The sequence below is a fragment of the Sphaeramia orbicularis genome, chromosome 17 (assembly GCF_902148855.1).
Source record: "Sphaeramia orbicularis chromosome 17, fSphaOr1.1, whole genome shotgun sequence".
Classification (NCBI taxonomy): domain Eukaryota; kingdom Metazoa; phylum Chordata; class Actinopteri; order Kurtiformes; family Apogonidae; genus Sphaeramia; species Sphaeramia orbicularis.
The window spans coordinates 3,490,122-3,618,811 of record NC_043973.1 but is presented as its reverse complement, the minus strand read 5'-3'; the positions used below and the strand labels follow the sequence as shown (position 1 = coordinate 3,618,811).

Below are 128,690 nucleotides of genomic sequence, written 5' to 3'. Positions count from 1 at the left end.
AACAGAAAAAAAAAGAAAAAGCTGTTCTTCACTTCTTCCTTCTCTCAATGAGAAGTCCACATCCTCCACCAAACTGTCATCGTTCTTTTCACAAAGACAATGTGAAACCAGCGGATCGTCTCAAAGAAGAAGGATTTATTTGGCACACACAGGGTAAACAGGCCTTCTGACAGTGTCGGCGTCTGAATACAAGTTGCTTCTAGTGACAGGTGTTTTTAAGGTTTCTTCAGAGTTGTTACATGTATATGCTACGTAAGTTGCAGATGAGTCCACGGCTTGGTTGCTGCCACCGTATCCCAAAAGGGCCTCGACCCAGTTTCCTTGCTACATGGTGTATGTAGATTAGATTGTATGCCGAGCTCACAAAGACAAAGAACTTTATACACAGTATAAGTGTGTCCAAAGGTCACATGTAATATAATATGGCTAAATAATGACATAATAAAAGTATAGATCCACACTTTCTCATTGGATATGTTATCACGACCCTTCCAAGACTCGTGCTCTGGACAACTGGTATTTACAGAGAATAGTCTAATATTATATTTCTCTAATACAGATACATGCACAAAATATATGGAAAGTGAAGAGCTCAGTTGTATGTGTTTTCTCACTGCTTTACTTTGCTTTGCTTTGCTTTGCTTTGCTGTCTGTCTGCAGAGATCTGAACTAATGTGTCAATAGACGATCAAGGCAGTGTCTGTGGCTGCACTTATTGTTGGCTGAGTCTGATTGGTTTAAAGAGCACTTCAGAGCTGTGTCCTGGATGGAATGACCTCAAGGTAAAGAGATGAAAACATGAGCTTCTTTTCAATTCCTTATTTTTCACCTCCTCAGCTCCTTGAGTCTGCGATGCTCAGCGGTGACCTGGTAATTGATTTCGACGTTCCATCTTGAAGGATGTGTCACTTCACTTAAATGTACATGTAGGACTGAGGAGGTTGGCTGGAGGAGCTATGACCAAGAATACACAGGTGAGTGTTTTCTGCGATCGGAATAACGTGTTACAAAAGTAATCCATCACAGTAACAGATTACTTTTTGCTGTAATGCAGTAGTGTAAAGCATTACTAATCAATTTTTAGTAATATTTTACGTGGTTCAATAGTGCTTGTGTTACAACATACTTTTTGCCCATAATTTAACTGCTCAAATGAAAAAAAAACCCCAGCAAGTCCATGAGACCTTTGTCAAGGGACTATTTGAGTCTACGGACGATGTGAGTCGCGCATGTGTAGAAACTTTTATCTCTGTTGGCCATCTTTTACAGTTCTCTATGGCAACCTTGCTAGGACAAATGACTAGCTACGGCAACTGCATCGTAGGCCTAGAGCCGCCATTACCCTCCACCACTCAGTTTCCCCCACATTTAGATCAAAACGTTTGTCAGCTGGATTGGCTCTCGGCTGTGAAAGAAACCTAAAGTACGCATATAAATTGACTCTCGAAATCACTTGTGATTGCTAGAAAGATACCCCTTGAAGGTAAAGTCTCTGTACTTTTACATGATTTGACTCATACAACAGTGATTTGTCCTTAATTCAATTCATAGTGCGGCTTCACGTGTCAGTAGGTGATGTAGGGATGTCAGACATTTTTACATTTATCACACACACGTCTGGTTGTGCATTTAGAGTGAATCATAAGTTTACATGAGTACCCATCAGTGGTACAGTGTAACTGAATACTAGACAGTCATTACTCACATCATATTTCACTGATGTCTATTTAATTGGACGGCTCTGAGGTGAAGATGTCTCATGTTGTTAAACACCCTTATGCCTCGCCTCTTCTCTTCTCTCATACAGATATTGATTTTCTTTTCTTTTCTTTCTTTCTTTATTTTTTTTGGTGGAGTCTTTGTAAATCATGATCCAGTTCACAAAAATTTACCAACTTCACCCTCAAACACCCAAATATCCACTGTCGACCAAAAGAATCTACTGGTGTATGCTGTTCAATTCCTGTTGAAACACTAATGGGACTGTACCTATGTTCCCCAGTGCCTATGTCTGCTCAAACCCCTAACCCAACCCTAACCCTAACCCTGTTCCCCAGTGCCTATGTCTGCTAAAACCCCCAACCCTAACCCTAACCCTGTTCCCCAGTGCCTATGTCTACTAAAACCCCTAACCCGTGACCCTTACCCTAACCCTGTTCCCCAGTGCCTATGTCTGCTCAAACCCCTAACCCAACCCTAACCCTAACCCTGTTCCCCAGTGCCTATGTCTGCTAAAACCCCCAACCCGTAACCCTAACCCTAACCCTGTTTCTCAGTACCCCTGTCTGCTCAAACCCCTAACCCTAACCCTAACCCTGTTCCCCAGTGCCTATGTCTGCTAAAACCCCTAACCCAACCCTAACCCTAACCCTGTTCCCCAGTGGCTATGTCTACTAAAACCCCTAACCCGTGACCCTTACCCTAACCCTAACCCTGTTCCCCAGTGCCTATGTCTGCTCAAACCCCTAACCCAACCCTAACCCTAACCCTGTTCCCCAGTGCCTATGTCTGCTAAAACCCCTAACCCAACCCTAAGCCTAACCCTGTTCCCCAGTGCCTATGTCTGCTAAAACCCCTAACCCAACCCTAACTCTGTTCCCCAGTGCCTATGTATGCTCAAACCCCTAACCCAACCCTAACCCTAACCCTGTTCCCCAGTGCCTATGTCTGCTAAAACCCCTAACCCAACCCTAACCCTGTTCCCCAGTGCCTATGTCTGCTAAAACCCCTAACCCAACCCTAACCCTGTTCCCCAGTGCCTATGTCTGCTAAAACCCCTAACCCAACCCTAACCCTAACCCTGTTCCCCAGTGCCTATGTCTGCTAAAACCCCTAACCCAACCCTAACCCTAACCCTGTTCCCCAGTGCCTATGTCTGCTAAAACCCCTAACCCAACCCTAACCCTAACCCTGTTCCCCAGTGCCTATGTCTGCTAAAACCCTTAACCCAACCCTAACCCTAACCCTGTTCCCCAGTGCCTATGTCTGCTAAAACCCTTAACCCAACCCTAACCCTAACCCTGTTCCCCAGTGCCTATGTCTGCTAAAACCCTTAACCCAACCCTAACCCTAACCCTGTTCCCCAGTGCCTATGTCTGCTAAAACCCTTAACCCAACCCTAACCCTAACCCTGTTCCCCAGTGCCTATGTCTGCTAAAACCCCTAACCCAACCCTAACCCTAACCCTGTTCCCCAGTGCCTATGTCTGCTAAAACCCCTAACCCAACCCTAACCCTAACCCTGTTCCCCAGTGCCTATGTCTGCTAAAACCCTTAACCCAACCCTAACCCTAACCCTGTTCCCCAGTGCCTATGTCTGCTAAAACCCTTAACCCAACCCTAACCCTAACCCTGTTCCCCAGTGCCTATGTCTGCTCAAACCCCTAACCCAACTCCAACCCTAGCCCTAGCCCTAACCCTTGGTACTAGGGAATATAGGACTGACTCCCCACTAATCTTGTCAATCCATGTAAATAATTGGTGTAAAATACAGTTCTTCATCTTTTCATGGTCATCAGATTTGACCCATTTGGACGTTCAGGGGCTCCATAGTTACCATAGAAACACTGACATCTTCTACAACATTGATTCACCAGTAAAACCAATAGAGTTGGATCAACAATAGACAGTGTTTGGAGGGTTACTTTTGAAATGTATTCCGTAAGAGATTACAGAATACTTGCCCAAAAAAGTAACCTGTACAGTAATCTGTTACATCACTCAATCTGAGTATCGTAATCTGAATACTTGGATTACTTTCACATTTTCTTGAAGTTTAATACCATTTGAATGTAACAAATCACACCATGCTTACTACGTTGTAAACAGAATTATCCTTGTGTGTTCTGTTTAAGAGCTGGCTGAATGTATTATGCCTAAACTTCATTATGTTTTTTTTTTTTTATTTATAAAGTTTATTTCATAGGGGCAATACAAACTACATAGTGTAACTTCTATCTGTTACAAACAAGCTGGAGTAACTGATGATTCAGATAAAGAGATTATAGCTATTGCTGGTTTCCATCTCCAGTCCCTAGACAGGCTTTTAGTGGAGGAAAAAGAGAAAGAAAGAAAGAAAGAAAGAAAGAAAGAAAGAAAGAAAGAAAGAAAAGGAGAACATAATCATAGGCAGCAGCATATTAACATGTGTTGTACTAGTACAACCCAAAGCAACTTATTGATGTTTTGTCTGGTTATAGAAAAAGAGACAAGAAAAAAAAAAAGTCCCAATAATAAAATATTCACATCTGTATTCTTCGGTTAAGAATGTGTCAAAACAGGAAAAACAGAAACATGAGATGATAACAGTACGAATTCATTCATCATTCATTTAACTCTAGACCATCACTGTCATTTTACGCACATCAAACAGTCTTTGTGGAAAAAACAAAATCGTCTACATGTTACAACAAAGGTCAGAACTTTTCCATAGTACCATGTTATATGGATGATAATAATAGAAAAAAATATAATAATAATAATAATAATAATAATAATAATAATAATAATAATAATGGATTAGATTTCTATAGTGCTTTTCAAGCCACCTGAAACACTTTACATTACTAGCTACAACATTACAAGAGCACAGTCATTCTGAGGTGTTCTGTTTCAACTGACTGAAGACCCAAAACTGTCTGAGCCTGCAACATGTGAGCATGGCTGTAAAAAAAAAAAAAAGAAAAAGGATAACAGTCGCAAACTTCTTCTATTAACAAAGTGTAAATGTGAAACATAGGATGTTTGTGATGATGGTGAAATACTTTCTTTTTTAACATCATGCCACCATGTAATTGTACACACACCAAACATTGTGTCCTGATATTGTAACAACTAAACAGAGCCTTTCCAAAAACTGAATGTATGTGATACGGTGAAGTAGAGATCATTTGCAACATGGTAAGAACATCAGCAGTGGATTATGCAAGGTGTTACTTCTAGTAAATGTTCAAACAAGTGTGGTAACAAAAGAATGAGTGCACAAGTGCCACTGTAAGCATCCCCATGGAGTTACTGATCAACACACACACAGCCCCCTGCCTATATGTGAACCACCTACTTTACAAAATCATCACTCCGTTAAAGGCGGTTGTTTCGAAGCAAGAGAGGCTGTTCAAAGTGTTTATCTGTCATTTGGTTGCGGTGTCCTCCCTGGCTAAAGAGACACTCAACAGGAGGGTGCTGTACTTTAGGAACAGGGCTTTTATCAGGGATTATGGGAAACTGGATTTGTGAAATTATAGAAAATAACAGAAAGTAATCCACTGATTTTTAAAATGTAACTCTATTCTGATTATCATGTATTAAAATTGTAAGTATAACGGAATACATTTACTCATATTTTGTGTTCTAAATATGTAATCCCATTACATGTATTCTGTTATTCCCTGACATTGATGACAGATGTGGATGGAGATGCTTGTTTATATGTTCAGTTTGCTGAAAAAGTCCATTTTTCCTCTCATGTCTGTTTTGATATAATAACGTTTTAATTTCCTGTAAGCTTTTTTGAACATCTACATCAGTGGTTTCAAACCTTTTTTGGCTCATGACCCCATTTTAACATCACAATGTTTTTTTTCTCGGACCCAGACATTCAAAATGGAGACTTTTTTTTGCTAAAATTAATGTTTTTGATCATGTAATAGTTTGCTATACTACTACCCTTTTGGTGTCTGCTTCTCAGTTTCTCTTAGATGTCTCAGTGGGGTCAGGTGGGTGAAGAAATCTTTCCATTCTCTGTTTCGGTCCAGTTTTCTGACTGCGACTGTGCATAGTAATGCACACAGTCACATGATCAGGTCAATCAAGATACGCCCTCTCAGATATTATATCCTGCATCTTATTTGAACTTGATTTTTATTAGGCAAAGTGTGTGGTGTTTTAATTATAATGAAATACATATTGAATCATTTGAAAATACTTTTTATTACTATGTTTTTTAGTTTTTATCAATTACTAGAAATTTCAGGCGAACTATAACTGAATTGGTTATTCAGTTACAGTTTTTTCGGGTTATTTTACATTTGACGTGTAAAATCACAGTCTGTTTTTGTCATTTCATTGATATTTTCCTGGATCTTAAAAATACAGGAAAAATCTGTAAAATAAACAGTGAAAATTCTGTTCAATTACAGATTTCTTTACAGTGTCTATTCTATTCTATTCTATTCTATTCTATTCTATTCTATTCTTATCCTGTATAATAACCTTAAGAAAGGTTAAATACAGAGTAAAATGGAGCAGGTCTGGGTCCTCATAGGTTTAGAATTCAAATGGCTCTGCATCGGTGTATCTTTGTGGTTTTGTGTCCTGAGGTTGTCCCTGCTGTCCTCCTGTCTCACATCCACACCTGGCTGTTCATTGCTCCTCAGCCTTCGGACTCAGCCTCTTGCTGATTTCAGAGCTCTTTCCAGAATCCTATCACAGCTGGAGCTGGACTCACAGTGGGGGTAAAGTTGAATAAGTATCCATGAGTACTGGCCTCACAACGCTGGCTTTCCTCTGGCTTTAACTCTCAGATTCTCTGTGGATCTTCTGTCACTTACGTCTTAGGAGAGTAAAAATGAAAAACTGTTTCTGGCTGACATTTATGTTATTCCACCCACTAATGCAGGGAGTTTTGTTTTAGTTGATACCCACCAATTTTAGATTCAGATCCTAAACAAAGGAACTTCAGAAGATGCGAGCTTTTGCCTTGTCTTCTCTGGATCTCAGTGTTTGTGTTTATTACTAAAACCTATTGTTACCATTTCAGCTGTGTAATATGATGATGTACAATGTGTGATGAGAGTGAAATGTCTATGATTTTATATTTTTGCTCTGTAGTTTATACCGTATAATTGTGTTGCCAATCATATTCTCTATTTCTTGACATTTGGATCATGCTTGTGCTCTTCTACATGGATGCAGCAGAACGAGGAGGAGGAAATCATTCTGATCTACAGCTGCATTATTTTTAGGGATGCACCGATTGAAAACCTCTTGGCAGATACCCATAGTGATATTTAAAATAACATTTTTGGCTGACAGGTAATGATGGCACCAATGTTACTTCATGCTTTTTTTTTTTTTTTTTTTTTTCGTTTTTGTTGTTATTTATCTCCTGGGAATAAGGAAATTGTCATTATGAATATAGTCTTTCTGCTCATCATCACATTACATTTTAATGAACACAGATTCAAACTTACAAATTTATGAAAAAAATCCTTTAATATACTGTAACACAAAAGATTCATATATGACACAGACATCAGTGAAAAGATGCGATTTTCCGATACTGATATTAGTCAATGTCAGTAAAAACTAGAAGCACTCGGAGAGCGCAGACCTCCGCCAAGGCTGATCAGTGGCCCCCCCCGGTGGGCTCCCCCACCCCCGATCACCACCAAAATGTAATCATTTCTTCCCATCCCATTTCCAACAAACCCTGAAAATTTCATCCAAATCTGTCCATAACTTTTTGAGTTATGTTGCACACTAACGGACAGACAAACAAACAAACAGACAGACAAACAAACAAACAAACCCTGGCAAAAACATAACCTCCTTGGCGGAGGTAATCAACAGATCCTGAAGTCCACCCAGTATATCAGTGCCTCTTTATTTATTTTCATTGTCGCTATTTCTGTTATTAAATTTCAATTAATCAATTCTTATTCATTTTAAAAAAGGGGATTTGCAAAGGTGTTGTCCTCAAATGTGTGTGTTTGTTTTGCAACCCAAAGACATTCAATTTATTGTCACACAAAAAGCAAAGAACATGTTCACATTTAAGAAGATTGAATCTGAAAAATGGGTCCATGTTTCATTGAGACTGGTCAGTTTCATTGATATCAAATAGAACAGTCTTCAATTTTTTTTAAAAAGAAATTATCTTCCTCCACAATTAACCTCCTAAGACCCAGCTATGGGTTTCACAACTTTTTTATACAAAAAAAAGAAAAGAAAACTGTCCACCACAAGGGACATTCCATACAAATTTTAAAAACTGCATCTTAAAAAACTGTTGTTTCCAATATAGGCACTTATTTAATAAAAAACAAAAAAAAGCTGGTACTTTGCTGACATTTCCTGGGTCTTAGGAGGTTAAATGTGCTAAATGTTACATATTTTAATAAGATTCGTTGGAAAACAAATGACCAAAGTGCTGGTTTCCTGATGTATTCAATGTATATGATAAAGTGTTTATGTCCATTTATACAATAGATTTATCCAAGTTCCACCGGTAGAACCTGTAAAGTGAATGTATTGTCATGTGCAGACAGTGTTTTGAAGTAGATCTGGTAGCTCTGACACTAATATTCCTTTTGAATAAAACCCATTCTCTTGTTAATTTGCAAATTTCACATTTTGACCCAAGACTGTATCTTGGAAACTTCAGCCAACCAGCATTTAGGACTGGAGTTTTCTTTCTTGGTAACTCGCGTGGCTAAATTTCCCTACTTTTATTCTGGAAGCATTCGACTTGTAGACCAGTGTTATCACAATAGTGGTTGATTAATTAAGTCTGATAATTTGTTGCAACTCCATGGTATGGTTTGATTATTTCTAAACCATTTTCTGAATTAATTTACAGAATAAATACTGCACCATGCATTACCATATACAAATATTGTGCAATAAAGGCAAAAAATAATAGTAATTTAGATTTTTTTTTTAATGTTAGGAATGATTTATGGATTTAATGAAGTGTTTTACTTTTTTCTGGCTGCATGAAGTGAAGACAAACTGCCACCATTTCCCCTTTCGATTCCAATGATTCTGATGTGTTATGTGCAGAAAAACGTTCATTGTAAACATATTGCAGGGAGGAAATAGTTTGCATTTAAAATTTTTGTTACAAGAAAGATCACCAGAAGAATAATCTCAATTTTCAGAAATTAAATTTCAGTTAACCCCTAAAGACCCAAACATCCACCATCTGCCAAAATCATCTACTGATATAAAATGTTTAATACCAGTTGATCCACTAATCCTATCAATCCATGAAAATAATTGGTTTAAAATACAGTTTGTCATCTTTTCATGGTCATCAGATATGACCCATTTGGAAGTTCAGAGGCTCCGTAGTCACCGTGGAAACACCGTCATCTTCTACAACATTGATTCATCAGTAAAATCCATGGAGTTGGATCAATGACAGTGGATGGACACACTGGGTTTGTGTTCAATGAATGAGAGATTTTTACTGAAAAGGTCATTTCTTCTTCAGTTTTCTCAGTTTTGATAAAATAATCACAAAATTAACTCTGATCTGTTATGAACATATACACGACCTGTAAATTAATTATATGAAAATGCCTGATTTTCACTGAAAAATGTTTGATGCAGAGAATAATATAATAATAACTGGTTATAAAACACAATGGTTAAATGCAGATACAATTCATAAAATTTATTTTCCAGTCTTTACAGGTTAATCATATATTGTGAGCCACGTTTGATCAAATATTTGCAGAGTTGCATCTATATTCAAAGAAACTTAATCACAGGCAGTTAACAGCTGTGTGTATTTTCTTTTTATATGTAGACATAAAATGACTTCTGTCAAAAGTCATCTCCAGTCATGTAATAAATAAAAAAAGTTAAATGTCATCTCCTCCTTCACTGAAAAAATAATAAACTGTGAATATGTAAACACAGTATATTCAGTGAATGATAGATTTTGCTGAAAAAGTCACTTTTTCTTCAGTTTTCCTTATTTTTTTTTATATAATAACCCTCAACTTTACTCTGAGCTTTAATGAACATTTACATGATCAGTGAATTAAATGTTGGAAAATACCTGATTTTTATTGAAGAAAGACACAGAAAAAAACAGAAGATACAGAAAATAATATTACAATAAATGGTCATAAACCACTTAAGGACAGTTAAATATACACAGTTAAAAAAAAAAAAAAAAAACTTAAAAAAACTGTATTATTCCGGCAGCAGGGGTGCTGAGAAAATACAGCTAAAAAACGGAAAACAACTATCACATAAAACACATGGTTATTTTCCATAATTAAAATACAGTTTTTTGCCCTAACTTTACATGAGATTTTGCTTTTTTTTTTTTTTTTTTGACTTTTTGACTTTTTAACATTTAATAAAGAATCCATCCATCCATTCTCTTCCGCTTATCCGGGGCCGGGTCGCGGGGGTAACAGTCTAAGCAGGGATGCCCAGACTTCCCTCTCCCCAGACACCTCCTCCAGCTCTTCCGGGGGGATCCCGAGGCGTTCCCAGGCCAGCCGAGAGACATAGTCTCTCCAACGTGTCCTGGGTCTTCCCCGAGGTCTCCTCCCGGTGGGACATGCCCGGAACACCTCCCCAGGGAGGCGTCCAGGAGGCATCCGAAACAGATGCCCGAGCCACCTCAGCTGGCCCCTCTCGACGCGGAGGAGCAGCGGCTCTACTCCGAGCTCCTCCCTGGTGACTGAGCTCCTCACCCTATCCCTAAGGGTGTGCCCAGCCACCCGACGGAGGAAACTCATTTCGACCGCTTGTATCCGGGATCTTGTCCTTTCGGTCATGACCCAAAGCTCATGACCATAGGTGAGGGTAGGAACGTAGATTGACCGGTAAATCGAGAGCTTCGCCTCTCGGCTCAGCTCCTTCTTTACCACAACCGACCGGTACAGCGACTGCATCACTGCAGACGCTGCACCAATCCGTCTGTCAATCTCACGCTCCATCCTTCCCTCACTCGTGAACAAGACCCCGAGATACTTAAACTCCTCCACTTGGGGCAAAGACTCCCCACCGACCCGGAGAGGGCAAACCACCTTTTTCCGGTCGAGAACCATGGCCTCGGATTTGGAGGTGCTGATCCTCATCCCGCTCGCTTCACACTCGGCTGCAAACCGCCCCAGTGCACGCTGAAGGTCCAGGTTCGATGAGGCCAACAGGACAACATCATCTGCAAAAAGCAGAGATGAAATCCTGTGGTCCCCAAACCGGACCCCCTCCGGCCCTTGGCTGCGCCTAGAAATTCTGTCCATAAAAATTATGAACAGAACCGGTGACAAAGGGCAGCCCTGCCGGAGTCCAACATGCACCTGGAACAGGTCTGACTTACTGCCGGCAATGCGAACCAGGCTCCTGCTTCGGTCATACAAGGACCGGACTGCCCTTAGCAAAGGGCCCCGGACCCCATACTCCCGAAGCACCCCCCACAAGATACCACGAGGGACACGGTCGAACGCCTTCTCCAGATCCACAAAACACATGTGGACTGGTTGGGCGAACTCCCATGAACCCTCGAGCACCCGATGGAGAGTATAGAGCTGGTCCAGCGTTCCACGACCAGGACGAAAACCGCATTGTTCCTCCTGGATCCGAGGTTCGACTATCGGTCGGATCCTCCTCTCCAGTACCCTGGAATAGACTTTCCCCGGGAGGCTGAGGAGTGTGATCCCCCTATAGTTGGAGCACATCCTCCGGTCCCCTTTCTTAAAAAGGGGAACCACCACCCCGGTCTGCCAATCCAGAGGTACTGTCCCCGACCGCCACGCAATGTTACAGAGACGTGTCAACCAAGACAGTCCCTGCACATCCAGAGACTTAAGGTACTCAGGGCGAATCTCATCCACCCCCGGTGCCCTGCCACCGAGGAGCTTGCCAACCACCTCGGTGACTTCAGCTTGGGTGATGGACGAGTCCACCTCTGAGACCTCAGCCTCTACTTCTTCTATGGAAGACGTGGCAGTGGGATTGAGGAGATCCTCGAAGTATTCCTTCCACCGCCCGACAACATCCCCAGTCGAGGTCAGCAGCTCCCCACTTCCACTGTAAACAGTGTTGGTGGCGCACTGCTTTCCCCTCCTGAGGCGCCGGATGAATATTAATAAAGAATATTTACATGTATTAAAACAATCAAATTATCTATAAATATATATAAATAATTTTCAGTGAGACTAAGTTGTACAATCCACTGATAAAAAAAAAACTGTATTTGGACAGTTTATCAGTGCTTATACATGTTATACATTCACAAAAATACATTTATTCAACATTTTTGTTGTAATTACACAAGATATTTGTCAATTAACAAACAAGTCTTGTTAAACTTACAAAACAAATACTTCTTTAATGGTTAATTGTCAGTAAATTTATCTTGTTTTATTATTTTTTTTTTTTACAGTATTAAACTTTAAATCAACAGTTTAATCTCATAAATAGAAAAGAAATATTTGTGAAATTATGATACATTTGTAAATGTATTTTAACTGTATCTTTCTGTGAAAAAGAAAAAAATTCTTTTTAAAAAAATGAAATTTTTTGGTTATTCACAGTTGCAGTTTTTATGTGTTATTTCACATTTGACATGTAAAATCCCAGTCTATTTTTGTCATTTCACTGATATTTTCCTGTATCTTAAAAATACAGGAAAAATCTGTAAAATAAACAGTAAAAATTCTGTTAAATTACAGATTTTTTTTACAGTGTAGAAAAAAATCATTTGGGAACTGACACAAATGTCACTCTGGGTTCTTATGAGTTAATAGAATTAATTTGATATATTTCCCAGCCCTAATACTGTGATATAGGATTTTAACCCAATCACCTGCCCCTTACATGAGCAAAGGGTTTAGAATTGAGTCATCAGTGCTGTGAAATCTGATGACAAACCACAAGTAATCCTTCGGCATAAAGACATGTCGGGCCCCAGTAACAAGCTTAAGGACAAACTAATAAATCCCTTTGTTATCTTTTGTTTTCGTGGAAAAATTCTTGAGAGCATCCGCACTATTGGCTCATTCATGTATAAATAACCTCCAAATCAATACAAACCATAAGTGGCTCCTGACAGTGAGAAGATATTTGGTGGTGTATGTGACACTGGATCACAGGCTGCATCTGCTATGTGGGCGCGGTGGCGATGACCCTCCGTATGGTTTAAATATGCTGGACTTGAAGCTAATTACAACACCACAGTGGCTGCAAGTCGCTTTGAATTCAAGCTGAAGACAAACGCTCAAATGATGTTAACGGATTCGCCTTTGAGGATCAATACGCTGATGATTAAACAGATTACCACAGGATTTATTTGCTGAACAGGCCCAAGGATTCACTGTGGTCTGTGCTCCGCATCCAAACAGCTGAATGCTCTGAATTCCCTTCATTATAAATCCTGAGCTTCAGTATCAGCGTCTCATTATCACTGTAGTTAAAATATATACAGTGGGCTATGTGGAAGTGCTGACCAATAACTTGTATTTTTCATCGCCATTGGGACATAAATATGTATTATACAAACACATCGTCCTGGATAATGATAAACAAAATGCACAAAAAAAAAAAAAAGACAAAGAGCAGCGTTCTACTGTTTTTCAGAGTTATTTTAGACTCAAAATACACAACATGTAAATATTAGACCTGTAATGGTACACAAAATGTTCAGTTCGGTATGTTTTCAGTTTTGAAAGCCGCGGTTTGGTTTTTTTCGGTTCGGTACGGGAAGAAAGAAAACCCCTCAAAATGTCTATTAATGCATTTATGAATTTTTTAAACATTTTTCCCCCAATTTTTGGAGACAATAGAATATAGAAAAACAGGAATAATATAATTCTGCTGCTACAAATCAAATAGAAAATAAAATAAATTATTAATATTACTAAATGTATTTTGAACATTAGTATTGCACTTTTCCCTCAAAGGTAGTTTCGAACAAACAAGAAAAATCTAATTGCAGTTCTTTCAGTTCACATTCTGCATAAAAATAACAAAAATTCCACATGAAGTGCAACATTAACAAGAGGGTAAACTGGTATTCTGTTGAAACAAACTGAAGAGAAACACTGACAACACAATGAACCAGATTATTTATTTTAGGACAGAGAACAAACTGTTTAGGACACTGTGTGTATTTGTGTGTGCCTGTGTGCACAGGGGATTTATTTATTTTTTTTGTCGGTGCCGGGGGGTAGGGGGGTCGCAGTTATATAGCTGGGGGTGCGGTCCATAACTAACGTAACAAACGCTGTCGCGAAACGAAAGTGAAACTTTACATACTTTCAACGTTCTATTTATTCCTCTATTATACAGTGTACGTGACAGACAGACAGACAGACAGACAGACAGACAGACAGACAGACAGACAGAGCTAGTGTCAGTGTTTTAGAACTACCGTAGTTCCTAGGGGCCAAACAACGTCCATCTTATCTCCATCTCTTTCCTGGTTGTTGTCTTTCACCTGAACCTGAACTGATCCAAACTGGACTGGACTGATGGTGGAGGGTCTTCAGTCTCTTCCTTCCAGGTTCACATCATATTTGTTGTTTTTTTTTAAGCTTATATCAACTGCTATTTCATATTTCGGGTCAATGTGTGCGTCCTTCTGTATGTCCGTGTGAAACTTGCGAGGATTTGAAGTTCCGCATCGAACGACGTCTTTCGTTCCTTTTTCTTTTTCTCATCATACTGTGCCGTTTCGGTACAGCTGTGTACCGAACCGAACAGGTGTGTACTGAAATGGTTCGGTTCGGTACGTGTACCGTTACAGGTTTAGTAAATATAAATCTCTGCACCTTATTGGTCAGAGTCCAGGCCCTGAGGACGGTAATGGGAGAGATTACACGTTTTAAATTGTCATATTTAATTCGTATTCATTACATTTTTTAGAAGTTGTTTACCCCTATATATATTTTTTATTTTTGTATATTTTTTTTGTTGGGTTTATAGGGGAATGTTTTAAAAGGAGCGAGGGAAATTAAACTTTAATTTCTCCTAGTTTAAATGTCCTGTTCAGTTGAACGTTTTCTTCAGTCGGTTGGATATTCATGGTCAACTTCAGCATCACATGCATCCAGTGAAAGCATGTTGGAAACACTTCAGTTGATTTCTTTGTTCAGTGGGTTTGGGCTGTTCAACGTTGTGGGTCTCTGTCAGTGGTAAACCTTGAATGAGAAAAAACAGAGTCGAATATGGATACTTCAATAATTATTTGTTTACCAAAAGCCCAGTAACAAATGCAGTTATTGAGAAAAATAGGAATTCATGTTCTCTCGTGAAAAATGGTAATTTATCTCTGCTTGAGCCCATACTCCACTAAAACAGATTTTCTTAAAAAAGAAAAAAAAACTCCTTCCCAAGGAGATTTTTTATTTTATTTTTATTTGTATGTACAGCAGGGGTTATCAAAGTTTTTATAGTGGCATACCCCCAGAAATATACTTTTTACCCAAGTACCTTTTGCTTCAGCATTTTTGATTGAAAAAATTAGGCAAAATTGGTTCCTGTGCCAAAGGTGTCTGTTTTTATTTTCAAACCTTTGTAAACAATACATTAAAAATAACAAATCTTTATAAGTGCATTTTGTGTGTAAAATATAAACTGAAAAGTGTCCTCTGTCATTGATAAGGAAAATAAATGAACTGGTCATTAATGAATAAATTAACAAACTAGAAAAGAACTCAGAGAGCGCAGACCTCTGCCAAGGCAGATGAGTCCCCCCCCCAGATCACCACCAAAACTTAATCATTTGTTCCTTGTGCCAGTATCAACATTTCCTAAAAATTTCATGAAAATCTGTCCATAACTTTTTCAGTTATGTTGCTAACTAACCAACAAACAAACAAACAAACAAACCCTGGCAAAAACATAACCTCCTTGGTGGAGGTAAAAAACAAAAAACAACAAAAAAAAATCACTTAATGACTCAAACTCATCTTTAATAATACTAGAAGCACTCAGAGAGCGCAGACCTCCACCAAGGCAGATCAGTGGGCCCCCGTGGCCCCCCCACACCTGACCACCACCAAAATTTAATCATTTGTTCCTTGTGCCAGGATCAACATTTCCTAAAATTTTCATCCAAATCTGTCCTTAACTTTTTCAGTTATCTTGCACAGACAGACAGACAGACAGACAGACAGACAGACCAACACTGGCAAAAACATAACCTCCTTGGCGGAGGTAATAAAATAGAAATATTCTTAAAACGTTACCTAAGCTTAGGGGGGCCTCCCAGTTTTCAAAAATATTGAAATTGAATAAGGGCAGGATGTCAGTTTTATTAAATGAATGTATTTATTGTGTTTTATATTTCAGCATTAATTCTCATTTTGTATTCAGTACATGATGACTTATTTAATGTGTTTTTCCAAAAACATTTCAAGTACCCTGGGCTTCTTTCGGGTACCCCTGGGGGTACACGTACCCCCATTTGACAAAGACTGATATGCAGTATGTATCTCTTTGGACCAGGGACAAAGACTTTGGCTTCAAAATGAAACCAGTGTATACCACTGATAATAACTGGGTTTGGCTCCAAAAAGCCTCGGCTCCCAAAGATTTAGATTAAACTTGTTGGTTTTTGTTTTTAGGACTCCTGTGGTATCATTTGTTTTACTTGGACTGTCTGAGAAGTGTTCTATCTCATCTTCAGTCCATCAGATCTCAGTTTAACTTAAAGGTTTTAATGTCCGCTGGGTCAGGCTTTGTTGCTCACTTCCTGGTACCTGAACTCTGGTGTTTCATAGAGTCACTGAGTTTGCACTTAGTGCTAATTCACCCATGAGCCCTTGCTCTCCTGCAGCCCCCCCCCGCTTTTGTCCAAATATGGTCACTTACAGCTCCAAAAATCCAACATGACAGTGGTCACCAATCATGAGGAACAGTCCACAGTGTGGACAGGGAAAATGAAAATACACTAGAACCTCACAGCTCTGGAGAATTTTTACTTTGAAATAGGAGTGGAAATGTGCAGTTCGAGCAGGTACTCCTCACAACAGGTGACGCCTCCGCTCACTCACTTCACATGTTCAACTGCTGTATTTAATGATCATGGTCTGGTGCATTTTCAGAAAGTTTTGAAAAGCAGAACAAAGCAGATTTGTCTGGACAGGTTTTTAATGAAACCACCTGCAAGTGCGGACAGTGATTTTCATTTTTCATTTATTAAAATCCCCATTAGCAACTGAATCATCAGTCGGTGTCTGTAAAACGATAGCTTCGACGGCTTTTCAAACCTGTTCATACAATCAGTCGTACAACAGCTCTTCCCCATTTCTTTTTATTAAATGCTGTTCTTAAGTTTAGACAGTATTGAAGCCAACACTACCACTCATCTCCCTCTTTCTGCCACTCAGTGGGCGTAACCGCGGTGACTTCTACTAGCGGTGATGTCACGTGCAGACCCTCTATGACCCGAGTCATCAAGTTGTTGAGGATGGCCACAGCTCTACCTGGATTCTGCTGCTGTGTAACCTCTGACTAATCAATAGTCCTTATCTCTTCTACAAAATCATTCTCTTTAAACTTTTTAAATGTCCTTTTACAAATAAAATTCTGACCTGATTTAGGCACTTTTGTTATTCTTTTAACTGCGTTTAAATTATGGTCACTGCAGCCAACTGGAATAGAAACTGCCTCTGAACATAAGTCTATTGCATTTGTAAAAATTAAATCAATAAGAGTTGCTGAGTATGTACCATCAGCTTTAAAACTTACTCTTGTGTAATCCTTAACTACTGGAGACAGATTACAAGTATTGGCTAACGAAAGCAACTTACTCTTTGATGTACAACCTGCAGACTTCCAGTCTATATTAAAATCTTCTAAGAAGTAGATTTCATTTCCTATTTCACATGCTTTATCCAACATTTCACATATTTAATCCAGGTACATTACAGAAGCATTCGGTGGTCTGTAACAACATCCAAGAAGGACAGGCCTTACATAAGGTAACTGTAGCTGTAGCCATATTACTTCAACTCCTGCTATGGCAAGATCTCTTCTAACTTTGACTGGAATATGGTTTTGAACATAACAAGCTACTCCCCCTCCATGTAAGTTTCTGTCCTGCCTGTAAAAATTATATCCATCTATATTCAACACAGGACTGTTAATTGTTAATTCTAAGTATGTTTCTGATATGGCTAATATCTGTAAATTATGATTCTGTAATAGGTCTGAGATGTCATTTATTTTATTCCTTAAACTGCAAATATTCAGATGAGCTATTTTAAACCCCCCTTTATGTGCCAAGAAATTATTTTTAACCACAAGACACTTGTTTAACCACTGTAATAAGTTTATCTTTCATATTACATTGAGCTATCATTGAAACACATATGACATACAAACACTCACACCCCACGTACACACCCACATCCACAAATATCTTCAACATTGTAATGAAATAAATAAAGAAAATGCATTAACTGAGCCACGCTTGCTCATGACAAATAATTCATCTTCTAAACTAAATATCAGTTATGTGGTGTTAAATTAAATTTAGGGACAAAAACTTGTGATAACAGTGATGGCAGCGAAGATAGAAAGAACAAATAAAGTGAAGAGAGAAAAAGCCAGAAAGTCAACTACTGAACATTTAGTGGAAGGAGATTCTCTTTCAGAAAATATATTGCGATATTTCATTTCACAATACTGTATCAATATTAAAGTACTGTATTGATATTTCTAGGTATTTATTCAAATGCAGATATTGTGGAGATTCATTTTTGTTTTTCTTTTTTGTTCATATTTTGTTTATTATTATTATTTAAGACTCTTATTAAATAATGTTAGTTCCTTTGTTGGGATTGCACAAAAATAATGTTCTGATGTTCTGAACCAATAGAATATGAACATTTGAACAGGATCTTAAACTGTAGTGTCTGTAAAATATAATTTCAGTTTGAACACAGGAACATTTTGTGATATAGCATTAGATCCTGTTCTGATCAAATAAAATGTGTTTAGTATTTGTGCATATTTCTGGTGTAATTCAATTCTTCAAGGAAATAATCATTTAAAAAAAGAAACAAACAAAAAAACTGCCTTTTGAACAATATCATGATATATCATGATATATTGTATTGTGATTTTAGTATTGTGATTTGCATAGTATCGTCAGATTCTTGCCAATACACACCCCTATTCCTCACACACAGATCATCTCATCTTACAGGTAAATAAGTTAATAAAACCAGTTTATTTGTTTATATAATCATTATTTTCTGTCTAACTGCACTTTTTCTGTTTTGAAAACCCTTAATAAAGAATTTTTTGATGTTTTTTTGGGGCTGAAAAGGGTTAATTATTTTTCAATCCATTTCAATACGGAAAATTGATTTGTAAAATGGGTAAATCGCAAAAACAAGCTTGGTCATGGAATTGATTTAACTTAGTAATGGTGGATTTACCTACTGGCTCCCTCGGCACCGCGCCACCCCAGTTTGAAAATGTGAAAAAAAAAAAAAAAAGAAGCAGTTCAACCAGGATTTGATCCTAAGTCTCCTACAGTGTTCATCACCTTACCCACTGAACTAAACACCCACTGAGCCACCAAACAACTTGGTGTATACCTGTCCTCAGTCTTTATGGGATCAGACATTTACTCCTGTGGATGGTGCTTGTGCACATTTTTTTGCACCGCAAGGCTCTCCTGCCTCTTGTATTGGGTGGGGGGGGGGTCTATAACACACGCTGTTAAATACAGTAAAGGGGGTTAAATCTGAACTAGATTGAAGTCTAATAATCATGAAGAGGCAACTGTCTAATTCAAGAAGCATTTGGGTCTGCATGCCAGAAAAACAAACGGACAGCCACAGAAGGTATGGAATGCATGATTAAACAGTTGGAACTACAGAACTGCATGACATTTACCACAGAACACAGCCAGTGAGTTAGTGAATCACACAAAGTTGTCCAACACAGGCCTATATCTAACTGGTGTGTGTAGCTAAATTTGACTGCATTTACTGGCTGTTGGACACGTGTCAGCAGTTTGTGAATCGTCACAGTGTTTTGTTTGAGAGATGGTTAAGTATTCTACTGTACATGCACATGTTCCTGTATGAACTACTAGTAGGCCTTCTACCAAGTAGAAACAACTCATGCTACTACTACATCTAAGCCTCAGGGTTAGTTATTTGTTTTAGTTGTATGTTAATCAACAGTTTCCATAAATCAGTGGTTTCCAACTGTTTTTGGCTCGTGACCCCATTTTAACATCACAAATTTCTGCCAACCCCAGACATTGAAAACTGAGACAATTTTTTTGCTAAAATTAATTTGTTTTTGATCATGTAACCGTTTGCTATACTATGTTGCAAATAAATGTTAATTTTAGAGGACATTTAGTCTTTATAATGTATATTATTGTGGACAGAGGCAGAAAATCCAGGTGTAGATTACTGCACAAAGGGAGAATCTGATTTTCCTTGGTCAGGATATGTCCAGTCAGTCCAGCTGTGATTTACAAGGCTGACAATTAATACTGAACAAACAAGAACTGAAACTATGAATTATGAAAGAGCTGCAGCATCTGAAACTGACCACAATGAACATTTGACAGATAAACAGAACCACAGTGCTGCAGTTTCAGCTTCACATTTTGTCTTTTATTAATTGTGAATGTCTCTGTGAACTCACCATATATTTTTATTAGTTTTTTTTTTTTGTTTGTTTGTTTTTCTTCTTTTTTTCCCTTTTTTTTCTTCCTTTTTTTCCTTTCTTTTTTTCTCTTTCTATTCTATTTTTCTTTTTTTCCTTTTTTTTTTTTTCTTTATGGGCTCAGCTGGCTGACAGGCAGCTGTCTGTACCGATAAGGCAGCAACTGTACTTTTTTTTTTTTTTTTAATCAATTAGAAATTTCAAGCAACCCCATTTGAATTCAAGGCGACCCCACATGGGGTCCCAACCCCAGGGTTGACACACACTGCCATAAAGAGTGAATTTGCCAGCAGACATACAGTACAGGCCAAAAGTTTGGACACACCTTCTCATTCTTCGCATTTTCTTTATTTTCATGACTATTTACATTGTAGATTCTCACTGAAGGCATCAAAACTATGAATGAACACATGTGGAATTATGTACTTAACAAAAAAGTGTGAAATAACTGAAAACATCTCTTATATTCTAGTTTCTTCAAAGTAGCCACGCTTAGCTCTGATGACTGCCTTGCACACCCTTGGCATTCTCTTGATGAGCTTCCAGAGGTAGTCACCTGAAATGGTTTTCACCTCATAGCTGTGCCTTGTCAGGGTTACTTAGTGGAATTTCTTGCCTTATTGATGGGGTTGGGACCATCAGTTGTGTTGTGCAGAAGTCAGGTTGATGCACAGCTGACAGCCCTATTGGACAACTGTTAGAATGCATATTATGGCGAGAACCAATCAGCTAAGTAAAGACAAACGAGTGGCCATCATTACTTTAAGAAATGAAGGTCAGTCAGTCTAGAAAATTTCAAAAACTTTGAATGTGTCCCCAAGTGCAGTCGCAAAAACCATCAAGCGCTCCAACGAAACTGGCTCACATGAGGACCGCCCCAGGAAAGGAAGACCAAGAGTCACCTCTGATGCTGAAGATAAGTTCATCTGAGTCACCAGCCTCAGAAATCACAAATTAACAGCAGCTCAGATTAGAGACCAGATGAATACCACACAGAGCTCTAGCAGCAGACACATCTCTACAACAACTGTTACGAGGAGACTGCGTGAATCAGGCCTTCATGGTCAAATAGCTGCTAGGAAACCACTGCTCAGGAGAGGCAACAAACAGAAGAGATTTATTTGGGCCAAGAAACCCAAGGAATGGACATTAGACCAGTGGAAATCTGTGCTTTGGTCTGATGAGTCCAAATTTGAGATCTTTGGATCCAACCGCCGTGTCTTTGTGCGATGCAGAAAAGGTGAACGGATGGATGCTACATGCCTGGTTCCCACCGTGAAGCATGGAGGGGGAGGTGTGATGGTGTGGGGGTGCTTTGCTGGTGACGCTGTTGGGGATTTATTCAAGATTGAAGGCAACCTGAATCAGCATGGCTACCACAGCATCCTGAAGTGACATGCCATTCCATCCGGTTTGCGTTTAGTTGGACCATCATTTATGTTTCAACAGGACAATGACCCCAAACACACCTCCAGGCTGTGTGAGGGATATTTGACCAAGAAGGAGAGTGATGGAGTGCTGCGCCAGATGACCTGGCCTCCACAGTCACCGGACCTGAACCCAATCGAGATGGTTTGGGGTGAGCTGGACCGCAGAGTGAAGGCAAAAGGGCCAACAAGTGCTAAGCATCTGTGGGAACTTCTTCAAGACTGTTAGGAAACCATTTCAGGTGACTACCTCTGGAAGCTCATCAAGAGAATGCCAAGAGTGTGCAAAGCAGTCATCAGAGCTAAGGGTGGCTACTTTGAAGAAACTAGAATATAAGAGATGTTTTCAGTTATTTCACACTTTTTTGTTAAGTACATAATTCCACATGTGTTCATTCATAGTTTTGATGCCTTCAGTGAGAATCTACAATGTAAATAGTCATGAAAATAAAGAAAATGCAAAGAATGAGAAGGTGTGTCCAAACTTTTGGCCTGTACTGTATCTGGTTAAGATTAGAGTGTGTTGTGTTTTGAAATATGACTGTAATGCATAATTCTGTATGACAATTAGGAGAACGATATCACATATGTTTGTATCATACATTTATGCCCCCCCACCCCCCCCGCCCCCAAGTGGCACCCCCCCCTTCCATTTTTTCTGGATCTGCCACTGAACTTGCTTTGTATCATGAACATGCACCTGTAAATGCCTGGAACAACACCATGGCAGATACCTTTCATATGTGTGTTATGCTGATGTATAAATCAGTGGATGACCTGCAGTAGAACAGTCAGCATGGACACACTTGGAGACAGACACACATACTGCTGTTGTGGTGATATCTATGAAATATAAAGAATACAGAGACAATCCAAACAACATTTTCACAATAACTTCAGTTTATCATCCAACTCGTTTTGGTCTTCTCCTTCAGACTAAAGCCTCTGTGTCCACTATGTCCAGTATTATCTGAACGTCCAGTCACTCTGTGGTCTGTGACAGGTTAAACTCTTTTGTGTTCTGGTATGCACACAGATACAGTCTTTCATGGTGTGGTTGTGTGGACAGAATTGTTTTTAAAAATGGAGAGAGAAAATACTAATTAGAAAAATATTAATTTTACTATGAGCAGGGAATTAATTCCAGATAGTAATCAGAATGCTGTTGATTCAACAGGTTATGTGTGAATATAGTGCTTCCTCATATCGCAGGAAGAAGGTTGTGGGTTTGACTCCAGTGCAGACTGGTGTGGAGTTTGGATGTTCTCCCTGTATCTGTGGGGGTTCTCTCCAGGTACCCACCACCCAAAGACATACCCCTTAGGTTCAGTCACGAGTCGGCAACCTTTGCTATCTGAAGAGCCAGAAAAAACTCTTTCTGGAGCCAAAGATATTGGATGGTTTCCATCTGCATTACGTTGAGTATTATTTTGGTTTCTCAAAGCAGCTGGCATCACTTCTCCTCTCCCAATGGAAATGCATATGACTCTAAATATTCTGTGTCTACCATGACAGATGGGTATCCAGGAAAGGTATGAATCTTCACTGGCCTCATGATATGACCTGATAAAGATTCATTTGTCAGTGATACAAATAGATGACAACTCTCAATGCATCTCAATATGTTAGGTTCCTCAGTTCTCAATCTTACTCATAACTACCATTCCGTCTCTTAATTCACTGTGAATAAAGAAGTCTGATAAATATGAATAACATTTAACCCATAAAGACCCAGTGCTACTTTTATGTCAGTTCCCAAATGAATTTTTCTCTCTATTTACCCTTTCTTAAGTCATTTGTTGTCATTTATTACAATATAATCCTCTGTATTTGGCTTTTTTTCAGTGAAAATCATGTATTTTCCTATATTTAATTCACCAATCATGTAGATATTCATAAAAACTCAGAGTAAATTCAAAAGTTATTGTATAAAAATAGAGAAAACTGATGAAAAAGTGAGTTTTTCAGTACAGATATCAATAACTGAATATATAAAAATGCCTCCATCCACTGTCATTTGTCAAACTCCATGGGTTTTACTGGTGAATCAATGTTGTAGAAGATGACAGTGTTTCCATGGTAACTATGGAGCCTCTGAATGTCCAAGTGGGTCATATCTGATGACCATGAAAAGATGAATAACTGTATTTTTCACCAATTATTTTCATGTATTGTTCGGAACTATCAAACATGTAGGCTATTAAACATTTTAGATCAGTAGACGATTTTGTTCGATGGTAGATATTTGGGTGTTTATGGGTTAATTCAGAAAGTGCCTTGAAAAATCACACTTTAATAGTCTACAGTGAATACAGCAGCATCTATTCAATGCAGGTATGTGTGTGTGACCCTCCTCAGTTTGTAAACATTATTAAAACAGAAATCCCTCGGCAGAGTATTACAAGCATTGCTGTGAATATCCACCGGCCTCACAATTCGATTCAGTCATGGTGTGTGCATCATGGTGCATCGTTGATAGGTTTCCACACCTCTAGTGGGTACGCTGTGCAAAGAATGCAAACAATGAAATCAGAAATTACAACTTAGTGAATAATTGACATTAATTTGTGTTATATTTAACTTTACAGCTTTCCTGCCGGTTGCCATCAGAGTAATCAAAAGCAATAAGTTCATTGAAGTATTTACACATGTTACATTTCCACCAGGTTCTGTAATAATCTGTTACCTCCAACAGTACGTTTGCAGAGTAACCTTCACCACACTGGTTAACTCACATTTTGTTCATTCAGTGCAGTTGAACCATACAGAGTGCATGTTGCGTTGACAGCTGCAATTGATGGACTGTTTTCCTCTCAGGAACATATGTGTGTGTGTGTTGTAAGAGGTCGGCCAACATATCGAGCAGGTGCAGGTACACACACAGACGCCCCTCTCTGTGTGTGAATGTTTTAGTGGTGATGGGGGGGGGTGTGGGGTCCCGGGAATATGAGGGGATGGAGGGATGAAAGGAGGGGGTCTGTGTGGCTCAGGTTACCCCTAGCAGGAGGGAGGGAATGGTGAGTTGTTTGTGTGGCAGGGGTTACAGAGGGGTTTTACCAGGCCCAAAATAAGCCACCAATGTCTTCCACACGTGGGGGCGGGAGGTCTCGGCTGCACCCGGGCCCCTGAGTTCTGTCCTTCACATTATAACCTGCCAACGACTGGACATCCAACATGGGCGGAGGGGTGAGTTGGATGAACATTTGACTTTATTTTTCTTTAAATGCACAGTAGTTTGATGTCATATTATACTGAAGCCCCTTTTCATGTTAGAACTGAATGGGTGATGGCAGACTTTGCATGCTTTTCCAGTTGTATATATACAGTAATAGCATATGGTGTGGACATGCATCATGGAAAAGTACCAGGTTGTGTGATTGCGACTGCAGGCCTCACTGTCTCTAAGCATCACAATGCTTGTTTTAATAGTAACATTTCAGGAATGATGGCTTTGCTCCTCGCTAACTTTCGTTCCCGGCTCGCTGTTTATTCGGGTAATTACGTAATTTTGTTTTTATTCTCTCCATCAGGCCCATTCCATTTAGCTTTATGGGAGGACAGCCTGGTAATCTTCCTCACACACAGTGGGGGGAAATTGCTATGCCAGACACATTTCAGGCACTCCACCGACTCCGTGCTCCCTCTTTGGCTTTTTTTCTGATTACTTTTTTTTTTTCCCACCGTGTCACTCTCACGCTCTCCCTCTCCTATTCTCTCTTGTGTGTCCCTTCCTTCGCTGACATGCACACGTGCTGCTAAAAGAAGCAGACTGACAGCAGCAGATGATTTCCATGATGTACCATTCTTCCAACTGTTCATGCCACGCACACACACTCATAAATGAGGAACCAATGCTGTACGGGGAGTAGGAAAAAAAAAAAAAAAAATTCTTCTCCGCATTTAGAGAATGGTTTTTTCCGATAGTGCCAAAAGATTGAAATGAACCAAAGTCCATTGTACTCGCAGTGATGCTCCTAACACGAGGCTATGAATGTAAATGGATGTGCACAATGTGGCCACGACAAGTGTTCTCCCCTTTCAGTGTGTCTGTGGAGGTTTGGGGTGATAGCCTCCAGGCCTGATGTATTTAAATCTCTGTTTTGTTTTGTTTGGTTTTTTTCTCCCTCCTCCAGTACGGTGCTGAGAATGGAGGGAAGAGGAAGAAGAAGGACAGGGATTTGGATGAGCTGAAGAAGGAGGTGGCCTTGGTAAGAAAAACAAGCTGCCAGTCCTCCAACCTACACTCACGTTGCACTGTGATTGATTCCATCATGGCTGCTCCCAAATGATCCCCAAACAGCATCACACCAGACACTACAGGTTATTTAACAAGGCTATAAATGAAAACAGTGGCCCGTAAACAAAATGGCAATCCAAGCTGCTTAATGTAGTCTGTTGTAGATGAGCCGGTCCCGTCCTCTTCTACTCCCCCCCCTTCCCCTCGGCTGCTCTTCTTTGTGTTCTGAAAGATACTGAATAATTTGTGGGCCACCAACATTGTAGTGCAGAGGTTTTTTTTTTTGTCTTGTGCAGTTGCTGTAGCTCTTTGAGGTGCTGTCAAAACACAGCTGAGTGATGCCCATAAAAACTGGGGTACATTTTGCTGCTCGCGTTATCTTCTGATAAAACGGCTCTTGTCAATTATCAAGTTGGCCTGTGACTGATTAAAGAGAAGAACTCCTTGGATACTCTCAGCACCTGCCTAAAGCCATTTTGTGATTAACTTTTGTGTTTTACTTTTTTTTTTTTTTTTTTTTTTTAAATCTACATGCTTCTTGTACTACTACCTCTCCAGTCAGTGATTTCTTACATTTCCACCAGAATTGCTGATAACACTTTACAATAGGTTCACACTATGAAGCATTAGTTAAGCATTAACAAATACTGAATTCATCATTTATAAAGCATATTTCTGACATGAATACTCATTAGTATATGGTTTATAAGCACAGTTATAAATGTTTTACTCATCATTAATAAGCACTTTAGTTATGGATTAACAAATACTGAATTCATCATTTATAAAGCATATTTCTGACATAAATACTCATTAATATATGGTTTATAAGCACAGCTATAAAGTTTTCCTCATCATTAATAAGCTCATCTACAATGTGCTTAATGACTGTATCTTCATACTTAATAAATTATGGATTCAGAATCAGATTCAGAAAATCTCATTTGTAAATGCTTTATATGTCATAGATAGTCCACACTTTCGATGAGCTCACACCATATACTTAATTAATGAGTAGTAAGTGCTTTATAACTACCTGAAATAATGAATTTTTGTATTAATAACTGTTTATAGGACATCTATTGGAAAAGAAATTTGTGAGTTCGTATAAAATACCTGCTAACATATTCACTAACTGTTAGTACATGTTTGAATAGTGTATGTGCAAGCATAAATGCACATCAAAACTGGTTTGTAAGTGATGCAATACCAAATTTTTAAATGCTGAATCCATAAGTATGAAAATACAATCATTAAGCACATTGTAGATGAGCTTATTAATGATGAGTAAAAGCTTTCCAGTTGTGCTTTAAACCATATATTAATGAGTATTCATGTCAGAAATATGCTTTATAAATGATGAATTCAGTATTTGTTAATGCTTAACTAATGCTTCATTGTGTGTACTTGTTATAAAGTGCTACCGAATTGCTTTAAACTGCCACCAGACAACGGGTGATCAGTATTGGCTGTAAGGCCAGATGAATAAAGCTTAACTACCAAACAGTTTCAGGAATGTCAAAGCAAGTGTTGATTATGGAGCCATCACTAGCAGCTCTATTTTATTCTGGTCTGCCAAAGCCACTGTTGGTGAAGACACTGGTATATTTCCCTCTTAGTGCTCCATGAAGAAAGAAACCCTGGGGGACTGACACCATCTTGACAGCTGAGAGCTGAGATGTTGGTTGTTACAGTCCTGAAGCGCATTTCAGCAGCACTCGGACAACCCATTTGCCAGAGTAAAATGTTTTTGGGTTTTTTTTTTATTGTATTCTGAAAATCATGGATCATTTTAACATTCATGGGCCAAAAATAAGTTTCATATCAACATTTCTCCATACATCTAAATCAACATTAGAATGGTACTTTTCAGGTATGCCTCTCAGAAATGTCTAAACAGCAGCAAAAATATCTAATTATTTTTGTGTTCCTTCGTTGTATCTTTGTGTCTGACTGTGCAGACTGATATCTGTGCACAGTGACTTTACCTACATGGGTTGTCAAATTATATGAACATCTCATCTCTACTAAATGCAGTAGTTTTATATATTGAACTGAAGACACTGTGGGGGTAAGAAATGGCCAAATAAGTTGCATATGCCCTTCTGGCTCGACGAGCAATCCTGCTCAGGTGGAGGGAGGCTTTCCCTCCCACTCATGCACAGTGGTTAGAAGACATTATGTCCTCCTTAATACTGGAGAAAATTAGATACTCACTTCAGCAATCAAATGGGAAATTCCAGAAAGTGTGGAGTCCCCTCCTAAAAACATTCCAGACACTGTAAATGCTTGGCGTTTAGGTGCAGTTTAACAATGCTGCTTACTCCGTACTTACTCCTAGCGCAGGTTTCTGTCGTGATAGTGATCCTTTATTATGTCTAGTGCACTGATAATGACTGAGGAGAGATTATTTTATTTACAGTTTGTTGTTTGCTGTGTTTTGCTTTGTTTTATTGTGTTGTTTTTTTTTTTTTTTCCTATGGCGCTAGCTGCGATTGATTTACACCCATGCTTACTTAAGATTTCTGTAAGGACCATTCAGCACTGCACTTGTATTATATTGAGAAAACTTAAAAAAAAAGAGATCATGATTAAAAAAGAATAAGTTGCATATCATCCTAAACAGCTTTTAGTTTGTGATTAGAGGATGACTTCATTCACTGTTTGCATTAACATGGGGACTTGTGATTCTGTACGCCATTGTTTTAATCAACAGAAAGCAGGGTTCACATGGGGTCTTAAAAAATCTTAAAAGTCTTGAATTTATAAATCTGCATTTAATACCTTAAAAAAGTCTCTAAAAGGTATTAAATTTGATATGGTAGGTCTTACATTATGTTGCTGTAAACCTGTTGGCTGTATTGTGTTTAACTGTGTCTGGGAAATGTCCACGCTGCAAAGAAAGTAATGTTAGTTGACTCAGTTCCAACCCGACAATTTATATTAAAATTAGGAAACAATAATCGCTAACTTTGCAGAAATAATCACAGAACATTCAGCCCAACACATGTGCAGCCATTACTTGTGTGCTTTGCCTGAGAAAGCTGCCTTTAGGGAACATTAAGCGACGGATCAAGTTTAATAATAGCTGTTTGGAAAAAAGATCCTTCTCCACCTGGTTGACAGGAGTGGAGGGGAATGTGTTTGAAGTTTGCTGCACCTTGTACAACAAACCAATTCAACTTGGAATGATGGGAATCAAGGTGGTGGAGTAAATAAATCAATGTGATATCATGACTTGTGTAGATGGGTGCTTCTATGAAACTGGTCCTAAAAACAGGACATGGGGCTAAAAATTCAAACCAGAGGTAGACTATTGTTATGAAGCAAGTTTGGAAGCACTTTGGGTCTGTTTTAAAAATAAATATTAACTGAGATAAAAGAGAAACTATTTTTCAGATAAATCACATTTTATATTTTTTTATATTATCTTTTATACAAAATCTGCATGTAACACGGTCAAAAGGATATGGAATTTACGCGCTACTATTTATTTTTTTTTTTTAAATATCTCTTTATTCTCTCACAGGTACATTTTTGTCTCTTGGAGGCGTAAACGACAAAGAAATTCATGGAGAATGGATTGGTTTTCAGTCAGGCCTTCCTTTATTGTGCACAAGTGAGAAACTGACAAACGAAGCTTCGCCCTCTGTCAGAAGTCAGTTCTACCTAATACAGAAAATCAGTCTAACTTATAGAGGCTGTGCTAAGCTTACATGGGATTGGTTAATATAAAATATGACGTATGATGCTGCTGCTAAGTAAAAGAAAGAATGTCAGATGGACACAGGACAGAATGTAAGACCTTGGAGTCATTCTGGGAAGTTAGGGAAAGTAACTCTTTGTAGAATTCCAGAACTGAGAGAGCTCATGCTCTGCTATGGGCTAAAAGGTCAAACTGTAAGTTGTGCTATCTTTAGAGATAAAGTAGCTTACAATATGCAGAATTGAGAAGCTGACTGAGAGAAACATTCATGTTTTGAAGGACACAGGTGTCTGACAAACTAACAGTTGTGAGGAGCCGAGAAAAGAAAACTTATGGTCATCTTTAAGCATTAAAATCAGTATTAACATTGGGAATCAAACTAATTATGCAAGGGAGAGTGTTTCACATAAAAGACTGCTGTTGCGAAATCACTCACAATTTATATGTTTTAACTGGACAGATTCTGCATGTAACGCGAGTGGACACGATGGGTTACAAGCAAAACCTGGAATGAGACAGATTAATGAAAAACCCACATGTGTGGATTACAAAAACCCCTAGGAACGACACATTTAACACAGTGTCTTTATTTATAATCTATATAAGACCATTTACAGACATGTTTTCAGTTAAAATGCACTGACACCTAGTTAGCTTTAACTGTCCCAATTTTGGTCCTATTTTTGGACCCAATATTTGATTAAAAATTCAGTAATTTTGGGATGGCTCAGAGCAAGAGTATAATTTCTTTTGCATTTATCTGAGGTCATCATTAGGTACATCCTGGGGGGAAATATGTCTACATTTCTCTTTTATTATTGGGTCTAAAAAAGCTGACAAAGTGCCAGGTACCAAAATGAACCCAGTTTCATAGAAGCATCCAAATATACACGCCATGTTGAAGTGGTGTACACATGTGTTATCTGTACACATTATAAGCTTTCTGTGTGTATGTTCACGCCGTTATTAGCCTTCTGTCCAACCTGAATCGATGCGTCAAATACAGCGCACTAAAGGTTAGGGTTAGGGTTATGTGAACTGGAGATCTTGACGTAAATTCACACACAATCAAATGGCACTGAATAACACGCAAAAGGTTGAAAACACGTAGGTATAGCACGCCAAATGCCATAAGAACTGGTGTGTCATACAATGCTATTTCTTGAGATCAGTCTCAAATAAATGCATTTTCATAAATTCTAGGAGTCACACGTTTTTGCCAGTATGCTGTGAAATGGCCATTAAATTCTGTTTAAGCCATCTTAAAAAAAGGGTCAATTTTTTTTTTTTTTGAACTTTTTATTTATTCCACCCATATAAAACACATGGAGATGTACAAAAATCACACCAGCCTCAGTCTATAAATCACTCGATCCATATCACATTACTTCCATTCATAACTGCTCATACTACGCCTTTTACATATAGGTCAAAAACATGTCAAGGTCATATATATTTTACACAGATACCAACAACATTCTTGAAATCTGACTTCTAATATTCCACCAGCACAAATAAATGTATTTGCCAAACCAAGACAGGTGACAAAAAAAAAGCAATATTAAAAACAAAAAGAGGTATTTAGAGCTCTTGTATCACTTGAATTATTGGTTTCCATCTTCTCTCAAATTTTTCTAGTTTCACTTGTAACCTTGCAGTAGTTTTTTCCATAATAACAACCTTTTTTACTTTGTCTATCCATTGCGTTATGTTGGGGGTGTGTGGTTTCAGCCAGTTAATTGTGATCATTTTCTTTGCTATTACGAGTAAGACTTTCAATAAAAAGCTACAATCTCTGTCTATCAGATCTTCAGGTAATATTCCAAGTATATACAGGGTTAAATCAAGATGTAGGTCAATACCAAGAAATCTTTTTATTTCTGTTTTCACACACTTCCAAAAATCTTTGATCTGTGGACAATCCCAAAATATATGAGTGAAGTCACCCACCATTCCACAATTCCTCCAACATAAATCTGATGTTTTACTATATTTTGCAGTGACAAATGGAGTATTAAAGTAACGCATCTTCACTTTCCATTCAAACTCCCTCCATGTTGGACTGTTAGTTAGTTTGTGTCCAGATTTGAACGTTTCTTCCCAATCATCATTCGTTATTAATACATAAAAAGTGTTAAATTTAACTTTTAGAAACCTGTAGGAACCCTGTAACAGCAAATAACATGTAATCGGATAAACTAAACAGTACATTATTCGACATACCATGAAAACATTTTACCACGATCCATAACTCGTTGATGTGTGATGTGGGACAGACTCACTCCATGTTCAGACCTCTTCAACTCAATGTGATCTCATCTTGTTTTTAAGTCTAACATTGTAACTTTGCAGCAGCAGCATTACACATTACAAAGACTCCTGCAGGTTAAAGTGGATTAACTGTCTTCAATGCTGACAGACTCCATTGACAAATATTGCGACAGTAATGCTTAGTGTGTCCACGCCCACCGTCCATAACTGTTGAGTTTGTCTTCATCGTGATGTTTTCACAGTCATCAGTTTTTTCTTTCTTCTACTATTTTAACTCAGAATACAAAATGTCTGGTGGTTCAGACTGTATTTACATATTCACAGTTGATTATTTTTTCAGCGAAGACGTAGGAGGAGAAGTCATTTAACTTTTTTTTGTTTATTACATGACTGCAGATGACTTTTAACAGAAGACGTTTTATGTCTAAATATAAACAGAAAATATAAACAGCTGTTAATTCCCTCTGTGATTAAGTTTCTTTGAATATAGATGTAGCCCTGCAAAGACAAGATCAAACATGGCTCACAACATATGATTAACCTGTAAAGACAAGAAAATGAATTTTATTAACTGTATCTGCATTTAACCATCGTGTTTTGTTATCAGTTATTATATTATTCTCTGTGTCAAATATTTTTCAGTGAAAATCAGGCAATTTCATATAATTAATTTACAGGTTGTGTATATGTTCATAACAGATCAGACTTAATTTAGTGATTATTATATCATAACTGAGAAAACTGAAGAAGAAATTACTTTTACAGTTAAAATATATCATTAACTGAACATAAACATCCACTGTCATTCCAACTCCATGGGTTTTACAGGTGAATCAAAGTTATAGAAGATGTTTCCACGGTAACTACGGAGCCTCTGGAAATGGGTCATCACTCAAAAAAATAATTCGGCCAAAAATGTTGACTTTATGTATTTTAATTGCATGTAAATTTTCCATGCAATTTTATTGCATAAGTTTAATGTAAAGAGTTGCATTTAATACAATGTTTTTTCTATCATATTGAGTCAATATGAATAAATTAAATACCTTCAGTCAGATTTGCTTTAGTTAATGCAAACTTTTACATAAACTGTATTTGACTGTGACGCTCAGCCTTTTTATGTGATCTAGTAAATAAAGTTTACTTTATTTGTTTAGATTCACTTTATACTAAGCATATTCACATTATGTTTGACTTTTTCGGATAAATAAACTTTAAATTTCATATATTTCAGTTACATTTTACTTTAAAATATTACTTCATGTTTATTAGAGCCAAGAATCATTTTTTTGAGTGTATGTAATGACCATGAGAAGATGAATTTACACCAGTTATTTACATGGATTGACAGAATTAGTGGATCAATAGTGACTAAACATTTTAGATCGGTCCAAATTTAGGTCCCCAGTGGCTGTTTAGGTCTGTGAGAGTTCATATTTAAACCAAACCATATCTTTTCATAACTCCAACCAAAGTCCTTCTGTTGTATAACTCTGAAAACCTGTGGGAGTGTCGTGCTGTAGGGAAATGATAGGACTCATGCGCACGGTGCTGAAGGGAGAAAGAGATTTTATTAACAGAAAATACAAAGTGAGGAACAAACAGAAAACCTGAAGGGGGATAGTGGCAGTCTGAGTCTGTAGAACTGGATGGTGGAATAGTCTGGGTTATGGTGAGGTGATGAAATAATAGAAGCCTTGTAAGCAGCTCCTGTTGATGAGGAGCTGTGGCTGTGCAGAACACAACAGGTGAAAGAAATGATGAGTCTGATTGTTGAGGGAAGAATGGAGAGGGAGGAGCCAGTGGCCACGCCAGAGCGGACCGCGACCAAGGTTATAATAGTTTGGGATTTTTCATTATAGTTTAGTTTTATTTAGTTTGTACTTTTTTTCTCTAATTCAGTAAGTTTTAATTAGTTTTTAGAGCAGGTTTGCTAATTTTTATTAGTTTTCATTTTTTTCTAAATGCTTAGTTTTAGTTTAGTTTTAGTGTTAATTTTAGTTTTGTCAAATCTTTTCTCTTCCTTGCCGTTATATTCCCATAAATCCCAGACAGAACTTTGCTGCTTTCTCCCAACTTTAGTCTCCATATTTCCAGGTAGAGTGGGGACGAGAAGACGACTCTAAACCACAAGTGTTGAGAAGTGACAGATCGGGAAGTGTCATATGGTGCCTCTAGCTAAAATTGCTAGAGCAAAATAAATCGATTTCATATCAATTGGACATTGACAAAGATGAAAACAAAGGGAATTTTATCCAAGATTTTTATACATTTTGGTTAGTTTTATAAGCACACAATACAGTTTCAGTTAGTTATTGATTTTTCTTTTAATTACAGTTTTTATTTATTTTAGTCAATGAAAATGTTTTTTCAATTTTAGTTTTCGTCATTTCGTTAGTTTTCGTTAACGATAATAACCTTGACCATGACAGGGAGTTGAGATGTGAACTGTGGTCCTTATTGGGAATTTTGCAAATCCACCATCCACCCTAACCATCCTATGCCTACTGAGGACAGACACAAAAAAAAAATCTGGAAACTGTGCAGGGAAACTCTGGCATGGAGTATTTTTGGTTTGGAAACCCAAGGTGCTTTCACACCCTCCTCATTTAGTCCAGACTTTTGGTTATTTGATCCAGTGTGATCCGGTACAGGTGTGAAACCTCCCCTTGACCATGATGTGGACCACTAGTCAGTGTTTGATTCTTTAAGTCAACTGTGGTTTGTGTGACGTACAGTTGTAAATTGTGTTTTATTATTTCTTTAAGGTTTAAGGAATTGAAGAAAACCAGATGGTTAACAGTGGCTTATAATATTATGTATACTCAAAACATACCTAACAGATAGTGCATCCATCTATCTATCTATCTATCTATCTATCTATCTATCTATCTATCTATCTATCTATCTATCTATCTATCTATCTATCTATCTATCTATCTATCTATCTATCTATCTATCTATCTATCTATCTATCTATCTATCTGTCTGTCTGTCTGTCTGTCTGTCTGTCTGTCTGTCTGTCTGTCTGTCTGTCTGTCTGTCTGTCTGTCTGTCCCAAACATCCACCGTCGACTTAAATTATCTATTGATCTAAAATATTCAATACGTGTTGATCCATTAAACCTATCAATACGTGTAAATAATTGGTGTTAAATACAGTTTGTCGTCTTTTCATGGTCATCAGATATGACCCATGTTCAGAGGCTCCGTAGTTACCATGGAAACACCGTCATCTTCTACAACATTGATTCACCAGTAAAACCCATGGAGTTGGATCAATGACAGTGGATGGACACACTGGGTTTTTATTCAGTTAATGAGAGATTTGCTGAAAAACTCATTTTTTTCCTTCAGTTTTCTTCTGTTTTGTTATATAACCTTTTAATTTGAGATGAGAGATTTAATGAGATTTAATGAATATCTACATGATCGGTGATTTAAATATAGGGAAATACATGATTTACACACACAAAAAAAGCAAAATACAGAGGATAATCTTTTAATAAATGGTGATAAATCACTTTAGAAAGGTTATATTTGGAAGTTGACACAAAAGTGAGTCCTTATGGGTTAAGTGCATTAGCAATGGAATACAATATATGTCTGTCTGTCTGTCTGTCTGTCTGTCTGAGAGGAGGGCTAATGTGCTGGACCTCTTGCTGTTTTACTTGAAGACTCCTGTTCTGGTAGACTTGGTATATTTTTGTGTAAACCTGAAGTTATCAGTGAAGAACATATTTTATGGCTGGAGACCGACAGTTTACCCAGCTCTAGCTGTTTGGAGATGCAGGAAGAGTGAGCCAGTCTTTGACCTCTTTGATCTGTCTTGAGGAATGAATCATATATATCAAGTTCCTTGATCCAGGTCAGATAGAGAGAATAAAATATTTTTCAGTAGGGTGGAGGTACATAGAAGTTTAATCAGTCTTATTTCTTCATGATCCACTCACTGTTAAACTAGTTGCATGTTACATTTTCCTCCTGCAGCGTTGCTTTTCAGCTGTGCTGAGGTTCAACAGACCATTAAATGCATTGTTTTGAGGATACAGTTTTCTGTTCATTTCAAAAGCAACATTTTTTTCCGCAATAATTCAAAGTCTCGGTCTTCTTGGTTTTACTGAAAAACATTTTGTCTTTTTATCCCTGTAGGATGACCACAAAATCTCCCTGGATGATCTGGGAAAACGCTATGGACTAGACCTCGCTCAGGTAACAGCTCACACACATTCTCATTACAGTAACACATGCACACAAACACACAACAAAGTCAGCTTTAATACCACCTTGTAGAGATAAAATCTGTGGTTTCTTCTGCGGCAGAGAAACATCCAAAGTGAGACCAAGCATCCTGTTGGTCTACATGCTGTCCCCAGATCACCTTCTTCATCCTTAATCCTTCAATCACACATGCAGACACTCACACACTTTGATAAATGGCTTAACCAAGGCAGATACACACAGATGAAGCAACGACAATGACAGTGTTTAAGCCATTTGCGACTTCCTCTGACACTACTGTATTAGTCACACATTTTTTTGGGAGAAAAGCTTTAGGGGATGTAGAAGCTGGGAGCTCCAATAGCACAGGTTGAAAAAAGAAAACTGTCAGCCAGACTGTGTAAAATGAAGCATTAAAGCTGTATTTAGTAACACTTTAATATGAAGTGTGCTTAAGACTGATGCGACAGCTGTCATGAGCATGAAGGTGAGTCTGTATGAATGGAGTCGTTACGTGTCATTCGATCAGTTATAATGTACAGTTGACATTGTTTGAGGAGTTAATAACAAGTTGGTATTAGCCATGACAACATAACCTGCCATGTGAAATACGACACAGCAAAATTGTTCATCGGCGTAATAACACTTCATGGCTTGTTCATGACAAGTCCAAATTCCACCACTGTACCTGAGACCAGGGGAAAAACAACATGACAAAAACAATATGAGGGAAAAACAAACAGGAGGAGGAGGTGAAGTCAAAGAGAAATGAGAGAAGATGAACAGGGAGAGAAGAAGATGAATGAGAGGGGGAGAAAGAGGTGAAGTCCACTCTTTATACACTCACAGACAAAAGACTGGTGCCAGAATCCAAAGTAGGCCTTTGAAGGTTGTTTTAGTGACTGTCAGAGCAAACTGCATCTCACAGTATTAGGTGAAGACAGTCAAATTGGGGTGGCAGTGCTTGTGGGGCAGTGGTTGTCACTGGTGTAGCACTGCAGCTATTGACTTTTTTTAAATTATCATTTTCTTCGATTTGATTCAATTTAATGATTATTTCAATAGGCAAAAAAAAAATTGTAAAACTGTGAAATAGACACATCTGAAAATGATCAACAACTTGTCCTTTATTCCACAACCAGCTGAAACAACAACCACAAAAAAATATAAAAGTAAAAGGATATATATAAAACATCTAAATACAAATAACAACGATAACAACAGTATAAAAGGTGTCAAACATACGGCCTGTGGGCCAAAACCGGCCCACCAACGGGTCCAGTCTGGCCTGTGGGATGAATGTGTGAAATGCAATAATTACACCTAAGATATGAGCAATCAAGGATGTTAAAATAATTTTAGTTCTGGTTCCTCATACAGACCAATGTGATCTCCAGTGGGTCAGACCAGTCCATAATAACCTAAAAAAAATAATGACAACTCCAAATGTTGTCTTTGTTTTAATGTAAAACATGAAAATGTTTACAATTATAAACTATCCTTTCACAAAAAATGTGAATAACCTGAACAAATATGGACAACCTGAAATGTCTTACGCAAAATAAATGTAATTTTAACAATATTCTGCCTGTTGCTAAATGTTTTCTGTGTTTGTAGTTCCACTGTGATCTGTAAGTTGTAATGCCCATGTATAATGTTCATATTATTTATATTTTTAAGGAAGCTTTGTAGATGTAAACATTTTCATCATGTAATTCTACATTTTTCACCATTATTATTTTCCTGGTCCGGCCCATTTGAGATCATATTGGGCTGAACGTGGCCCCTGAACTAAAATGACCTTGACACCCCTGATATACAGTATATAAAATATCTATAAATGTATAGAAATAACAAAAGTATAAAAGTGCCACAGACTGGGACTTTCTGGACTTGTAAAATTATATTTAAGTAGACAAACATTGTAAATGTAAATGGCAGCACAAGTCACATGGGATAAGGAAATTATTTGTCTCTCCTTCGACCACTATTCATTTTTTCCTCTCAGTTACATCCCATAGGACACAGTGGAAGGGACGGGACCTTGCATCCCTTGCGATTCAATCAAAACACTGTCTCTGAAAGTCTTTAGACATCTTCTAAGTTACTTTCTTCTTACATCTGTTATGTTTTTTTTAGCTTTTCATTTTTGATGTTTTTATCCTGTTATGTGTTTTACACGACGCCTGTCTGATTCTGTTTTATCTTGTTTTGTCTGTTTGTCATTTTGATCTTGTTATGTTTTTTCTTGTTATGACAACTGAGACCTCTCCTCTCCCTTTTACATGGGTTTATTGAGGTCAAAATTCTTAGAACACTACTAATTCAGTTAGGAGAATGAACTCACATATTGCTATGTATTTTTCCTCTGGTGACCTGTATGAAATCAGATGGGTGAAACTAACACAGAAACAACATACAGCATTTTGTCATTATTTCCACATTGATTTCTGCTGATTGACAATTTATCTTGTTGCGTCAAATTCATCATCTCCTGCTGTTATTTCAACAGAGAACTCATGTCACTGTAATTTATTTTGTACTTTGTTTCGCTATTTTTGTCACATATATGTAATTTACAATATGTGCCAAGAAATGTCTTCTTCATGAGGTGTATGTGTATAATGAAACCATAGGCGAAAATCCAGGGGGGACAGGGGGAAATGTACCCCCCCCCCCCAAAAAACAAACAAACAAACAAACAAACAAACAAACAAAACAAACAAAACAAGAAAATAATTTTAAATAATTTATCAAAATCCAATGAAGGCACGATAAAAGTGATCCTATTTATAATAAAAGTGGAAAAAAAGTGTTTTTTTGTTTTTTTTTAAGTTTTGGACATTACAACTCCCCACCCCCTTCCTTACTATGATACAGTGCACGAGGCCCTCTTCAACTTTGAGCACGAGCTGCAGGTCCGCTGTTTCTATTTTTAGAAAGTCCGACGCAGGCACTGGCAACAGCCAGTCCAACGGAAATATAAAACCACAACGACTGAAAGACACTAAGTCATTTATCACACCAACTGTTCAACGAGCACACACTTGTAATAGCAATAGCAACATTTGTCCTGCTTTTTTCCAATTTCACCGCCTTTTATTAGCACCAGTTTTTAGGAAATATTCAATACTACCCGTTCATGAACTCAGTGTTTATCACACATGTTTATTTGTGCACAAGTTTATCAATAATAAGCAAGATCTTCCGGACACTTTTCATCATTTTTTTAGTTTTTCATGCGATTTACATTTATGCTCAACTAGACATAGTGACAATCTTCATTTACCCTTCTGTCGAACATCTAGTCATCAATTTAATATTTTATTTAGAGGTCCTAAATTGTGGAACAATCTAGACATGTCTCTAAAGTCTATATTGTCATTTTCATCTTTCAAAAACTTACTGAAAAAACATCTCCTGTCCTGACTTTTTCAGTGTTTTCTATATTGTTAATTGTTGTTTAATTATGGTTTTCTTATGTTTGTACATTCTATTTTTTATTTATAGTAGATGATGGGAGTGGAACTCTGTACAAGCCCTTTGGGCTTCGTTCCCTCCCTGCACTGTTTTTTATTGTGGTAAATAAATAAATACAAATACAAATTTATCAGCATTCCACTTAAGCTAGTAAGTAGCTAATGCTTATTAATAAGGTCATTTTTTTCCCCTTAACTTTATTGAAAATATTCAGATATACAAAACATATACATTTTGAACAAACAAACTTTAAGATGTCAAAAAGAAAAAGCATTTGAACCAATAAATTTAAGAAAAAAAAAAAGCATGGATTTAACCCTTTCATGCATAAATTATGAGAACCTTAAGCAAGATTTTTTTTTTTCCTCAGTGATTTTTTCCTCTTTAGACATGAAAAGAAAAAAAACAAAAAAAACAATGTGATTTAATTTTTTATGAACCTAATCCAAAAATGTCCACTCAGCTGGACACCACGTGTTTAATTTTTTGAAGCCAAGAAACATGCATTTATTGACAAACTGCGTGAAAACTATGAAATAAAAACGTTTTTAAATGCTGCTAATCTTTTCTCACATTTTAACATACTATATTATCAGTTATTACTCACTCAGATAATATGCAAAAAACTCCCCAACTTTTTGTTAAAAAAAAACAAAAATCTTGATTACAGTCTTGTAACAATTAACAATTGATTTACACTCACATATGTTACTGCAGTTCAGGTTTATCAAGAACAGGAAAGTTACAGTAATGGTATGAATTGCAGTGTATGAAATGATGCAGAAGTGTCCACTGTGTTGGCTGATATGCAACTAAAACAACAAAACCCATAAATATACAAGAGAAAAGCTGTAGAATAACTGTCCACTGTAGTGACCAGTATGCATGAAAGGGTTAAAAACACAAGACAGAACAGAGCTTATTAACAAGGTCATGTCTTCAGAAACAACACACCGTTACCGTCACTGGATCATTTAGATGAGTGTTTATTTATCAGTGATGATAATGGATGATATGAGCCTGCAGGCTGACTAGTAACTCAACTTACTGGTAGTTCAACCTACAAGGCAGTAGATGGATGCAGTTAAATGTCAGGCCCCGGACGGATCTAGGATGAAGATATTATTAGTACTTTTAATATCATTATTGAAAACATCTGAACAACACTGTAAGGTAAGTTTCAATGGAGAATAAGAGAGCATGCCAGACAAAACAGTAAAAAGATACAGCATGTTTTTCCTTGCCCCCCCAGGAATAAGTCTCTGAGATTTTACAATTTACTCCCCCCACCCCACTATAAACTGGGATTTTCCCCCCTGACTTAAACTATTGTAAGGCACATACCACAGCATTGGCATATAGTCACCAAAAATAATATCAAAAATACCATTAATCACAAATAGTTGTATAAAAATGTGTAATCAGCTCATTTTTCCATATCGTAACAGCTCTAGTGCTTTACACAAACCCAGAGGTGAGGTGCAGCCTGAGCTTTTTCGATAGAAATAAAACCCTGATCATAGATCTTGTGTCAGCCTCATGAACGTCCCTTTAAACACAGTGCCACCCAGTATTTCCTGTATTTTTCACACATACGATAAATTAGACCACGGTCGCTCGGTGTAAAATGTCTGGAGGTAAAACAAAACTCCACTAAAGTTTCATCTAACAGGTTTATGGCCAAGCACCTTAGATGAGAAGAGTCACCCAGTTTATTATACTTCTGGTGTTAAATAGGCCAGACAGGAATACTTGATGTTCTGCAACACTAGCAGTAAAATTGCTTTTTAAGCTGCAGAGAAAATGGGCCGTTGTGTTGTAATAAGATTCCCGGCTCAGGCAGAAAGACATTTATTCCTAAAAATGACTCTCCCCTAGGGCCTGACCAACGCCAGGGCTGCTGAGGTGCTGGCTCGAGATGGTCCCAACGCCCTGACCCCGCCTCCCACAACCCCGGAGTGGGTCAAGTTTTGCCGTCAGCTGTTCGGCGGCTTCTCCATCCTGCTCTGGATCGGTGCCATCCTGTGCTTCCTGGCCTACAGCATCCAGGTGGCCACGGAGGATGAGCCAGTTAATGACAACGTGAGAAACTGCTTGTAAAACATGCATGCATTATGTATGTATAAGTGTGCACCTTACATGATAATCTCTCACACAGGGCAAAAGGCAGGTAGGCATGAGGAAACACAGTCACATAAAACAGGAATATGCAGCTACATGACAAAGAGGTGTTAATTTCACATTTTCAAACCCTCCCCATATCTGTTCCATTTATGCTTTACAGTGGAAGACAGAAAGGGAGAAAATGCATCATCTATTTCTGGTGAATTTTCTTCACTTTTTTTTCTTTTTTTTTTATATATTTTGTGGCATGGAATCAAAAGAAAAAAAAGATCCCATGAGCCAAAATAACGTCTTAGCATCTAAAATAAAGGGAATATTTCCTCAAAATAATGACCAGGTATTTCACTATAATGACTTAACTCATGATAATGAGAAATTGCCAAAATAATGACATTGTATTACTAAAATATTACTCTTTGAAAATGATTTCATTCTAATTCTAATCACTTGGTTTACTAAATTCATGACGTTCTTGCTGAAAATCCTGCCGTAGTATCTAGTGTTATTTTGAGATGCTCTTTGCTCATCTTTTTTCATTGCATTGGCAGGGATGAGCTTCCCTAAGGGTGGCCGTATGAGATGAAGACTTCCGTTTCCAAGGTTCTGGTCAAAGTGGCAGCGAAATGATCACACATAAGCCTGCACAGAGCCTGAAATCACTGAAGGAAGAAATGTAGGGAGGGAAAGGAGGAAAAGGAAAGTAAAAACCCAACAGTTATTAAAACTTAGAAGCAAAAAAAGGGGAAAAAACATTACAACACACTCTGATTTAGTCCCACACTGATGCTGAGTCCCCTCCTGCTGAAACTGTGACGTAAAAACAACCGCTGACACTGGCATCGGTCCTAGCATTAGCACGGATAAATACTCACACCAACTGCTGAGCAAATGGAGCCGAGCAGTCAAGCATATCGCACTTTATGACTCGAAGTCATTATGCAATCATCATTCAGTATCCTCACCACCCCAGACGGCATTAAAGCCGCCTTGCATAATATACAGTAACATACTGAAGATAGACACACATGCACACATGCGATAGCTTTAATCTCTTCATGATTTAATCTGTGCGTTCAGTACTGAGTATGTACAGCTGGATGCTCTGGTGAGCTTCTTTAAAGTCCCAACCGCCTGCAGCTTTGGCACTCACACTATTGCATAATGTGAAATGGGTTATTTAAGATGAAAATCCACTCTAACAAGATCTTACACAATGCTGTTGTCAGATTAGAATTCAACTTTGATTATTTTCAAGCATTTGTCAAGGTGAACAACTCCATTGTCTCGAGCAGTTTTAAGAAACGTACTACAGACTTCTCATGAAGCCAGTTTTCAACATGGAACTCATGCATTAGTCTGCTTATTTGCACATTTATTATACTTTGCATCCGGTGTCTCCTCAAATAAGAAGACTGAAAGAACAAAAAAAGCCCGAATCTGCAAAAAAACACAAGCAGAGACAAAGCAAAGGGGTTGGAATATGAACGCTCAGTAGGAGGCAAATGTTGTGAACACTGACAAGTGATTTTCTGAGGATATAGATGTATTCCTTGGTACAGAGTATTTTGCACTGCAATAATAAAAAAAAGTAATTCAAGTGTAAAATAGCAAAAACATTGTGCTGTTGCTGTCAAATCAAAGCTGCACCTTCCAAGAGCAAACTTCTCAGGATTTAGGAATTGTACTCTCCTTGGGTCCAGGACATACAGTACACCAGCTGGCAGATGCTTTCATCCGAAGTGCCTTACTGTCTTGTTTACTTCACTATGAGCTGAATCATAACAGTTTTTTTTTTTTTACTGGCACCTCTCACGCGCAGAACTGAAAATATTTACTGAGAAGAATTTAAAAAACAACCAGAATAGAAGTGTTCAGCCTTTGCCTGTCACACAACTACAAGTCCTACAGCAGCTTTAAAATAAAAAAAGAAGAAGGAGAAGGAGAAGTCTCTTGGTGGCCTCAGTGATCAGTGTCTCAGTTCTTGGTTTTTCTGGGTTTGGAAAACAGATGTTCACTTGGACTAACACTGAATGAAGCGTCCAAGATGACAGGAATAGTACACGAGAATCTAGCTCTGTTCCGTTTTAAATCTCCAGCTAAGACCCAGAGTTTCCCCAGGCTCATTCTTTCTGTCTTCCTTTTTTTTTTCTTTTAAACTCTTCTCTCTCGCTCCGTTTAAAGTTTTGCTGCTTTTAAAACCTGTCTGAGGTCTGTAAATCCCCTTTTCCTCTGCTTTAAGTCGATAATGACACAGCCCCCCCCCCCCCCCCCCCCCGTGGTTCTGCTTCACCCCTGTTGCAGTTGTATCTGGGCGTGGTGCTGGCGGCCGTGGTGATCATTACAGGCTGCTTCTCTTACTTCCAAGAGGCCAAAAGCTCCCGCATCATGGACTCCTTTAAGAAAATGGTACCACAGGTAAGTTGATGCGTGCAGTGTTTGGTGTAGTCTCAGAGCTTTCTGAATCAATAAGCCGTCCCTCAAGTAGGGCTTACACACTCACTTTAGTGGAAACCTAATAAGCTTGCACAAAGGAAGAATAAATGTTTGAGCCAAGTTGGGATTGTGAGTGTGTTTGCATAAAAACTCCCCCTGCGTTATCCACCTCTAGCACTTCGATTCCCTAATTCTTTAATCTTTTAGGCTCTTTTCACTCCTACCTTGTGCTTCTTTTTCCTTACCTGTCTTCACCCCTGCTCTCTTCTTCCTTTTCTCCACTATCTCTTCCTTTCATATACCTTTTACCCCCTCTGGCTCTTCTTTTTTACTGCTCTTCCCTCTCTTCTGCTGACTAAATCCTCTCTGTTCCCAGACTCTCTCACACACACTTCTTCACACTCCCTTCTGGTCTCTCTCTCTCTCTCTCTCTCTCTCTCTCTCTCTCTCTCTCTCTCTCTCTCACTAACACTGTCTTTATTTTTTCATTCATTGCCAGCAAGCCATGGTGATCCGGGAGGGGGAGAAGATGCAGATCAATGCTGAACTTGTGGTGCAGGGAGATCTGGTGGAGATCAAAGGGGGAGACCGCATCCCAGCTGACCTCCGAGTGATCTCCTCCAGCGGATGCAAGGTACCAGCAGGGGTGGGGGGGGGTGCACGGGCCACAGAGGGAATCTGCTGACTTTGGTCATGCTAGATAATTTTTCGTTTCCTGTAAGAAGACAAAGTTATTACAATGTACCCTTTAAGGAAGCAAGATGTTCTTTGTACTTGTACTTCCTCCAACATTTCAGTATTTGGGTCTAATAGCATTTAGTTTTAATTAGTTTCCAGAGGTGTGGACTCGACACAGGCGACTTGTACAAGAATCAAACTCAACTCAGGCGTTTGATGATTTTTAAGGTCAACTTGAGAATCATAAAAGACTTTTCCACTGATGACTTGTGAGTTCACTGTAACTTCTGCCTCATGACTTTACATGACTTGACCTCAACTCAATTAATAATTATACTAAAAGTTAATAGAAACGTACGATGATGAAACACATTTAAATCTACAAGCACAAAATACTTTGGTTTTTACCCTTATTCTGAAATGAAAAAAATCCTAATAGTCAGTTTACAATATTTAACAATATTCTGATTTACATTTATCTGTGCATACCCCATTAAAATAGTGTTTTTCAAAGTTGCCCACTGGTTCCACAGTGTGAACTCCCTCTTTAATTTTTTCTAACACCTTCTGGAAAAGGTCAGCTCTACGATACTTGCTCATATCCAAGTATCAAAGATATAAATATCTCATATCATCTTTGTCTCTCTCTACTCCAGTTGGCCAGTAACATGCAAATTAGATTCAGGTTCCAAATTTGCTTTATTTGTGTCCAAAGAATCCTTAGAAAACCAGAATTGCATCTGAACATTCCACATATCTTACTTGGAAAATCTAACCTGAAAATACTGTTTACATGACACCTGTCAAATGTAACAGTAGTGTACTGAGTGTCATTTGGCTACAGACAAACAGCACATTATCATTTTTGGTTTTAAACAATATGCTGTGGTCAATAAAAGACTGAGATAATAGATGGAGAAGCAATAACTGTGACATTGACAATGTTAATTTATGTTAATGTTATAGTTATAAATTAATGTAGATTAACATTAAATGAGTGTGATTTGGACATTGTTATTGTGATGGAAAACTAATGGTGGTATTTTATGTGTTCGTGTTTTGGCTTTTATTTCAACTGGACTGCCAGAATTTTTTTTTTTTTTACATTTTTGAAAACCGCACATGTAAAATGTCAGCCATGGAAAAGTGTAATGATAAAGTAATTCATCATTGATGGATGGATTCATTCATTGTCTTCACTGGGCTTAAGGTGTCTCAGGTGCACAGGTTTGGACTAAAGGAACTTTGCTGCCAGAGATTGGAGTTTGCATCCTTAGTCATGCAAGTTTATAAGTTCAAACTATTAAAGTACTGTGGTTCGGGTTTGGTTTAAATATCACTACATCCAACGTGAGTTACTTTTCCCCACATCTTTGCAAACTTTTTCTCCAAGTTTAACCTGTTAATTAAGCCTAATAATGTTTAAATATAACCATAAAAATAAGAAAGATATAATACCTATAGTTTAAATTAAACTGCACAAGCAATTGAATTGTAAGTGAAATGTCAGTCTGTGCAGTTTTTGCCAAAGGTCCAGTGAATGTACAGTGATATTATGGATTCAGAGAAAAAATTTTGAAACATTTGTGTTTTTATGCTAGTTCAATTTGAGATGAAATTATTGGAAAAACTGAATGTGCATGGCAATATTGTCATATATGACTTTTTCACCAAATTGTGCATCCCTATTAAATAGTTACCTATGAACTTCCATCCATCCATCCATCCATCCATCCATCCATCCATCCATCCATCCATCCATCCATCCATCCATCCATCCATTTTCTACCGCTTATCTGGGGCCAGGTCGTGGGGGCAACAGTCTAAGCAGGGATGCCCAGACTTCCCTCTCCCCAGACTCCTCCTCCTGCTCTTCCGGGGGGACCCTGAAGCGTTCCCAGGCCAGCCCAGAGACATAGTCTCTCCAACGTGTCCTGGGTCTTCCCCGAGGTCTCCTCCCAGTAGGACATGCCTGGAACACCTCCCCAGGGAGGCGTCCAGGAGGCATCCATAACAGATGCCCGAGCCACCTCAGCTGGCCCCTCTGGATGTGGAGGAGCAGCGGCTCTACTCCGAGCTCCTCCCTGGTGACTGAGCTTCTCACCCTATCCCTAAGGGTGCGCCCAGCCGCCCTATGGCAGAAACTCATTTCGGCCGATTATATCTGGGATCTTGTCCTTTCGGTCATGACCCAAAGCTTATGACCATAAGTGAGAGTAGGAGTGTAGATTGACCGGTAAATCAAGAGCTTTGCCTTTCAGCTCAGCTCCCTCTTCACCACGCCGACTGATACAGTGACTGCATCGCTGCAGACGCTGCACCAATCCGTCTGTCAGTCTCATGCTCCATCCTTCCCTCACTTGTGAACAAGACCCCTTGGGGTCTACCTATGAACTTAACATTGAAAATGGGCATGAGCAGTTAAAACACCCTACACTGATCTCCACATTTCGAAAGATTTCAATACAAAACCTATTTTTGGTTCAGAAACATTAAAGTAATGTAGTTGTGTTTGGTAAAAATGCAAATTGGCAGCATTTTATTCTCCCACCTGGGTTGTTTCTTTACTGATGGACGACCAGTGGTGTAGTTAGTCCAACATCCTTGATGTTACTAAAACTAATGGCCTGTTACTACGGTAACTGACTCGAAATACACCCCTGTGAACCATGGGGGGAGGCAGGGGGATCCTGGTATTGTGTCTGAGAATAGATTTACTTAATGAATCGGAGATGATTAAAATGATATGATTAACACTGGTTCATTTAAATAAAAAATATACTGATAACTCACACTTGACCTGGCTCTTACTGGACTTTCTTTACAACCGGATGTCAGTAGAGATGAAATGATTAATTGAATAATCGATTCAATCGAACTCAAATCGATTAAAAAATAATTATTCATTCACAATTTTCCTGAATTGAAGCTTCGTTTCCTTAATTTTTTATATATACTTATATGCTCTTATTACTCTTGTTGTTATATACATGTCAGTTTCACATTTTTACAAATTTTTTTTCCGCCCATTCAGATAATCATTTAAGTGAATCAAATAGTAGAAAACAATCAATAGATGAATTGATTGACAAAAATAATCGATAGCAGCAGGCCTTGATATAAAATTCCAAAGCTCAGATGACTTTGTCTCACCTCTGTTACTTTCTTTATTGTTGCTGTATTGTTAAAATGGCACCATTCGAGCATTGCTACCATTCACTTTTGAGTTTTTAAAGCCATGCAATAAAACCTTGGTCACTTGTAAAAGTTGCGTCACCTACGAAGAAATGTAGAGCCTTTCAAGTTTGAACATGAGAAATCAGCACAAACCAGGAGAAGGCTTTGAGATGACAGAGTATAACACAGTTGCACTTGTTGCCGTTCCTCGGTACTTCTTTCATTTCCCTCCTGTCAGTCTCACCTCTCTCTCTTCTCTCCGGTGTCACTCTCTCGGGATAACGCACTTGTCTCCTCCTGTCTACCTCTCTCTCTCTGAAGGTGGACAACTCTTCTCTGACGGGAGAATCAGAGCCTCAGACCCGATCCCCAGAGTTCACCCATGAAAATCCTCTGGAGACCCGCAACATCTGTTTCTTTTCCACCAACTGTGTTGAGGGTCAGTGGGCCACATCTGGCCAAGACAGTCTCTTATCGCCTGTGAATGCCTTTTCTTTACCAGAGATTAAGAGAGACCTACTCATCCTCATTGGAGATTTACACTGAGTTTATTTGACACAGTATGAGTCACTATTCCATTTGTCCGTGTTATTCAATGTATAGTTATTGACTTTGAATGTATTAATGAATGTTTACATTAGAGACTAAAGCAACAGGGATTGTATATGGTATTTCAGCACTATCCATCATCAGATGGTGATGCAGAAGGAATTCTAATGGGAATTTGATATTATTATCTGCAACTTTGTCAATATTTACTGTCTAAACTTCTTTTTATCATAAGATGGAGTATGGCAGTGTCAGGTGGTTTATCCAGAGGCTGAATATCCATATTAGTCATGACAGCAGTGTACGGATGCCTTTATTTGATCTGCTATTTAATTTTGCTTAGAGCAGTACAGACAGTAATATGGATCAAGATTTAAGCTTCCGTACTAATAGCGTTGGTAAATGTATTTTGAAAATGAAGGTTTTACATAAATCAGTAGAGACGATGCTTTAAAGAAACAGTATCTTATTTATTCATGTGGATAATCCACAGATCTGGACTGAAATGACTTTAGCTAGGAGGCGTTTCATCTAAATACACAGTATATGTGAAAACACCGACCACAAGGTCCTAAACTGACATAATTGCATGTAAATTCCGATTCTTCCTCACTCAGTCGGTCAGGCATCTGCTCAGTTTTCCCAAACATCAATCACTTGCTAACACCTTTAATTTAGCCACACCAGCATCCGTCATAGTCTTCATCCAGGCATCACCTTGCGGTCAACCCTCCTTCTAGGTTACAAAGTACAGCGCTCAACTCCTGCAGAGTCTTATATACTGTCAACAGTCATTTGTCTCTTTGTGGATCACTGCAGTGATGCTTGTACTTGTTGTATGTGACCAAAGCTGTGAGGGTTACCAAGATCAATGGCGTTAACTGTGTCATGAGGAGAGACGCCAAAAGACATTTAGCTCATAAACTGTTATTTGTAAGACAGAATTATCTATTTTTAGCCTATCTTTTTTTCTTAGCATCTTATCCTCATCTCAATATTTTTAAGACAAGTAACTATAAAGTACAAATACTTAATTATTGCACTAAAGTAGAGTTTTCAGGCATTATATACTTCATCTTCCAAAACATATCTGTACTTTTTGCTTGTTACATTTTCAAAACAGGCTCTTTACTTCATTTAATAGATTCAAGAGGAATTATCAATAATAATAATAATAATAATAATAATAATAATAATAATATATATATATATATATATATATATATATTTTTTTTTTTTTTAACATTATTGCATGCCTTCTAAACATCAAGACCAGTTTCTGCACAATAGACCATAGAAATGTCAACCTCTTGATATATCCAGATGGTTCTTATCTCACAAAATAAACATGAACAAGAAGAAAATGTGTATACAGTGGAAAAGAAAAAAATAAGACAAAAGTAACATAGAAGATAAAAACAGACAGAAATGACAAAAACAAACCAAAACTTTTTTCACTTTTACTGCAGTACTTGTAATTGTACCTGAGTACAGAAAGTATGTTTTTTAGCTTAGCGACCTCTCTCTAACAGATATCTTTATTCAACCCTCCCCCTTAGGCACGGCTCGTGGCATTGTCATAGCCACAGGTGACCGTACAGTGATGGGACGCATCGCCACACTGGCATCTGAGCTGGAGGTCCGCCGGACGCCCATCAACATTGAGATCGAACACTTTATCCACATCATCACAGGTGTGGCCGTCTTCCTTGGCGTCAGCTTCTTCATCCTGTCACTCATCCTGGGCTACACCTGGCTTGAGGCTGTCATTTTCCTCATTGGCATCATCGTGGCCAATGTGCCTGAGGGACTACTAGCTACTGTCACTGTGAGTAGAGTGTTTGTGTTTAACTGGGTTTAAATTGGGAGCTTCCTTTGCCTCTTTGCAGTTAGGGTCTGTGCTGCCTCGTTAGATTTATGGGGATGGTCATTAGCATAAAGCTGGCAGCCACCCTCTGGTAAACTTGTAGTCAGACAGATCATTTATAAATAGATTAAAAAGCAATGGTCCTAGGATTGAACCTTGGGGAACACCCATTCTGTTCTTTGAGAGGGAAGACTGGCCATAGTCAAATTTTGCAGTTTGAAGATAACTCAAGTCAATCAATCTTCTTGCTTAGGAAAACTAATTGTACACACCTTATACAGGACAATGCCATGGTTCACAGTCATGACACTCTGTCCCCATGACATGATCCCCATCCAAAAATGGCCTAATAATATGTTGGAATGTGGCCGAGTTTCAGTGTCAGTGAGCAGATTTTGTTCATGCAGTAAGGGTAAGTACTGAGTTTAATTTCCAGCTGGACCAGTGCTGTTCCTATATTTGTTTTCTATATTGCACTGCATGATGCTCTTTCCATTCATAGAGTCAAGTGTTTTAAGACTTTGAAAGGAGAACTGTTATCCTTTATGTAGTGCTTGATCCTCCAACTCACTAAAAAGCGGTGTAGCACGAATTGTCACTTACTGAAAGCTAACAACCATCTTGCTTTGTGCTAAAGGTGAAAAAAGGGAAAATCAGACAGCTGGCGGATTAAAGGAATGACCTGAATAATGTCTGAGAAAGTATTTTTTGAATTTGCCTGCAGGAAAAAGCCACTGAACTGAATAATAGATGGCAAAAACTATTTCGATCAATCAAATATGAATCAGGCAAAAGAGCGGATTTTGTCATCTGACACATTATGTTCCTGTGTATAGAATTTTCTATATAGTGTGCAGTGAAGAGTGAATAAATAGTGATTTCAGCTATTGTCATCCATTTCAGACTTGTCAAACACAGGTGTAACTAATAATCTAACCAGTGGCTGCATTCCAGAGTCCTGGCGTCATGCCGCCTGGTTTACTAACATTCTTACTGGCACTCCTACATGTTATGGAGCCATCATCATTGTTATTAGTTACACCTGTGTTTTTCTTCACACTAATTCATCCTGAGTGAACGTTAAGCCGTTGTTCTAAGGATAGTGCAGGACACAGCCAAGGAGGTTTTATGATTTATTGCTGATTGTTGAAGTTGCTCCAATGTCTAGGTGCATCGAACTTTTTTCTACACAAGAGAATAGCAAAACTAAAGTATGAGCTGAGGTGGATGCCAGCTGGCATTTAAAATGCCATCAGTCGACATTTCACCAGTCACAGAACAGAAATTAACTTCCACTCACTGGTTTCTTTCATTGCCTTCAGTTTAGACACAGCAGGAAATGTTTGTGTTGCTATGTTTAAGTGTCATATGCGGCATATGGAATGTGTCTGTTTGATGTATTTTGATGTCCTTCTGCACCTGCTCTTAACCAGCTGGCCAGATATACAGAAATCACACACAAACAAACACGTACACACAATGTACACCTGGCACCTGGGCCATGCATGGTTTCCCATGCACAAATACTTGACTGCACCAGTGAGCGCACATACTCTCCCTTTTTCAACTAACAATCATCCATCCTCACCTTGCCTCTTCCTCCCTCCCCCCCTCCCCTCTCACCTCCTGTCGTCCTCCCAGGTGTGTCTGACTCTCACTGCCAAACGAATGGCCAAGAAGAACTGTCTGGTAAAGAACCTGGAGGCCGTAGAGACTCTCGGCTCCACCTCCACCATCTGCTCCGACAAGACGGGCACATTGACCCAGAACCGCATGACCGTGGCCCACATGTGGTTCGACAACCAAATCCATGAGGCGGACACCACCGAGGACCAGACTGGTGAGAAAGAAGAGAGAGGGATGGGAGGGAAAGGGAGGGATGAAAAACAAAGAGGAATGAGTGAGAGTGAGAGCAAGAGTGAGAGAGAGAGAGGGGTTGCAGAAAATATGGAGAGACAGGGAGATATGAAGAGGTTATGGAGAGATGGAGTGTGACTGCAGAGTGGGAGTGAGACCACCTGCTGAAAATCATCTGTCCAATATTTACGCCGCCAACAGACATTGCTGGATGCGCTGCCACTCGGATTAATTGAGCAGCAATATGCAGTGGGTGGCACATTCCTCAGGAGCAAACAGGGTTTTTTTCCCAGAGTTCCTCAGCAAGATTCTCGCTGCAGAATCAATCCGATTCCTGACTCCTGTTGAACAGAGTGTAATTGAGTCAAATATTAAAGAATTTTTGCAATATCAAAAATCTTTGAAAGAAAAATGTTGGCGTTCTTTGCACTTCAGTCAACACTGTTGCAGATATTTTTGCAGTCAGATGAATGAAACATGAACCAAAGGTATCCTGACTGAAAATGAAAGATTCAAACCTCCAGATGGAAAGACGTCATGGCCTTGGGGTCTTTAAAGGGTGACTAAATCTCCTATAGGAGAAGTGACTTAGTTCCATAAATAAACAGCTACTTAAGGGAACAGTTGGCTTCATAACAATCAGATGATGTTTAGCATTTTATCCGTAGACTACCATTTTACAACCAGTGGTGGCTGGTGAAAGTATTTTTTGATGGCTTAGTATCCAAGTCAGGTTTTGGATGCACTATAACAACATATCACCACTAGGATACACCAATGTACATGCACCACTATTTAAAAATATTAATTTAAATTAAAATAAAAATACACAGTATGTGTTTTCAGTCAAGTAGTTTTTATATGTAAATTTCACCGTCTATCCTTCAAACATGCACGCTTTTCTATGACTTTATTGTTAAAATCAGTCTTTTCCCTGTCAAGTGTCTTTTCCACTGATGATATGAACAATGCATTTAGACCAGGGGTGAAGGTAGTACGGGTAGATCGCATGGCGACATAAGGGCTAAAAAACATATCACTGATAGCGGGAATTGATCCCGCAACTCCCCACACTGAAGTCTGTTGTGATAAAACTGAACTATCCAGCTGTTTACTCATCGCTCAGTAATATTACTCACAAACCTATTTGGTGAGTCTGTTTCTGTGGAAGGTATTGATTCTTTTTGGGATGTGACATTTACTCTTGTGGTTGGTGCTTCGGGGCAATTTTTTGCGCCTTGGGCAAGGTTATAATAGTTTTGGATTTTTTATTATAGTTTAGTTTTATTTAGTTTTGACTTTTTTTTCTCTAATTCAGTTAGTTTTAATTAGTTTTTAGAGCAGGTTTGCTACTTTTTATTAGTTTTCGTTATTTTCTAAATGCTTAGTTTTAGTTTCTTTATATTTTTTTTATCTTCTTCACCGTTGAATTCAAATAAATTCCAGACAGGACTCTGCTGCTTTCTCCCAACTTTAGTCTATATGTTTCCAGGTAGAGTGGGGACCAGAAGACGACTAAACAACAAATGATAAGAAGTGACAGACTGTTAAATATCATATGGTGTCACCAGCTAAAATTGTCTGAGGGAAATAAATCGATTTTTTACCAATCCGACACTGACAAAGACGAAAACGAAGGGAATTTTATTCATAATTTTTTTATCCATTTTAGTTAGTTTTGTAAGCACACAATACAGTTTCAGTTAGTTATCATTTTTTTCTTTTAAATATAGTTTTTATTTATTTCAGTTAACGAAAATGTTTTTACAATTCTAGTTTTTGTCATTTCCTTTGTTTTCGTTAACGATAATAACCTTGGCCTTGGGGGTCATCTATCTCTTGTATTGGAGGGGGGTCCACTAAACACTCGCCCTTTATAATGAGGGTCTGTGGAGTTCTCGGACACATGTGACTTGACTGCTCATTAAATGCCAAAAACACGTTTAAACTAGAAAAGCACTCGGAGAGCGCAGACCTCCGCCAAGGCAGATCAGTGCCCCCCCTCCGATCACCACCAAAATTTAATCATTTGTTCCTTGTGCCAATATCAACATTTCCTGAAATTTTCATCCAAATCTGTCCATAATTTTTGGAGTTATCTTGCACACAAACAGACAGACAGACAGACAAACAAGCCAACGCCGGCAAAAACATAACCTCCTTGGCGGAGGTAACTACACTTCAATGCACATGATACACAGTACTCAGTGGCTGTATCACGTGTATCTCGTTTATTTAAATATTAATGTTTTTGTAAAATTATTTTAGGTGATTCCTATGTCTTTTTCTTCATGTGAGACAGGTGGGGGGGTACCCTTGCACCCTCTATTGCTGAGCCGCTACTGTTTACAACACCCCCTTATAACATTCAACTTTACCTAAATTATCACCTTACTAGTGCGTTGACCTGTGGTGATCCATGGGTTCTAGATGTGGTAGTTTTTATGCTGCTGTGTATTCGTGCATGCTATACCACATTTGTCCAGCAGTCACCGCCAAAGCGTTCTGGGTATAGTAACGTGATTGTAAGGCTATTTTATTCAAAAACTGCTAATATCTCCCAAAACACTGGTCCTATCAACTTGCCATTTTTACGAGTCTGTTCCTTGACCAAAAATGTATAAGTATGACAAACTGCAGCAATCAGCTCTGTACGGATTTTGTGTGAATCCCAAGACACACATACATGCACACAGAGGCCACTTTGCTTTTATAATATAGATAAGACAGTGACAGTTTGTGGGGTTACAACAGATGAGATCCATTTACAGCAGTTCTACAGTCTGGCGTAGCTGAACATTGGAGGGAACACAAATGACCTTTTACATCTCTTTTCTCTTTATATCGTCCAAACCAAATTCACCAAACATGTCACTAGCCTCTCCCATCACAGCTAAGAAATCTACTGAACTGTGAAAACAACAGAAGAAAAATGTTCAGTGATTACGGACTTGGTACGACAGCGACACATGTGACCAAGGTTAATTAGGCACATGTTAGCTGTTTTCAGCAGTGGCGATGATACTGACATTAGAATCTTAGGTCTTTAGTCAGAGTACCTTTGCATTTACTACACAAATCTCTAGAATCCATGTTGTGGTCAGTGCAAATAAGAATAGTTATTAGATTTTTTTTAATGAATTCAAAATATAAAATGAAAATTCAGTATCATTTTATGTTTGTTGTTTTTTTTTGTATCTCCCTCTTTATTGTTTTTTCTTCCTTTTCACACATTAAACATGTCACAGTGATACAACAGACTGAAATTAAAAGAAAAGAGATGAATAAAAATATAAAAATCAAATGTCAAAAAACAAAACAAAAAAAACCCACACAAATACAAAAACAATAGAGTACTGTCAGTCTTGTTATACAGGACATGCTGTTACATTCTAAATCTTTCCAGGTGAGATAAGGCCTAAGCCAGCACAATAAAACATTCAAACATGTACAGTAATGCATTTTGGAAGAAAAAAAAAGTTTGATTTCCATTTTCTAAAAAAATTTAAAGACAGCCAACAAAAAAGCCTTGTATTTTCCATTTCTGAGAATGGATGTTGTCATTTACAAGGTAAGGTAAGACTGTAATCACCCATCATACGTGGAATATGAGGAGCATCTGTGTTTCAGGGAAGAAAACCACTGCAGTCCCAGTTGACTGTGATTAGTAACAGTAAAATAGTGATGATCATCTGTGATCCATGTCCATAATTTATATTGTAAAACTCCCACAGAACATAACCTAGCATATTTCATCAAACATAAAGGTCCTGAGATACTATTATTGCCGCATGAATTGACGTCTCTGCAATTTAGGATGATATGCAACATTTTTTTCTTTTCTCCGTGCCTTTATTCTCCTTTTCCTGGTTGAGAATTATGGAGGCTGTGCATACAAAATCTGGACGCTCATATCACACTATGGAGATCCACTCAGAGAAAGAGCACAAATCCATCAGAAGAGCAACATCATGACAGATGATGAGATTGATGACACGCGGGGCAACAGTTTTTTATCTTTCAAGAGACTTGACAGTTATTACGTAATGGCCTATTAATCAGGAGCCTTGACGCACCACGGGGAGCGCAGACGTAGGGGGCGAATTTCTAAATCACATGAGGTGCCCACATAATGCTAGTCACATGCAAAAATGGCTTTAGTCGAACATTTACCACCATCCAAAAAGTCACTTGTGTGACTTTGTGCGAGTCACTTTAATACAGTGTCAAAAGTAGATGATAGATGCAGCACTTGAACACAAATTATCCTGTAAGGAAATGAATCAGTTCTGAGGCGGTAGACAGCTTCTTAGCTACATTATATGTAGTCTGTCACAGTGAAGTTAGTGCAAATTCCTCCCCAAGGAATACTTCTGGATTTCAAAGCAAACCGTAACATGGGTTTTCATTTCCGTTATTTGCGATAACAATGCATGTTCATTAAACATGAAAGTAAATCCAGCTGATGGGGTAGGTTCGAGTTTTTCCCCTAATCCTGATGCTGATAATCAAACAGAGCAGGTCTGTAAGTGGCTGATGAGCCTCATATTTCTGGAGACAGTATCACTTAGATTACTACTTGAACAAATACTTTGAGCTGCTTGTTTATACACAGCACTGTCTTTATTGTGGTGGCGCTTTATAAATGAGCACATCTGGTCTGAGAACATGAAAATAGGCTCATTTTTTTCTTCCAAAATTCAATAAAACCAAAACAACAAAAATATCAACATTTCTGAGAGAAAGGGTTGTTTCTAGTTTCCAGTGATGGTCACTACTGTGTCATGCCACCGAGGTCGAGATGAAAATACCAGAATGGAATGTGAGTGTGCGTCTGCTTTTTACTGTTTTGATTTGAATGCAAAATTGGACATTGGACAAGAATAAATGGTCCTCTTTTTCCATTTTGGTGTGGTTAAGGACATGACTGTGAAAAAAACAATTATTTTTTTCTTTTCACGGTACAAAACAATGACTGTTAAACTTAGCTGCACTATGAAAGCCCACAGTATTGTTTGTCAGACTGGGTGAATCCAATGCACTTTGATAACATTAGAAACCCTTTATTAAATCTTGAATGAAGAGCTGAAGTCCTGCCCCTTTTGATTGTACTCCATGGGACATTTTTTTGGAAAAATACAGTATTACAGTCAGTGGAGAGACAAGTTATTTTTTTGATTCTGGTTGAACTCTGCCTCCATTTACACGTATGATTTTGTCAGGTTAAAAGATAAACTTACAAATGCAGACAGTCACAGTTTGTGGTGAAACTGCTGAAATATCAGACTGTGAAAATGTAAACAGAGAGACTACACACCTGAAAGTCACGGAGGTGACGTCATTAAAATTCTCTTTCTCCTCGAGTCTGAAGATTTCTCTGCAGCTTCAGCCCTAACCTCCCAGCCAGGATTAGGATTGTAGGTTTAGGGTTCGGTTTAAATAGAATAACTATACTCCAATATACATGTTATATACACAAGTATGACAGTAAATGTTGTTTTTATTTCTAATTGTGCAATGACAATAAAGCTATTCTGATTCTGATTTGCTTCAACAAAAGGTAACATCTTCTAGTATCTGTATTTAACTGAAACACAACATAATCTACATTAGATTAAGAGCCTCTATTTGTCAGTTTATATGTGCATATGCAACACACATACTGAAACTGAACCTCTGCCTTTAACCCGTTACTAGCTGAACATGCAGGAACACACCACACACTGCAGACTAGGAGAAGTGGGCTGCTATGTCAGGTGCCTGGGGAGAAAATGGGGGCTTAAGTGCCTTGCTCAAGGGTGCATGAGCCAACAACTTCTCTGCCTATCTTGGGAATTGAACTGGCAACCCTTTGGTCACAAGTGGCTTCTCCAACCCTCTAGGTCACGGCTGAAAAAACATTAGTTTAATTAGTGACCTGGTGGATATTAAGTGGTAAAATCAAAATGAGGTGAATATAGTCTGATTGAAAACATGTAAGACACTTATTTATGCTCAAAACATGATAAAGTGTGGAGCGGCTGCGGTAGAGCAGGTCATCTGATAACCAGAAGGTTGGTAGTTGAAATCCTGCTCTGTCCCAGTCATGAGTCATTGTGTCCTTGTTCAAGACACCCCACCCACCTTGCATCCAGTGCTGCTCACACTGGTGTATGAATTCGTCTGAATGTTTGGTGGTGGTCGGAGAGGCCTTTGGCACAGATTAGTAGTCAAGTATCCGTCAGTCTGTGAATGAATAATGGATTCAGTGTAAGCACTTTGAGTACCTAGAAAAGAAAAGCACCATACAAATCTAACCTATTATTATTATTATTATTATTATTATTATTATTAATAATAATAATAATAATAATAATAATAATAATAATAATAATAATAATAATGATCTATAAAGACCCAGTGTTACTTGATTTTTCTCTAGATTTAACCTTTCTTATGTGATTTATCACCATTTATTATGATATTATCCTCTATATTTTGCAGGGGGGTTTTCAGTGTAAATCATGTATTTTCCTATAATTAATTCACTGATCATGTAGATGTTCATTAAAGCTCAGAGTAACTTCAAAGGTTATTATATCAGAAATTGAGAAGACTGAAGAAAACGGGACTTTTTCAGTCAAATCAGTAACTGAACATAAACCCAGTGTGTCCATCCACTGTCACTGATCCAACTCCATGGGTTTTACTGGTGAATCAATGTTGTAGAAGATGACAGTGTTTCCACGGTAACTACAGAGCCTCTGAACGTCCAAATGGGTCATATCTGATGACCATGAAAAGATGACAAACTGTATTTTAAACCAATTATTGACATGTATTGATAGAATTAGTGGATGAACAGATATTAAACAGTTTAGATCAATAGATGAATTTGGTCGGTGGTGGATGTTGGGTCTTCATTATTATTATTATTATTATTATTATTATTATTATTATTATTATTATTATTATTAATAATAATTATTTATGTATTTATTCATTTTATAAACACTTCATAATTAGCAGAACATTTCAGTAATCTGTGGGTGTTCATCATCAAAATATAGAGAAATTAAATGATCTAAAACAAGAAAACACTGAAACGTTTTATATTTTATTTGACAGTGTAACTAATTAATTCCCCAAAGGCAATAAAGCGTATGTTACAATAAGAATTAAAGTGATATTGCGACATGATTTGCTCAGCCTTAACTTCCACTATAAAAAAGCAGGACAGTGAGTGTTTTTTCTACTTTGATTTGACCTTGTTCTGTCCTCACTGAACCCCTGATTTTTTACTTGTTCATTCCTATTTCACTATTTGGGACTCATTACATCAGTTTTTCCAAATCAAGCTGTTTTTTAAAATTTTACTTTGAAAAATGACAAATGGACAAATGATACATGGATTAAATAGCCACAGTGCTGACAAAGTATGTACCGCTGACACAGTGCATGTGCTAAAGAGAGAGAGAAAAAAACACAGTGTGTTCATTTTTCAGGACCGGTGGCTATTTTTGCAGTGGTTGCAGGATTTCGAGGCTTTTGCACCTCGCTTTGTCAAGTTCAATAGCTCCAGCCATAGTTTTCCCCCTCTGCAGTGCACTGTACTTCACTGTGTGCCACATGGACCTAACATTATACATTTTTTACAACAGTGATGGTGACCTCTCTGGTCAAATTCTGAATAACTGGAGATACCAGCAAGCAAAGTGAAGGTCATTTTTAGTTCGATTTGTTGGGAAAGTATAAAAGTTTGATTGAGGAAATTTAGAGGCAGCACTTTTAGACATTCTGGTGAAAAATGCATGCCATTTCCAGGCAGGGGAATTGAAATATTACTTTTGTCAAGGTAAAAGGGACTGTTCAACTTAACTTACCTCGATTCTGTTATTTAGTTACAGTATCCTGTGTTATACTGTGTACCAAGAGTAAAGTCAGGGGCATAAATACTGCATGAGCCAGAGTAACAAAAAAGTCTAACAAAGCTCTCTTTGCTATTCTCTTAGGTTCTGGTTTTGACAAGAGCTCTCCAACTTGGGCTGCTCTGTCTCGAGTGGCTGGCCTGTGCAACAGAGCTGATTTCAAAGCCGATCAAGAGCACATTCCCATCCTGATGGTATAAACCTCCACCACACGCAGACACACACAGGCTACTGCAGCCTTCTCCAGATCTTTGCATTGAAGCCTCATGAATTATCTCCGCTCTCTCAAGCAGTGGGGTATAACAGGTTTAGTCCGATCCAAGGCTATTGTGAGCATTTTTTTTTAGATTTGAGTCAAATAATAGATGCACATTATTCATAAGATGTGACTTTGCCTACATAGGTTGCTGGTAGGGTAAATCTAACAGCACCGGGACGGTATCAGGTGAGCTGTCACTGAGCAGCAGTGGAGGAAGTTTCCAAGTCAAATGTTGAACTAAAAGATGCAAGATGGAGATTTAAAGACAATGGAAAACAAAAACATTACATTGCATTAATGTAGAGTGCAGTGTTGCTATTTGATGTTGTTGCAAACCAGACATATGTGTAATCAGACCCAAAAGTACGTTTCATATCAACAGTTCCAGATTCACACATATTCATATTTGTACATTTCCACATTAAAATATCTAAAATGGTTACACATAATTTTGTTCATTGTAGTGGCTTGTTTCATTTGGTCACCTGTCAATAACATTATGTCCCTAATATTAAAATTTGTTGTTATTTATAAGTACACCATAAAAATGAAAGGACATGACATGAATATACTTAACTAAACATAATCTGAGCTTAAGTACCAGACCTCAACACTAGTGATGAAAACAACAACTCCCATGATCCAAAGCGTCATCTACAATATACATTTAACTGCTAATGTATGGCTCAAACTGAAATGATAGTGTGTTATAGAACCGTTTTTATGGTTTGATTTAAGCCCTGTCATCATTTGGTTAGGACACCAGGACTTGGTTTTTATCATAGACTTCATATAATCTTATATGATCAGTGGACAGAGGAACAATTTCATCACCCATCAGTTTAGTCATTTTGAAGCCAGTAGTTTTGGATTTGGCAGGTGCCATGTTGAGTTTTTGTAGCCAAAAGTGACTGTATTTGGACAAAGGGGTTGTAACCTCAACAGACCGAGAGGTCAGAGGTGAAGTCTAACTTATTGACTCAGTAAAACAATACATTTCATCACACATCAGCAACAAAGTCATTTAACAGTCCAGTTATCTCCAACTACAGTGGAGTTGACTATCAAGCAAAAGTATCGTCTTTTTAAAAAAATTACCAGTTGCCTATGACTTGGCAGGTGTCAAAGCTTTTAATGTGAAATCTGATTAATGGAGGACAAACTTAAAGATGGACCACCACACCACTTAACAGAGAGACCAAATAAAGTGTATGACACCAGAATGAGTCCTGGAAAAAAATCTATTGACTTTTCCTCATTTTTAGAGGGAAACCCAGTGGGAGCCAATGCTTTTTAGAGCCCCAGTGACTAGTGGTGGTATTTAAGATATTTACCCATTGGCTTCAGTTTGGACTATATCCTTATGAAGTTTGTATATGAAATGTTTGCACAGATGGAGAAAAAAAGACTTGTATTGTATTTATTAGTAGGCTAAACCAGGGGTCACCAACCTGTGAACTACTTTTACATAATTGCCGGAGGGCTACTCTAATTTAGAAACATTTATTTACGTAGCAAATTTTCATACACGCATATTTTGTATAATATGTTTGTAACATTGTGTTGTTTATTTATAATTTTATTTATTTATATTTCTTTGTTTTAGGATTTACAATACTTAAAAACTGTTAATATGAAACTATTATTGTACTTTTATTAAGAAAATCAAAAGTAGAAAAAACAAATACAAGCATTTGCAGCTGTATTCCTAAATATTTTAATACTATGTTAAAAATTATGAAATGGAACAATCCTGCATATTTTTAATAGAATTATTTAAAACTAATAATACACACCTGTATGTGCATTTTTAATACTTCAAAATTGTGAAAAGGAACGTTGTCACTCACACAATAAAACTTCACCAGCATGTGCTGCTGTATTTCTGAAGGATTGGATCATTTCTATGCTGTCAAAACATATCAGTTAAAAACAGAACTTTGTGCACATAAATCCACCATCGCCCTGTCACTTCTACAGAGTCATCACACTGGTGGAGTAGAACGCAGAGGCACCTGTTCAGGTCCGACTCCAGCTGTCTGAGCGCATGCGCAGATAGCGCACATATGTTTGCGCTGGTCCAGGATGTGAACCACTTTAATGATGCCTCGGTTGAAACGCTGGCCTTGGTCAGTTTAGTGAAGATGGACTGCTGTTTTTGGGGTTTAGTTTTCAGCTCTTTTACCTTCTCTTTACGGAGGCTGATTCCCCCTGGAGAATCTCCAGAAAAGTTGCTGTGGACTTTGGTGAAATTCCACTCCACATTGCTTTTTTTACCGACTGCCAGGCTCACACCACAGATCAGACACACACACTTGTCTTTCACATTTGTCAAACACAAGTCCGTGTCTCCTAGTTCATGAAAATAACTCCCTGACTATACTCAGCCCACATCGTTGCAGGGCTGAACCCTCTACCTGCCTGACATCTGGCTCATCCTGCTCCCTCTGGGCCCCGCCCCTCTCCACTGACAGACAGCAAACCAGCCCTAAAGTTTGATTGACAACTAGTTGACAGTTTCATCTTGAGAGGGGGGGCAGGACACTTGTAATTTTGATTGGGTGGAAATTTTGACTTGTTCAACCAAATGACGAATCAGTTTTGTGTTCTTATATTATTGACCTTTGGCGAGCCACCGGTAGATGTTGGTGACCCCTGTGCTAAATCATGCCACGATTTTCCACTGACCCAGGGGTGTCAAACATGTGACCCAGGGACCAAAACCAGCCTGCCAGAGGGTTCAGTCCAGCCCATGGTATGAATTTGTGAAATGTAAAAATTACACTGAACGTATTGACAAAGTCATTTTAGTTCAAAAGCCGCATTCAGCCCAATATGATCTCAAGTGCATCGGACCAGCAAAGTATTATAGCCTACATATAGTGACAACTCCCAATTTTTATACTTTGTTTTTGTGTAAAAGTAAAATATTATGAAAGTGTTTACATTTATAAAATATCCTTTCAAAAAAAGAGAATAACCTGAATAAATATGAACAACCTGAAATGTTTAGTGTTTTTGTAGATCCACTATGACCTGTAAATTGTAATGCACATGTGTATATGATAACCTGAGGCCACTGTTAAAGTTGCACTTAATTTTCTTTAGAAATTTCACGTCGTTGGGGTTTGTTCATGTTATTCACATTTTTTACATGGCAGTTTGTAGATCTGATGCATTTTCATCATGTAATTTTAGTTTTTACCCTTCGGCCAACTCCGGGCAAAGGAGTGTTGTAATTGTTTTGTTGTTTGTCTGTCCATCCATTTGTCCGTTCAACAACGTAATCGCATTATCTGAAGAATGCAGAATTCATTGACATATCTGTGCTAAATTTATACTGTGGGTGCATCTTGGCATGGAGCAGAGGCCTATTGAAAATAGGTGACCTTGACCTACTTTTTCCAAGGTCAAATGGCCTCGTGCAGTTATAATATCTGAATACTTTCAAATATTGGTATGTATGTAATAAGTTTTACACATAGACAATCCAATCTAAATTATAGGGCAGGTTTCATGTTAAAGTTGTATGTTTCTTTTTGTGGATTTGAAAACTGAAAATAAAAAAAAAAGACCTTGATAAAAAAAAAAAAAATTATAGGGCAGGAGCTTTCAACAGAATTTTACACTATATTTGGCTGAGGGGGATTAAAAGTGTGCCGCATGTTATGTTATTTCACTGTTATTATCTTACTGGTCCCGCCCACCAGAGATCACATTTGGCTGAATGTGGTCCCTGAACTATGTTGAGTTTGACACCCCTGCTCTCACCGTAACCAATGGCCAAAGGCAAAGAGGAAAGGTAAAATGCGGAGGATCGTTCACTGACTAATTATACTGATATATATCTGGTATTTACAAAAACATACACTGACAACGTTTTCAATGCTCCTTTGGCTACTCATAACTGTGCAGTATTTACCTCATTGTTCTTTACATGTCAGTCGTGATACAGTGTGAGACTGCAGTAGAGCAGCTGGTCCACAAACTGCAGGCTTCAGTTCCCTGCTCCTTTCTCTAATATGTTGAAGTGTCCTCGGGCAACACACTGAACCCAGAGTTTTCCCAGAGGACAGGCCAGCATTGGTAATTCTGAATGGATGAGTGAGACACACTGTAGAGTGCTTTGCTTACTGGTGAGAAAAGCACTGTAGAATATCCATTCACCATTAAACATTGGGGTTTATAACATTTCATTAGATTGGCCCACTGGATGTTCTGTATTGGAATAATCCTGTCATTAAATGATAATGTTAGTCTTCATTATCCTGCATTCTGTTATCTGACTGTTAACGCTTTCCAAGTGAAAGAACAGTCCATACCTGTGAACTGAAACTACACATTTTGACAAAAACGTGTCTTTGTATGTTTCATTGTCTTTAACTTGGATTTAGTCAGTTTAATACCACAGGTCCCATCCTCACATGCAGATACTCCAATCATAACATCTCCCACGCTTGCATTATTTTGTAAATGCACTGTCGCTGCATCTCATACAGTCTGATTCACTTAAAGGGGTTATAATTTTCTAAACCCACTTTTATGAGACTTCATTCATTTATTTGTGTATTTGGACCCTAATAGTTCATACAGTTTGAATTGGACCCTTCCAGCTGCTGCAAAAGTATCTTTATATTAATTTGGGCAAAAATTGAGTGGGTTTCTACAACCTGTTTTAATTCCTGCTTAATTTGTTAGGTTTTATAACTAGTTACGTCACAACATTTGCACATGTAAGGTCCAGACTTCAGATGAACATTTCTCTGAGTACGACATAATTGTTTCTCAGCAGCCGCGGTTGTAGTCCAGACTGAAAATATGTCCAAACTTGGAGCCCATTACCTAAAATGTTCAGTTGTTGGTTGAACGGGACAGAGCAGCACAGCCAACAACCTGGAAGAGGCGGGGCCTGAAATGGCTCATTTGCATTTAAAGGGCCAGGGCTCCAAACCACCTTTCTGGTGTCATTACTCAGAAATAGGGTTGAAGATGGACCTGTGGAGTTGAATGAATGAAGAATTCAGACCCAAGCAGAGCATTTACAGTTTATGTAGACCACCGGGAAATATTTGAAAATGAAGAATTCCATTTTAAATATGCAAAATATCACTCTTTTAAAGAAATATAAACTAGCCACAACCCACAGTTTTGTTTTTTTTTTCTATTTCAGAATGACAGTCTATAGTGCCAGACTTGGCTAAAGCTCTGATATAGTGTGTGTTTGCAGATATAGAATAACAACAGTTTTCCTCATGGGGACATCCCTGGCAGTGCAAGACTAACAATACATAATATTTTATAAATTGTTCTTGTAGTGTTAGGGTTATAATAGAAATGTGAGGCTGATTTGCGTGCATTTGACATTTGAAAGGACACATCTTCCAGATTCTGTTTAACATTGCTGAAACACAATCTGATGTAAATTGCCAGTGATCTGGTAGATATTCAAAAATTAATACATTTAGTGGATCAAAAAATACAGTATTTTTGATGTAGAAATACAGTAGATGGTCATGTGGTCACTGACTACCTAACAATTGCACAGAAAATAGTTAAATATGCTTTTTTAAACATCCTTGTAGATTCACTAAAGTAACACATACAGTGAATAAAACAAGTTGTAAAAACAGACCACAACCATTTGACAAAGGTGTAGTCCATACATGCTGGCTCATATAGCATCCTCACACACATAAACACATACAATGGATAATCTGCTGCACTGCTGGAAATGACTCCCCCATACTGATACACACACACACACACACACACACACACACACACACACACACACACACACACACACACACCACTGGGTGGGTAAGTCAATAATATCCCAGTGCTCTGCCAACCACTATCCTCCAACTTGTGCTGCACTGACCTGAAGCAATTGCTCCGTGTGGCTCTCAGCGACAGGGATTACAGCTTTTTGACTCCAGCGGGAGCCGATGCCTCCTCTCTGCCCCTTAAGGTGCCCAGGTTTCGTCTCTGCATTAAGTAACAGTTGTGCCTGCTGACAGCAGTCAGACACAGCAGTCAAGGCTAAGGCTCCACTACCATTACGAGAACATGTCCCCGTCTGCACCCGGAAAACAGACAAATGGAATTTCCTTGATCTATTTATTCATTCATGAAAAGGCACAAACAAGGACAAATCTTGCCAAGTGTGTCCTTGTTTTGCCACTCTTCATGAATGACTAAGCAGTTTCTCGTCTTTGTATGGGACCCTTTTGGTATATTGGACATCATTTTAATAAATTGTCTCCAAGACCTCGGTGATTTGCCACGATCATTGAGGAATGTTCCTCTACAGGGATTTCACAGGTTGTGAGTTTTCTCATAAATGATTCAAACATCAAAGAAGCAACTCTGTCACAGAAGTTGAAATCGATCAACCTGCAAAAGCATAAAAACAAATACCAAGCAATGTGCATCAAAATGGAAGATAATCAGCTCTAAGCCTTAAAAAAATCTTCTTGCTCTTTGGATGTTTGACGGTGCATGGATAACAAGTGCAGACAAATACTATGCACACATTCACAAACCTTTTCCAAATAATAAAATTAACAGACAGCATTTAAATGCACCAGAAAAACTTGTAATTTGCAAGATTTTATGCTTTGTTTTTTATTTTCCCCAACAGTAGATATTATGAGATTCTTACTCTTTTAAGAAAACATTAATTGTCATAACATGGCTTGTGCACATTACTGCAGGCCAAGTGGTCCACAAAAAACACACTATGAATTTTTAATTCTTTGTGGCTGAAATTCACTTGTGAACCATAACCATAGTGATCAATTTGATATTGATTATTGCCAATAGGCAACGGCCTAATGTGTTTCTTCCAGTGTTTCTTCACATAATGATGTAATCTTTTTTGTCTTGAATCTTATAAAATATGCTTAAAAAGCCCTCAGGAAACAGAGCAAAGAACATTTCAGATTGTTCTGATGGAAACATAGCTGTACCCACCAAATTACTGAAAGTATTGTGCTTTTTGACTTTTGGATTAAATTGTTATATAACCTTAAAAGAAACACTGTGGTGAGATTACATGCCACAGAGATGCAGATGATACTCAGCTCTCTGCATAATGAATGAGAACTATAATGGCACTAAAGAATGTCCTCTTGGGTTTTGTTTTAATCATTTATATAACACATGAGCCAAAACCTTCCCTCCACTGTGGTCTGACAAACACGAGCAAAGTGAGGCAGACAACCCTCGTTTGGTAATATGCATATGTGAGCGACTGTGCTCATGTGAGTCTGTGTGTGTTTCCCCAGAGGGAGACGGCGGGGGATGCATCCGAGTCCGCTCTGCTCAAATGTATCGAGGTGTGCTGCGGGAGTGTTCGTGACTTAAGAGGCAGGAACCCCAAAGTGGCAGAGATCCCCTTCAACTCCACCAACAAATACCAGGTACTGCACAGAAACACCGTGGCATCACAGCTTGATGCTGCATTTCTCTGTCTGTCGGTGTGTCTAGTGGTGTCAAAATGCATTAGTTGTGGCAATTAATTTAAAATAATTAACACATTGAAGGAAATGAACACAATTGACACGGCTGCATGTGTTTACAGATGACCAATGACTAGTGTTGGGGAGTAGTTACATTTAACATATTAACAGGATACTTTTCCCAAGCAGTGAAAGTGTGTAAAATACACTTTTAAATAATAATCAAAAATAATTAGTAGCATAGTGGCCAAGTTACAGTGAATGTATTTTATCCACCCACAAAATTCCAAAAGACCTTCCTCCTTTTATACTTACTTTTTGGCCTTTTTCAAAATGTGCACATGGTATCTAAAAACTTTTTTTTTTCATATAAATTCTGACATATAAACTCATGTAACTGATCAGCTAATATTCCTCATTCTCATAAAGTAGTAAAGCCATGTTCAATGTCACCTATAGCGCCACCTTTTGACCTCACTACACACCTTTGTTCAGTGGCTTCAAACCATTTAAAAAAAACACACTTAATTTATTTTCTTTTTTGTAATTTTTTAAATGCTTGTTTCAGATTTGTATGACATTTTATGAAACAGCTAATGTTTACTGGATTAAACAGATTTCAGAAGTGTGACTCTTTTAGCAATGAAGTAGTGGGGTAATGTTCAAACGCCATATTTCTGAAGTGTAAACATAGTCCAGTTTTCTTCTGCAGACTGAAATAAAGGAAAAGCCGGTATGTGCCGTACACAGATGTATGTGAGGCCAACATACGTCAAAGCCCTCGAAGGGCACATCAAGTACCAAACCACAGTCCCTTCATAATGTAAACAGACTGGTCTGTCTCAGCTACTGTCTGAATGTAAAGGAGGACAAAGCTGAACTGTTTCTTTGCTTCTTCTTTTTTAATATGTACTGGACAATCGAGGACATTTTTAAAGTTAAATTGGTATTTGAATACAGAACACAGTTATTATGCATACGGGACATTCTTGCCTTCGAAGCTGCTGTCTGATGATAGGGTGTGAAATGAAATGGAACTTTAAGATTTGATGGATCTTTAAGATAGATTTGATGATCTCAGTGTTTTTATAGGATAGAATCTGTGTTCAAAGGTCAAACAAATACTCCTACTCAATAGTACACTGTAAAAAATGACTGTAGAATTAACACCAAAAAGTTGTAAAATTGCAACATAAAAAAACTTTAAGTGACAATATAATGCAACATTGTTTATCTGAAAAGATTTTTGTGTCAATGATTAAATCAAATATAGCTGTAGTTCTTACAGGAAGAGTATGTTAACAAAACCAGATTTGTATGTAGAAATGATGTATTTCTATTGTTTTTAGAAAATAACACTATAAATTGAAAAACATTGTGGTGCAGTTTAAATTGCAAGACCATAATGTTGAAATAACGGCCTATTTGCTTTTTTTTCCTCTTTTTTTTTTTTTTTTAAATAAAAAAAATATATAAAATAGTAAACATCTGACAATTTAACATTTTAAACTTGTAAATTAATGGATTGGTAGAGTGGGTAGATAACCAAAGGGTTGGTGGTTCGAATCCTGGCTCGGACTGTCCATATGTCCATGGAAGACACTGAACTCTAAATTGCTCCCAGTAGGACCTGGTGGGTTTGGAAAGCGCTTTAGACACCATAAAGGTGTTTAAAACGAATAAATAAATAAGTGTAGTCCATTTACCATTTAAATCCAGTGTTAAATCTACGTGTTTAAAATGTTAAATTTGCATGTTACTCCGTAAATCTGTTTACAGTTGGATGTGTTTTTTACAGTATTGTTCTGGAAACCACAGCTGCCAGTTTTTTCCGTAAAAACAACAGCATTTTTTTACAGTGTATTTGAGGTTAAATACACCCCTTTTTCCTTGATTTCATATTAATTTACACTGAAATACTCACTATTAGAAGTTTTGATCTTGAGAAGCAAAATAGCGAGTAATTGTGGTTAACCACAGCAAATTATGTAATTAGTTTGTTAATTTATTCATGAATTGACAGTCCTAATATAAGCATTTCTGTTTGTGTATCTGTGTAAAGAGATAAAAAATACAGACCGTGGAAACATAACAATTTTTATCATGTAGGAAAAAATCTGCTGCATGACTTGGATACTAAAGTGTATACTGTATGTTTTTTATGCAGCATGACTGCATCATGAATATTCATTTTCAACCTTATTTCCATCCAGAGAAGGATGCCTGAACACACATGCTTTTTTTTTTTTAACAACATCCTGCTTAACATTCATACACTTCCACACTTTCTCACCAGGGAGCGGCCCAACAGGCTACAAACACACTGCCGGCCACCCAGATGCTTCTGTGAAACTACTAACACATTAAATGTTGTGACTTGCACAAAATCAACACCTACATCCTATAGAACTAAGTTTATAAACCACTTTTTATTGTTACCTTTGATGATCGCAGATGAGTGTCATTTTCTGTATGATACAAAAGATTTACATTCCTCTCAGTGCGATAGATGAGAAAAGCAGACAGTGATGAAAACCAATGCTTGAAGAGCTATGAAAGCAGACACAGAGCTCTTTAATACTTTGCTCAAGGGCACAGCAGCAATTAAGAAAGACAGAGTGTTACTGTTTTACTTTTCACACCCAGTCTTACCCATCTGGAGTTCTGAACCAGCATATGAATAACATGAGGTTGAAGCAAACAAAGACTTCCTGCATGCATTCCGTAAACCTGTTCCTTAACTTAAAATAGGAACGCCTGTGTTGAGGGGAGGGAAAAAAGCAATTTTGCTCTGGTTTTCTGAGATTAGATATGCTGTGACTCAGATACAAATTACCTGAGGGAGTGTGTGCATTTGTAGGTGTATGTGTGGCTGTGTGCATTCTTGTGTGGGGGAAAGGGTAGTGCGAGCTGTAACGCCACAGGAATACATGTGTGAATGAACGCTCGTCAACACGGGGAATACATATGACTTGCTGCGTGCACTCAGTCAAGTCAACTTCGATAAGACTTTTATTTCAACCCACTTGGAAAAAAATATGACAGCAGCTCCCAAAAAATGATTGCAGGCACCAACATGAAATTCACTGTTGAGTATTTTTAACAAGCACGTCCATCTGAAACATTTTGTACTAAAAGTGTAATATTTTAGATCAAACGCACAAAGAAGAAGCAGCGGAAAGCAGCCGACAACAAAGCACAAACAGTTAATGGCAAACACTTTTATCTGAAAGCTCATGTTGTGTTCTCGCCAGTAATCCTGTTCTTTCCATTTTTCAAGCTTTCTATCCATGAGGTGGAAGATAATCCATCTGGTCATATTCTGGTCATGAAGGGAGCGCCGGAGAGGATCTTAGACAGGTTGGTTAATCGATCTCATAAATCGGGACTCACAGAAGTTTGACCCTTTGTATACTTCCCATTCCTTTATACTAATTTAAAGTAGCATTATTCTCAAAACTGCAGTGCCAGTACTTTATGTGTGCATTTATATTACAGCAATAGTACCAGCTCAATACTGATATGTTATTTCAGGCATGCAGTTAAAGAAAACTTAAGGAGTCTTTAAAGGGGCAGTTTGTCAGGTTAAGATAAAAAAAACCCATTATACTATCAAGAGAGGGGGCAACATTTCTCTGCGCTAATCTCTGAAAAAATAACACTCCTGTCATTAAATCCTCACACTTTGCAGTCATCATATGCTGCTTTTTCACTGCCGTTGTCAGCTCCACTCCCTTGACGGTGGCATGGCTCGGCTCAGTTTGGCCTGCAGTGCACAGCATTTCCACTACAGGTATAGGACTTTATCAGCGTGGCTGGTCATTAAAGCGATGCAGCCTAAACTATTGTGATGTTGTCTTCAACATTATTGCAGCTACAAGAAACGAAACAATGGAGGAGGTTGACCTTAAAACTCTGAATGAATGTGTTCAAGACCACATGTTATAGTAACATTTTTAAGGTGAGAATCTTATTGTTTGCATTTACAATCTGTGGTCAGTTTATCCAAGGAGGCTACTCTTCAAAGTTTTCTTGCCAGCTTGGCTTGGTGGCCCACATCTCAACATAAGCAGCAATGATTCTGGTTCAGCCAAACAGACCCAAACGTCCATCAGTGACCAAAATCATTCACTGATATAAAATGCTAAATATCTGTTGATCCGTTAATCCTATCAATATGAATGAATGAATGAATGAAATCTTTATTTTGAACATGTAGACAGTGAGATAAAAACATAAATCAACCAGCAAAATATAAGTACTGGTACATAAGTGACTGATAAGCAAACAAACCACAAAAAAAAAAATAAAAAAAATAATAATAATATTATAAAGAAAACAAAGGAAATGAAATTATATATGCTCGAAAAGGAGTAGGAAGAAGTAAAAACTTACATACTCCTACCCCCAATTACTATTTCTTATGATCACTGTATAGTGATTATTATTTTGCATGAATATCAATATAATAATAATAATAATAATAATAATAATAATAATAATAATAATAAAAATAATAATAACAGTAGTAGTAGTATAACAATATCATACTTCCTTTTTCTTAGATACACTAATATGATAATACCTATTTACAACTTATCCTACCAGATATTAATACCAGATATTAATAAAAACTAAAAAACAAAAACAAAACAAACAAAAACATATACATATATAATATAAATACATATAATATTCTATATCGTCCTCTATAGTAATATAGTAATAATATATTCATATATTCATATTTAAACTAGATATTATCAGCACATATATGGCAAAGCCTCACTATGAAAAACAACCAGACCCCCCCCCCCCAATACATGTAAATAATTGGTGTAAAATGCAGTTTGTCATCTTTACATAGTCATCAGATATTATTTGGATATATTTGGATGTTCAGGGGCTTTGCATTCACTGTGGAAACACGGCCATCTTCTACAACATTGATTCACCAGTAAAACCCATGGAGTTTGACAAATGACAGTGGGTGGAGACACTTGGTTCATGTTCAGTTAATGATAGATTTTTCTGACAGAATGAACTTTTTCATCAGTTTTCTCTGTTTTGGATACAATAACTTTCAACTTTAGTCTGAGCTTTAGTGAACATCTATATAATCAGTACATTAAATATAGGAAAATAGCTGATTTTCACTTAAAAATGCAAAATACAGAGCACAACATTAGAGTAAATGGCGATAAATCATTTAAGGAAGGTGAAAAATGGAGAACAATTCGTTTGGGTATTGCCACAAAAGCAGCACTGGGTCTTTATGGGTTAAGTGCTGTGTTGTTAAATGTAGTATTAATAATAGTATCTGATAGTCCCTGGAGGTCCCTGCTCTCACACACTGGAAATGCCAAAAAAGCTGTCCCAAGTCATGAGTAGATCTGATACCATCAGTGGAAAAGTGACAGGAGTTGTGCGATTCCCATTACATTTAGCAAACACACTTTTGTTGTTCGCCCTTTTTATTACTAACTCGTCCTGTGTAGTTTATGCTTTTAAAACCATTCAAAAATGTGCAGCTCTTCAAGTGGAGGTACAGACCCCATGTTTCCAAATTGAGCCCATGACATCTACAGGGGGCTTGACTGCAGAACCAACATCCTGGTCCTACCCCCACTGTCAACCACTCAGCTGAGTGCAGTTAATGCCCATTATCAGATCCATGTTGTCCCTCCTTGGTGATGATGGCTACCAGATGCTTCCTAGCATCAGCCTCTATTCCCAGATGCCCATGAGTTTTCCAGAGGGACTTCTCCACAGATTCCCTACAGTCCACTTCCACTGACAGATTCCAGGCTTTCCACCCCTTCTGTTGACTCTCAAGGACAAGACCTTGATATTTTGTCCACTTATGGTCATACATTTCCTTTATTCCCTCCTTGCAGGTCTTGAGAGTCGTTACCACAGCTTGTGAGATATCATCCCATTTTTAGATCAAGTTTTAGTACCACGATTCTTCCTTGAATTATGGTAACCTAACTGTAATTTCAGTGATTTTGGAAATCATACAGGTATGATCGAGACAGCTTGATATCCTTGATATTCCTTTCTGTCCATGAATTTACTGTCCAACAAAAGAGTGGTCTGCCTCCTTACCATGATCCCAAGAAAGATCTTTCCTTCCATATTTTAAGAATTAGTTTGTCCAGAAATCCTTAATGCTCTTTTAGGAGCAATGGTGCAGTAATGAGAAGCAACACAGTCAAAAAAGACTTGCAGTGCATTTACAGCGATACTTTGACTTACGGGTTTAATTTGTTCCGTGACCGAGCTCATAACTAAATTTGCTTGTATATCAAATCAATTTTCCCCATTGAAATTAATTGAAATGCCATTAATCCATTTCAGCCCCATAAGTCGAAATACATTGAGATAATGTCTAGCCTATCCAAAACTTATTTCTAAACTATGAGTAACGTGATTTGAACCTACAGGGGTTGGACAAAGTAATGGAAACACCTTCTATGATGCCACAATGTTAGGTGTTTCCATTATTTTGTCCAACCCCTGTATGTGTAACTTATATTGAACTTATCTCCAATGCATATTGATGTTTGCAGAGGTATTTGACATGTTCTAGATGACCTTTTTTCACCTCTTCCAGACACATGACAAAACGTTTCAGCACCTCCCTTCTGGACAGCGACTGGACTTCGTTGTGCAAAATTAGATAATAGCTGTAACACCTAATATCACCATAATCTTCAAATTTTGAATTACATTTAGAAACAACAAACTAAAATAAAATACATTTAACCTGTCCTTCAACATTTTTCTTTTTATTGGCTATGACAACTAGTGGCGGTGTATCTGAAGCTCGCTCGCAACTTGGATTTTGGCTCGCAACTCAAAGCAAAAAATAGACTGAGCGACGGCTCGTAACTCAGAAAACTCGTAAGTTGGTGCACTCGTAAATCAAGGTACTACTGTATTAGTATTACTATTATTGTATTTTGTTCTTTGCTGCCAAATGTGATTTCTTGTTAGATTGACTCACTGTGCTTCTTGAGGTACATCGTGGTATTACAAGACAGGATGGACTTGGGCCACCTGGTTAGCACTCTGTAGAAACCTTTGTATCATACACCACTGACATCTTTGTCAAGCGTTTTTTTTTCACACTCCATTGATAATTCAGTTCAAATTTGGAATGTTTTAAACTGTGAATATCACAAATTGCCTCTTTAAATGACCGTGACTCCCTCATCTTCCTGCAGGGTTATTTGTATTTGCAGGCTATATTTGTGCCTCATTTCACTCATATGGTCACACTGAGTAATGCGGCATCAAGGTCAACCCTGGTTTGTCCATATGTTACTCTGTAGCCTGAAGTGCCCTTTTGATTTTGTCCACATTCCCCTGGCCTCAGATTGTTTTTTTCTGTTGTGGTCTCCTTAAATGCTGTGGATAACTCATTTGTGTATATTCATAACCCCAGCCAATGCCATAAACAAGGTACTTCATTTCATTTCCAGCTCCTCTCTGTTTATCTCACTGTAGCAGAGTATTTATTGACCGTCTAAGACATAATTAATCAATATATGATCAATTAATGTACATTTGGTAGTATTCAAATCATGCTAGTTGTATAAGGGCTCATGGAAACAGTCCAGTAATTTTGGTTTCAGAGATGATGTTTTAGGATGATGATGGCAATGTTTTGGCAAAAATTTTGATATATTGTGCTACTGTAAGACAGGCATTATATTGTGTTTTTTAAACCTAATTTAGGAAAACTGTCTTGGAATAGAACAAACCACCATCTGCATAGCATTTCAGTAAGAAAATATTTGTATTCAGTCTGGTCAATGTGGTCTGCATTTGTATTTTTCACTGAAAGATCCAACACCACATTAATTTTTAGGCAGGCTGAGCAAACAAATGGACATTTCCTATATCAGTTAAAAGAAAAGTGATCTGGCCACAAATCTTTGCACAGAAGCTATCATAGGAGACATGTTGTAAAAAAAAAAAAAAAAAAAAAAAAAGGTTTTCATTTTATGTCATTATTAAAGAGTAATAGAGCCTCTAAAAATAATGTTAAAGTATCAAAATGTACAATTGCCAGAGAAATGAATTCAGCCCCTTATCAGATAACCAGGCCTGAGAGGAGCTGTGTTGAATTCTATATATTTGTGATGGTAGAACCTCCCTCAGTCAGAGCTCCAGGAATGATCAGAACCTTGGACTGATTTGCCAGGGTGTCTGTGGGACGGTATCCATGGTGTTGGTAGCAGAAGCTCATTTGTGTTTAAATCAACAGACACTACTCCAGTATTTTTGAAGATGTTTTGCATTTGCTCTTCAGTTATTAATTTATGACTGCTTTACAGATGCAGTACCATTATGATCCAGGGCCAGGAGCAGGCACTTGATGAGTCCTGGAGAGAGTCTTTCCAGAATGCCTACATGGAGCTGGGAGGACTTGGGGAGAGAGTGCTGGGTATGTTTGCACACTCTCTGCAGCAGTGCTTCCCAACCTTTTTTGGCTCTTGACCCCATTTTAACATCACAAATTTCTGGCGACCCCAGACATTTAAAACAGAGACTTTTTTTTTTTGGCTAAAATCAATTTGTTTTTGATCATGTAATAGTTTGCTATACTATGTTGCAAACAAATGTTAATTTAGATGACATTTAGTCTATGTAATGTATATTATTATGGATGGAGGCAGAAAAGCCAGGTGTAGATTACCGCACAAAGTGACAGTTAGATTTTCCTTGGTCAGGATATGTACAGTCAGTCCAGCTTGGATTTACAAGGCTGACAATTAATACTGAAAAAACAAGAACTCAAACTATGAATTATGAAAGGACTGCAGCATCTGAAACTGACCACAATGAACACTGACAGATAAACAGAATCACAGTGCTTCAGCTTCAGCTTCAGAGTTTGTCATGTCTTATATGTATTAGGATTCTCCCAACTCACCATATAGTTTTTATTTATTTCTTTTTTTTCTTTTTTTTTTTTTATCAGTTACTAGAAATTTCGGGGTTCCCCATTTGAATTCAAGGTGACCCCACGTGGGGTCCCGACCCCAAGGTTGAAAAACACTGCTCTAAAGACTATCAAATACCACCTTCTTTGGGTAAAAACTTTGTTATTACTTGCAGTTCAGCTTCCAATATCTCCCAAATGTTTAGCATCCTGACTTTGTAAATGTCATCAGTTTGACAACTGAAGAAAAAAAAAAAAAAAAAATCCTGGCATTTTTATAAATTGCCATAGGTAACAATTATGAGCTATCATCATTTTGTAAGAGTAGGTGTCACTTTTTTAAACAGCAAATGTGGAATAGTGCCATTGTTGGGGTGAAACTCCTGATATCATGTAAATTATTAAGTCTGTGTTTTGCCTTGGGTGATGATGATGACGGGTCAGGTGTTTGATGACAGAGGAAGGTTTCTGCACCTTTAGACTGTGCCTGCTTTTTCATCAGAAGTGTTGTATTTTTCTTTGCCCCTGCTGGGATTCAGCAGACACATATTTCAAGGGCTGTGGATCATGAATTAATAAAAGTGGCTGATCCAATTTGTATTTCAAGTATTGCAACCACCTCGAAATCTCCACCTCAAATTAAAAGTGATTTGTATGCATACTGTAAAGTAAAGAGCTGGAGCAGGGAGAGAACAATGTGTTGGATGTGAGGGTGGCTTTGAGGGTCCTGAGATCTTCACATTTTCATTTCATTGTGATGTTTTCCTGTATATAGCAAGATATTCTGGAGCATCTTTAGAAATGTATTGGTTGTTTAGAACAGTGGTTCTTAACCTGGGGTGCACGCCCCCTCAAGGCAGAGATCCCAGGGGGATGTGGGCTTTGTCTGCACTGAGGTTACATGTTGTGAAAATTAAATTTGTGCATGTTAAAGAAAAAATACTTATACACCCAATAAGATAATCAAAATCTGCATGAACCCCTGCAAAACTTAATTTTTCTGCATTTAAAAGTATCAAGCTCTCCAGTAGCAACACCCTCTTGACCTCTGAAACTTTGTGACCCCCACAGCCAAAGCAACAGTATCGTCAGGTCAGATAGATAATTCATCTGAGTTTTTTCCCCTGTTGTCAGTTTATCATCATATGTATAAACATCATGTCTGAAAAATGCAGATGACTCATCAGTATCAAAAAAGGAAGTTGAGAGTTACCTTAACTTTGTTTTTAGTGAAGGACAGGACAGTTTCGACTGGGGGGGCTGGCTTGTCTTGGACACAAGCGGGGGGGCTCCAAGTAAAAAAGGTTAGGAACCACCGGCTTAGAACATAAAACATGCTTAACCCATTAAGACCCAAACATCCACCATTAACCAAAAGCATCTACTGATCTAAAATGTTTAATAACTGTTGATGCACTAATCCTAATAATATATTGAGGTAAAATGCAGTTTGTCATCTTTTCATGGTCATCAGATATAACCCATGTGGACGTTCAGAGGTTCCGTAGTGAACATGGAAACACCATCATCTTCTACAGCATTGATTCACCAATAAAACCCATGTCGTCTGACAAATGACAGTGGTTGTGCACACTCCTTTGATGTACAGTTAATGATATATTTTGTTGAAAAAGTCACTTTTCTTCTGTTTTATTTGTTTTGATATAATTATAAAAATTAATTCTGAATTTTAATGTGCATCTACATGATCATTGACTTAAATATGGGAAAATAACAGATTTTCACTGAAAAATACATAATGCAAAGGATAATGATAGATAGATAGATAGATAGATAGATAGATAGATAGATAGATAGATAGATAGATAGATAGATAGATAGATAGATAGATAGATAGATAGATAGATAGATAGATAGATAGATAGATAGATAGATAGATAGATACTTTATTGATCTCAAACTGGATAATTGTAGTGCAGCAGCAGCATGACGGACAGCAAAAACAGAATATAAGATCAACAATAGAATACAAGAGTAAACACTCTATACATAATAAATTTGAAGTATAAAAAACAGAAATGGTATAAAAGCAGTAAGGTGCAACAATAAACTGTAATGTGCAAACTAAAATGGAATTGTTCAGTAATATGGACAGTGAAGTGCACCGTGGAAATATGTTTATGACCAGGTTTGAACATCAGGCAGAGGTGAGTTTATTGTACAGTGAATGGCATGTGGCAGGAAAGATTTCCTATATCTGTCCATTCAACAGCGGAGCTGTAATAGTCTGTTAGAGAAGGTGCTCTGCTGTCTGTCCAGTGTGTGGTAGAGAGGGTGCTCATCATTGTCCACAATGGAGATCACTTTCTTCAGCGTCCTCCTCTCCACCACAGTCTCAAAATAGTCCAGAATGTTATGATGCTATAATAAATGGTGATAAATCACTTAGGAAAGACAAAAAAATCATTTGGAAGTGACAAAATAATGATAAAACAGTTGGAGGTCTTTAAGAGTTAATATTTTAAATTAAAAATACCACATGTAGCTCCTTTAACAATAGAATATATAATCTCCTTCCATAACCTGCCTTAGTCAGTGAATGTTTAGTATCTGTAGTAGCTGTGGACAGGAACACCAGTGCACCTGTTTATTGAAAACTCCCCTTTTCTTCCTAATTTTATGTGAGATGATCTAATAACCTTTTAATTTACTCTGAGATTTTATGAAAATCTACATTGTCAGCAAATTAAATATAGGAAAATACATCATTTTCACTGAAAAATGCTGGTGATAAATCAGTTGAGAAAGACAAAAAATAATTTGAAAGTTGTGTCAAAACTAGTTATGAGTTTTTGAGGGTTTGGGTCAAGAAAACTTGGTCTCCTCCTTAAAGTGTCATTTGATACATTTGATGCCAAAACAAAACAACATGTTTTTTTCTACTGCCTGCAGTGCGCTTTGAGATGTCATTTCAGTTGGTTATGAACAGCTATCTCACTGATCCCTCCACTCTTACAGGCTTCTGCCACCTGAATCTGTCTTCATCCCAGTTCCCTCGAGGATACACTTTCGACACTGACGACATGAACTTCCCCACCGAGCAGCTCTGTTTCCTGGGCCTCATCGCCATGATTGATCCGCCACGTGCCGCTGTGCCTGATGCAGTTGGAAAATGCCGCTCTGCTGGCATCAAGGTAATTGGTTCCACATATTCAGCCGTCATTGTGGGTTCATGGGAAAAAAAATCCCTTTTCTTCCCGAGGCTTCATTTAGTGGGGTTTTCAGAGATGTGATTTCAATGTCAAATTTTATTTTGAATTTTGAATCAGAGCCCAAATGAAAACTGATTCCCCCAGGGAGTCCTGATCACTGATGATCAGTACATAAATAAAGTGGTATTGTTGAGAGAAAGCCACTGGTGATGTATTCACTGCATTCAATCGAAAGACAAGACCAGCTCCAACCACTAGACTAACAGTGAGGATGTTTGCTTCATGGTTGTAAACTCAACACTCAACAAACAATTTATGTCTTGGCGAGTGCATGAAGAGATAACAATGAAAATACACACCAGGCAGTGTAAGCAGTTTTGCATCAAGGGGTTACAAATCTTTACAGCACCACATTTGGTGTGAAAACCATATTTTTTCTGTTCTTCCTACTCCGTTGGATATGCACAAGACCAAAAAAATGTCAGTCCTAACATAAAAATGAAAAGAACACCAAGCAATATGGGATAAACTCACTGTGTTCAAATAAGAATGTTATTCAGAAGGTGTAAATTCAGTCGATTTACAGGTTTTCATACTCATCTGTGACTGCAAATGTTTTGTCAGAAGAGCAATAAGCTGGGCCGCAGGAAGAGTAAACAACCTCCACCAGGGATAAAAATATGTAATGAGTAGAATGAGTTATTTCACACACAGGATGCTCTGCAAATATGAAATAGAGATTTTGTGCATTCATTGTCAGGTAGTTATATGATTACTTTGATAATGATTTAAAAAAAACATTAATAGGCTTTAAATAATGAACTAGAGGCAGGAATGAGTCAAATGGCTGTAAAGTTTTTTGATAAAAGGCTTTAAATTTGATGATAAGTTAAGTGTAAGTTTTGGTCGCAGCATTGAAGTTGTGTGATTGTATATATGTAGTTATTATACGATCCTCTCAGTAAAGGTAATTAAAGACATTCTGTAGACAGTGCTACATACAGTATTGTAATGTATTGGCCTGGATGCATCAAAGGCTAAACCAGTGTTACTGATAAATCAGTGTCATTGATAAATGAGTGTTATTGCTTTGTACGAGGCCTTCGGATAGATAAATGCAGACTTGTGGCTTATGAAGCAAATACGTACACCTGGCTTTGTGTGAAAGAAGATGGAGATATCTACTCTTTCATTACTATTAAATGAATAAACAGAAACAACAAAATGGGTTTCACACATGTTCATACCTTGTGTTTGTCCATCACCTTCATAGTCAGTTAATCCCAAAAGACCACTTTTGGTTAAAGTTTAGTTCTGACCACCACACAGAAAAACTTGGGTTAAAAATATTAGCTGTATTTTGCAGAAAGCAAAAATGAAATCCACCGTACACCATGTTCTATTGTCAATGATGTGACAAAAAGATGTATGCCTTTTGGCAAAATTATTTGGTTCCATCATTTGCTTTTATTGAAGTGATACAAAACGCTGTACTGGATGTGTCAAAAAAGCTACTTTAGGAAATAAAGAAGCTTGCATCATTCCACAACTAGACAATCATCACTGAAACTAGTTGTAACAATCAGACAACAATGACCAATCTGAAGGTTTTTTGAGCAGATGTAGGTGTACTGGGGATTGTTAGCCAAGCCGTTGGTCAAATGCAAGGTTTGTTTTAGGTCAAAAGCTTGCTGCTTTGGCAGTTATTCTACTCCAAAACCATATTTCTTTGGAGTTTACCGGTAGAATTGAACCTCTAACCTGTGATAGCACCATTCCTGTCCTACACAACACATTTCAAAGACGTATAGACCCTGAAGGCACACTGAAAAAAATATGACCAATGGTTACTTAAAAAAATTGTGGCAACAAAGTGACACATAATATAATTGAATAGATTTTAAGTTCTACAATTTTGATTAGAAAGTATTGAATTCATTAACTTAACTTAAACAAAAAATATTAAGTACATGTTAATCATAGCAACAGTTGAAATGTGTTGGATTTAGTAATAGCACGCAAAATGATGAGTTATATCGCCAAAAAATACTTAGTAAATCCTAGTCAATTTCACAAGGAAAGCTGATTTATATTTACTAAGTATCTGAGCAAAAATTATTTCGATTTACTAAATATCTGGGGGAAACTGATTCATATTTACTGATAATCTAGGCGAAATTGACTTATATTTATTAATTATACGGGTAAAATTGATTTACATTTACTAAATATCTGCATAAAAATGATTTGGATTAAGTAAATAAAATGAATTACATCAACTCATATTCTAGCACACTGTTGCTTAATTCAACACATTTACACTGTTGTTCTTATTTATCTGTACCTAAAATAATTGTTTAATTTTAAGTTTTAATTTGTATCACAGGACTTTAAATCTATTCAATAATATTGAATGTCACTTTGTTGCCATAATTTTTCTGTGTCTAATTTACTCAATATCCTGACCAAACTTAAGTAAACTGTGGCATCAAGTTACATCAACAGATCACAATGCATGAAACAGCAGCAGATAAACATTTATTTGTGCAGGTTTTTAAAACATGTTTATCCAGCATTCAACAAGTGCAAAATGGTTCTTGAATGAGTGGTGCCATCCAATAGCGTGGAAGCATTTAACAACATTGTAGTGTAATAACAGAAAAATTCAACATTTACATTGCACTTGTAATGTACTGCAAGAAAAAATACACATGCAGAAATCCAAACTTGACTGAAATTGCCCTAATGTACAACGGCGTATTAGGGCCACATAAGAAAAAAACCCCCGCTTGTAACTACGAGAATAAAGTCGTTATTTAACGAGAATAAAGTTGTTATTTAACAAGAATAAAGTTGTTAATTAACGAGAATAAAGTTGTTAATTAACGAGAATAAAGTTAATTAACAAGAATAAAGCTGTTATTTAATGAGAATAAAGTCATTATATAATGAGAAGTTGTACCTACTCATCGATGTACAACTTGGAGCATTTTGTGAAGTTATACTTTCATGGGGGTTAGGCACAAAGGTTAAATACTGGGTCTGTCCTCCCCATAAACACATTAGTCTAAGGACTTTGAAGACAGTTTGCACACATTTGGGTTTGTTGTCAGAACCGAACAGATTTGTAGCAAATTTCCTCTTTTGTGGAGGACAAACTAATTAAGTGTTCATCTGTAGGACTATCAGTGGAAACACCAGAGAACTAAACACAGAGGGTTTGTTGCTTCTGAAGAAACTGTGGGGATTCTACTGTGAGTTTGAGTCCAGCAGAAGGGAAAGTTGCTGCTTCGCTTGTTGCCTTCGCTGTAAAACCGGAAACTCGAATTTTCAAAATATTACGAGTTTAATCTCATAAAAGTATGACTTTATTCTTGTTAAATAATTACTTTATTCCCGTCAATCAACGACTTCATTCTTGTTAAATAAGTTTATTCTCGTTAAATAATGAGCTTTTTAAAACGACGACTTTATTCTCATAATTTAACAACTTCATTCTCATTAAATAACGACTTTATTCACTTATTCATTTATACGTTAAATGAGTTTTTTCTTGTTAATTAATGACTTTATTCTCGTTAAATAATGACTGTACTCTCGTTAAATAATGAGTTTTTTAAAACTACGACTTTATTCTTGTTAAATAACGACTTTATTCTTGTAGTGACAAGCTTTTTTTTTCTTATGTGGCCTTAATACGCCGTCATACTAATGTTAACTAACTTCACTGAAACTCAAGCATTTCACGAAGTCTTGTGTGTCGGTTTTAACAGTGACTTGTCAATTCCCTTTTGATTAGCAAGGGTCCCTTTTCTTGAGCCAGTAGCTTATTCCTGAGGCTGTTCACTTTGGGGGAGAGCTTTGAACTATCAGGCCCAAGGAGAAGTTTCTGAAACACTTCAAACGTGTACCTGAGCTCCTTTGGATAGGCAAGATTCACAGCATACACCAACCCAATGAGCAGGGAGCAAGCCCTTGGAAAGTTACCCAGAGCAGTTAGAACTTTCACGCCCTCCACCACGATACCAATGTTGTCTGGATCTTCTGACGTGTTAGCCTTGATGTTGTAGATCTTCAGGTTTTGAACAGCAAGGTCCTGCGACACACTGTCTTCATCAGCATCCTGTAATAGCAAGAACATTGTGCATATCAGACAGTACAGCCAAAGGAGAAGGTCCTATTTCCCAAATTGCTTCCAACTGTTTGGACAAGAAAATCTGGAATTTGTCATAGCCGTTGCTTGTAATGCACTGTATTTATGTCAGTATTAAGACAAATCTGAGATAACACTTAAAAATCGTACATAAAAGCATATTTTCACACCAGGTAAAATGAAAATGATCCAATCAGCTCACCAACAAATCAAAACAATTCAATCACATGATGATCGGCTGAACAGAGTTACAGCTGTAAATATTTGTAAATGAAATTTCTGAAATGAAATCAATTACTTTATCATTTCTTCCTGGCACTGTATTGATGAATATCTTATTCTACATTCGCTAACAAAGGCTGGCCACCTGTCAACCAATCTTCTGTTTGTATTTTCTCAAGAGGAAAATGTCGGAACTTGCTAACAACGGAGTGTGGACTACTGAAGAGGTACAGGCACTGCTCTGTATCATCGTGCAACAGGAGCTCGATGGCGCAGTGCCTGTACCTCTTCAGTAGTCCACACTCCGCCTACTACTGTAAGGGTCCCCTTATACAGTGTAACTGCAAAGCTACCTGTTACCGATCCGAACCATTACCATACCAATCCGTACTGTACTGTACCGTACTGATAGTGGAAACAAGACTTATGTGGCACTGTAAGTTCATTCCTGAAACTTCAAGTCTTCCACAGCAACTGGTTCAACTCTGCTCTCCTTCGCTTATTTAAAAAGTTGCCTCAGTCTCTCTGTAAAATGTCTTTGTATTCACAAAGCAGCTCTTTGGCCAGCATTTCTTAGCTACCTTTTAGGGACAAATTATAAAGACTTTAAAAAAATAAGACTTATAAAAATGCAGTTGTTCGGTAAATCATTCTTAGGAAAAAGATTACATAAACTACTGACAAGTTTTAAATTCTGCCTATTGGTGAAATCAAATTGAGATAATAAGCACTTAATAACACTTCCTATTTCTGTATTAGCACTTAAAAATTTCTTAATGGAAAATAAAAACTTTTAAACACACTTAACAGAGGACAATGATGTAGCTTGCCAAGAACTACTGGGAGAAATATAGTTATGACTTTTTGTGATTTGACTTTCCCAAGACATACCAAGTAGAAGAGATGAGCGAGATCACCTTCTTTATATTTGAACATGTACTTCAACTTACATCGTACTCTTTTAAGAGTTGATCTGTAGATTCCCCAAGGTACATCATCAAACATCGAATGACAACATCTCTGGTCATGTTGATGTCAGGATTGCTTGGAGTCTGAAATGAAAGAAATGAACACCAGGTGGTTTATATTACTGTTAATAAGCCCCTATCAAGGATCCTTCCTGTGCCGTCTCAGGGACCAGTAGAATGAAACACTAATGAAACAAATTTTCATGCAGTTATTTCATACTCCATTTATAAAGAGAATCACAGGCTAACATTACCTCCTGTAAATTTAAGTAATGATATTCCAGCAGTTTGATCCCAAAATTCCTAGAATAAAATATTAGCAAACATAATGCTCAACAAGAAAAGCACTCGGAGAGCGCAAACCTCCGCCAAGACAGATCTGGCCCCCACCAAACTTTAATCATTTCTTCCTTGTGCCAGTATCACCATTTCCTGAAAATTTCATGAAAATCCGTCCATAATTTTTTTGAGTTATCTTGCTAACAAACAAACACACATGCACAAAGCAAAGGGATCACAATACCTCCTGGTGGAGGTAATGAAGGATACCTTGAGTAGGATAGCCTGCAACCTCAACCCCATGCTTCTGCCCTTGGAGTGGAAGAGGTTCAGAAGCCGAGGAGTACATTCATCCAGCTTGGACTTGAACTTCGGTTCAAGATGCACCATTGTGATTCTGTGAAACTCATCCTGGATCTGAAAGACAAATCATGAAACCAGTTTTAAAGTCTAAAATATTACAAACATGCATACTCTTCTTATGACATTTTTCAAAAGCAATAAGCAACCTACTACAGATCATTTTTACAACCTCCATGTTTGTCGATTGTTTACCTTCTGGGTTAGACTCTACAGCATGTTAAATGGGTCATATTATGAAAAAAGTCACTTTTTTTTTATTTGGGTCTCTGATATGCCTACTAACACAGAAACTGAAACAACAACTCAGTCAGTTTAATGTGGGCTGCTTGCTCTGTACTCATGTGATTAACAGAACCATTCAGATTTGTGGTTCCACTTGATGTCACAAGGGGCTTCATTGAATTTGTAACCACCGCTGCATCTTTCTCCACCCCATGGCTCGCTAGGTAGCTGAACTCTGGTTACGGTAAGAGGTGTGACACTAATCCTAACCCATTACATGTAAGAGATTGGGCACCTTTGATTTTAATATTTATTGTATGGCATTTGTTGATGTGCATATTACCTTAAAATTGGTTTCATATTTTGTCTGACATCATAAAGGGACAGTTGATTTTTTGAAGTGAGATTGTATGAGGTATTTATCCATAGTTAGTGTCTTACCTGCAGTAGATTGTGATCTACGTGTCCCCACTGTGGAGAAACAGACAATTATACTGGTACAGATGCTGTGCAATGTACTCCTCTAAAATAACTGAACTATCCCTTTAAGAATGTCTACAATAAACTTTTTTGCTGTCACATGACGAAAACATGATTAATTAGTGTTACAGGTGTGGAAAAGTATGTACAAACCATTAACTTAATTTAACTGTATATCTATGAGAAATCTGTGATCAGTATTTCTATCTATTCTGCTGCTTTAATTTCAAATTCAGGTTGGAACTACAGGTTTTGAACATCACTAACAATTTAAACTGTAGTTAATCTGCTTTTTATGCAGCAAAAGTTGATACAAAAATAGTTATCAATTTCTACAATACAAATGCTATACAAACTTTTACACAGCATGTACTGTATGTGAAATATGGTATCACAGCATATGGTGTATTACGCATAATGTAAGTGTGATACATACCTGTTCAGAACTTTTAGTCATAGATTCCTCATGCATCTGGAAATAAATTCATAACAGAATTTAATTAACACACACACACACAAACAGGGAACATACTAGTAGTAACTTAAACAATCGAAATTTACACTTGCTTGTCCACATACTGAATGATGAAAATTTGAGTGTTAAGAAACTTCCAAACATTGTCACTCGGATACCTGCAAATATCAGTTTATCATCCAAAGAGGGTTGAATCAAGGCAACTGGACTTGTTTTTAGATCTTGAAGACATTTCACCTCTCATCCAAAAGGCTTCTTGTTCTTTAAGAAACATCTTCAATACCTAAAAACAAGTCCAGATGCCTTGATTTAACCTTTCTTTGGATAACTATCCATGTATCAGTACATTCAGGTCTCTAATAACATGAGGACAATAAGAGAACATTTGTTTAGGGGCGCAAAGCAGAAAGAGGTCCATGATCTTACTAAAGTAAAGAACCATATTTAAATAACCCAGTAGCCTCTGAAAGACTAGTTAGACACACTTACAGTAGACTTACTTCCATGAAAAACAAAAAACATAGCAAATCATAAACAAACAGTGGCATGAAATAACTGTTGAAGCTTAATGACCTTTGTACATCCTTTACCTTAAGAGGATGTTAATAACACTGAAACATGTCATGTAAATAAGAATGAGGCTAAGAATAACCCTAACAAAGAAAATTTATAATATAATATAATTAAAAGATCTTATGCTTCATCAAAAGTTGTCTTTTAAACCTACAAGTCTTTGTTCCCTTCTTCACTTTCACCTGAGGTGAATGAAACATTATAAGGCAAATTATTTATAAAAGGAAATGTATTCTGATCGTTTTCCCATGTGGATATGGTCTCTTTTTCTGGTATTTATTTTGGTCTCATCATTCTATAAGAATGTCCAATGCTAAACTGGGTGATTTACTCTGTGGATACACACTGTTGGCAGTAGGACTTCTATAACCTTAGTGGAAAAAGGAGACATTGCGTAGCATTTGGATATGTTGAGCTTGGCATGTTAACATAATAATAAAATGATGCACAGTGTGTACAGTGTTAAATGTGTGGTCGCAAACAGACAGACTAACGAAGCCTCTCTCTGGCAGCTCAGAGTCCGGACCAAGCTCTATGCACTGATCTGAACCCAGCATTCACACACACAGCTGGGTGTAACTGTTTATCTGTCAGTGTGAGCTGCAACCACAGACTGAAAACATAACGTTACTCCGAGAAAACTGAGTAAAAAACCAAGGAAGGCCGTTCATGCCATCCTAATGGAACTAACGGAATGTTAATGCTGAGCCTTGGTGAGAGCTGGTGAACTGGGGATTAGCAAAACACCAGCCATTGTGCTCAAAACACATTAACAGACGTTCGATGAAAATAACTCCGAATTAAATTAAGAAAGACGAAACCGCGCACTTTGTTTTAAAATGTAACGACACAAAAACGACTGATTTTTCTTCCGAAATGTGTATCATTACAAAAGCTGCTAAGTATTCTGCTTTTAACAAGCTACTTGAGTAAAAATGTTACTCGAGTACAATTTAATAGTGCAAACTAAATGCAGTAACTTTAAACCAAACTCCTAAGTTTGATTACTCACCATTAACAGAAACGTTAGTTCCTCCATCACAGTGTGGGCGCGTGCTAGCTAGCTTGTTCTGGTGGGGGAGGGGGAGCTTGGGCTGAGGCCCCAAAACTACATGAAATAAAATATTAGCTTGTATTTTACGGCCATTATATAACGGTATTACCTTATACTAGGAAAAGTCACATTAAATTGTGACCTTGAGACTACTTTTTCAATCATTGCAATGCTTTTAGTCGAATCAAAGACGACGCAGACTGACTTCGAATCACTAACACTATAACTTAATTTTGACTTACAGTGCAGTAAAGTTGGCATGTTTGGTAATTTGCAGTAACGCAAAACAATGGTTAACTGTTACAGACACTTGAATTGTTAGTTAACTAAGAACAATTAAACAGGTCTTACCTTTAAGCAAACGGTCGTCCGTGAAATGGTGGCAGATTGATGTCCTGATGAAAAATGCCTTAGGTGGGAGGTGGTTAAAATTAAGAGCTCCCAATGAGTAAAATTTACCAATTTTCTGCAATTTTGACTTTCCTGATAAACATAATTAAATTCTACTCACTGGTTCTCAGCTGATTTTATTTTTTAAAAATCTGAGTAAAAAGCAATTAATAAATTATTCAAATTTGGTGAATTCAGCTCAGTGTGATTCGAAACTGCACACAGTCTTTTTTATTATGTATAGTTTACTCTTATTTATTTAGTAAATATTACTTAACCCTGATCACAGTTTTTACAGTGCAGATGCTGTGTCTGAAACATGCAGTGACACATGGCGTACAGATGAGCTACAGTGGGGTCTTAATATGATAACGCTCTCTGATTTATGGGACCTTCTGTTTGTGGTCAGGTGATCATGGTAACAGGGGACCACCCAATCACAGCCAAGGCCATCGCTAAGGGCGTGGGCATCATCTCAGAGGGCAACGAGACGGTTGAGGACATCGCAGAGAGGCTGAACATCCCTCTGAGCCAAGTTAACCCCAGGTGTCTGAATATATATATATATATATGTGTGTGTGTGTGTGTGTGTGTGTGTGTGTGTGTGTGTGTGTGTGTGTTGTTCAGATGGTGGGCGTGTGTGTGTGTGTGTGTGTTGTTCAGATGGTGGGCATGTGTGTGTGTGTGTGTGTGTGTTGTTCAGATGGTGGGCGTGTGTGTGTATGTGTGTGTGTATGTGTGTCAGAAAGGGAAAAACAGCAAAACAAACTTAAGGTGAAGGCAGGAAAATGTCAGTGCTGCCTTTTGCATAATTGGCCCTGCTATCACTGACTCTTCATTGTATGTGTGTGTGTGTGTGTTTTCCAGGGATGCAAAGGCATGTGTGGTGCACGGGTCGGACCTAAAGGACATGAGCACAGAGTACCTGGACGACCTGCTGAGGAACCACACTGAGATTGTATTTGCCCGCACCTCTCCTCAGCAGAAGCTCATCATAGTGGAGGGCTGCCAGAGACAGGTCACTGGACAGGAGTGTATGTGTGTGTGTGTGTGTGTGTGTGTGTGTGTGTGTGTGAATATGGATGTTTGTGTGTGGCCTTTCCAAAAGCATACAGCTGAATAGCAATATGTGTGTTTATAAGGTTGAATATAAGCATGTGTGTGTGTTTGAGATAAAGTCTGGATGAATGCTTGAATGTGTCTGTTTATTTCTAAGTGTGGCGATATGGTTGAATGGTTGGCGTGTGTGTGTGTGTGTGTGTGCGTGTGTGTGTCCCTGCCATTTAAGACTGAATAGTTTTCTGTGCATGTGCTTTTGTGTGTTTTTCTGGGAGCCATTTGTTAGTGCAGGTGCTTGAATAGATGGATACAGGGTTTTGTGTGCAGGCGTGTGCATGCATTTTAAGCTCATTTATGTGGTAGTTCAATACATATATGTTTCCTTAAATGACTGGCTGCAGTATGCGCTAATTTATGAAAGCCTGATTCTGTAGTACATGCTCAACTTTTCTATGCGAAAAGTCATAAACAGATGTGTGTATTGACTTGCACTCACGGCGTCATATATTGAGGTCATGCTACAGTTCACCGTGACTCATTCTCTCACTCCATGTGACTGAACAACTGCAACTCAATTCCATTTTTCATTTAATCTCCCCAGAGCTACTTTGAAAAGACATTATTAAGACACTGGGGGAAGGGGTGGGTGGTGGTGGTGGGGGGGGGGGCAGGGAGAAAAGCTTAAATCACAGTACTTATCTTTTACGTTATGACACTTTTTGTTCGGTGCTCTTTGTCTGTAGGGGGCCATCGTGGCTGTGACTGGCGATGGCGTGAACGACTCCCCTGCCCTCAAGAAAGCTGACATTGGCGTTGCCATGGGGATCACCGGCTCTGATGTATCCAAGCAGGCAGCTGACATGATTCTGCTGGATGATAACTTTGCGTCCATCGTCACCGGAGTGGAGGAGGGTGAGTCTATGTGTGTATGTGTGTGTGTGCGTGTGTGTGTGTGTGTGTGTGTGTGTGTGTGTATGTGGGGGGGGGGGGGGGGGGGTGTCTTTATTTCATTTTGTCACATGAAGAGTGACAGAATGAAATAATGAAAAAGAGAATCTGAGCTCAAAAATTGAACTACTGAGACAGAGGGATAATTCACAGCCACTTTTTCATATACCACATGAGACAAGGGATATCAACAAAATCTAATATTTTGATTGTTGGTAATATCATGCAGGATTTAATTGATCTGTGGATCTGAGATTTAAGACTTAAGAGTTTAGTCAGACTTCAGTCATGAAAATCATTAAAATCAGGGCAATCCTTGTTGTGAGACTCCTGTGAGATTTGGCACTGTACAACTGAAAACAAACACATTCAAATCTTCAGTTTTGAAATGGTAAAACTATGGAACAATAAAAAGAAATGAGACAGCAACAAGCAGGACCTACTGTACATATTTAATAAGGATGCCTTTGCAATGAAACAACTTGGGATCTTCAGAGCTTTGAAAGAGAAACGTTCAACTTTTTAATCGTCAGCGTTCAGAGTCCTGACGGCTGGGCCTGCAATTAATTTATGATGCAGTGACAAAGGATCATTAAGGACTTAGAACTTGACTAGCATTCAGATATTCATTCAGTCACATTGTATTCATGATGACTTAGCAGGTAGCATCAAATAATATTTTCCATTTCAGTAAGTCTTGAAAATTAAGTAATTCAGCCTTGATGAAAAGAGTAACAACAGGAGATGACAATATTAATCCACAGCAAAATAACAACACCCAATACCTGCTCACATTAGCACACACATATGTTATCACACTGGTTTACAATTAGCACACCTTTCAGGGTTCTCACTAGGATTTTTTCACAGCGTAGGGGCACCGTGTACATGGTGTGAGTTTTGTAGGGCGGTCCGGGGGCATCCTCCCCCGGAAAATTTTTAAATTTATAACTCTCTGAAACACTGTTTCCTGCATTTTGAGGGGCAAATTTTGAGGAATGAAGCCAAGTTTTTGTCTTTGCTACAACAATGATTAAAAGCAAAAACGGTTTTGTTTTTGTTTTTTGTGAATGGTAATTATTGATGGGAATTACTCCATACGGGATAGTCAGAGCGGCGCTCACACTACACGCACGCACAAACAGGCTAAATTTTAGATATAATTTTCCACAGGTGATCGGTCTGTTTAAATAAGATAAATTGATTGAAGTCTCATTGTCAGCCAATAAGCGTAAGGCAAGTGATGTTGCGGGGCAGGCGTCAGACAATACCAAGGCACACAAAGGGGTGTTGATTGTATTGTTCTCATTTCCTGTCTGCAGTGCTTTGCACCAAGTCAAAGGTAGGGCTGCACAATTTTGGCAAAATTAATTTTTTCCTCTAAAACTCGATTTTCGATTTTGAGTTCGATTTTTGGGTTAAATTAGAAAAGACAACAGAAGTCTGCATGTCATTTTCATGAGCAGCCCACAATGCAAGCCACTGCTCCCTACCTCAAATCTGTGATGGCATCACGTAATGGGCCCACAGAAGTTTTCCGAAAGTCCTCCGACGCTGTTCCGGGGGACCCCGACATTCAACGACGGTAGCAAGAACCCTGCCTTTAATGGATTTATAAATGGTCGGAAGGGAGGTTTTTAATAAGGTTGTAAACACTTTAGCAACAGTTCTCATATGTGCATCACACTTACTATTCAGCAATGTTGATACAGTTAAATCAGATTTAGTTAGTTGCTTAGTTGACTACATCTGGTCCATTTATCAACCACTATAATACTTTTTATGTCAATCAACTGCCTGTGTCAATACAGTTACCACAATACTGTACAAATACAGATGACAGCTAGCGTGTTTAGAGTTATGAGGCATTGTTAGGGCTGCTCATGTAACTTCCAAATTACACCGCTGTTCCATAAAACAATCTCTGCTCTTCACAGGGTGCATTCATTGCTGTAACACAAACTACAATAACAGTTTAACAGCTTACACTTGGCTAGAAATGTCCATTTAGCTTGGGTGCTAACTACTAGCATGCTAATTGCTAACATTTTAATCACAATTTATCTTAAAATATTTTAAATTTTTTTCGTGAACACTCATGTCAGGGACACACAAAATCCAGGACAGATCACAAATCGCTGCAGTGTCTGACACAACACTTAAGCACCAGTTGCTAAGTGCCCCTGATCATGGTACTGATGAGGATCTGGGAGCTGGTCCCAGGGTGCCTCCAATGGCAGCTCACAGCTTCTAATATGTGCTAATGCTAATGCTAGGTGTTATTTGCATGGTTGAAATACAGACACTGAATTTCCCCATGGTGATAATAAAGCAAGTTAACCTTTTTTTGTTTTGTTTTTTTCTTTTTTAAACCCTTTATGAATGTCTTATTGCAAGGTGGTACCCAATTTATTGTAGATATTTAGATGGAGTACAAGGGACAAAAAATGGGGAAAGAGAGGGAAAGTTTTATTTTTGTTGTGGATTTCCAAAATGAAATTGAATGGGCAAGATTTACATTGACATGTCATTTTGGGAATAAAGTTTCATTCATAGATTCCAAGATTCAAGGTAAACTTTTGAGAATCAGACTAATAGTGTTAGAGCACATGGCCTTTACAAAATGCCTGTTACATGCATCTAGGACCTGGTGAAATCATTCTTCATCATGGGTTTTTGTAAAAAGGAAATACTATCGCTCTAAGCATGTAAATACATTAAAAAGTAATATGTATTGGATAGTATCAGGGGATGAGTGTAAAACATACTGGGATTTTGCACCAAAAATTGTTCAGGAGAAAGCACACAAATTTAAAAGAAGTACCCATATGTGTGCAAACTGATCAACTAGTAATGGATAGATGCAAGGATTGTGATAGTTACACCTGCATGCAAAAAGGATATGTTCTATCACAGGACACAATAAGACAACTGACCATATTGTTTACCCTTATGGTGTGGCGCTGAATCAGGTTCAATGGGACAAGCTACGAGTGAAGTAATGAACTAATGAAGGCTCCAATTCGATATGGCATTGATTTATGTAACCTGAAAGCTACATTTCATTTGGTTACATTAATGGTTAGCTGCTATGCAGTGTTCAAGAATGCCTACAGCACAAGAAACCACTCAAAAGTAACAGCGGACTACTTAATCACATCTATTTCTTTGCTACTCCCAACATGAAGTCATTTAGCACCTTTTCAGTCAAACAGCGGTTGTGATGAAGTCATCAGCTGACCTATGGATGTGTGTTCTCCTGTGCTTTCATCTGTAAAATGTATTGAATTGACCTGTCAATGCAGCCATTGATGGCCTCATCAAATTGTGCCAATCCATATGTCATAGTCCACTGGGACCTGTGTTGTGGTAAAGTCCAGGGCCAATGGCAGCTTTTCTCCTTTTAATAAAAACAAGTTCCAGTAAAAGCATGATTTGTCAAACTGTGTAGAACCAGGTTAGCTCTGTCTCACCTCATCAGTAATGAGTTTATTCTTACTACTGAAATGTTTCTGTTTCTGCTCTCCACCTCTCTATGTTGCTCAACGACACAGCAGCTCCACTTTACATTGATTGCTTATTCCTATCATTTGCATTCTTACTACTATGTATTTTTAACCTCAGCATAGGGTGACATCACAGTTTTGTTCTCCACTAATTGTGTGCAGTCTATGTTGTCCAAATCCTTTTTATTCTCAAAATGCAAAAAAGAACACCTATTTTTTTTCTCCTCAATGTGGTTGTAATTCTCTGTCATACTATATATCTTGACCAATATTGTGCAAGTTACTTCCAAACTGTAATCCTTTATAGATTACTTCTTACTGTTATTTAAAAGTAATTCCTTACCTTATAATATTACTTTCTCAGAATGGTAATGTGTTACATTACCCCTGTATTACTTTTGAGTTGCATACAGACCCTCTCTATAAATGGCGTATGCGCAGTAGAACCTCGCCCCCAAAGTCAAATAATACCCCCACACACACAAGAGATAGGAGGGTCTTGGGATGAATAAATTTACGCCCTGAAGTACATGTGGACTGATAGCTCAGTAAGTAACACTACGATGTTCAAATCCCAGTTGGAATACTTGCATTTTTTTTTCAACATTTTACATGTGGGCGCATTCAGGGGGCATGGCGCAGAGGAGGCCGGTAGATAAATCCACAATTGATAACGAATTCTAACTAGTCATATAGAAATGTTAGCTTACCTTGTCATTGCTGATCACGGGGATCATGCTAACTAGCTTCATATTGTAGGTAATTCATTTATCAGACAGGGGTAGTTGTTTGTTTACCTGCTTGACTAGTTTCAGCCATTTCCTGTAGCCTTTGTCATGTGACGCTTCTGACAAAGTAACTGAACTTTAACTAGCTTCTGTAAAGCAGAGTTAGGGTTAGTAATGAGCATATGTCCATGTGGCCAATGTACTGTCTTCCGCCATCTTCACCCATTGGCTGAACACCAACAGGAAACAGAACATTACAGATGGATTTGTGATTCCTTAAGGTGTCATGGTCTTGTTGTTTTTTGTTTTTAAATTATGGGTGAAAAGTGTGTTGTAACACAAGCGCTATTGAACATGTATCGATCGTATGTAAATATTACTGAAAATAGATTAGTAATGCCTTACACTACTGCATTACAGCAAAAAGTAATCCGTTACTTTATTACTTTATTACTTTTGTAACATGTTACACTGATCTTGAAGTCTACTCAAACAAATCTTTTCCTCTTGTGTTTGTGCCAACTCCAGGTCGTCTGATCTTCGACAACTTGAAGAAGTCCATTGCGTACACGCTGACCAGCAACATCCCAGAGATCTCACCCTTCCTCCTCTTCATCATCGCCAGCGTTCCTCTTCCTCTGGGAACGGTCACTATCCTCTGCATCGACTTGGGCACTGACATGGTGAGCAGCAGGGAAAGTAAACAGAGACATTCCTCCATTTACTGCCTAAATAACTTTGTGTATTTTTCGTCATCAACAAGTTCTGCTTTCTGAATAATCACCACCAATTACCATGGACTCAAAATGTGTTTTTAGTTTGTGTTACAGTGACTGTTATTGAGCAGATTTCACATTTCTGCACAGTTAGATGTTTTTTTTCATCAGATTCTGTCTAGACGATTAAAGTAACTCGTAAAGTACTTATACACACACCAATTACAGAACAAAACAAGTGTTTGTTCTTCTGTGTTTTGTAGTGATACTGTATATTCCAGGGCACTCTAGTGTGCTCAAAGCTATATTTTCACTAATTTTGATTCTCAATGAAGGGATTCTATTTATTAGCATGCTGCATAGCTCCAGGCAAGCTAAAGGTGACATTATGGAAAACAGTGTTAATACTAGTGTCAAATGTAAGTGCCTGAAGGTAAAAAGAACAAAACGTGTGGTTTAATTTGTACTTTCTGTCATTGGTAGAAATTCTCTTTTGGCTCACTGCCGACGTCCATTTGTTCAAGCAGAACAAAGAGCGGGTGACGCTCACACACAGATTTACATTTCACAGCTCTGCCATTTCCAGATGCCAGTCTCTCCATTGTATTTCCAGCAGCAACAAAAAGAGTTGCTGGCATGCCGTTTGCCTGAGGGGCGTAATCCATCATTGCAAAAGAAAGGAGGCATGGGATGAATATATTCAAAGAGACTTGTTCACTTGTGTTCATAACTTTAACTTTAATTTTTTCTGATCTCAGCCACCAGACATTAGTGTTCAGCAGAAATGAGTCTCTATACATTTCAGTGAGCCAAAAGCGAAAAATGTACAAGTCACGCCTTTCACTGCCAAAAACCTTGTTAACCCTCCGCAGGTGAGAGATACAGGGGAGCAGTATGTTCACCGCTTTAATAAAGCAGCTTTATTTATTTTACTCAGTCGACACAGAAGTTGAACTTCTTTGGTTTCCCCAGCAGCAGGACAGATTTGTTCATGTTGACAAATATTTTCTTAACTGAGTGAGATCACAGGGACAGAGCATTCTTTATTGGCTGGATTTTGTCTTTAAAGATGTGATGATTGAAGTATAAAAGCACCTAATTTGCTTGCCTGATTTGCATATAAAACCCCATCACTTCAAAGGCATGTCTAGTCTATTTAATAACCGCTGGTAGAATGAACAGCAGCATGTCTGCTTTGAAGAGAAGGGACCTGAAAATGAAAATGACTTAAATACCCAATAAAGTACCTGAAAAGTGTTTATAGTAGAGTACATGAGTAAAAGTACAAATTTCCCATGTCTGCTGGTGAGGTTGTTAACAGCTTGTTAACAGCTTAGTTCAACTACAGGCTACAGGCTTGAGGGCTCTGCTGAGACTTAGCAGTGACAAGCTGCACTTGGAGTCTGCTATGATTATTTTTAGCAAGCACTGCCATGTGGAAAAGAGATGGCTGCAAAAGGATGTTTATCAAAGCAAGATGTGGCACACTTAAGAATGCTTCAAATCTGAGAGATTGGATATTGCACAAACACACACACAGACGATGCCAGACATCCTTTTCCCTCCTCCCCTTGTCGGTCACGGCAGTGCGACACCAAAGCAAACTGGATTTGTAGACCACTGAGCACATGGTCGCTTTCACACAGTGCCAAGTACCCCACCTGAAATCCCACCTAAGTCAAGAGATTTCCTGCCCTAAGTCACACATATTGCTCTGTTGCTTACCTGGTAAACCCTGCCGATATTAGCTCTTTATTACAGGGACCTCTTTCCCCTCCCATTTTATGAGGGTCTTGAAAATCACCATCAGTCTCTCCCTCCCGTTGTCTCGTCTCCCCGCCTCTCCCTCCATCACTGTCACTGCTTCTTTTTTCTGCCTTCTTCGTGCCCTTTTTCCATCTTTCTCCTCGCACACGGTGATTGAATACAGAATTATATTAACAGCAATTCGTCGAGTCTGTCCCGTGTCTGGCACTGTCGTCGTGTCTTTGTACCAGTGACAAATTCCCACACATTTATTGTACAAATTGCATTAAACAAGCTACTTTTTTTTTATTCTATTCCCCTCTGTTTCCTCCAGGTTCCAGCCATCTCATTGGCTTACGAGACAGCCGAGAGCGACATCATGAAACGCCAGCCTAGGAACCCCAAAACGGACAAGCTGGTCAATGAACGTCTCATCAGCATGGCCTACGGACAGATAGGTTTGTCCTCTCGAGGCTCGTAACCCCTGTGTACCTCAGCTCTTAAACGTGAATCACAGTGACAGGCCAGCTGCAGTAAACTTATGGTGATAATAAACATCGCAGGCATAAAAAACAATAAATATGGACATTTATCATAAATTCTGGCATTTCATAGTCTGAGCTGTACCTTTGTAAATGTTTAGGTAGGTGAAGTTCAGAGAATATTATCCAGAGGTGAGCAGACAGTCTAGAGTCTCACAATTTTCCTCTAATTGTCGTGACATTTACTGTAAATAGAGAGTTGAGGGAGCAGCTATTTCTACTTAATCACGGTCATGTGTCACTTGCTGGATTCTCCCTCGAATACATGCTTTTTCATCTCTGCTTTTATATGATTTTGGAAATGCTGAAAAATCAAAGGATGGCCCAATTTTATAGGCTGTTAAATAGGTCAAACTATGACGGGGCTGCACTGGATGGTGTACAATTTAAAGCCAAACATGCTCAAAACAGCCGGCGATTTGAACCGACTCCCATAATTCTTCCAAGATGAACACCGTTGGGGCACAACTTTTGCAGGTCACATCACGCTGACAAACCGGCATCTGACATCGCAGCGCTAAGTATCAGCAGTGAGCATTTGAATAGTCTGATTCAGAGTGACACTTTGCAAACGTAACTGAACGATCAAAAATAATAGCTTAGGAACATTTCAGGCAACAGTCAGCGACAGTGAGGAGTAGGAAACACAACAGTGCACACAAAACAGATGCAGCCAGTATTCCCATCACTAAAGACAGTAATAATAACATCCAACAACATAAACACTGACCTGTGGGGGATTTCAATTTAACAACGTAATAAATGAGACTATTAAGAGCTGCCTCAGCGTGGTCTGATCAGTGCTTGTGCAGGCTTGGTATATGTGAAGACTTTAAGCTCTGAAATGAGATGTCCATCATGTTGAAAATGTTACGCCCACTCTGACAAAACGAATTTGCCAACATGAAATTAAAACTCACTAGCGGCTATTATTGCAGTCCTCAGCTGTCTGGAGCCATCGACTTAAAGAATACCAGCACTTGAGAGGGCAGAGAGAGGAATGTATCATCACCTGGGTTGTTTTGGATTTTAATATTGGGTGACAAACAGCAGGTGCACTGGTGTGACTGTCCACAGCTACTGCAGATGATAAACGTTCACAAAGGCAGGTTATGGAAGGAGATTATATATTCAATTTTTAAAAACTAAACTAAACTTGTGTAACTCACATATCTGTGTTTCATGCAGTAGATCCACTAAGGATAAGCAAAGTCTGTGTTGTACTTGAATTCACTGGCATTATCTCCCAGAAATGATGCCTAGTGTTACTATTAATAAGCTGCCACGTAATAACTGTTGAACCTGTTGAAAGGCTGGAAAATGTTCTTTATGGCATGCTGCCATGCATGTCATCCATCTAGTCATCTCTCAAGACTTTGCTCTGGCTTTGAGTTTGCTACTTCTGTAAATGGGTCTTCATGCTGTGTAGCTACATGAGCCTACTGAATTTGCATCCAAAGTGCTGTCATTTATAATTTCCTGCACAGCCTCCATAATTCTTGATTGGGAAAAGCAGAATAAAGAAGCAGAGAACACGAAAAGTGTTGCAAATCACCCTGAATCAAGAAGATGTTTATTTGCTCAGGCTAATATCATTAGGTGACCTCTATGTTTATTGAAAATGGAGGGCATTCGCAGTGGAATTTTTACCTCAGAAATTATGGACATGGTGGATTTGCACAGGATTAAAGCCCTGTTTGTACAGGACGAATATTACCTGGGGACCTTGGTGATTGAGGAAGTAATGCCTGTGTTTTGTGCAGCACATTAGCTCAGGATAAGAATTTAGAGGCATTATCGGCCAAAAATTTTGTCAAGTCTCAAGGCTAGTACTAAACAACCACTTACACATTGCTGTTGAGTGTCAGTGGGGCATAAGATCACAGATGACTGCTGCAGTTATTACAAATGATCACACATCTCCAGGTAGTACTAGACCCATGGTACTTCATCTGATTTCCTCTGTGGACTTTATACTATACTAGCTTGATGTAGCTGGTTGTTATGCATAGTAACTAATTTGGCTGTTTAAAAATGGTGGGTTTATTTAATAATCCTAATTCTAATAATGGATTAGATTTCTACAGCACTTTTCAAGGCATCCAAAGCACTTTACATTGTTGACCCATTATTCATTCATTCTCACATTCACACTCTGGTGGTGGTAAACTGCGCTTGTAGCCACAGCTGCCCTTGGGCAGGCTGACGGAAGCGTGGCAGGATTCAAACCCTTTGGTTATTGGATGACCTGCTCTACCTCCTGAGCCATGGCCGCCCACTGTCATTTAGTCAATAACAGTGATAGAGCTCATTCTCTCTGGTCAGTCAGTAGTCTGTACTGTAGTATCCTCATCACCTTTTGCTACCACCCCAGCTCACATGGAACCTCAATGGGTATGACACAAAAAAGAGTACCAGGTACCATGCACACCTTTTACTCAATGGAGAAACTAAACAGGCAGGTAGAGTCAAGTTGAGCTGCTACCATATGGTGGAAAAGCGGCATTACCCTCAGTGCCTGACATGCAGCTCAGTTGGGAGGCAGTGGCACTCGTGCGTAGAGCGTCAAACACATGACATTCCTGGAAGAGAAACCCGTGTTGCATAGAAACAGCATATTGCTGGTGTTTCCACCCTTAAAAACTATCATTTTACACACATTACAACTAGTGCTGCTGTCATCTCTCCTCAAATGAAGCCATGCTTTGGAGGTTTCTTCCTCTCAGCCACAACTACTTCTTGCTGAAAGTCTCCAGCAGTGGAGACATGAATTACATCACTGTTGTGTGGTGGGCGGTGGTATGGATGTCATGGCCTTAAAAGTTTTGTTGGTGATTGTTGTCTATATAATGATGCACATTCTGTGTCTGTCCAATCTCCGCTCGATGTCCGCTCGATGTGTGATCGATGTTGCACCACAGGAGGGCACGATCGTACAATGGCGCCACGGGTACATTGTCGCTAGTGCAAATAATTTTGATTAACAGTTCGTCATTTTCTGTTCATTTTAGTTCTGTTAAAACTGAAGGCTTGAATAGTTTAATAATACACATTCACCATATGACGAAGACGAGACATTTATGGCTCCATCAACAGTTGATGGCCATTAAAATGCATTTATTGTACCAATTTTAACACATTAATCAAGGCCTACATATCCCCTGATTGCATATATTGAGTTTCAAATTGCTCACAGATGGTTTATTGTACCGTGCCTGTATACTTATGGTTCACAAATAGTATACAGACATGCTACAGTGTCTGTATACTTATGGTTTAGTCCTTTTCCAAATGAGCTGTCTCAGTGTCTGTCAACTGCTGCTCCCCATACCCTTCTCTTGTTGGTGTCATGGTGCTATATCGACACCTTGCTAAGGTGTCAGGATAGTTTTGGTGACTTGTGACAGTTTTGATATGTGAAATACACAGATATCCAAATGGCTTTTTTAAGGCTCAGTTATCTGAATAGAGGTTTTGTAACTTTATCTGTTGCATCAGTGTTTTTGGTGTTTCATATTTGAAAAAGTCATGACAACCTTATTTCTCACATGTCCCCTTTAAAACTCAAATGATGTGGAAATAGTGATGAAGTATGACTTTTTTTTTTTTTTTTTTTTTTTTTTTACACAGCTGAATGAGAACAGTGATCATAATTATGCAAAATAATTGGGATTTGCTGCTATGATTGCCATAAAAAGATGATTTAATGATTGTTTCAGACTTTGGCAGCAGTCAGAAAAATATGCTGGCATCGATTAAAGGAAATGATAAACTTGGAGGCCTACACTTCTGACAAATTGTAGTTCGGAAAGGGTTTTCAATTTTCATCCCTTTTACCTGACATAATGACTATTTGACTTGAGGTAGTGTGGGAATTAGCAGGAAATGATTGAGTGAATTGAAAAACCTAAAAATAAACTGAATTATATTAGATAACAGTTCTTGCCTGAAAGAAAAATTCATGTCGTTATATTAATCCCCTATTAACATGCTTATGCAATTTCCTAAACCAGGTATGATCCAGGCTCTGGCAGGTTTTTTCACCTACTTTGTGATTTTGGCTGAGAACGGTTTCCTGCCAAGAACTCTGCTGGGCGTCCGCATCCTCTGGGATGACCGTGAGGTCAATGACCTGGAAGATAGCTATGGGCAGCAGTGGGTAAGAGGCAAGGCCAGACTCAACACCAACACACAGGTTCTCTGTTCTCATATAAATAACAACTATGTGTGTCTCGACCCGGCAGACCTATGAGGAGAGGAAGATCATTGAATTCACCTGCCACACCGCCTTCTTTACCAGCATTGTGGTTGTTCAGTGGGCTGATCTTATTATCTGCAAGACCAGGCGGAACTCCCTCTTCCAGCAGGGCATGAAGTAAGTGAGGGAACGGGTAGCATTGGACGGAAAATCTACAATTACTGCTTCATGAGTGTATGTGTCCACCAAGCAGTCTGATTACATCCATGTCTGTCCAGGCTCCAGTTTTATATGTAGGGTGTCTTTAAATGAATTTAATGAAATGTGTACTGTATTATATTTTATTTTTTTGCAAAACAAACTTATGAACTTATAAACAAAGAAATAATGATTGTTAAAGACATAATTGGACAACTCTTTTATATAATAATGATACCAGTGCATCATGTCCAGTGAGAAACATCCTGTTCTCACTTAAACACTATTTTTAAAGAGGAGATTGGTGTTGAGTAATGGTGCAAGGTGCATGAATATATCAGGGGAACTGCCAGACTCGCTTTCTCCCAATGGTTACTCATTCTGTTGCAATGAGAATAATCCCCTGCAGCCAAAAAAAGCATTTCCCCATAGATCACAATGAGACAAGTGATGTCTGTAAAGTTGTTGCAAAAGAGTTCAGATATTAGTTTGTTTATTGTCTGTTCTTTGAGCAGGGAGGTTTTATATGAGCTCAGTGTTCGAAACATACAGAAGCAGGTGAAACACTAGTGCTCATGTGCTGTCAGCCATAACAAGCCAAAGGAAAACTGAAAACCAGAAAACTTTTTTGACAGTTGACTAAGGTTGGGAATCTTAGTTGTAAGGCCGATACGATAAGCATCTCAATACAGCATCTCCGATCCGATTTATTAGATACGTGTGTGGCATATCGCAATACCATACGATTCACACCCAAATCATGATACAGAGTGATTAAGCACATTCTGATTCAACACATTCATTCTGGTCAAAGTGCAATTCAGTGAGCTTGATTATTTACTTATCAAATAAAACCATGGCTTTTCACAAACTGGCTTTTGTGAAATTTCAGAACACGTGCCTCACATACAGTCACGTGAAAAAGCTAGGATGCCCCCTTTCAATCTTCGTTTCCAAAGTCATTTCTCTGCATGTCTCTCACGCTCAACTTCTTGCTCCCTCACCAAATCGATATAGTGTTCATCTGCGGCGTACATGCCACAGTGCATCTGCGGAGCGCATACTGTTAGTGTGCAGTGTACATATCTGTGAATCCACAGCACACATTAATGTGGGTCTTCAGAAAAGTAAGCTTTATCTAAATAAGTAGTAACAATTTTAAATGCAAGTAAAAATATATATTCTATTAAATGAATCAAATTTTATCGATTCAAACATTCAATAACCGATGCATCTCAATATCATTCCAAAATTTTCATTCACTCACAGCTTCTCTACCGGTGCACTCGGATCATGCACGCTCGTGTCGGTGTATCAGATCATCTTCCCATCACTACAGTAGACAAAATTTTGGTAAATAGCCCTAACATCAGAATTTTGTGAAGTTTTGTAATTATCATGTGAATTCTTGTATTACAAACAAAAACCTTGACCTTTGAATACCAAATTCTAGCCATTTCAGCCTGGATTCCACATGAACATTTGTGCCAGATTGGAAGGCATTCCTGAGATATCACATTAATGGAACAACTGGAGGAAATAATGCTTCTAGACATAGCTGTTACTGGCGTTGATGCAAAAAGTGGTAAAGCACCAACAAAACAGTGAAGAGCCAATTCAAGAGACAAAGACAGAAGGTTCTACCGAAGGACATTAAATGGATAATTAAAATATGTTAGGAAGGCAGGAAAGGATGATTTCCCTTAAAGGTCCAGTGTGTAAGATTAAAGGGGATTTAGGAAGATCTAATCACAGAAATGGAATGCAGTATTCATAATGATGTTTTCATTAGTGATTCACATGGAAATGAGGTTGTGTTTTTGTTCATTTAGAATGAGCTGTTTCTATCCACAGAAGGACATGGTTAGCATACACAGTGGAAGGGCTTCCTCATCCTCTTTCTTCCATTTTAGGGGGTTGAATCCAGCCATCATTAACGCTCAAAGATCGACAACTGCTTTTGTGATAATTTCCAAACCATTTTTTTTAATCTCCCTTCAAGTTTTCCTAAGTGATAATCACCATATGTTATATATTATCCTGTGTGTTTTGCCTTTTTCTTTTTGATGAAAATCAGGTATTTTCCGATTTTAATTTACTGATTGTGTAGATGTTCATAAAAGCTCAGAGTAAATTCAAAGATTATTATATCAAAACAAGGAAAACTGAAGAGAAAAGGCCATTTTTAAGCAAAAAAATATGATGAACTGAATGTAAAAACGACCATTTACAACCTCTGTCATTTATCAAATTATGTGGACTTTATCGATAAATCAATGTTGTAGAAGATGACAGTGTTCTCATGTTCACTGCAGAGCTGAACGTCCAAATTTGGGTCATATCTGATGACCAGGAATAACTGAGAAACTACATCTTACCTGAATTATTTACAAATATTGATAGGATTTGTGATTGAAAAGTTATTAACAGGGTGCTTGTACAGGTCTTGAAAGTCTTAAAAGGTATGAAATTTTAAAATGCTGTTTTCCAGACCTTGAAAAGTCTGGAATTTTGTGTGAAAGTCTTAATAAAGAATGGAAAACGTTTCTCTTATAGTTGATTTTAGAGTATGAAATACACGAGGATAGCATATAAAAAATTAGATATGATACTGAAATGATTCTAGTGAAACTTGTTTGTGTGATATCCATTCACTTTGTTGATTTTATATGATTGGAAAAAGTTTCTGTCAGTAAAACATAATTTAATGCAAATTATGCATTCATTCATTCATACATTTATTAAAATGAACTTTTCTACTACACACAACAGGTACAATCACGACCAGAAAAGAAAGGGAAAAAAAAATAGCAGTTTTGAAAATCTCTGGAAAAAGTCTGTATTTTTTTTTTTTGATGAAGAGCAAACACCCTTTCTTCCACATTTAAATCAGTAGATGTATTTGGTCACTGGTGACTGTTCAGGTCTTTGAGGGTTAACCCATAAAGACCCAGTGTTACTTTTGTGGTAGTTCCCAAATTAATTTTCTTTCTATTGAACCATTCCTAAGTGATTTATCACCATTTACTATTATATTGTCCTTTGTATTTAGCACTTTTCAGTGTAAATTTCCTATATTTAATTCAATGATAATGTAGATGTTCATTAAATCTCAGAGCAAATGCAAAGGTTATTATTTAAGAAACAGAAAAAACTAAAGATAAAGTGAGTTTTTCAGTAAACTCATATTTCAGTAACTGAACATAAACCCAGTGTGTCCATCCACTGTCATTGATCCAACTCCATGGGTTTTACTGGTGAATCAATGTTGTAGAAGATGACGGTGTTTCCACGGTAATTACAATGCCTCTGAACGTCCAAATGGGTCATATCTGATGAGCATGAAAAGACAAATAACTGTATTTTACACCAATTATTTATATCTGTTAATAGGATTAGTGGATCAACAGGTATTAAACAGTTTAGATCAGTTAATTTTGATCAGCCCCAGATGTTTGGGTCTTTATGGGTTAAGGTGGAAGAGCAGACCAGATTATTATCCCTTAAACTAAAAAGGCCAGAATGGACAAAACAAGCAAACTGTGGCTCTGTCTTTTATAAAACCAGGTTAAAACTTCATATTTGCTATTCATCTGAGGCAGCGATTAGAAGCTTTAATATTTGTGATGATGTCTTTTATCTTCAGCCTTATTACTAGTCTGAAGTGTGTTGACCTCCACCCTTGTCCTGTCTCTGATGTGTTCTACTTTATGGTCTACAGGAACAGAATCCTGATCTTCGGCCTGTTTGTTGAGACCGCTCTGGCAGCCTTCCTCTCTTACTGCCCTGGAATGGACGTCGCCCTGCGCATGTACCCTCTCAAGTACGTTCTGCATATGTATATCTCCACCGAACTGAAAAATAACCTCTTAACATCCTAATAGGCTGCCATTAGCCTGTCAGTCTCTCCTTTAAATGAAGTCTGTGATCTGCTTAAACACCCCGTTGTTATCCTGAATATTCAAAAATGGCTGAAATGAATGTGACGCTTTGCACTCGGCCCGGCTCATGTCTTGCTCCTTTTCTCTGCCTCTCAGGACCTGGTGGTGGTTCTGCGCCTTCCCATATAGTCTTCTCATTTTCATTTATGATGAGGTCCGTAAATTCATTCTGAGGAGGACCCCTGGAGGTAAGCACTTATTAAGACAAACCAAGATTAAAAGGTTTAAACCTTCTTTGTCTTGTTAATAAGCTTGAAGGAAAAAAAATGCTAAGCGGTGTTCCAGTGGTAAAGACCGCTAAAGTGGTTCTCAAGCATCACATGTGCCTGTCTCCACCAAGGCCTTCTCTACTCTGGCTCTTATCCTCTGTACTTCTCAGTGTCCTTGTAAAATAAATATATATAAAAATATGACAAGTCACTTCTTAAAAGGGAGCACTGATTGACAAACTTGCCATAGCAGCACTCGACTGATCCGACCTGAACTATTCCAGCAAGGATTTGAGGGATGGTGATGTGCCAGAGGAGATCAAGTTCAATGTCGATCCAACTGAGCAGAAAAATGTATGAAAACAGCTTTGAACTGTTTTGAACTTAGATCAAAAGAAAAAGTACAGGTACCAATTTCACAAAACAATGTTGTTGCCAATTATGGATGATTATCGATGGCAAAGAGTGTAGGCTTTAATTTTGTTGTAATGTTGAAGGCAGGGGTTGAGGAGGTGGTCTTTAACATCGGTGTCAGCTGTCAGATTAGGATCTTTTTAATTTTAGTTCTTGAGAGAAATAGAAATATCAGATGTTACAGTAATGATTTGCATTTTTACCTTAAATTGCAAAGAAGGGCTGGTATTAACTCTGTTGAGGTTATTATTATAGGTCTTGCCCCTGTCTGTGCAGCTGAAAATATCCACACAAAACACACGCTGCTCAATGCTGAAGAATTCTGGCGTTTGCAAAGCCTCTGCAACACTTGAAAGATTACCGTTTGTCTTCCGGGTTCTGATTTCTGACAAAGTAACATATAAATGCAGTACTGTTTGGCAGTTTACTTGTATATTTCATTCAATAAATGGAGCATGAAATTATGGCTATTAAACTAGAATACCTCCACTGGTGGAAATCAACACACAGGTCACTGCTTTATTTGATTTGATTTTTAAATTCCTAAGCCAGGTCTGCATGTACATCCCTTAACAGAAGGGCTTTGAAACTGTACTTATCTACTGTTGACAGAATCAGCAGCAAGATTCACTGTGAAAACATTATATCAGTCTGTGCGTATGAATTCTGTTAGAGCTGCAGCTATCGCTTATTTTTGTAATTGATTCATCTGTTGACTATTTTGTTTGATTCGATTTGATTAACCAATTATTTGAATGGGCAAAAAAAAAAAGAAGTATGTTAAAAAAAGACATGTCTGAAAAGGACAAGTTGTCCTTTATTCCAGAACCAGCTGCAACAACCACAAAAAATATAAAAGTAAAAGGATATGTAAAAAAATATCTATATAGAAATAACAACAATACCATAAAATTACATTTGAATATTTACTTATTTATTTATACAAAACAACAAACAAACAACAAATAAGTCATGTGCACTGCAAACCCACTGAAGAATAAACCTACAGATCAGCCCATCAGCTCAGCTCTAAATTGTTCCAAAATGTTTCAGACTCTGTTGTTCTTGTGGTTGTGACAGTTTCCTGTTGTAGGAACTGCCAGTATCCACTATCATGTTTGGCTTGAACCCGCTTGGTACCTGGTTTCCATTTCAGAAATATCTGGTTGAAATTTTCCACCATGTTCATCACTTACATCACCCAAACTAGGTGGAAAACATTTGAGTGACGTTTTGCAAACCCATGTACTCATGTGCCTGTGTTATGTCCTCAAATAGCTGATCATAGTTTGTTGCTCTGTAGTTAAACAGAAGATTTTGCACCACTTTCACAAATATATCCCATGTATCCCATTAATTTTAGATACAGTTTCAGATAAAACAGGACTCCAATCTCAAATCTCCAATCGGGGGTCCAATGACAGTTCCAGTTTTCTACTTTGCATCACTTTGGATTAAATTTTTCTTTCACGTATTGAATGCCATATGTATTTTGATGACTCAGAATTTAGAAAACTAACCACTAATGACTACATATTGACATGTACATAACTCATTACCCTGATGTGCTAGAGAAATTATGATTTCACATTATGAATAAATGTACCTTATTTAACTGAAATCAGGAATTTTTCTGTCAATAGCAAACTGTCTCTGTTTACCACCATTTTCTGTCGGTTGGAGTGTGTTTTGTACTGGGAAGTGGTCACTCCTAAGCTAATGGTATCTAATTTTGTATAGTTGCTTTATTACTGTGTAAGTTGTTTCAGATTTATTATGAAGAACTGAAGACCCTGTAGTGTACTGAAGTCACAAAAAAAGTGTATATAGACCCGCAACCCGACCCGACCTGTGATCAAACTCATTGTCTACACAGTAACTCACTTTTAAGAACGCGCAGGTATCTGACCCAGTGCAGGACTGTGACACTTACAATACCATGACACGCTATTACAAGGAAATGCGTACGGTAGATAACCGTTTTTATACCACCGTTTTCTTTTACATCCCTGGGCAGAACACATTTATTTTTAAAAAGCCCCCTTTGAGTCTTATATGTGCACATGCCTGTTTTATACAACTGTATACAAGTAGTCAAGAAATAAGAAAGGCTTATTTTAATCAGTACAGTGATACAATTTGTTCCTTCTATGAAATTCAGTTTTTACTGACAAGCAAAATAAAAATATAATTTTGGGAGAAAAAAAACCTGTTCTCTTTGCGCATGTAACGTGTACCCAAACCGAACCAAAAACCACGGCCCAAAAACCAAGGTATGGACTGAACCGTGGGCTACCTGTACCATTGCACTACAAATATATATATATATATACATATATATATATATATATATATATATATATATATATATATATATATATATATATATATATATATATATACATATGCCCATACTAAATTGAAAGCTGATAAGGTAGCATTGTTAGAGTTTGAGACTGTTTTTCAACAAAACCAAGAAATCTACAAAAAACATACTCCTCATTCAAATAACCAAGAACCACATCCTACCACAAATTCTGGCAACACAGTATGCTTTGCTTCATTATAGGGATTATTTTGACTAATATTCATACACAAATTGTGGCGCTGACTTGGTAGAAATGTAAAAAAAAGAAAAAAATCGACAACCCTCAGCACTGCAGAGCACAGCAACTAACAACATCTAACGCAGGCAGCAATCTTCGTGTGCTCATCCGTTATACCTGTCCAAGCCCAAAGAACCAGCAGCAAATGATGAGGAAGGAAATTAAAGCAGGCTGATGAAGACTCTTGAGATATGCGCCAAAGATCAAACACAGTGATAAAGACACAGCACTGTGGCTCAAGATCTGTTCACTGCCACAGCGTTTGAGCTGATGAGGGCGAAGACATGGGGAGACAAATACAATTTATCGTGACAGTTAATCATTTCTGTTAATCTGTGTGTCACGGGCTGCTGATCAGAGCTTTAGAGTTATAAGGGGATTCATTTGGAAATGTACGGAGACAAAGGCAACCAGATGAATACAAATAGACGGATACAAAAGGATATTATAAAAACTGCACGCCTGTCATTTTCGTCTCTGACACATTCTCTCTCTCTTTTTTCTGTCTTTCCGTTCCTCTCTTCCAGGTTGGGTGGAGCAGGAGACGTATTATTAACATTCAGAAAATGTCAGTTTGATTGTGCGTCTGTGAGTGAGTGTATATGGGTGTGTGTGCTTGTGCAGTCAGAGCTGCTGTGTGAGTGTTAGTTGTAATACTGCATGGATCAGTTCACAAATCTGATTATCATAAAAATACTGCTGAAAATAGGCTTTTGATTGTTCTTTGATTTTTTTTTCTCTGAAAACATTTCCAGCAGAAGAATGGTAATGTACACCTCTGTACCTTACAAAAACTGTTATTAAAATGACACATCGTGGCCGGTGTGGTCACTGTGGAATACCAAATATTGTTCAATGTATGAAATGCACCAAATAAAATGGATTCCAGAACATACCTGGCTGTTGTTTTAATTATTACTCAGGTGATTATTCCTGTTATAGTCCTCTGATTATTAAGGATTTACTCAGTAAACACATCTTACCCCCATAAAGACCCAAACATCCATCGTCGACTTAAATTATCTATTGATCTAAAATATTCAATATGTGTTGATCCATTAAACCTATCAATACATGTAAATAATTGGTGTTAAATACAGTTTGTCATCTTTTCATGGTCATCAGATATGACTCATGTGGACGTTCAGAGGCTCTGTAGTTACCATGGAAACACTGTCATCTTCTACAACAGGGGTGTCAAACTCATTTTAGTTCAGGGGGCCACATTCAGCCTAATATGATCTAAAGTGGGCCAGACCAGTAAAATAATGTAAATAGTAGGATAAGAACTTTTGAGTGAAAAAAAGTGAAATTCCATTATGAAAATGTTTACATCTATGAATTGTACTCGAACATAACTTGAACAAGTATGAACCACCTTAAAATTCTTTGTAAAATAAGTGAAATGTTAACAATATTACGCCTTAGTTTATCATTTATACATGTGCATCACAACGCAGAGATCACAGTGGATCTACAAATACACAAAACATTTAGTAAGAGGCAGAATGTTATTAAAATTCCACATACTTCTCTCAAGAGATTTCAGATATTTACATTTTTTAATAAAAGGCTAGTCTGTAAATGTCAACATTTTTGTGCAATTTTACTTTGTTTTCTTTACACTGAAACAATGAGAAAAATTTACAGTTTTCATTATTTATAGGTTTTTATGATAGTATTTTACTGGTCTGATTCACTTTAGACCTAAAATTGACCTAAAATAATTGTTAACACTGTATCTTCAGTGTCATTTTTGCTTTTCACAAATTAATCCCAGGGGCTGGATTGAACCCTTTGGCGGGCCGGATTTGGCCCCCGGGCTGCATGTTTGACACTTGTGTTCTACAATAATGATTCACCAGTAAAACCCAGGGAGTTGGATCAATGACAGTGGATGGACACACTGGGTTTATATTCAGTTAATGAGAGATTTTGCTGAAAAACTCATTTTTTTTACTTAAGTTTTCTTCTGTTTTGTTATATAACCTTTTAATTACCTCCGCCAAGGAGGTTATGTTTTTGCCAGGGTTTGTTTGTTTGTTTGTCTGTTTGTTTGTTTGTCTGTCCGTTAGTGTGCAACATAACTCAAAAAGTTATGGACAGATTTGGATGAAATTTTCAGGGTTTGTTGGAAATGGGATAAGGAAGAAATGATTAAATTTTGGTGGTGATCAGGGGTGGGGGGGCCCATGGGGGGGCCCACTGATCAGCCTTGGCGGAGGTCTGCGCTCTCCGAGTGCTTCTAGTTTAGTCTGAGATTTAATGAATATCTACATGATCAGTGATTTAAATATAGGGAAATACATGATTTACACACACACAAAATGCTAAATACAGAGGATAATCTTTTAATAAATGGTGATAAATCACTTAAGAAAGGTTATATTTGGAAGTTGACACAAAAGTGAGTCCTTATGGGTTAAGTGCATTAGCAATGGAATACAATATATGTCTGTCTGTCTGTCTGTCTGTCTGTCTGTCTGTCTGTCTGTCTGTCTGTCTATCTATCTATCTATCTATCTATCTATCTATCTATCTATCTATCTATCTATCTATCTATCTATCTATCTATCTATCTATCTATCTGTGTCATTATAGATCTAACCAGATTAATATAGGAACATGCCAATGGGAGCTAGTGTAGGGCTGCTCTTGGGCATCATTAACCATACTGTGTATACGTCTTTTATTTTGTGTGTGTGTGTGTGTGTGTGTATGTGGTAATTCAGTGCTTTAAGTCCCAGTCCAATACCTCTCTCTTTCTTAATAGTGTCTGAGGTCACATCACAGTGTTTACCAGTATCCCATCAGTCAGTTTTAGTGCTGCATAAGCCGTACCATGTGATGAAAATAGAGGATGTCTGCGATCTGTAAGTGGTAATCATCACAGTGGAGGAAAATTGCATCCTAGAGAAAAATATAATAGTGCATAATGATACATGATGGGTATTTTTAAATACATCAGTACATATACGGCATGTCACTTTATATTGCATATTTATTGTGTCATTGTATGAGTAGTCTAGTCCAGACTCACCAGCAGTCCAATAAAAACAGATGGAGACTCTATTTTACTGACCATTATTACTCACAGTCTATGGTAATCATATCTGAATTTGCCATAAATTATATGAATAAACAAATATACATGATAGAAAGTATTCATTCATATTATAAATGTGGAAAATTATAAAACAGTATGTAACTATGAAAAATAAATATCCAAGTCGATATTTTATCCCTGTTTTTGAAACTAAAATGATCACATGAACATGAAAAATATAGATGCTCCAAAAGTGCATGGTTATACTTAATCATCTGAATTAAAAAAATAAGGTATATTACCCATACTTTTTTTTTTTTTTTTACCTCCACCAAGGAGGTTATGTTTTTGCCAGGGTTTGTTTGTCTGTCTGTTTGTCTGTCCGTTAGTGTGCAACATAACTCAAAAAGTTAAGGACAGATTTTGATGAAATTTTCAGGGTTTGTTGGAAATGGGATGAGGAAGAAATGATTAAATTTTGGTGGTGATCGGGGGGGGGGGGGGGCACTGATCAGCCTTGGCAGAGGTCTGCGCTCTCAGAGTGCTTCTAGTTTGTTTGTTTGCTTGTCTGTTTGTTTGTCTGTCCGTTAGTGTGCAACATAACTCAAAAAGTTATGGACAGATTTGGATGAAATTTTCAGGGTTTGTTGGAAATGGGATAAGGAAGAAATGATAAAATTTTGGTGGTGATCGGGGGTGGGGGGGCCCACGGGGGGGGGCGCAGACCAGAAAATTTCATCAAAATCTGTCCATAACTTTTTGAGTTATGTTGCACACTAATGGACAGACAAACAAACAAACAAACAAACAAACAAACAAACAAACAAACAAACCCTGGCAAAAACATAACCTCCTTGGCATGGGGGGGCCCACGGGGGGGGGCACTGATCAGCCTTGGCGGAGGTCTGCGCTCTCCGAGTACTTCTAGTTTACTTCTGTTTTTTGTACTTTATTTTTTATTGTTTTAACGCAAGGCACAAAACAAACAGAAATGGTCACAGGTACATTCATACATTTACATACTGTTTACTGTCCACAGATTGAATGAAAAAGTCAATTTTTTTCCCAGTACTTTACACCCTTATGCTGTTGTAGGCGGAGATTGTATGTCATCATTTCCATTAAGTGGATTTGGTTGACAATTTTTATCATCAAGGAAATTGAGGGAGGGTCCTTCTTAAGCCAATATTTGGTGATGGCTTTTTGTCTGCAGCAAGCAGTATTCTAAATAGATATATGTCACTTTCCCATAATTCCTCTGGGGGAATGCTAAAAAACAAAGTAGCCAATGACATATCAAAATGAACACCAAAAACTGAATACATCAATTTAATCATCTCTCCCTAAAAGCCAACAATACCAGGACAGGAGCAGAATACATGTGCCTGATCTGCCTCCGGTGAACCGCACTCCCTCCAGGAGGAAAAATGAACTCCAGAAAAATGTGATTTTCATACAGGTGTAATAAAGAAACAGGCCAGACATTTCCAACAAAAATCCCTCCATGATAGTGAGTTTGGAGTACAGTTTTGAGACTTCCACCCCTCTGACCATATCTTATTTGGTATTTCCTCATGCAGGTCCCTCTCCCATGGATTTTTTGCGTGAAAATATATCTCATCGTCTTTTGAATTCAAAGCTGTATAAATTTTACCAGTGATGTTTTTTGTTACTGGAACCTTCATAGGTGTCCACGAGTATTTGAATTAGGTGAGAGGGAGTCTCTGTCATAGAACACTGTATTTCCTTTACAAAGTTATCATGGAGCTGGAGATATCTGAAAAAATCATGTTTACCAAGTTCAAATTTGAAAGATAGATTTTGAAAGCTGTCCATCTGTCCTTTTGAAAGTATCCTGCAGAAAACAGTTACACCATGTTTGGACCACTGTGTAAATCTATAGTCATGTAGTGCAGGTTGGAAGTGCAGGTCACTCACAGGCCAGTTTAGGATCCTAATTTGTCTATGAAGTCCAAATGTCATTACCAATAGTATTTTGAAATGAAAAAACTACGACGCAACAAGACAGACGAAAAGAAAATTACTTTTTCCTTAAAACGGCAAATATATATTTTCCAAAAGAGTATGAGCTCAATTCACAAAATTAAAAAAAAAAACTATTCTATTTTCACATTTCTTTCAAACATATCACCAGTGTTCAGAGAAGGCAGATATGGTGTAAACACCAGGCCTGGAGTGGCTAATCAGGAGATTTGGGAGGATTCCCAGTGGGCCGGCTCATGTCATTCTCAAGTTTGGGCCGGTGGGATGGGAAAAATTATTTTGACACTAATCTGTCACTTACGTAATCTTCTTCTTGCATTCATTCTCCATTCATCTGACAGTGCAGCCCCTACATCACAGTAGATTAGATGGGTTCTACCATCTGAGGTAATTCTTCTTTACCAAATGAGGGGCCAGGTGGAGCCCAAAAGCCCAAGGTAAAGAAAAGACAGGAGCTGAAAGAAGACGATCCCAAATGTCCAAAATGAACAGATCTGTTTTCCACAGGACAGACCCCAGTTGCAGCTGTTAAATCAGTGGTTCCCAACCTTTTTTGTCTCATGACCCCATTTTAACATCACAAATTTCTGCTGACCCCAGACATTCAAAACAAAGACTTTTTTTTTTTTTTTTGGCTAAAATTAATTGGTTTTTGATCATGAAATAGTTTGCTATACTATGTTGCAAGTAAACGTTAATTTTAGACGACATTTGGTCTATATAATGTATATTATTGTGGACGAAGGCAAAAAAGCCAGGAGCTCAAAGGGAGAACTTGATTTTCCTTGGTCAGGATATGTACAGTCAGTCCAGCTTGGATTTACAAGGCTGACAATTAATACTGAAAAAACAAGAACTCAAACTATGAATTATGAAAGAGCTGCAGCATCTGAAACTGACCACAATGAACATTTGACAGATAAACAGAACCACAGTGCTGCAGTTTCAGCTTCACAGTTTGTCTGGTATGGATTGTGATTGTCTCTGTCAACTCACCATATATTTTTTATTAATAATAATAATACATTTTATTTATAGGTACCTTACTTGGCACTCAAGGACACTGTACAGTAAAACAGGAGAGTGAAAAACAAGCAATAAAACGGAGTAAAAAATAAAGGGCAGGTTAAAAATTGAACAGGGCAATTGTGTTCACAAAGAGAAAGAGGTCCTAAACAGATGTGTTTTGAGTTTGGATTTGAAAAGAGGGAGTGAAGTGATGTTTCTGAGATCCGGTGGCAAGGAGTTCCAGAGTCGGGGATTAGAGCGGCTGAATGCTCTGCTCCCCATGGTGGTGAGACGGGCAGAGGGAACAGAGAGGTGGAGGGAGGAGGAAGATCTGAGGGTACGAGAGGGAGTGGCAACGTGAGGGAGATCAGACAGATACGGAGGGCCGAGGTTATGGATGGCCTTGAATGTCAATACAAGTATTTTACATTAAATTTGGAACTTAACTGGGAGCCAGTGGAGCTGTTGGAGGACAGGAGTGATGTGGGGAGTGGAGGGGATCCTGGTGATGATGCGAGCAGCAGAGTTCTGAACTAAGAGATTTGTGTGTGAGACCAAAGAGGAGAGAGTTACAATAATTCAGACAAGAGGTGACAAGGCTGTGAACAAGGATAGCAGTGGTATGGGGGGTGAGGGAGGGGCGGAGGCGATTAATGTTGCGTATTAGTAAGTTGTTTTTTGTTTTTGTTTTTGTTTTTATCAATTACTAGAAATTTCAGGCGACTCCATTTGAATTCCAGGCGACCCCACGTGGGCCCCGACCCTAAGGTTGAAAAACACTGCAGTAAAGACATATATGGAAATAATTTGGTATTGTCAGTGTATAAAGCTATCGCGCAACATTTGCAATATCAGCTTATTGTAGTTTATTTTGTAGAGCCCAATACACACCATGAATCACATATATCCAGTTTCAAGCTGAAAATAATGCTGCATTCCAGGTAACCCGTAACCCTTGTTTTTCCAACCTTCTACCAGTGAAAATGTACTGGAATGTCAGTCAGACATGTGACTTCCCACCTGTGAACCCATTCTAGATCGATGTCCTCCCAGTTCTATGCTCTGACGTCGCATAGCCCGTGAAACTACGATGGCGGCCCCCATTGTGGGTGTTTATGCAAGTTGTTTATTAAAACAAGGTATTGCTCTAACATTATTTATCCACAAATGTTCTGCATAATCAGCAGCTGCTCTATCGTTAGCTAGTTTTCAGTCCATCGAGCGCAAGAATAAATTAATAATAATGGATTAGATTTATATAGCGCTTTTCTATGAATGCATACTCAAAGCACACAGTGGATCCATTATTCATTCGCTCTCACATGCTCCTTCTGGTGGTGGTAAACTACATTTGTATCCACAGCTGCCCTTGAGCAGGCTGATGGAAGCGTGGCTGCCAATCCGCGCCTACGGCCCCTCCGACCACCACCAAACATTCATATGCATTTGTCGAGGCCAAAAACGGAATCTGGCCCGATTCAGAATCGGGCCGGCCCAGAATGGAATTCTATTCTAGGCCGGCCTAGAATGGAATCCTGCTGCGATAATGTTATTTTTATACCATGTTTAATGCAAATGATCTAAATTATTACAAAAATCAATACATGGAATTTGCAAATATGTGAAAAAAAATGAAACAAACAACATTTTAATTGTAAACTATAATACACTTTATTTACAAATAGAACCTAGTGGTACTCCCCACCAATATATGGTACCGTGAAATCGACTGAAATTGACAATAGTTACTCAAGGTATGTAAGACTGAAAATGTAAAATTATGACAAATTATGGAATTATGGATCATTTGCATTAAACATGGTATAAAAATAACATTATAGCAGCAGGATTCCATTCTAGGCCGACCTAGAATAGAATTCCATTCTAGGCCGGCCCGATTCTGAATCGGGCCAGATTCCGTTTTGGGCCTCGACACATTCATACACCAGTGTGAGTAGCAGCACTGGAGGAAAGGAGGGTGAAGTGTCTAGCCCAAGGACACAACAGCACATGACTGGGACATACCAAATACGTATCCAAATATACAAATATTGGAACATGAAAGGTACAACTTCTCTTGGAACGAACGGTGTGCATGTGTGGATCGACTATTTCTTTTTAAATTCAACAGTTTCAAGGTTGTTCCATACAGCAGAAAAAGTTGAAGCTTGGTACCAGTCATGTGTCTGTCAAATTATATTCAATTCCAATCAATATTTGTTGAGTTACAATGAAAAACGTGTCCTAAATGGGATTTTCAAGGTTAAATTGAAATGTCCACAGAGTCCACATTCCATGGATGTGGAATGTGGATGTGGACAATTTTGTGCCAGATACAAGATATTGTTCTAAGCTACAGGTGGATCAAATTGGAGGCTAATTGGAGTTGTTTTGAATTTTTTTTATGAATTTTCGAAAATTGCTGATAGATGAGAGATAGGAAAATTTGAGCTTTTGTGACCTTGCTGTGACCTTGAACTTTGGCCTACTTGGCCCAAAATTTACTGGGTTGGTCCCAGGGCCTAGGACTATCTGTGGTAAAGATGGTTGGAATAGTTTTCCCATAAAGTTGCTAACAAACAAACAAACAAACATGCAAACAAACAAACACACAAAGCAAAGTGATCACAATACCTCCTGGCGGAGGTAATTACTCAAATCACAAACAAACTAGACTGATCGTGCTTACAGCGCACATGCTCAGTTACACTGGTTTTATACTTATAGAAAACAAAAACAAGCCACAACTGTAACTACTGAACCAGGTTTTTTCAGGTTCACTTTTCTACTAGAGTTTTTTGGATGCCATCTATGAATACAGAGCAGTGTTACCAAAATTATTGTGTTGTGAGCTAGAAATAAAAATAAGTTCCTTGAGTCAGACTACCTGTAAGACAGTCCAGGACTCCATGCCTACCTATGTCCTCCCATCCCAGACTCTATGCTAACAGTCTGATATATTTGTATAACTGTGTATGAATGAATTACAGTGAGCCTTTCTGGACACATTGTTCAGAGTGTGAACACATGCCACTTCCTGAAAGCATCCTGGGAAGTTGGAAGCATGTCACCTTGGTAACCAGCCAATCTCACCTGTGCTGGTGTGTGAGTAACACTACAAGACATGCATCTGTTTAGTACCATGGACTATTCCCACCTGTGTGTGATACAGCAGATTGTAGTGGCATCGGTGTAATACTACTGCCTACTACCTAATGCCCTCTGTCACATCTACATTGCATTATGGGATATCTATGCTTCTGAAGTGTCCAGAGTTTGAAAAGTGCGGTATTTACTCAGAAACAGTACACAATAGGGGTTTTTCATGCATGACCTGGAAATGTTTTTTTTAGCTACTGAGTTTGTGTATCTTTTCTTCTGGTTTACTTGTCAACAGTGGCTGAGGCCACACTGAAGTGTCACTGCTGTGTGTCCCAGTGTACATCGAATAAACAAAGGCAACTATATTTAGGTTTTCATGGTTTTCTTTCAGATTTAGTTGAGAAGAAGAAATGGGTGGTCGCAATTCCTCAAGATGAGGGGCTGAACTTCAGAATCCAATCAGGAAGTATGCTGGTGTGTAACAGGTGTCCTGAACACCAGCATTTATGAGAAGAGGATTAGCAGGGAAACATCAGTGGTACTGTGAAGGGAGTCAAGAGGTTAAAACAGAGTTTTTCAACCTTTGGGTCGGGACCCCATTTGGGGTCGCCTAGAATTCAAATGGGGTCACCTGAAATGTCTAGTAATTGATAAAAGTAAAAATAAACAAACCTATTATTAAAAAAATATATGGTGAGTTGAGAGAGACATTCCTAATACATAAAAGACATGACAAATTCTGAAGCTGAAACTGAAGCACTGTGGTTCTGTTTATCTGTCAAATGTTCATTGTGGTCAGTTTCAGATGCTGCAGCTCTTTCATAATTCAGAGTTTGAGTTCTTGTTTGTTCACTATTAATTGTCAGCCTTGTAAATCCAAGCCGGACTGACTGTACATATCCTGACCAAGGAAAATCCAATTGTCACTTTGTGCAGTAATCTACACCTGGCTTTTCTGCCTCCATCCATAATAATATACATTATATAGACTAAATGTCATCTAAAATGAATGTTTATTTACAACACGGTATAGTAAACTATTACATGATCATAAAGAAATTAACTTTAGCAAAAAAAAAAAAAAAAAGTCTCTGTTTTGAATGTCTGGGGTCACAAGAAATTTGTGATGTTAAAATGGGGTCACAAGGCAAAAAAGGATGGGAACCACTGGGTTAAAACACCACAGTCCTGCACCAGGTCGGGTACCCAATGGGTAACCTGCAAAAACATGCAGGGACTGATTGAAAAATTTTTTTTTCGTGGGTACATGCAAGGGTAAAATTAAATGAAATTGGGGTGGGTAGCGGGCAAGGAAGTGTAATAAAAATGAAAGATTCATGGATGAAAATAATTTGCAGGACATTTAATGATAATGATCATCTAATTTGACCATGGTTGATCCACAGCTGGTTTGTTTTATTGTGAAGTGAGCTTCACCTCTGTTTATCCGCCCAAAGATGGCATTGAGCAGCACATATTAGAGATTTATTGATGGCATGTGTTTTAGCCAAAAATAAAGCCCTTAAAAGTGAGTTACTGTGTAGACAATGTGTGTAAGCACAGGCCGGGTTGGGTTGCGGGTCTAATGTATGCAGGTATGGAGTGTGTGGTTTGGACACGAAAAAAAATGCGGGTAGCGGGTCAGGTTGCGGTATTTAACTTTGTGGGTACGGGCTGTTTACCCTACTTTTAACCTTTTGATTCCCTTCACAATACCGCTGATGTTTCCCCAAAATTCCGGCTCCGCAAACATACTTCCTGATTGGATTCTGAAGTTCGGCCCCTCATCTCCTAGCTTTATGCATATTTATGGTACTTGACTAACCTGTTTCTATCTTATAATTTAATCATGCTGTTAGATGTAAAGCACTTTGGGCTTCTTTATGTTATGGTAAAGCGCTATATAAATAAACTTTGATTTGATCTTGATGAATTGCGACAACCCATTTCTTCTTTCATTCACATCCAACCATTCACTCTTACTCGTCCCTCTGCAGTCTGTCACACACACTCTAAACATGTTTACATTACATTACATTGTGGCTACAGGTTTGGTTAGAGAGTAGCTGTTTTTTCACCATGTGGGAGAACATGTGATAGTTTGTAATTGTTAGTAGCTCTGTCAGTCATGTGTTCCACTGGCCACACATGAGAACACTGAATTTGCAAATGCTGTCTTCTCAAGTAAATCTGAGGGTAAACCATGAAAACTTAAATATGGTTGCCTTTGTTAATTCGATGTACTTTGGGACACACAGCAGTGACACTTCGATGTGGCCTCACCTACTGTTGACAAGTAAGATGGAAGAAACGATACACAAACTCAGTTGTTTCAAACTGTTTCTGGTTCATGCGTGAAAAACCCCTTTTCACATACTATTGGTTTCATGCTATGGTTTGAAATATTGTATGTTTTATCCAACTACTTAGTTGTTAGTATATGTTAGTAGGGAATTTTGGAAACCATCAAGTTGGTTTACCAGAGGTGAAAAGATGGCTGGTGATACTGGGATGTGACTGTAATAAATGACTTTTGCACCTTGCACACATTTCATAGAACCATTTAAATATGTACGGATGTGAGACTGAATGCTTGTTTGTCTGTCCGCCCTTCCACCAGTGGTAACCAGAACAGGCTCCAGTACCTTCCAGGTAGGCAACTCATGGTTCAGAAAATGGATGGATGTATGACTTAAATGTTGTTTCAGTGGGTGACATATTAAAGTTTGTACTAGAGCAAGTTCTGATTTAGAGGGAAAAAAACTGCCCTAAAATATGTCCACAACTTTAACCTCTGGCATGACCTACTTTCTAAAGTAATGATGTCACATAGAAGTGATATATGATGAAATGCATTTACAGGGTGGGGAAGCTAAATCTGCAATGAACATTTAGTTGTTTTTTCTCAGCAGGCACTACGTCAGTTGTTTTGAAACCAAACATATTGATGTCATAATCATACCTAACACTATTATCCATACCTTTTCAGAAACTTTTGCCCATATGAGTAATCAGAAAAGCAAACGTCAAAGAGTGTGTGATTTGCTGAATGCACTCATCACACCAAAGGAGATTTCAAAAATAGTTGGAGTGTCCATAAAGACTGTTTATAATGGAAAGAAGAGAATGACTATGAGCAAAACTATTACGAGAAAGTCTGGAAGATACTATTAAAGAAGAATGGGAGAAGTTGTCACCCGAATATTTGAGGAACACTTGCGCAAGTTTCAGGAAGCGTGTGAAGGCAGTTATTGAGAAAGAAGGAGGACACATAGAATAAAAACATTTTCTATTATGTAAGTTTTCTTGTGGCAAATAAATTCTCATGACTTTCAATAAACTAATTGGTCACACACTGTCTTTCAATCCCTGCCTCAAAATATTGTACATTTTGCTTCCCCACCCTGAAGAAACAGATTGATTGGTTTTTAAAATCCTATACTACAAAAGGGAAGTAGACTCTATTTGTGTGTGTGTGTGTGTCTTGGACACCAGACCAAATCCAGAAAGAGCTAACTGCTGCAGTTCGGCAATCATATGTATTTTTGGTCAAGGAAGAAACTAGCAAAAACGGCAAGTTGATAGGACCAATGTTTTGGGAGCTATTAGTAATTTTGTAATACAATAGCCTTACAATCACATTGCTATGCCCAGAATCATGTGAGCACTTGGGCAGTGATTGCTGGACAAATGTGGTACAGCATACATCAGGGGTGCCCAATCCTGATCCTTGAGATCTACTATCCTGCATGTTTTAGATGTATCCCTCTTGCAAAACATCTGATTCAAATGATAAGTCTATCATCAAGCTCTGCAGAGGCCTGATTATGACCATCAGGTGTGTTGGAAGAGGGAAACATCTAAAACATGCAGGATAGTAGATCTCGAGGACCAGGATTGGGCAACCCTGGTATACATGAATACACAACAAATATTTGTTCTGGGGACTGAGATGCTGCCCCTCAGGGTCAGGATGTGGATTTTAAAAACACCCCCCCTTTTTGCATCCCACCCTTGGTATTATCAATGACAAAGTCCAGGATCTAGAACCCATGGTTTCCCACAGGTCAATGCGCTAGTATAGTGTTTATTATTCTTACTAATAGAGCCTTTGTTTTTTGGGGGGGTTTTGGGGCAAGTATTTCCTGATATCCCAGGTGTTCATCTTGTGACTGTTGTGTAGAAAATATGATAGTCATTGAATTACACCCATCACTTTTGTATAAACTCATCTGCTCTATGTATCTTCCCTGTGCTAAGATAAGTAGATAAAATAGAATAATAAAAAAAATAATAATAAAATAAAATAAAATAAAACTAATTCCAGGATCTATCCCTTTATGGATCTAATTCAGTATTTAATTAGTTCGTTTTTGGCCCAAGCCTGACCCCTCCCACCAGGTTTCATGAAAACGGATGTTATAGTATTTGTTTCATCCTGCAGACATTCAAGGAAACTAACCACACCTATGAAACTGTTTTCCTCCTCTCTGACCGCGTTTGACCTTCTACTTATAACCTCGGCTGCCTGTGACGTATGGCAAAAACAACAACATCCTCTACGTCACTTCCTGTTAAAGCTTCTTAAACATGGCGTTGCTCCTAAGGTCAGTACTTCTATGTTACGTTATTCTCAAACTTTATGTGATTTTCGGATTTCCATCTTAATTAGACACCTTTACAACGTATTTACGTTGTGTATTAAGACAGCAGACGTTTTCCCTCGGTCTATTTTTCCTCCTTTATCGTAAATCTTTCGCGACATAGGCGCTAAGCTAGTGTTAGCTAACGGCTAAGGTAAAGCTAATAGAATGTGGACTTTGGTTCAGGAGCTGTTATTAAGCACACAATAGACGATTTATTTATTGCCTCTAAAATTTTCTCTGTTGTTTTTCAGGCTGACTGAGTTGGTTTGTTAATCGAATCAATTGGTGTGACTTGGTTTCATCTGATAGCTTGTACTTCGCAAGTATTTGACTCGTTGTGTCCTTATGTTAGAAAGCAAGAACCAACAAAGACATTATTGAACCTAATGCACAGAATAAACCACATACTGCTTTCTGCTAATAAAGACGAACATATCCATTAGTTGTAACAGTAGCTACTAGACTGCGTTGCTTAGAGTAGTTATCTAAAGTGGCATTATGTTTTCCTCGGAGCTCTCGCTCAGATTAACATGTATTATCCTGTATTTTTCTCTGTTATAGTACTTTAGTCAGAATGATGAGACTGTGTAACTCTAGTTTAGAGCTATAATGAAAAATAAGCTGTCATTTGTGTGTTCAAGTGTTGTGACTTTGAACTTTGACTGGCCTTTTGGATTATTATAAATGTCAAACAGAATATAATTAGCTCACTATTCTGATGGTTTTCACACCGTGTTGCCAGAAATTATTCATGTTTTGTCTTTTTTTCTGCTTGTTACTGATTATTATTGTTTTGTTCTTTATCACTTAGTATGCGTTCTAAATCCTGCTCCCACATGGGCCTGTACAGGTTAATAGCATGTCATCTTTTTTTTTTTTTTTTTTTTTAATTTCTTGTCTTTTTATCTTTGTTTGTAGGACGTTGGCCCGTCAGGGTGCCTGTGTCTCCAGACCACAATACACTGTCCTCTTCAGACAGTAAGTAAAAGCAAACAGTCAGTGGGTATATTCACATGCATGTTTCTGTTCCACTATTATTCTGAATTTAACAGGAGTCATGTAAACAACATATTCTGGCTTTTTTCCAAATTGAGTATTCTAGAGCTGTACAATATATCGTTTGAGCATCGTCATTGCAATGTACATGTGTGCAATAGTCACATCGCAGGTCCTGCAATGTAGGAGGCAAATGAACTCAACGTGTTGTCAACTAATTTCGCCAACGCCAGTTATCTGGAATTATCTTGGCTACAAGAAGGATGAAACTGAAATGCGTTCTGTGTCGACGGTGCCTTGCACCTATTGCCACAACGAGAGGAAACACAACTAATTTGTTTGACCATTTACTTTGGCACCACATAGCTATTGTATCCTCCTGAGTAGTTTTTCGTATCGCAATATATATCGCAAGGTTAAAAAACATCGCAATATCAGTTTTTCCCAGTATCGTGTAGCCCTAGAGTATTCTCTTGCCAAGACATGTGGAATATACCATTATTATGGTTCTATGAGGATTGTTTGGATATGCGTACGATACATTCAGAATATGCTATGTTTTACCTCATGTTAACACACATGGCCCCTTTATATTGTCAGCTGGATTTGGATCAGAGATCATTTCTGGTTGAAATGTGTGCTCCAAAGACACATTCACACCGTCAAGGTTTTAGATATGCACCAACTAGGGCTGGGCAATTCATTGAATAAATTCGAGTAATCAAGGTTTTACTTTCTGAATACTTGTTTCTCTAGAGAATTTTCTTCCTCAATAAAAATTCCAATTCACACCCTTTTTGCTGCTTTTAATATACCAATTGTCAATGTGTTTCTCCGATTATTTATGTCATATAGTTTTAGCAAGGAAAGTTTCTTTTTGAATTATGTTTTGTCTTCATGTCATGTAGCAAGAAAACAATCCATTAAAATCATAAATCGTCAGTAGCTTTAAAAAAAAAAAAAAATGAAATATATATTTTTTTGCCTATATCATCTAGCTTTAGTACAGACATAGAAAAGCTGACCTTCTCGGAAAGATGGAAAACTTTGTACGGACGCATGTAAAGTGGAATATTCATTTTGATTTGCCTTGTAAACGGCCTAATAGGAATTTTAGCTTCATTCAAAATGAGGGCTGGAATATCTGTGGAATAATCTATGACCTGAGCTTCTTTATCATTATTTAACTCTTTAAGTGCCAGACAGTTAAGGGGCTAATAAGCCTTAAAAGTGCCACAGAATTTGGCCGTTTTTCAGTAGTTCGCGTCGTTTTTATAATATTTGAAGAATCCTGCAGGAAACCGCTCGGTAACATCCGACCGATTGCTGATTGGATCCAAAACGCACCGGACGCAGCCGATTCATTATTGATCGTAATTTGCATAAGTTATAATAATAATAATAATAATAATAATGATCTTTATTTATATAGCACTTTTCATACATTAAAAACTGTAGCACAAAGTGCTTTACATATCAGTTTAAAAATCAGTACCGCCCCCCACCCACACCCACCCACTCACCCGCACACACACATATACATGCAAACCCACATATACATGCAAACCCACAAGCTCACACATACTTAAGAAGACTGACTGAGCACGGGTAGACCAGAACAAAAATGTACAAGTAAAGTAAAACATCAATTTAGGAGGCGCTGTCTCAGGGAGCCTTCCGCACCAGGATGCAGCCGCCGACCCCGGCGACCAGGCACCAGCAACACAGCCCCGCATCCTAACTAGTGGACCCCCACCCACCAGAAAGGAGCGGACCCCAGTGAGAGAAGGCGCCACAGCCCCCGGAGTCCACAGCCACCCCCCGGCATGGAGGGCTCCCTCTGATGAAACACCGGAGACTAAGAAACATTAAAAAGATATAAAAATATTATTCGGTCGCGTGACCTCAAATTCCCGTCTGCTTGGTCTCAAAAGGTGGACACAGACGGAACGTCATCGAAATGTGAGAAAGAAATGGGGGTGGATGGTTTGTTTGTACACAAATGTGGCGTGTTCTCCAAAGCCGATCTGATCGGCCCGTGGCACTTTACAGGTTGTTTTCATAAAGCCGATTTAATCGGCCCATGGCACTGAAAGTGTTAAAAAAGCATCTGAAAAGGATTTTAATTCATAAAAAAATGTAAGGCTGTATATCATTTGATTTGGATTTCATGATTTGTAATTTGATTTGCATTCTTATTATTTTTACTGTAGTTTATTATTTCAGTTATATTGTATTTTTAATTCTTTTTTCTTTTTTTTCCCTGTGTATTGTTTATTTCCAGGGAGGTATTCATATAAGCCTTTTTTGGCTTCTAACCTCTCCTGCACAATGATGTTACTTGTTTGAAAGTTGTTTTTTAAATTTTCTCTTGCTGTTTTATAATGTGCAAATAAATAAATAAATAAAATATTTTGTGCACGTAAACATAGTTAAGCTAATGAAGTGTCTCTTCTCTATTGTGAACTACTGCACTTCATAAAATGTATTTGTCTCTTTGTCACAGTGCTGCTCCAATGGGAACGACAGCTAAAGAGGAGATGAACAAGTTTTGGGCCAAAAATGCCAAATTAAACCGACCCATGTCTCCTCATCTCACTATCTACAAGTATGTACTGTTCATTATACGCACTACAGTGAAGTATCATCTGTCATTGGTGGGAAATGGTCTAAAGTAAAACCTGAGAATGAAATCATCCTCTCCATATGTGATTTGGAGTTTCAATTTCAGTTTTTCAAGTGTGCCTCAAATATACAGGATCACATTTTCAAAGTGGAAAATTCTGTTGGTTTAAAAGGTGGTTTAGAGATCAAGGAGCCTTTCTACATTTGTGAGTTTCTGTGACGCAGGCTATGCCACCATTACACGAACAGCTCATACTTTAGATGCATTTTGTGAAATAAGCACTTTGCAGTTTGCCTTGCAATTTAGCGACTTAGAGTTGGCATTACTCCTAGTGAATAAAACTAAAAGCACTACAGCTGAGAATTAGTGTCTCCAGTGTCAATAACTGCTGATAACATTCACTTGTGTTCAGTTGCTTGCTTTGCTCACACATGCTCTGTTTTCTATGTGTTTTAGATGGTCCGTCCCCATGATGATGTCCATCACGCACAGAGGAACCGGGGTTGGACTCAGCGGAGGTTTGTTCTTTATCACTTACTTATTCACTGCCTTTAAGTACTGACAGTATTGCATATTCAACTGCAGACTTGATAACAGCACAGTCTTTTTCTTTTTGTGTTCAAATACTGAATTACAGTTATTCTGCTTCAGCTGCCAGTTTTTGATTGACCTTGAAAAGCTCTTCAGGCCATTTAGTCCATCGCTATTGATTTCTGCTAAGAGCATTTACTGGAGTTACAAAACTGAAGTTGTCCAATACAATTAATACCTAACTGTGAAAACACGTGTCTCACAATGAACTGCTAACAGTTTTCAGTCATTTGTCTGGTGCAGTGTTAGAGTTTGTTACTGTGGCCTGTCGACCCACATAGCAGGAGGTGCAGAAGCTGTTTTTCAGCTCTGTTTACATGTGAATGGGTTCAACTATTGCGCCCTCAATTAGAGCTGCAATCGATTAATCAACTCAAAGTGATCCAAAAAAAATCATTCAACCGCAATTCTCCTGAATCAGAGCTTTGTTTCCTTCATTTCTCTGCTGTTAAACAGTGGTTCCATTGTTGTGTTTCACACAAACGCTTATTGTGACGCAAAGAAGCTTCAAT

General features: G+C 38.1%; 3 protein-coding genes and 1 long non-coding RNA gene across 4 annotated transcripts in view; 2 read left to right on the top strand and 2 right to left on the bottom strand.

Annotated features, from left to right (window-relative positions):
• The first annotated feature begins 24,980 nt into the window (after window positions 1-24,980).
• On the top strand, window positions 24,981-111,042 carry LOC115437680 (sodium/potassium-transporting ATPase subunit alpha-2-like). Its single transcript, XM_030160992.1, has 24 exons — window positions 24,981-25,000; window positions 25,948-26,022; window positions 36,181-36,240; window positions 41,608-41,811; window positions 44,155-44,268; window positions 44,786-44,920; window positions 48,463-48,580; window positions 50,250-50,518; window positions 52,199-52,397; window positions 60,406-60,515; window positions 67,870-68,004; window positions 71,324-71,403; window positions 76,389-76,498; window positions 79,976-80,151; window positions 89,758-89,894; window positions 90,216-90,366; window positions 91,151-91,319; window positions 96,118-96,272; window positions 98,386-98,509; window positions 102,607-102,752; window positions 102,838-102,968; window positions 106,711-106,812; window positions 107,027-107,118; window positions 110,687-111,042. The coding sequence occupies exons 1-24, from the start codon at window positions 24,989-24,991 to the stop codon at window positions 110,713-110,715; spliced, it is 3,033 nt and encodes a 1,010-aa protein (XP_030016852.1). The 5' UTR covers window positions 24,981-24,988; the 3' UTR covers window positions 110,716-111,042.
• LOC115437681 (uncharacterized) lies at window positions 83,790-88,974 on the bottom strand. Its single transcript, XM_030160993.1, has 6 exons — window positions 88,917-88,974; window positions 87,293-87,328; window positions 86,818-86,847; window positions 86,062-86,208; window positions 85,495-85,596; window positions 83,790-84,292 (listed from the first exon to the last, which is right to left on the bottom strand). The coding sequence occupies exons 1-6, from the start codon at window positions 88,941-88,943 to the stop codon at window positions 83,936-83,938; spliced, it is 699 nt and encodes a 232-aa protein (XP_030016853.1). The 5' UTR covers window positions 88,944-88,974; the 3' UTR covers window positions 83,790-83,935.
• LOC115437682 (uncharacterized) lies at window positions 108,656-116,300 on the bottom strand. The gene is made up of 3 exons (XR_003937967.1): window positions 116,287-116,300; window positions 112,844-112,845; window positions 108,656-108,759 (listed from the first exon to the last, which is right to left on the bottom strand). It is a non-coding gene; the product is annotated as an uncharacterized LOC115437682 (long non-coding RNA).
• Window positions 116,301-123,833: 7,533 nt separating this feature from the next.
• The window catches only part of LOC115437965 (succinate dehydrogenase cytochrome b560 subunit, mitochondrial-like), a 13,463-nt gene continuing 8,606 nt past the window's right edge, over window positions 123,834-128,690 (top strand). Inside the window, exons 1-4 of the mRNA XM_030161377.1 lie at window positions 123,834-123,926; window positions 124,884-124,943; window positions 127,468-127,569; window positions 128,044-128,105. Coding sequence (XP_030017237.1) covers window positions 123,910-123,926; window positions 124,884-124,943; window positions 127,468-127,569; window positions 128,044-128,105 — 241 coding nt within the window. The 5' untranslated portion in view covers window positions 123,834-123,909. The remainder of the gene's footprint in view (window positions 123,927-124,883; window positions 124,944-127,467; window positions 127,570-128,043; window positions 128,106-128,690) is intronic.

Bases quoted from the DNA above. Each gene is read 5' to 3' on its own strand.
- LOC115437680 (XM_030160992.1), top strand. The intron at 26,023-36,180 runs GTAAGAAAAACA...TTATCCCTGTAG, and splicing joins TGAAGAAGGAGGTGGCCTTG to GATGACCACAAAATCTCCCT. The intron at 36,241-41,607 runs GTAACAGCTCAC...ACTCTCCCCTAG, and splicing joins ATGGACTAGACCTCGCTCAG to GGCCTGACCAACGCCAGGGC.
- LOC115437681 (XM_030160993.1), bottom strand. From the start codon at position 88,943: ATGGAGGAACTAACGTTTCTGTTAATG. The intron at 86,209-86,817 runs GTAAGACACTAA...TTTGTCTTTCAG, and splicing joins TAGATCACAATCTACTGCAG to ATCCAGGATGAGTTTCACAG. The intron at 85,597-86,061 runs GTATCCTTCATT...CTTTCATTTCAG, and splicing joins TGCAGGCTATCCTACTCAAG to ACTCCAAGCAATCCTGACAT.